General features: G+C 44.3%; 4 protein-coding genes across 6 annotated transcripts; 3 read left to right on the forward strand and 1 right to left on the reverse strand.

Moving 5' to 3' along the window:
- Nucleotides 1-46,683: 46,683 nt before the first annotated feature.
- H2AZ1 (H2A.Z variant histone 1) lies at nt 46,684-49,014 on the forward strand. The gene is made up of 5 exons (XM_082482374.1): nt 46,684-46,847; nt 47,290-47,367; nt 47,758-47,871; nt 48,334-48,463; nt 48,622-49,014. Exons 1-5 carry the CDS (start codon nt 46,845-46,847, stop codon nt 48,681-48,683), a joined length of 387 nt encoding a protein of 128 aa, XP_082338500.1. The 5' UTR covers nt 46,684-46,844; the 3' UTR covers nt 48,684-49,014.
- Nucleotides 49,015-50,420: 1,406 nt separating this feature from the next.
- DNAJB14 (DnaJ heat shock protein family (Hsp40) member B14) lies at nt 50,421-79,782 on the forward strand. Its single transcript, XM_082482297.1, has 8 exons — nt 50,421-50,787; nt 56,804-56,978; nt 67,443-67,588; nt 70,652-70,837; nt 71,247-71,341; nt 72,024-72,133; nt 73,260-73,432; nt 76,202-79,782. Exons 1-8 carry the CDS (start codon nt 50,655-50,657, stop codon nt 76,324-76,326), a joined length of 1,143 nt encoding a protein of 380 aa, XP_082338423.1. The 5' UTR covers nt 50,421-50,654; the 3' UTR covers nt 76,327-79,782.
- A 1,235-nt stretch (nt 79,783-81,017) lies between these two features.
- Nucleotides 81,018-85,548, forward strand: LAMTOR3 (late endosomal/lysosomal adaptor, MAPK and MTOR activator 3). Of its 2 annotated transcripts, none has more exons than XM_082482096.1 (7): nt 81,018-81,102; nt 81,276-81,314; nt 81,522-81,556; nt 82,083-82,141; nt 83,021-83,175; nt 84,234-84,297; nt 84,697-85,548. In XM_082482096.1, exons 2-7 carry the CDS (start codon nt 81,306-81,308, stop codon nt 84,768-84,770), a joined length of 396 nt encoding a protein of 131 aa, XP_082338222.1. In that variant the 5' UTR covers nt 81,018-81,102; nt 81,276-81,305; the 3' UTR covers nt 84,771-85,548. The 2 variants fall into 2 exon arrangements, with proteins under 2 accessions (XP_082338222.1, XP_082338223.1); XM_082482097.1 differs by having other exon boundaries at nt 83,042-83,175.
- Nucleotides 85,549-85,687: 139 nt separating this feature from the next.
- On the reverse strand, nt 85,688-109,642 carry DAPP1 (dual adaptor of phosphotyrosine and 3-phosphoinositides 1). Of its 2 annotated transcripts, XM_082482095.1 has the most exons (9): nt 109,511-109,642; nt 100,158-100,280; nt 96,736-96,869; nt 93,117-93,247; nt 90,921-90,968; nt 90,618-90,680; nt 88,984-89,069; nt 88,605-88,692; nt 85,688-88,145 (listed from the first exon to the last, which is right to left on the reverse strand). In XM_082482095.1, exons 1-9 carry the CDS (start codon nt 109,570-109,572, stop codon nt 88,095-88,097), a joined length of 786 nt encoding a protein of 261 aa, XP_082338221.1. In that variant the 5' UTR covers nt 109,573-109,642; the 3' UTR covers nt 85,688-88,094. The 2 variants fall into 2 exon arrangements, with proteins under 2 accessions (XP_082338221.1, XP_082338220.1); XM_082482094.1 differs by having other exon boundaries at nt 85,688-88,692.
- Between the last annotated feature and the right edge of the window lie 32,880 nt (nt 109,643-142,522).

The following is a 142,522-nucleotide window of genomic DNA, read 5'->3' on the forward strand; positions in this document are numbered from 1 at the left end:
GAATAAAGCACATACTTCTCACTGGCTCGGGACAGGGAGGGCATTTGCAGCATCTCTGGGATGTCCTCGGTTGTCAGCAGCCCTCTGCCGACCCCAGGATCTGGCTTTTTCTCCCGTGCCCAGCAGTGGCAACCCTGCTGTTTGCAGCCTGCCCTTCAATTTTTGGGTGAGGGAGCAGCGCAGCGCGCTGGCTATTGACTTGCTGTTGGATTTCTTTGGCATCAGACCGCTCCCCGGGGCTCTCCCGCCAGAGCATCCTCCTGGCCCCACTGCTGCGCTCCGGCACACCGGGGACACTTCCAGCACACTGTGCCCTACAGGCAAAGCGCTCTCCTCAGGACGTTTTAAGTTTACACCTCAGGACTTCTCTGTCACCATTAATTATGGCTCCTCAATTTCTTCAAATTAGGACTCTATATCTAATAAAATAAATGAGTTTAAAGATTAGTCTATTGATTCCCAGTTGAGGCAGCTTTTCAGCTTATGGCTGAGGGCAATCTATAAAACAGAGGCTTTAATTAACCCTGGTGAATGCAGCTGATGTGAAATGCCAATACATCAAAATATTCAGCACAGACAGCTGAAGGATCTTCTCAGCTCCCTCTTTTCCACCCTGAATGCTACCCTGGGTGAAGAGCCATGGCAGAGGCACTTCTCCACCGGGCTGCGCCAGGGCCAGGGCCAGAAATCTCTCTGCTATTACCAGGACCTTCATTGCTGGAAGTGCCAGCTATGCCTGTTGACGTGCCTGTCTGTTTGCCTTCATCTTGAGGGTTGGACTAGATGACCTTTAAAGGTTCTTTCCAACCCAAACCATTCTGTGATTCTATCATCTGATCTGCCCATGGCTTTGCAGGCAGCCAGGAAAAAGACCCACAAGCAGCCTGCTGGCGGTCTGCAAGGGACACCAAGAAGGTCCTGCTGGGGCGTGGGGACCCTGCACTGTGGTGGGGAGCTCCAGGGCTGTTCTTCAGGCAGCTACAGGTAACCCTTTATCTTGTGGCTGTCACGTTGTGGCTGCCATGTTGTGCTGTACCTGTTCCCTGGAAAGATCTCTTGTAAGCATCTCCAGGTGCTGCACAGAATTTCATCTGTTATTTGAGGTTAAAGCTACTGCTGTGCCTCAGCAGGGCAGCCCCGGCACGGGCTCTGATGCGCTTCAGGACACTCACAGGTGGCAAAATTAATTTATTTCATCAACAGCACGTGAACCAGCCTTTTCATCCACCTCTTTTGGTCCCCATGGGCAAACCTTCCAGAGGCGAAAAAAAAGACGCACTTTCTGCCCACCTTGTGCAAGTGCGGGGGGGCCGTGTCACACCCGTCCCACTCCCTCGTTTTCTGCCTCTACCCCACCACTGCCGTTGTTCCCTGTGCTGCGGGACAGCCTGCAAATGGCCTTTTCCTTCAAACCCGCCCTCGGGATTTGAACCTGCAGCATCTTTTGGGGAAGTGAAATGAGCAGCACTCAGGACCTCTGGCTGGTCAAGGGCTTTTCGCAAACCTGCCTGTGGGAAACCGTGCCTCGTTGCCTCGTGTGGTGGGGTTTCTGCAGCAGAGACACCACTTTCGGGGCCGCATCATATCATTCAAGGGAACAGCACTAAACAGTGCAACTATGGAAACCCCCACAAAAAATCCCACTAAATAAAACTGGGAGGGAAGACAGGGCTGTGAGGGCAGGGAGCATTTTGCTGGTTTTCATCTCTGCTTTCCACGTTGCGTTATTTTTTTCCAGATGTGGTGCTTTCTGATAGAAAAGCAACTGTGTTATTGTGGTCTTTATTATTATTAACAACTTTCAGCTTTCTTATTACATCAGTAGGACACTTCAGCGGTCAGGGTTGCTGTTCTTCTAATGAACGTGGCTCATTTGTCTCCTTCCCTCCCTCCCTACTCTGCTTTTTGTCTGCCTGCTCTTTGGGTAGTAATTTGATGTGTTGAGCTCTCACCACCTCCGCTGCCCCCGGGGCTGAATTTCTGACGATGCTAAACAATTAAAATGCAATGCAATTACAGGCAGTACAGAACAGCAGAGAATAAGCCGGCAAAAATTCAGCAGTGCAGAACACTGCAGAGACTGTGTGGCTGTCAGTCTCTGACTCCAGGAGATAATTTGGTTTTTCTAAGAAGCAATAATTGAGCCTTTCTCATGCGCCGTGGTTATGAACTAGTCAAAAGCCTGTTTGCTGTGCACCCAGGAGCACCAGATGGATTGGATAGTCCCCGCAGCTCTTTGGGGGCTGCCAGCTTTACACTTCAAGCCTTTCCTAGCTCCTGTACTTGCAAGTTATTCTTTTGACAGCTTTTATGCATACGAGCGCCTTGTCTGAATTTAGCTGGCAAAGTGAGGGAGGAAGGGTGAGGAAGAGCATGCCAAACGAAACTCATGTAGCTGGGGGGAGTCCAGAGCCAGAGCTGGACTCTGCTGCTCGTATCCACCCCAAGAAAAACACAGGGAAGAGACAAAACCGCCTCCGACCTTCAGCCCTCAGATGACGGTAGGTGCTGTTTGCTGCAGGTGAGGACGCAGCCGCAGGTGCCCCACGCCAGCCAGTTTGATCACACTCAGGTACTTTCAATCCTATTTTCACAAACCCCGTGCGTACCTTTCCACAGAAGACTTAGTACGAGGGAACTCAGCAAAGAGCTGCCACTATCAAAAAAGTAATTGGAAGGAGCCTTTGCACCTGGGGTTTAATGGCTTACCTCAGTGAAGCCCACACCTGATGCAGAGGGCAGAGAGGAGGTGATTACAGGCACCTGCAGCTGCTCGGCACGGAGAGCACGGGGTGTCAGGGCTGCTTGGACCTGCAGGTCCAAAGGGGAGAGACAGGAAACCCTACGTGCTCCCCCCTGCTTAACCAGAGCCCCTGCTCACAGCAGGGGGGCAAAGAGGTGGGATTGGGAGGGAAAGCATCTCCCGGGTACAAACCCCGCAAGGCTTCCCAGGGCAGCTCCTCTGCCCCAGACTTGCTTCCCACGCCCTTCCCAGGTCCCCCCCTCGCATCCCAAAAAATCTGTGGTCATTCATTGCAGACGTGGACAGTAATGAGTTAATCCTATTGCACTACAGTGATTTAAACTCTGCTCAATGCCTGAACGAGAGGCCTGGCCTGGACCTCCAGGAGATGGAGATAAACTGGAACCTGGATGTGACCCAGGCCACGCTTTTGTGATGATTAGGCCAGGTGCTTCACAAGCCATGGCAAGTTTTCATGCTCTTGTGCCATACTGTGCTTGGCCAAGGGGCTAGGAGAGACCCTGGAGCCCTCATCCCACAGGGCAGCTGGCCCTGAGGCACATATGTCCCCCATCACCCTGATCAATTCCTTCAGGGAAATTGGGCCAGTGCACCACCCTCTCTCCCAGGTAGGTTCCTTATTGCTGGGGCTGCTTTGCACCCTCCTCCATGGCAATAAGTGCTGCTGTTTGCAAAGGATGGAGATTTTGAGGGGTCTTCTGTCCCCCCAAAACCTGGATGCACTCGGACCCCCCGCAGTTGCCCAGGTTTGGCTGCTAGCTTAGAAGCAGGACAGCTGAGCTATGGCAGGATGGGTTTGCTGAGGGTCTGCAAAGTATGTGAGTATATCTTGGTCCCTGGTGTGTGGCAGTGGCATGTCTCACTGAGTAACTATGGCAGGTGAGGGGAAAAATTGTTATTATCCCATACCTGTGTTTCTTCTCTTTTCGAGAGCTGCTTCTTTTGGCTGCTCCCTCAGGTGATCTGCTTTTGCCCTCTCCCAAAAACTCCTGGCATTACAAGGGGGAAGGTACCAGGTACCTGTGTCTCTCTGGGCTGTGCCCACTGCCCTTGCACAGCCATGAAAGCATCTGCGTGCCGAGAAGAGCTATTTGTGACGGGCACCACCTGGCCCTCTCCACACAGCCACCGTTGCGACAGTTAAAAGCTCCATTTTAAACTCAACGTTAAGGTTTGGAGCCTGACTCTCTGGTTGGTGTGCCCAGCCTTGAAACCTGTCGAAGATGCAATCTGGAATAATGCCTGACCCCTTCAAATGGTTTCTCAAAGCTCATTGCTGGTTTTTAAATGTCTTTTAAAAAGCATTTTAGCAGTTCTTTACAACTTTGCCGGCCTGAAGCAGTAGCACGTGCAGGAGCACGACACGGTGGAGGTGATGGATTTCTCTTCCCTGGGTGGAGCTACGTGGAAGGAGCAGCAGAAGCGGGAGCCGGGCAGGTGGGGAGGGGTTCACTCTGCTGCTTCAAGCAGTGTCTTGGGAGCAAAGGTATGGGGTGGCTTTTGATGAACTAATAGTGGAAATGTGCTGTCTCTGTGGTCTGGGCTTTCAAAGTTTCAAAGAAACAATTTTCATGTGCCTACAGATCACTGACAGCATGAGCTGTCTGGGGACTGTCCCTTGGTGGGGTGGGCACCATACACTGTTCAGAGGATGCAGGAACTTGCACTGAAGCCATTCCCATGCCATTTGTAGGCTGGAAGACACAGCCTGGCCTTTCTCCGGGTGGCTTTGCTCACCACTGGCCATCTGGATGCAGCAGGACTGGGTCAGGTATAGTGACGCTTTGTCCACGCGCTCAGTTTTCCATCCCCACATAGGTCACAAATTAAACCCAAATTATAAGGAGGAGAAATCAGACAGCGAAAAAGTCAGTGGGGTTGCTGCATCCTTGGGCAAGCGGGTGTGTATTTACATACCCGTGCATCCTCCAATAGAATAAAATTAAAGCACACGGCCCTATATAATTTTTTGAAATACATCAGGTGATCTGGTAGTGTCGCAGCCCTCTCTGAGGGACAGAAGGGCAGATACCATTGCAAGGACAGTGTTGTGATTTGGGAAGGAGAGAGAAGGATCTTTGTTTTCTTGCACTTGCAAATAACTTGTCCGAAAAACTGCAGCTTTCAGAGGCTTGCTGTGGATTGCAGAACGAAGGTGACTTTTGGATCCAGAAATACTTGATTAAAAATATTCCAGACCCTTTCCCCCCGCCTCCCCCCCATTAAATGAGGACACCTAACCAGCTGGTTTACTGTGCCAGTTTTAGGAACACGATCATTAGGATTCAACTGCAATGCAAAGGCAACGCGCTAACTTTAGCTGAGCCTCAGTCATTAGGCACATATGTTTTTCATTTTCCATAACTGGGTCTGACATATAGAATTAGTTATTTTGCCCATGTGTGTTGGAAGCAGCAGGAATTAGTGTAGAGTATAAACAGCATATCTGACGGAGCAAAATACGGAAAAGTTAATGGACATAATTTTTGGAGCGAGCATTCCAGGTAGTTAAGGTGGCGTTCAGGGAAGAAGAAACCTGAACTATTATGGATAAAATAATTTCTAGGCTTTCAGAGATCCTTTTCAAATGGAGCACATTAATACTTAGAGTCTGTGTTTTCTAACTGAAAATGAGTAACATTATCACCAAGTTACTGAGAGGAAAAAATGAGAGCAAAAGCGCATCATGCTGACAAAGCCTAGCTTGATCTGCGGTGGGGACGGGGACAGCAGCACATCATGGCTCACGTAGGCCCTGCTCCTGCTTTGCTCTGCAGGTTTAATGCCCAGGAAAACACATTTAAGGCCTAAAGTCCTGCAAATTAAACAGAAATCAAGGTGTATTGGGTCTGCATGGCAAGGTTTTGGTAGTGGGGGAGCTACAGGGGTGGCTTCTGTGAGAAGCTGCTAGAAGCTTCCCCCATGTCTGATAGAGCCAATGCTGGCAGGCTCCAAGATGGACCCACCACTGGCCAAGGCTGAGCCCATCGGTGATGGTGGTAGCGCCTCTGGGATCACATATTTAAGAAAGGGGAAAAAAAAACACCTGGGCAAATGCAGCCAAAGAGAGGAGTGAGAATATGTGAGAAAAACAACTCTGCAGACACCAAAGTCAGTGAAGAAGGAGGGGGAGGAGGTGGTCCAGGTGCTGCAGCAAAGATTCTCCTGCAGCCTGTGGTGAAGACCATGGTGAGGCAGGCTGTCCCTCTGCAGCCCATGGAGGTCCACGGTGGAGCAGATATCCACCTGCAGCCCATGGAGGACCCCGCTCTGGAGCAGGTGGATGTGCCTGAAGGAGGCTGTGACCCTGTGGGAAGCCCACGCTGTAGCAGGCTCCTGGCAGGACCTGTGGACCCATGGAGAGAGAAGGCCATGCTGGAGTAGGTTTGCTGGCAGGACCTGTGACCCCGTGGGGGACCCACACTGGAGCAGTCTGTTCCTGAAAGACTGCACCTGGTGAAAGGGGGGGACCCATGCTGGAGCAATTTGTGAAGAACTGCAGCCCATGGGAAGGACTCACGCTGGAGAATTTTGTGGAGGACTGTCTCCTGTGGGAGGGACGCCATGCTGGAGCAGGGAAGAGTGTGAGGAGTCCTCCCCCTGAGGAGGAAGGAGCAGCAGAGACAACGTGCGATGAACTGACCACAACCCCCATTCCCCATCTCCCTGTGCGGCTCAGGGGCAGGAGGTAGAGACATGGGGAGTGAAGAAGCAAAGCCACCAAAGACTGGGATATATTCCTGTTGTTTATTGCAAACTATTGTCCTTTAATGTTGAGCCACATCAGACAAACTAGGATGGGCAGTGACGGTCTGGGTTAAATGGATACTGTGCCTACCTACCCCTTTCTGCCTCCTTTTCTCCTCAAAAGGAAGTTATCTTACCACCATCTCAGTCCTGCAACGTTAGCAGTTCCTCTGCCCAGCCTCCGAACAACACCGCACGGGATTTGGGTTCAGCAACCTCTACTTTTATATGAGCAAGTCACAAAACCAGCCACCCTCTGTCTTCCAGCAGATGGCGGGGAGGGAAGACCCAACACTGAACTGGTTTTACCGTGGACCAAACTGGCTGCCAGCAATGCTTCCCGCAGCGTGCTGGTGGCAAGGCGCCAGTCCCAGGGATGGTGGCAAGGCACAAGCCCCAGTAGTGGCCCTGACAACAGAGCAGCAGGGGAGCTCAGATCATGGGGAAACCGGAGGCGGCGTAGCTTTGTGCTGTGGAAAACCAACATGAACGTCTCTTGCAGAGGGAGCAGTGCACCAAAGCAGCCCAGTGTCCTGGACGTATCCGCACCCAGGCAGGGAGGGCCGGGCTCACGTGGGACCCCAGTGGTACATTAGGAAGCAAAAGCTGGCTTGGCAAGCCGATGCCTTTTAATAATGCATTTTAATACCTGGCTGGAAAGGTAATGTTCCTTGTAAGAACATCACCTCTGGTTATGTTGGGGCTTCTTTTCTGTGCCCTGCTCCCCAGGCAGATTTCTAGACACTCAACAAGCCAACAATTTCTTGCCTTTGTTTCACCGCACTGCAGGGGACAACAGCTGGCGCTCCGACTTCAACTGGCATTGCCTCCTGCTACCCGCTGTACAGCCTCACCGAAATGCCTTCAAGGCACAGATGGAGGCTGAACTGCTTCAACAATCTCATATCCTTCCTGTTTTATTACTTTGTGAGATCTTAAAAAAAAAAAAAGAAGAATCATCTTTGCCTTTCAGTACACGCAGCCCATGCTGCCAGGTGGTATTTCATCTTTGCAGGCAGAGACCACCAGGAGGTTGACAGCCATCACTGTATCAATACGCTGTTGGGTTGTGTGGGGCCATAAAAATAGTGCTGCTGGTTTTGGCCGTAGGAGGCAGGTGTTGCAGCAGGTGGATTCGGGTTTTCCCAGCCCGTGAGCTGCTCCAGCAGGGCAGTAGAAAAGACTCCACCATATGAATCTCTCTCATCGTGAGAAACATCAGCCAGGAGTTTCATCGGCCTTTGCAAAAGCAGCGAAGCAGCACAACCCTCCCTGGTTTGCCACCCCGACACCGGTGTGACACTGGGGTGCAAAGAGCAAGCGTGGCTTCCAACAGGCAGCACAAAGCGGTGAGGACCAGCGAGCAGCCCAGCCCGGGGAGGTGATTCTGCAGGATGGAGACTTTGCCTTTTCAGGTCATTTATTCAGCAGATGTGGTGGAGGGGAGGGAGCACTTTGAATTTGCTTTGAGTTAGTTCTGGATATGAACGCGACGGCGAAAAGACTCGATGGTGTCTCAGTTTTTCTGGAGGGATTTGATGTCTTGACGTGGGAAAAGGGAAACAGCCCGAAGCGTTAATGAAGTTCAGCCCTGGGGCAGAAATGGAGGGAGCAGACACATGATTATAAGAGCTGAGCTCCCTTAACTGAGAATTGCAACCAGGCATGCTGAGCATTTTTGTACGCAAAGAAACCATTTCAGTTCCCTGACAGCCATTTATAAACCTACTGCCATGCAGATAATCTTCCCAAAGACAACTGGGCTTAACTAAAATGTTCCATCCATCCATTTTACCATAGTTACTTCATAACACAAATGCGAAACGAGCTAGGTAACAGCTATTTGTATTCACAATAACATGCCAACCTAAACAATAACGCTTTCAGCTTTTGCTCTCCTTCCCTGAGGCAGTTTGGTGTCTTGTTTCCACCCCGCTCCTTGTTGGTGGAGTTTTGGGGTTGTTTTTACCTTGTGTCATTTCCCCTGGGAGATGCTCTGAGGAGTAGCTCTCAACCTGCATTTCACACCACAGCTGTTTCATGGGTATGATTTGATTTTATTTTGTTGCTGGAGTGTTTGCTGGGCTCTTGCTTGAACAGGAAAATTTGGGGGGGGCTATCTTCTCAAAACAGGTTGGTTATCGAGAAGGTAGTATTTGCAATTTATTTTTTTTTTCCCCAGCTGCATTGCTTGCTCGGGCAACTGGTGTGAACAGTTTCTCACTCTCCTGGAGAGTGTGTAGGTACTGCCAGAGCGGCAATGTACAGGGGCTACCACCCCAGCTTGTCCTGCAGCTGGGCCAAGAGGCACAGAAACCTGTCGGTGCTTTTGGGAGCATCGTGGTGGGGCCGCAGCAGGAGTTTTCTGGGTAAAACATCTCTGAAGAGGCAGCAGCTTCCTCCCCACTCCGGGACACGTGGGCTGCCGGGAGGTGATGGGCATCATTGGGGTAGGATTGGGGACCTGTCCCCCCTTGGCTGCCAGCCCCCCTCGTCCAGGTGACTTCTGTTCATATCACCTTTACATTTGGCTTATGGGGTTTGGCAAAGGCCCGTTTGCATGGAGCAGGTGTAAAACAAGCAAACAAAATCAAAGCAGCTGTTTGGATTGAACTTCCATGAGATTTCTTGGAAGAAGTAAATGTATAACTTACCAAACATACAAACTATGAAATCCATAAACTCCAATAGAGGACTAAATTATTCCAATCCTAAAAATGCTTATTAAAAAGTTGCTTTACTGAAGAAAGCAGTGTTTTTTGTATAGGACAACTTGCAGCAAACTTCCATCTTTTAATCCAAATAGACCAGAAATGTCAGGGTAATGATGCAACCGTCTTTCATATTTGTTTCTCCCCATGCAGAGAGAAATTTGGCATTCTGATTACAAATGCCCTTTAGGTTAACCCTGCACTGCATCCAGCGGCGGTGGGCAGGTAACAGCACTTGAAGTCCGTGCCAGTTTATTTTTCCCTGAGAACAGACAAGTTTCCATCCCCCAAAACTGAAAACCCCACTGACAAAATAGAAGAACTTTTCAAGGAGAAATACAAGATGTGGAGCCCCTGTTCAGGGCTCCCACGCGGGGAAGGATATTTCTTCAGCGACAGCCCCTGAGCTGCGAAGCGCCGTGGCCAGCTGGCAGATGGAGATGTTCGCAAGCAGCGGAACCAGAGCTTGGGAAATGTGTAGGTCTCGCCTGGTCCTGCAGGCAATTAGAAAAGACCTCTGCTTTCATCACGATGCGTTCTTCCAAAAATATGGATGCATAGATGCCGTCAGCACTTGCTGGCAAAGTGCTGTGTACCTGCCTGTGACTGACAGGGATGCTTGCTGCCAGCTCACGTCAGGTCCCTGGGTCCAGAAGCTGCTGTTGGCTCCTCGTTCACTCTGGAGACAGTTTGCTTTTTCAGTGGGGAAGGTAGATGGTGATGAAGACGATGGTGGTGGTAATGATCGTGGTGATGGTGCACTCCCCAAGGGTTTGCTTAAGGTCTTCACACCGCTAATTAAAGTTTCCTCTGTTCTGCAGCCTAAATGTTGAACACGGCGGTTTATACCGCTGTATTCTTGTGATTGCCCTCAAGCTCACAGGCATTTTAGAAGGGGAAGAGCTTCACGGGAGCTGGGAGTGCTGGGCTCCAGGTAAGGATTTGGCTTGCGGCTTTTAGCGGGAGTGTGCTATCCGGGGCGAGGGAGGAGGGAGCACTGAGGGAAAGGAGGGGTAGCTTTTAGCAAGTCGGGCATTTCAAGGCGATGAGGCTTGATCTTCCTCATCACTGCTAGACAATCACAGCAGGGGACTGGGAGACATTTATTGTAAGGCTCAACACTTTTTAATTAAAGCTGCATTGAAAAATATTCATCACTCCATGGTGGGAGGGAGAGAAATCTCCTGTACCTTCTCTGCACATCTCAGCAAAGCTGAAAAGGCCACATATCTGTTTTATCTCCTCCCATGTGGGCTGGCTTTGAAGCAAGGTGGTGGCACTGCCTCTGAAACACACACACCCCGACCCCCTTGCCATTTCAGGAAGGAAGAAGTTTGCATCTATTAACTTCCAAAACTTAATTAAAGCCAACAGCTTAAACCAAGCCCCAGTTGATCTGGCTTGGTATATTAATCAACTGGAGCTACAGCATTGCGATTTTCACACGACGACTAAGGTTCAGCAGCATTTTTTGGAAGGAGAGAACACCTCAGAAAGTGAGAAACCCATGGTTCACTAACCAGGTGTTGTCACCTCTGTACTCTCCCAAATCAGGGATACCCAGGGGATCAGAGCAAGTGTCATAAAGTAATTTAAGCAGGGTGAATTTAACATAGGATCTTGTATACCAAAGTAGCATGCTGCAGGGCTGATGACAAGAAACTCTACAATGACATGAGAAAAGCCACTTGCCACCCATGCTGCCTCTCTCTCTTTGACTTACTGTCTTTAGGAACCAAAATGATTTCAAGCTGTGTGCAGGCAAACAATCTGACTCCACGAGGTGGCAGAGGTCCAGCAACTAGCCCAGTCCTTCAGCCCCATGACACTGGCTGTGGTTGTCCACAGGGAGCCCAGCCACGGGTAAGTTGGGTTCACTACCAGGGAGCCCCAAGCGAAAGAGGGCTGCACAGCCCTCACTGCTGCCAAGGACGGGCAGTAGGTTTTCGATGGGAGGGAGCGCAGCACCCAGCTCCCCTCATGGCTTGGGACGGGGAGCATCCTCAACGCAACCCTGTAGACCAGTCCCTCTAAACCCGCAAAAGGGATTCAGGGAGACAGGCAAGGATTGCCAAAAGAAGCCCCCAAAAGATGATGTTATTGACTAATAATACTTCGTACTAGTCTCACTGAGGATTGCATTTCACTTCATGCATCAAAATGTGCTTTTGCTTGACTATAGCAGTGGTTATGACTCCAAAATATGTTTCCCAAAACCTTCACAGGGAAGTGCTGGTAGATAGTCTGTTGGAGAAATACATATAAAGACTTCAAAGTAAGTAAAAACATTTTCTTTAACCCCCCTGATGGTAGGGAATAGTGGGTGGTTTGTTCTGCGGGACAAACATGTCTCTGATTTCTTCTCTCCATTTTTTCTGATTCTCCAGGGGGGTTTGAAATTCTTGTGCAGAGTCTACATGTGCTTGAAAACTGAGCAAGATTTGTAGCTTGCACCAAATCTGAGACAACATCTATGAGTGTAGTTGCAGGGAAATGTGTGTTTAAGGCTCTTCAGGCGGAAAGCAAAAGGGTATTATTTTTCTGTATACCCTACGTTGCTTTTTCATATTCAAGGCCTAACATTTGGAAAACTCATCTTCCTAAATTGCTTTCTGTGAAGGCAGGTATCATATAGTGTTTTATACAGCGTTGGGCAAAAATTATCTTTAAGGACTGGGTCACTATGGCAACCATTTCTTATCTCAGAATCAAAAAGCGGTTATGATTGTAATTAAAAAATATATGCTTTCTACCAAGAATTATTCTGAATTATAATAATTCATTTTCTGTCGCTTACTGAAGTTATTTTTATTGCCCCCAAAGGCATCAGCATTTGTTATAATTCAGCAATGCAACAACACTTCATAGAGAGACTATAAACTGCTTTGGATGTACTGTCAGAAATTGTGGTTGATGACTTCAACTTAAATACTTCAACAGACTCCAGTGAAACACCAGGAATGCTTTTTGTTGTTACAGAAGGAATAAGATAAATGAGACCTCCTGAAAGCTCACGTTTCATTGCAACTCGTGATGCCCGGTGTTGCGCAGAGAGGGGTCCAGGTTTGCCACTGTAAACAGGTGGGTTGGCCACAAATTCAGGTTTTCCTTCAGCTTAAGAAGAAAAGTTTGTTTCAAACAAAAAAAAAAAAAAAGAGAGAGAGAGAAAACCTCTTAGCTTTTCTTCCTTGGGCACTTGTGCCCATCACTTCTGTTCCCAGGACCAAGGTCACTCATGGAAACCTTGGCAGACCACTAGGACATGATGGATGTTGGCAGGTAAATCAGCATGGCTGACTTTAAAAATTATACCATCAGTAAGAGGAGCATAATGCTTCAACTGGCCCCAATCAAGTTGGTGGCAATGCCGGTTTCCAATTCAAGGGGAGCAAACCAAGGTGAGCTGCTCCAGCTGGCTCTGATGGGAATTGCCCACAGGTGGCTGCAGGGAGGAGAGAAGACCCCCACTGCTAATATGAACCATTTCCAAGGGGATAACAGCAGGGTGGCTTCATCTCCTTCTTGGTCTGGGTCTGTGCCAGGCCAGGAGACTCTTAGTGGGATTTTTGGCACTTGCCCCTGGTATTTCATTTTTTTTTTTTGGGGGGGTGGGGGGTGGGGAGTGCAGCCTATTCATTCTTCAGCTTACACATTATGGAGCAAATATCTACCTATGTTTTATGTAAATAGTAATAGAATTATTTGCCTAAATGTTTTTTTTTTTCCCCTCTTTCCAAGAGGGAAGCAGAAAAAATATTTATTTTCCTAAAAGCCTGTAGCTTTCAAATTTATTTCTTTTTTGGCCCATTTTGCTGTAATACAGTCATGAATCCCTGCAGACTCCTGAGCGTTTTCTCCTGGAAGTGAATTTACTGCTCGGTGGCCGCAGTTATTCCAGCAGGACACCACGGAAGGCCTTTTTGGTGCCTAAAATGAGGAGTTTGCTCTTCCTGGCCTGGGGGAGCAGACTCCTGTGCTCCAGATGAGCAGTAATCAGTCAGGTTAATGAGCCACGGACTAATAATTTTTATTCTTTCGGAGCTATACCAGCCAACCATCCGCCCAAATGGCTCTCAGTGAAGGAGGAGTTGTAATTCATTAAGCCAGCTTTTGGGAAAGGGCTGTGTCAAAACCCTGGTCTGCAGTCACCCAGAAGAGTCCAAAGATGCCCGTGGACCCTGAGCACTGTACCCAGGCTGGTGGCAGCACTGCCCGCAGAGGCACAGCCCCTGACTGTGTTTCAGGGCTGTCAAGAGGATGCTCTCAGCAGCTGAGGACCGCACGCCTGGCTACAGCCTTCCCTTCACACAGGCTAGCGCCATGGGCTTTCCAGTGAACTTCTGCCACCTAGAGAAGGTAAATACTTAATAATGGCTATAGTAAAGTCGAGTGGTGAATGACTTCATCAAGCCTGGAGTAATAATTAGTTTAATCAGCTGAAGCATAGCTCACTAAAGTGCACCTCAGAGGTGAGTTAGCTTCAGCGTGCTGTGCTGGGGGTGAGGGAGGATGCTGGTGGTGGATGCTCTGTGGAGCCATGCTGTAGGTGCAGAAGCACCCAGTGCTGAGGGGGCAGCCTCAGAGGGATGCCTTCAGGGGAGAAGTGTCAGAGGGATGGCCTCAGGGCAGGTTTCCTGACCCTGCAGCTTGCTCCAGCACAGCTCCGGAATGGGACTAAGTGCAAGGCAGCTCCTGAAGCAGGGGAACTAAACCCTCTGGCCTTGAGGCATGCCTGCAACTTCGCACTGGGCATCCATCCCTCAGCTCCACTGAGCAGCAGTGGCAGTAATTCAGCCTTTCCCCTGCAGGCTTTTCCCAGAGCCTCCCTGGTGGTTTCTCTGTTCTTCTTTGGCAGCTCAAGCTAATGGTTCAGTCCCCAAAACTCAGGCTAGTAGCTGCTTTCTTTTCTGTCCTCAGTTTTTGAAGTATCTGGCAATTCCCCCTTTTTTTGAGCTGCTGGGAAGGAGTCACAGCTGAGCTGCGGTTCAAGCTACAGGAAAATGTCCTAATCCCCCATGAGCGCAAGTGGGTTTTGCACTCCTGATGGTTTTAATCCTGAGTAGTGTCTTCAAATGTGGTATCACTTTCAGAGGTTGGATGTCCCACACTGCCATGTGTTGTTAGCCTCCTGTGCCACCCTCATCTTTCTAGTTTCACGATGGCAGTTGCTTGCTGGCATAGCCATACCCTTAGATACAAGAAATGAACTTGTCTGTGTTGACACTAAAGACTACATTTTTGGTTTTCAGCGTAGGGTGTCTGTAGTGTGAAATCCTCCTTACCACCAAGGATGTGCATCATAGTGCCAGCCAGCAGTGACCACAAATCCTCCCTTAACGAGCTGCTCTGTGAACAGTGGAGTTGAGATGTGCTGCAATGAGCAGGACAAAGTGGTGCCTTAGAGCCACAGCCTCGAAACGGAGGAAAGGATGCCAAAGCTCTTTACCCTGCCCAGGTATTTGGAACTGACTTCCTCCTCCCTGCTCTCCCAGCAGTGCTCGGGGCCAGAAATGCAGGAGTCCATCAGAGGGGATTTGAGGGGGAAGAGGACTGCTTTGTAGCACTGTGGCTTTGGTGGTCCTCACACTGAGCTCTGAGGAGCTCTTGGCAGTGATAGTTACTCAAGATTGCAGAGGCTATGGCAATCAGAGCAATTCTAAGCTTGGAGGAGCCTACTTCAGTTAGCATGCCCAGTACTGGAGATCAGAAAACAGCATGACGCACCCTCACATTGTGAAGGGAGAAACAAATCATGCCATTTGAGCTGGCTACTGAGATGAGGCAGCCCTTCATCCATTTCCTCAGCCCGAATTCATTTCCTCATCCTCTGGATAGAGTAGGATGTGATGCTCCTTGCCTATGGGGTATCAGAACGAGGGAAACAAAAGGGATTTGCTCACAAGACAGAAAGAGCACATTGCCAAGGTAGGACCAACCTGTTGTCTCTCTAACAGCAAACAAAACACCAAGCAGAGAAAAACCCTTCTGGAGTTCCAACATCCACAGTGCCCATCCTCTAGCCATTGCTTTGAAGCAGAGTTAAAGTTTTTAAAGAGCTTCCCTGTACAGGAGCACCTACCCTGCAACCTGCTGGGGGAGCAGCTCAAGGAGCCGGGCCTTCACGCTGCCTTTGCTTCTTGAACCAACATCCTGCTGTGGCGTGACTTTTTGGAGGCTTCCTCTAGACATGCCAGCAGGCTGGTTAATGGGGTCAGGGGAGAGGAAAACTGGGTCGAAAGAGGTGACCAGGAGATCCAAGTAATGAAGTGCAACGTCTGCAAGGTCCTTGCCTCCTAGCAGAGGTCCTTCAACCAGACGTACTTGTGGGTGAGACAGAAGGTGTGGATGTGTCAGTTGCTGATGCCTTTGACAGATATTGCATGAGAACAGATTACTTGTACTGAAAGGTGAGCACCTGAACGATCAGGACAACCATTTACAATTCCCTGGGCAATATTAGTTTCACACCCCTGTAAAGCCACCCCATGAACCAAATGAGACAGGGATCCCGGGAGGGGAAAAAAAAGTCTTGGGTACTGCACGCGCTGGAGGGGGCTGCACTGTGCTGCAGCACCAGCTGTGGTGCTATGTCCTCCCTTGCAGCTCCAACGCAGACAGTATTATTCCTGTGCATGAACAAAAAAAATATCCCAGCAGCTTTTCAGAAAGAAAAGAAAATTTATCAAATTGCAAGTTCCTTCACCTGGGCTTCCCAAGGTGAATTTGGATCCAGACGCCTCTGGGATGCGCTCAAGCTTTCCAAGCGCACAGCCCTGCAGGCAGGCACAGGGCCAGCAGGCCTCATCACAGGTGCCCATCTCCCTTTACCCATTATCTACAAGATCCTCAAGGCGGAGGTGGCAGAGATGAGGGGACCCTCACGCAGAGCAGGGACAGCCTGGTTGCACCTCTCTGCTGCTCCTGCCGTTTGAGCTGCCGTGCCAGTCTGTGGGACCCCGGGTTGGTGGGCCCCATTTTTTTCTTATTTTTTCCTCCCTCCTCCTCCTCTTCCAGAAGATCATGGATGTGAAAGATGGTTTTCTGGAGCTCGGTCCAACGTGCACGAAAAATAACAACTGCGTTGCCGATGGCAAGGGTTTTCTGTGCTGCAGCCTCATGGCTCGCTGGGACACCGGGAAGGCTGCTGCAGTAAGTGAATTGGACACCTGTGATAGCAGCTACTGCGCTCCTCCATCCTACAGGTAGGGGTAATTCTTTAAACATTTCAAGTGCAAACCAGGCCCTCGTTATCTAGGCTTGCAAATGGGACAAGGATGAAAAGAAACTCCTCAAAAACTAATTTTGAGGAAGACAGAGGAGTGTAAGAAGAGATTTGTATGCACTGCTTGACACCCTGACTTGTCAGGGGGAGAGAAAGGGGGATGAGTGGGAAAGAGGCATCCGTGCCATGGGGGAGCATTCCCCATGAAGCCAGCAAGGCAACCTCTCTGTCCCCCCGACACCGGGTTGCCTCCCTGCGTTTCCGCCGAGCTTTGGGCAGCAGCAGTCACTGAAGGCTCTTCTCTTTCGATAACCCATAAATACTGCTCCGAGAGGTATTTCAGTGCCATCATACTCTTGCATTCCCAAAGCGGGTCTTAGCCCCACCCGTGGGTCAGGAACCTAATACGAGACAACAGAAAGCTTGACATAACTTCAGAGGGTTTTAGGTACTGTATAAATAACGTGGCTTCAACGGGATATGTGTGTGCAAGAAAACCACAGTGTGCTCTTCTCTTCCCCTTCCTCTTCATCACTTCTTTAGACTTCTTTAGTCTTAAAGAAACTTTTCCCTTGATATCTACTGTAGGTTAAACATTTCCTTACCTGTGTATGTCCAAAAACCAACCAAACAAAAAAACCCAAACCCAAAGCAGGGCTGAGCCATGGCTGCACCCCTGCTCATGCTTCCCCAGGTGGAGAGGCAGGAGCACAAAGTAGAGGGCTGGCTTTCGGCAGGGAGGGATGCCAAAGTTTACAAGAGACTTCTGCAACGCCAAAACGTTGCATGGCAAAACCCATTGAGGTTGCATACGGCTGCGACTTATCAGCAGGGGCTGGTGGGTTTGGGGTTGGCAGCAGCGGCAGCAGCAGGCGGGATGTGTTTTGGTACCCTTTTCTCTTCCTGCGCCCAAAGCCCGTTTGCAGTTTCAGCAGTTCCTGTACAGCTTCACAGCCACAGCCCGGATCTCTGCTGCCAGAAAGCCTGGGCTGTGGGCATTAATGTGCTTGTGACTCGCTCATCCTTTTACAAAGGAAGAATTTGCACCAGAGATGCTGGACAGGTCACTGGTGGCCTCACCACATTTCTTTAGCTGATAAAATTCTCTTGTCTGGGAAAGCCGGTACTCTGCGACCCTGTAATTTCAATTACTCGTTCAGGGTGGGTTTTTTAGGGAGCAGTCACAAGCCCGGGCCTCTTGCAGCACCTTTTATGCAAAGCTAGATAGTCAAAAGACTTCCCACTTTGCAGATATGCTGTTGCATTTAGTGATGGGGAGCATCGTTGTAGTCACCTTAGTGACGTTTCTGCTGAGGCTTAGAAAATTTGCAGTCTCCTGCTGTCTTCCCCTCTGCCCAAATCTGCTTCCTGCTGCTCTCACCAACACAAGTGCCCTCTCTCTTTTTGCTGAACAAATGCAACGGCAAAGGGAAGCGAAACTCCTCAGGAGTGTGTTTTCCTGCACCAAGAGGAAAAAAACTGGATGCGTTTTGCCATGAGGCTGCAAGTGGTGGTCAAAGCAAACTGGAAAATCGGGTGCATCTCCCACCACAAGGGCCGAGGCACTGGTAGCTGCTGTTCAGCCCACCCCGCCTCCCCGGGGCAGGGAGGGGAGGCACGGGGATGCAGGGGGCATACACAGCTGGGAATTAGGAAATATAATAATAGTTCCTGTAATATGATATGGGAAGCGTATCTCTTTCATGGATGGTGCTGCCACCACGGCTGCACACTCGGCTTCTGTTACGTTGAAAATTGCCCCTTTTCTTATCCAGGATGCCGGTGGATGCGTCGGTGATCTCTGATGTTTATACATCTGTGCTGGTTTTAAGATGTTTAAAGCTCACCAGGGCTACATTATTTCATCTGGTTGAATGAGGGCAGCTCCCAAAGTCCCAGACCTTGCCGGAGCGAGTCACTGCTCAGACCTGCTGCTTGCAAGGTTTGACCTCCTTTAGCATTAGCATCCAGGGTGGAAGAGGAGGGGGCGGTTTGCCATGGCTGTTTTGACTCAGCAAGTAAGATTGAGAAAGCTTTGAGAGGGGTTTCCAGCAGGCGTTACGCCAAAAGGCTGAGGTGGACAGATTTAGCTCCGCTCATCTGCTGCAGTGTGCTCCTGCTATTTGGGCAGGTGACCTGAGTGGTAGAGCTGGGACGGTGAGGCATGGAGAAGAGAGAGGTACAAAATTTCCACACTTAGGAGCCAAGTTGAACACGGAAGAAATATCTGACAAGAAATTTTGCACAATCTGAGCTACCCATTTATAAGGTAGCGATGGGCTGGTATTGCTGGGTAGCTGAGTACTTGCCAACTTCCAGGCAAGATGTTTCTATAAGTGAATATGAGGATAGCAAAGGCAGGCGCTATCGTTATATATGGGCAAGAAACCCGGCGATCTGCGGGATCTTTGTACTCATGTCTGCACGACAACTTGTCACCGCTCCAGCAAAGTTTGCATGGAAAACATCACAGCGGCTTCATATTTACGTAACCAACAGGAGTCTGCTCTTTGGTTTGAATTTTATTAGCTACTAAATGGAACTTACGGAGCGCTGGACTGCATGCCTGGCAGGTTGTGAACATGGATTTTGTTCACAAAACTTGCTCCCCTTGTACAACGAGGTGTAAAGGCAGTCAGGAAAGGACCAGCTGGACTGGATCTGCCGGTGCTGGAGATGCTGTGCCGGTCCTCAGTGGCCATGGAGCCTGTCCTCCACCCCTCTGCACTTTCCCTAAGCTGAGTACCCATCCTTTGGGTGGTGGGAATACATTTTAGTCGGCTTTTTCTAAATGCTGGAGCATCCGCAAAAGGCTTTTCATTCTCCAGTTCTTTAGCCATTATAGATATAAAAAAAAATAAATCCTAAATCACATCTTACAAATGGCTTCAGGAAACTACTTACTGGTCTGGTTCCCACCTCGTGTAAGAAGGCAAATGTGTGCACTTGGCTTTTTCCCCCTGCTTCTGAAAAAGTGAGTTATATTACAGTTGTTACTGCTATTTTGTCAGCAAGCATTGGGCAAACAGCCTGGGAACTGCTGAATGTGCCAGAGACCCAAAGCCCCAGCTCAGTTGTTCATCCCACTTTATAAAATAATTTAACATAAAATAATTTAAGCGTCATCTTAAGTGCCTTGCTGAATTGGGAATTTGGGGTAAAACCTGCTGGATTCAGTTCCATCTTAAGCAGATATTTATTAGAGGTTGGGCAAAGCCACTGACGATTTCATAAAAATTTCAAGTATTTCATAAAAATCCTGTTGGTGATAACTTGGACACCAGCGTGCAGGCATTTTGGGAAACAAGTAAGGATCAACCAACATTGTGATGGATGAGTCATACAGGAGAGGGGAAAAATTGGCTGATTTTGCTGTTTTTAAGGCAGTTGGCCATGCCGATGCAAGCAGCAAATGGAGGAGAGCCAGGCAAGAGCCAGTCATGGCAGAGACGGCCGGCTATTCATTTTGGAGGAAAATTGGCAGTAAAGGGGATCTGGTCAGTGTTAAGCTCCGGCAGCGTTTATTCTAATTTTGTTGAGCTGACTCCTTAATTAAAAGGTCACTTTACCGGGAGTAGGAGAACTATTGGCTGTGCAGTAGCGAAAGGTGGAGGCTGCCATCCCAATTCACCTGTTTTTTTCTGAATGCTGAGAAAACATTTTTCACCTCTGAAAGGCTCTTCTCCCAACATCTAGCTATTCTTCCCTGGGTGGCCACGGCAGGAAGAGTGTGAGGGGGGTCCCCCTCTTCCCGCTGTGGCCACCCGCTGCCGTACCCCAGCCACGGAGGATAATTTTGCCTTTAGTTTTCAAACAGCACCCAGGCATTTGTCTTTTCCTGAGGGACAGCTTAATTTCTTTCCTGAGCTTATTTTGGGCTATAATGTGGCTCTATTTCAATGCCTTTTTTTAACCCCATGTTGAAGGCAAGGCAAGCATAGTAAAGATGTGGAAAAAGAGCTACAGTTTACTTTTTTCCTTGCTGAAGGTCTTGTTTCCTTCTCCCCATGCTGGGGGTTCCTCTGAGTTCCTCTGAGCCCAGCAGCACCTACATCTCGCAGTGCTCTTCCAAAAGGATTCAACCTCAGACATACGAAAAATACGGTTGTTCATATCTTTGCACGGCTAAGATGCAACGCTGGGTCTCCATAACTTAAAAGCAAGGTTTTGGAAAGTCATCTCTGTGGTTGGCAGTGAAAATATGACTGACAGGGCAGGACTGGGATTGCCTTAATGGATGGGGCTACCAGGGAAAATGGTCAACTGGAAAACCTTGAAGCCGACCTTCTCAATGGCATACAGCATACTCATAATTGCCAGTGGCAGTGGAGAGGGCAGGGATGGTTTCCCGCACAGTTTGGATTTTACAAGTCCCTGGTGCTTGGTTTCCATCAGCTCATGCGGGGCAGTGATGGGAACTGAAGGTTTCTCATGCAAGTCACTCCTCAGCGGTGAAAAGCACTTGCATCCAGGTGAAACTGCAAGCAATAGGTGTGCACATCTGCCTGCATGCATGTGACACGCTGTGAACTCAGCAGTTTGCCCCATCGACGTAGCTGATGTGATCATTGATATGAGTAACCAATGCCTCTCACTGACGTCTGAATGACGGACAGCAATTTTGGGGAAGGAAAACCAGATTTGCAAGAATGTCTGTGGCAGATCCAGACGGTGCCGGATCTGGGAGGGTACCTGCGAGGATGGTGGGCCAGCAGCGACGTGTGAGTACACAGGCAGCACTCAGAGCTATTCTGGATCTCACGTTTGTCTTAAAATAAATTAAATATCTCTTCATCGTGACTGGCACACAGCCAAGGACGGCTCAGCTGCAATGTTCCCTGGGATGAGCTGTGTGCCTTGTACGTGGCTTGTTTTGTTGAACAAACCCTAGTCAGGGACAGAAAAATTGCTGAAGCCTGGAAGAACTGGACCTGTTATTTCTAAGGCCCCTGAGCTAAAGCAGCATCTGCCCTTGGCAGAGTTATCCAGGCTCAGCAGAGGAGACTAATTTCTTTAAAATGGGATCTCCTCAGCCCTAGGCTCCATGTTGCCACATCACTCTTGGCCAAAACACCTGATGTGTTACATGGCAGATACTGCATCCAGAAAGATGAATAAAGTACCGTCTCTTCATTTGCTATTGACCCCTGTGCAGCTGGCTCAGTTTTTTGGTGAGTTTGGAGGGACTTCTGTCCAGCCAGTGCCTGTGGCCAATCTGCAAGGGGACGACTGGCTTCAAGCACCCCAAATGCCATCGGGACCTTCCCTGCAAGCCGCCTTCTCGCTGTTTAAGACTAGCGCCGCCAGCCCCTCACCCCATACATGGCCCTGTCTGGCTTAATGGGATTATAACACTATCCCCTGAGGATGGACTTCTATTTTGTCTTGTGGGCTTATAAAGTGCTGTGGACTCTGGTCTCGAGCTGTTGGGGCTACTCAATGCAAATAAAAGTTCCTTGCAGTGAGGGAGCCCTGTGCTGCCAGTGGGGAAAGCCTTTCTCCCCTGGGCCAGTGGCAGCACCGCGGCTTTAGCATGCCATGTCTTGTGCTGCTTTTAGGCGGCGCAGTCAGTAATGGCTGCCGTAGCGACGTTGTGTCAGAGGATGACTTTATTGAGATGCTTAATCCTCAGCAGGTGCCACGTAATATGACACGCGGCTATGTCTTGGAGGTAATAACACCGCACTGATGTTTTACTGTGCTGTTAACCCTCAGCGCGATGAAGTATTACAAATATCATTTATCTTCTGCTCCGTTACTGATAACGCGCTCTCTTGCTTGGAGCTGTCTTGCCAAAGCAATGATTGATAGGATGCAGGAAGCAGCTCGCTTCTCATGGCCGTCATGTATTATATCACTCTTATTTTCCACACTCATGGTTCTGCCTCTGTTCTAGCTCTGTGGGGTCTTGCACCATAAAATGGAGGCTCCAGACGCAGGACGCAGCATGGCCTTGCTTTACGGTCATGCCTTGCTGCTGCACAGATCTTGTAGCATCTCTTATTTTCATAGATGCTCCTGCCTCTCTTCTTTGTTAGGCTTGAGACAGAAAAATTATAAGAAGGATCATGGCTTTCTGTAAGGATTTACATTTATATTCCATGAAATACTGACATAGTTCCCCAAAAAGCAGGCCAGAAACACATTTGGATCAATCTATGTGATATTTCCCGTGTTGCAGGTCACCCCTTAATACAGTGCATGTTGCATCTCCTTGGTTCTCCCCTGGCCAGTGAAATCGATGGTGCTTTGACTACACGTCAGTGTAGACCAGGACCAGGATCACATGGATTTGAGTAATGACTTGTATGTGCATGGAATATTTTCCTGATTAGGGTTTTGGATAATTGGGGAAATTTTCACAGGAATTAGAAGCCACTGCAGGGACGTGACCCTGTTTTACATAGTAAGTTCTGATTGACTGAAGTATGGAAAATTAACACTGATGAAAACGGCCAAAAATGTAGGGTACTGCCTTTATATTGATTGTGTCATTACAACACTCAGAGCTTTGTAGCTTATAAATCTAGAGATTGTCTTACAGAAAAGCTCAATGGCATGTCACTCTTGGCAAGTCACCGACGTGGCTGCAACCTGTCCCCTTCCTCAGCATCTGATTTTTGACTTGCTCCCACATCTAATGGCTTTGCTTGGGTCCCGCCTTTGTGGCCTGCCAAAGTTTTCCCTTGGGTTTTTGTGATTGAATCACCCCCAGCTCATCCGCAAAGATGGCACTGTTCATCACCACTTTTCTTCTAAGCTGTGGCTATCCCTAAGTTCTCCCAGATGTGGCTGTTCATCTTCCCGGGCACATGCCCAAAGTGAGCCCCAGAAGTCTCCCGGAGAGGGTCTGGACGCGGGCCTTCCTGAAAGAAACAGGGATTTCCTAAAAACCTCCTGAAAAAACCCTCTTCGGAAATTTTTCCTGTGCTGCAGCCTGTTTATTCCCAAGGCCTCCCTTTATTCGCCCCTCTCCCAGCCCTGGCCAGAGGACATGTGCCGGGGCCGCTCGGCAGAGCAGACAGGGGTGAAGCTGCAAAGCTGCTGCCTTCACCCTCTCCTGGAAAGGAAGGAGTAGGTTACAGCTGATTAGTATTAGTGACCTGTTGCAGGTAGGTGTTTTCCAGCCGGTTTGTGCGGCATGCGGCAGGTTTCTGACCAACCCCCCTGCCTAATCATGAGCAAACTGGAAAACAGATGGCAATTATCCGCAGCGCTAAGGGAGGCTTGGGTGGGAAGGCACCGTGCCTTTCCTTCCCGATGCCTCAAGCATGGAAAAAAAAGTAGTGAATCCTTGTTCACTGGGGAGAGGCAAAGCCCACAGCTAGCGAGGGCACCCCGATCCCCGGCTTATGGCTGAGGGAAGCAGCTGCTCAGAAATGGGTTTGGAAAGGTGGTTACAGGTTCAAAACTTCAAGCTTGATGACTTCATATTTTCAACTTTTCCATAAGTCCCAGTTAAGATATGTAGCACTGGAAGATGCTTATTCTGCCTGCGTTTAAGCCGTTTCCCAAGCAGGTTTTGGCTTTGAATGCTCAGGAGTATGTATTGACATACCCGATACTGATAAAGTTCCCAGAGTCCAGGAATCACAGATGCTTTACTGCCTTTGGGAATAGCCCAAGGATAATTGCATTAGGCGCTAATATCCATCATTTATTTTACTGCCAGGTGACAAATTCCGTCCCCCGGGTGGGGATCCACATCTTTCTTCTGGCGAGGCAGAACTGCAGCCCAATTCAATATAAAGACAGTTTGGCTCTCGGAGCCGGCTGGCTTTGTGCTGCCCATGCGGCTGTACAGGAAGGCATCGACCATCCCAAGGAATATCTGGTAACCTGCTGTTACCGGGGGGCAGAAGAAAACTTCCCTCAGAGACACCTTGATACCATCAAGGAAAATGACACCACCTAAAAATATTTAGATTGTATTTTAGGATGGACATCTCCATGCAGCCTAGTTTTTGCGTCGCACTGGTTTTCTTCCCTGTACATCCAGGGCAGGGCACAGGGCCAGGCAGACCTTGGTGTCTCCCTGTAAGGCTGGGCTTGCGTGGCGGAGATGTGATGCTAACACCGTGCTGCTGGCCCTCATAAGCTGCCGTGTCCCCGGCACCACTCAGCCTTGTGCCGAGGGGTGGTTCCCAGGGAGGCAGTGAGGGCTGATACCCACCTTTAATTAATATCACCCCATCCAGCCTTCAGGTAACCTTCAGTAGTTTCAGGGCTTTTTCACTCTCACTGTTAAAAAATGGGTTTGCGAACGGAAAGGAGGTGTTGCTAAGCCCTTTTCCAGCAGTATCCACTGCGTGGCAGAGACGGTGTTTGCGAAAGGTCCTAAATCCTGCTGGGAGCAGCTGCCAGAACGTGCCCCATGCAGAACACTGACCAAGCAGAAATGCAATGCTGATCTGGCATCTGTCTTGCATTACGAATTCTTAATGCACCAAAGACACAATATTACAATATTTCCCCCTTTTTAATCTATGATGGGAAGCGATGCAGGTTATCATATGTGATAATGTCCGAGAGCTGAATTATAGAGCTGTCAGCTGTGGGACACTGAGATGACAACCTTTTAACATGCTGTCAGGCTCTTGTTAGATGCTTGTATCAAAACGCTCATTTTAGCCTCAGGAAGACAAATCCACCGTGTCTTCACTTTCTGGGGAGTTCTTTAATTTAAAGTACTGTTGTTTAGTAGAGGGATACATAACAAAATGGCTTTCTTGAAGTTATCTGCGCTGTAGGTAAGATCTCCTCGCCTTCCAGTGGCCGGAGTCCCACCAGCACCATACACAGGGGCTTTAAGCAGGGTTCCCAAGACACAGAGGCCTTTTACAGGACCTGTGCCCTCCACAAAATGCTGATCTTGGGGGATGAGATGCTCTGCAATTTCCCAGCACTTGTGTGAGACCTGCTTGGGCCTGCATCTCCTTCCTCTCAGCCAAAGCCCACCACCTCCCACCCCCTGCCCCCTCCGGCACCGAACAGCCTGAGGCAGAGGTCAGATCTTCTGGGGCTGGGCAATGTTGTGGCCTAGCATGCTTGCTAATTACTCACTGGAGTGATAAGGAAAGAGAGGGCACCTTCCCCAGTACCACTAGTGCTGAGCTGGGCTGGGAAGAGCCTCACTAGCCCTTCATCCAGACACGGAGACCAACACTTGGCCTCTCCTTGTGCCCACCGCTCCTTCATGTGGCCATGACTCAGAGGTCGAGCCCTGCTCCCATCATGGTGCTGGTGAAGGACCCGCAGCATTTTGTGGGGCAGGAGAGCATGATGGAGGGGAGGGACTGAGCGTTCCATGCACTTAAGACATCTGGTGTATGTGACAAGTGCAAACGAGCCTCCTAACCTCTCCGCCGGCTCCTTGCCGGTCGGAGGAGGTTTGGCACAGGGCAGCAGTGCCGCAGCAGAGCTTCCCCCGTGCCTGCCCACAGCCACTGAGTCTCCATTACAGGAACACTGAATTCCCTCTGCAAACGAAAGATAATGTCTCCTGAGGAAAACGAATTAAAAGGGGAGGGGGATGGGGGTGAAGCAGCAAAACAAAAAGAACCCTTCGCACTGACATAGCACTTGCAATTAGGAAGAAAACAGGGCAGAAAGCTCTGAAGCTTGACTTTGGTCAGGAAGAAAAGGGCCTCCCCGAGAGCCCTGGGTTTCTGTAGGCGCAGCGCAGCGGCTGCTGTCTTCGCTTTACGTCAGAGCATTAATGCTGTTGTTTCGCCCCTGGTATCAACAGAGCTGGCCTGTTAGGTGGGTGGAGTATTGGGATTTATATTGTAGAGAAATTCAGGAAGGCTTCAGTCTTCCCCCCCCCCCCCCCCCCCCCCAAAGCTTTTGAAAGTCCACTGGGGACCCCTAATGTTCAGCTGCTGCTGAAGCATGCACTTCAAAGCCCGAGCTGCACAGCTTCTTCAGCCATCTGTGGGTTTGACCGTTCCGATGGGCTTTTATTATGGGCAGCAACGCTCCCTTCCCCCTGCCAGAAGACATCTTTCTGGCAAGCCCTGAGAGCTCCTCAAAACTTTTGGTAAAACTGCATTTCTACGGTCAGAAAACATGCCAGCCGCATCAAAGAGGGACGCCCCCGGAGATGCTTTGGGAGGCAGAAACCTTCGTGCCACCTGCGTAGTGTGTAGGATCCCTTCCTGCCCTGAGCCGTGGTAGCAGATGTGTCTAACACGTCCAACAGAAAAGTATGCAGAAGAAAAGTGGTTAGAAGTCATGGTCGTTGTAAAAGGCATCGGGAGGAATAACCCTGTGGGGATTTTTAAGGATGTTGGTGACAGATTGCCAGGCATTCAGCCCTCATTAACTCCCACTGCCTAGTTCCTATTCCCACACACTTCCCCGTGGCTGTCTTGCTTCTTCCCCCCTAAAAAATCTCCACTGCCCACCTTCTAAAGCCCACACCCAGCTGGGCAGCCTCCATGACCAAAACCTACAGTTCCCTTGTTGCCCTCAGCCAGGGCAGACGGGAATTGCTGCTTTCATGGGGTTTTGCCCCATTTTCCCGGTGCCTCTGCTGGCAGGGCTGAGCAGGACACACAAATACCTCTGCCTCAGCCTGGTCTAGTGGGCTTTTAGCCCAAATGCCTGGGGTCAGCTTTCCTCCCTCTTATCACAGAAATGTGTCATCTTTCCCAGACCAGCATTATTATAATTATAATTTCTCCCCCACAGCCAAAGGCAACAGCATGGCCGGTTACTGGGTGCAGGCGGCAACACCAAACCCACCCAAAATTTTGGGCAGAAAAATGTTAGAAATGCAGTTGGAGTAAGTCGCCCTCCTCCCTTTCACACGTCCATCCTGGAACCCAAGTAAATCAGAAAAATCCGTGCTTTCTAAGTGGCTTCTAACATAATGAAAGTCAATTAGAGTGATGAAAACGGAGCTGATAACTGCAGGTTTTCATCACTGACTCCGTGCTAAATGTCTGTTCTGTGTGGTTTGCAAGGAAGTAAGGGTGCATGGAGAGGAAAGGATGGGGTTTTTTAAAGCAGTTAAATTGCCTCTAATTAGCAACACAACTGTAGTCAAAACATAATGTGAGGATAATAAATTGATATTTGCATAATGGAAATGCTACCAAAATGTACTTCAAATAAGCTGAATTAGATTATAATTAGAGCTGTGTTTTGGGAAAGAAAATCCTCCTAATTGCCTGCATAGAGGCAGTGCCAAGGAGGAGAGGGCTGGCAGCTGCTGAGGAGGTCCAGCCGGCACCGTGTGGGACAAGTGCCCTGCGACTGGGGGACATCCCCTGTGGGGGGGACAGGGTGCCCGCACCCACCAGGAGTCGGCGCAGCCCCGGCAAGGCAGGTCCTTGGAAAAAAAGGGAAGAAAGTAGGAGGAATGCGAACGTGTGCACCCTCGGCCATCAGCTGCAAAACCGTGTTTCGTGGCATTGGACCGAAAGAAAATCCAGGGAGAAATTGCAAGGACAGCAATTAGGGTGGGAGACAATCATGTCTCAGAGGAGATGGTGTGAGGGTGAAAATGCAAGCGCTAACTCTGCAAATTGCATGAAACCGGTGAACATCTCTTGGTGAAGTCTCAGCACCACATTGAGTTGCAGTAGCCTCCTGCTGCTGCTGTTTGATAACTGGCTTTATTAAATCAACAGTTTGGATTTTTTTCTATTGACTTGCATGCAAGATTGCTCGTGATTTATTGTCCAGCTCTTACTACTCCTTATTAAAAAAAACATTGTAGGACAAGTCCCTGACCCCTTGTATGAGACTGCTTGTACCAGTAAGGAAACTACAGCTGAAATAAAGGAAAAACGTCATATTCCTGAACAGATTTTTTAAGAAAGCGAACAAAAGAACCAGCAAATGGGTAACGTCCTGATATTACACCTTGCCACTGAAGTGAAGGCAGCATGAACCTTGAGGCTGACTTGTCGCTCGGTAGCTGCGGAGTCTCATGGTCGGTGTTAATGCCCATTTTGGTGCTGGGCAAGGACATGGTTCAGGTGGGGAAATTGATCAGCACACAAAAATCTGCTCGCTCACTTTGACTGGGGGACAGAAAAAGGTGGTTTCTTAAGTCCTGTGAAATGCAATGGCCCTACCCACTGGGCCCTCAGCGTATTTGCTATTCAAATACCCAGGTTAGTACACCTGGTGCTCACCAAGGTAGTGCCATACCCAAACCTGGGCAGCTAACAGCTTCATCCCAGACCCAGTGGCAATAGGAAAGGGGTATGAATTCAGCCATCACCGGTTGGCATACAGCAGGGCACAGCTCACCCCAACCATGCTTGAACACCCCTCTGACATTAGCTGCCGTGGTTAGGGAGGATGGAGAAAACAAGGCAGATGACTTTTGAGGGTAGAGGAAAGGCAGCAGACACCACGGGTCCAGGTTTCAGTGGGGCTTCTGACACAACTCCTCACACCATTCATCTGGTGCGTGTTGTTTTGTGGGGACAAATACAAGGTTTTCCTGCTCACAGACACAAAAAGGAGGGCACCACAGGCCTGAAAACGGTGCCTGGTGCACTTAACTGGTGCTTCTCTCCATATATGAGACATATAGCATAGGTCTAATTTCCAAGTCAGGAGCTCAGGTGTGTTCACTGCACGAGGAAACAAAGCAGGTATGAGACATGATGCAGCGCTAGCCTCATGCCAAGGGAAATATTTCCCTGCCTTCAAAGGGTCATGGTTCAGGGCCTCAGTCCGCAGCTGCTGCAGAGGCCATGGAAATGAGCTCCTTTTTGAGTTGGCAAACACTGTCTTGCTTTTCTGCTTGAGGGAGAGGGAAGAGAAAAACTCGCCTGGTGCTCTGCTCTGCTCTGCTCTGCTCTGCTGCGGGTTTTTTGGTACCAGATTTAATAAAGGGATGCGTGGGAGGGAGCACAGAAGGGAAAGAAAAAGGAGAAAAGCCGACGGAGGGCAACAGGCGGCGGCACTGCAAACAGAGACCAGTGTTGGTCTGCAGTGGGTGCTGCCTGCGACGAGCTGGGGGAGGCAGAAGTTTGGCCAGGCCCCAGGTCTCCTCCGGTCTGTCCTCTCCTCTTGGGAGCGAGACGCAGAGCTGGCCCCAAGGAGCCCAGCCTGGAGACAGCCAGGCGGAGCAGAGGCAAAGCCTGGCCATCCCTCACTTAACGTGTGGCCACTGGCCCCCGCCAGGTTGGGTGCCGACATGTTGTGTCTGCGGGGTGCCCCCCCAGGTGTTGCCAGCATCGCCCTAGAAAAGATGCTGAGGCTCACACCCAAGAGGGGATGGGGAAACCAAAGCCTGAGCAAAATCCTTCACACCTTTGCCTACAAGTCACAGCACAAAAGTAATTCTCGGAAACCAAAGCCCGGCCTCTGCCACAGGCTTGCTGTCCCATTTACTCCCTCGGTGGCAGCCCCCCGGTCTCCAGCGTGGCCTCAGGTACCCAGGGGGAGCTCAAGACCTCATGTCATGCAACAAGTGAGCTGGATAATCACAGTCGGAAAAGAGGAAAGATTGCACACCAACAAAGGCAGCCCTGGGAAACAATTTTATTGCCAGCCAAACGCTGTGGATCTTTGTTTAGTGAGTGCACTTCCCATGAAATGCAATTGCTCCCACTGTGGTTGTAAACCAAGACCTCCCTGAAAATGAAGGCAGTTTCCATTAAATTGAATTATTTTTCCCCGAAACTGGCATGGCAATGGTAACATTGATAAGGAACAATAGCTATTAAGTGAGGACATTATTTATATTTCCTATTAAATCACTGTCATTTCTATTACTAATGACATCATGCATACATGTCATGCTGATTTACAGTGATAAAGCCTCAGTCATTATCATTTATTGCAATGCATAAGCAGAGCATGAAATACACGCAGCACAAATGCACAAGCAACGCCACATCAAGCCTAGATCAGTCTTTGGATCTAACTTTGTATTAGCAGATCAGTTGGTGCAACACTAGTGGTGCTTTTTCAATAATGTTCATATGCCCATCATCAGCGTAACCCTGAAGGCTATTTGTCTCCTCCACCCCACCTTTCCAGTGCTTTTCAGAAGTGGTGAGCCAGGAAGCAAAAGGAGAAGGAGCAGCAACACATCACTGCCATAGATCGGACTGTGGAGATCCAGTGCAAAGCAAATGTAATGTCCAATGAATGATATATATGCCTGAAGACTCGACACTCAGCAAGGAGAAAGAGGGGCTTGCTAAGTGCATAAGAAGACAAGGTTGGATGAGCATCAGTGTTGCCCAGTCATTCAGGGAAGGTTTCTGCTCTTGAGGATGTTTTCCAAAAGTTGCTGAGCTTCTCGGAGCCCGTGGGCTGCTGCCACACTGAGGAGTTTCTCCATTTCCCTGAAGGACATGAAACCTTCGTTAAGAAAATCTAGGAGGAGGTTTGATTCATGCCTAGCTAAATTTTATCTACCTTGGCTTTTATAAAAGGACCACAGCTACTGGATCTGAAAACGTCTGTAAAGTTAACTCTGCTGTTCAGAAAATGATTTGATTTTCTTTTTGCTTTTCCCTGTGGTCTGAGCATGTATGTTTTTGGTTTGATGATTTTCTCATCTTAGTTGAATTGAAGTAGAGATGGATTTGGAGCTCTTGAAATACACACTCCTTTTACCATGCATTATGTGAGTCTGCCTGATCACATGACGTGCAGCAGAGATTGAAACAAAATGCGCTAGCTTCAACTCACAGGGTTTGCCCAAACATTGCTTTTTTAGTTTCAGTTAGCTTAATATGGCTCTCTTGAACCTCAATTTTATTTTTCAGACTTGGAGTAAATGTAAAAAACTTAAAACAAAACAACACAAAGAAAAAAATTACTGGGTTTCACCGTGGTCAGAACTCATCGGTTGTTTAACTTCTCTTAGCCCCAGGACGAGTCACCACAGTGAATGTACAAAGCACAAAGCAAGTTTTTTTTGGCTGTGGGCCTTGCTGGGAATGCTGGTGTGCAGTGTGTGCTGACACACCAGGGAGAGAAACATGTCCTGGACGGTTTCAACCCAATCTCCAGGCAGTCAACAGGAGACTTCTCATTGACCTCGCAGGACAGGAAGAAGAGCAAAAAGGGGGCTCCCTCAAAAAGACAGACAGGTCTTTGTAGCAGAAAATTCACGTGGCGCTTCAGTAGTTCTTTCTATGCTAGTATGGGTCTTGTCCCTTGCATCAACTGGGAAATCACCAATGTAAATACATATCTAATCATACCACAGGCATTTTAGGTACTGCTTCACCTAATTTTTAAAATCTCATTGGGCTAACTGGGTTTTTCAGTTTTCTTGCTGCAGGTAGGGCTGCATTACTGACAATGGAAGAAGAGAGTATTCAAAATGCTGGGGTAGCTTCATGCATGGAATATCTACAGCACTGGGTTCCCTTGCTCCCCAGGAGGAGCTGGGAATGGAGCTGTAACGGAAAGGAAGAGGAATCACTCAGGTTACCCTTCTTCAAGTGCCACAGTCATGTTTCTGAGTGCCCCCACAGCCAGGTTGAAGGAGGAGCGGGGATGGCCCTGCCCCGCAGCCTGCCTGCAGGGGGAAGAGAGAAGCAGAGGAAGTGGTTAGAGAAAGTACAGTAGAATAAAACCTGAGTTTGAATGTTTTAAAGCAAGATAAGAGCAAAGAAGGAAAAAGGTATGTATAAATCAGTGTCCTGAAATGTGACGCCTTTAAAATTTTCCTGATTTGGGAAATGTCCTTATTCAGAAAGGCACCGAGGATTCAGCATTTCTCTAAGTATGGATGTCCTTAAAGAAGCCTTCTTGGTTCACAACCCCTGCTGTCACAGGCACAGCTATTTCAGCCCTAAAAATCCTTCAGCTTGATACTGTTCACGCCTTGAGCAGGTACAGAGGAAGCATCCAACGTGCCCCGCCTCTCCCCTCACTTTTTGGGTAGCACAGTAACTTTCCCCGTCCCTCATGCCTTCTGTTCCTTAGCAGGAGCAGGAGGGGTTTGGGGGATGCAACCCAGGCTCCCACCGCAGGTGTAACCACTGCAGGTACTGCAGCAAATGCGCACGCCGGGCACGTCTGCCTCACTTACGTGGCAGAAACCTCTTGGGGCCATGTGCCAAGAGCAGGAAATTAATACATGGCCGTAACTTGATTTTCCGCTGCCTCAGCAGCTCCTGGCTCTCTCCCGTCCTGTGCCTGTGCATTTTTCCCACTGCCCACCTGCAGCTCGAACCTCCCCAGAAGGCTGTACAGCAGCACCAGCATCCCTCTGCAGTCTTGCTGTCGAGATACTTACTTGCCTCCCACTGATTTAAAATATAGCAATAGCAAGTGGGGAAAACAGCGAAGCATCTGACCCACAGCGAGAAGATGGGAGCTGCTGGTCTCCCTGCTGCCTCCCTGTGCACCTCCCTCCTGCCAGTGCAGGACAGCTCAGTACAGCTCTCCCCCAAAAGCACTGACAGCTCTTTTTCCTCCCCTCATGCCACGGTAGCTTTTCCCCAGGAGAGAGTGATTTCCATGGCAGGAGTAGAGGGGGTTTTTGCACCTCACCTGAACCAGTGCATGGCCATGTCCTCATTTTTTTCCACTCCAGCTCCTGGGTGCGAGACAAGGTAGCAAAGTCATAGTTAGGATAAAAAATACAGTGTCCAAAATCCAGCACTGTGGTGGTGTACCACACAGCGAAGAGCCACGTTTGTGATTCTGGCTCATACCCGTACATACTCTGGCAGCAAGTTATCTACGGCTTGGAGGAATGTTACCTTGCAAATACCTCTGTCCCACGATGTGCTGGGCATTGGGGTACCCCAGGTGAGCGTACATGTGAGCCACGTGGAAATGGAAGTCCTCATAACACAGCAGGATGTAGAGCAGGAGGAGGGCAGCAGTGATTACAGCTGCCAACTATAAAAGAGAGGAGCAGTCATGAGGCAAGGAGAAAAAGAAGCCGAGAACCAGCTACAGCAAATATTTCATCTGAGCTCTGAAGCCTCCCAAAGCTATTCCCCACAGAGGAAGGAGAGGAAAGGCTCACACAACCACAGAAAATCAAAGTCGCCTTTGATAGAGAGCTGGTTCCAGCACCCACTGAAGCAGGCAGAAAAGGCACCACCGACTTCAGCAAGCAGCAGATCAGCTCCTGAGTTAATAACCCCTTTAAGCTCTGCTACAGCAAAGGAAACTACAATCATTTCATTTTCTAGTGGTTCTCCTGAAGAAAAGAAAAAAAGAAAATCATAAGGTGGCATCAAGCTTTTACGAGCAATTCATCAAAGGAGGCTTGCCAGGCTCATTCCCTGGACACCCAGGTCCTCGGCCCACCGCTGCCCACCGCCAGCCACAGCATCACTGTACGGAGGTGAACGCTCCCTTTGTGAACATCCCCGGTTCACAAACCCTTTCATCCTGTGTTACAGTGAGGACACGTCGCCAACGTCCACACCTGACAGGAGAATAACCTTGGGTCTGAAATTCTTCTTGCATCCAAGGTATAAATCAGCGAAAAGCCCGAGGTAGTGCACCAGCAGGGAAAAAAAGATGAGAGACCAGAATTGGGCTGTTTGCTTTTTGATGCCAAATTGGATTCTCTGTGTTCGGTGAGCTAACTGTTAGCTTCCAGTGAGAGGAGCTGGCAACTTGAGCAACCACATCGTGGTGGGGTCAGAGATCCCTGGCTGGGGGAAGAAGACCAGGGTTAGGAAAAAGCTGTAGAAGCCTCACGTGGAGCCTCCTGCCCAAGCAATTTACTCGGAGCCCTTTGCCTCCCCACAGGGTAAAGCAGCGCATCTTGCCAATGGCACCAGTGCTGAAGAAAGTAAAACCCTTCCCTGCTACACGAGGAGACAGAGGGCAGGTACAATCCCAGGTGGAAGACATGGGTCCTTGAAAACAACACCAGAGGCAAATGCTGACTAGGTTTCTCAGTACAACCCTGTGCTGAGAGAAAGCACTCCAACGGGGCACGATCTAGAGGAGACCACTAATACCTCATCCTTCAGCTCTGCAGCTTTGGTGCAAGCAATTTGGACTCTTGGGTCTGATGTTGATGGGGACGTGCCAAAGCACCTGCAGGCGCCCTGCATGCCGCTGTCCCTCTCTTGCGGACGCAGGAGCAGAGCAGATATGAGCGGCCCCATTTCAATGGCCAAGTCAGAAACAAGTCCTGAGACCTGTCTGTGTGACCATGGCTGTCGCAGAACAAACACACTTTTTCATCTGGACATAACTTATTGCTACAGGTACTTGTGAATAGTGGCTACAGCTTGTACGTGGGTTTGTCACCATGCCATGCCCAGAATGAGCCAAGGGGACAAGAAGCAGCTGGAAAGGATGACAAGACGCAAGACCTTTAACAGCTGGATACTTCTCTGGCCACTATGGATGGTTTGATGCAACTGATACAGACGGGTGCAAAAACCAACTCCCCCTCTTTTTTTTTTTTTTTTTTACGGGGAGAGATATACACAGACCATTGCAAAGCAAACAGTGCATTTAAGTCCTGATCTGCTTCTTGGCTGCCTGGAGATCTCGAGGGCAGAAATGGTGTGGGTCTGGCATTTCCTTGCTCTTTTGTCAGGGCTCCCGCACTCCCACACACCCCTATCAGCTGTAGCAACCGCTGGAGACAGTAAGTTGCCAAGAGCTTGTTATCTCCTAATTGGGACCCAGGTCCTGGTTCAGGCCCATCTCTAATTGGGATTAGTGAATGCTGAGGATTAAATGAGCCTAGTTAGCTAATTAAGCTAAGCAGATAAAATAGATAAGAAATAATGACATGCAAATGCCCCAGCATTTGCTTTTCTGTCTGATGAGCTTAGAGAGGTAGGAAATTTTGCTGTTCTTTTTGCAACCCCTCTGTTCAGCCTGTGCCATGCTGTTGCTCAGACAGGGATGATTCCCAGATGTTTTGACAAAAGCAGCTCTCCTGTAACTCAGCGGAGACCTGTGGGGCCTGAAAGCACTAATGGGCATATGTAAGTCAATGACAAGTCCAAGAGGAAATGCAAGTCATTGATTTGGTTATTGCTGAATGCTTTTGTTCTTATTTATGGGGAGGAAATTATACTCCTGAAAAAAAAAATTATGATGGCTAGAAATATGGTAAGAAGTGCTTCTTGCTGGAGACACAGCTGATGTTAAGGGTCCGGCTCAGGCAAAGCTGAATGCAGATCTCTGCTGAAAGGAAGGGCAGTGTTTCTGAAGAGCAAAGGCTGCTGAGTAAGAGGATGGTTTCACACAGTGACCATGAGCTGCCTAACACTGTCACTATGCTATTTTGTCACTGTTGTAGTGGCTGGGGCTGGAACACATCAGGAAATGTTTCAAGTGGTTGCAGGAGATAGGGTGCACAATGCTGCAAGAGGCAGCAGGGGTGCTTTTATGGGTACAGATTTGGGGGCTGCAAGATGCTCCCAGCTGTGGTACCTCCTTTATGCTCCACATAAGGCTGCCTGAAGTCTCAGGAAGGGAGTGGGAAATGTGGTCTTCGGAATGAGCTATTTCTATTGCAGGTCTGGTACATCCCAGAATGACAGGATGGTAGGGGCTGGAAGGGACCTTTGGAGATTATCTAGTTCAAACCCTCTGCCAAAGCAGGTTTACCTAGAGCACATTGGATAGGAATGCATCCAGGTGCGTTTTGAATATCTCTAGAGAAGGAGGCTCCACAACCTCTATGGGCAGCCTGTTCCAATGCTCTGCCACCCTCAAAGTAAAGTTTTTCCTCATGTTGAGATGGAATTTCCTGCGTTCTAGTTTGTGCCCATTGCCCCCTGTCCTGTTGCTGGGCACCACTGTAAAGAGTCTGGCCCCATCCTCTTGCCCCTGCCCTTTAGGTATTTATAAGCATTGATGAGATCCCCCTCTCAGTCTTCTCCAGGCTGAACAGACCCAGGTCTCTCAGCCTCTCCTCATAAGAGAGGTGCTCCCTTGATTGTCTTCGTAGCCCTCCACTGGACACTCTCCAGTAGTTCCTTGTCTTGCTTGAACTGGGAAGCCCAGAGCACTACACATAACAGCAAACAAACGACTATTACTAAATGAAAGGGGAAAGGATGTGGTAGGAAAGTTGCTGCAGGTCACAGGGGAAACCTCTAAAGCCAGGCTGCAACCATGCACCACTGTAGTACATCATGGCCTGAATGGCAAGTGAGACATTTCACAGGCAGTTCCTTTAGAAATGGCCCACTGAGCATCCCTGATATCATTTAACCCCAGCCGGCAACTTGGATCAGGCAGCCGCTTGGTCATTCCCCTGCTCCCCCCAGAAGCGCAGGGAGAAAAGGAGGGCGAAAAAAAAAACCTCATGAGCTGAGATAAAGACAGTTTAATAGAACATCAAGGGAAGAAGAAAATAATAATAATAATGGTAAAAGAATATACAAAATAAAGTGATACAACACAATTCGCCCTCACCACCCGATGATCGGTTGCTCAGCCTGTCCTGAGCAGTGACTGCAGATCCCTGTCCCCTGGTCAACCCCCATTTATATACTGAGCATGATGTCTATGGTATGGAATATTCCTTTGGCCAGCTTGTCCTGTTTATGCTCCTTCTCACCTTCTATGAGAAGCTGTAAAAGTCCTTGACTAATGTACACATCACTTAGCAACAACTAAAACCAATATACGCTATCAAATTATTCTCATGCTAAATCCAACGCACAGCAGCTACTAGAAAAAAAATTAACTATATCCCAGTTGAAACCAGCACAATCCCTAATCTGATTTCTGGGGTTTGTGTTGTTTTTTTCTTTTTATTATTTTCTTTTTCTAAGCTTTCTTAACAGGCAAGGAAGACCGAGACCTACGCACCGCAAAAGGTAGGTGCTCAAAGTGCTGGAGTGCACTGATCCCGGCTTTGGAAGATGGCACCACAAACAGCCCTCACTTGGCTGCCCACCAGCATCTGAACAGGTACCTAAAAGCACACAGCTATTCCCACAGCAAGCAGACACTTTAGCACACGTTTTCATCACTAGTTAGCAAAAATATTCTTTTGCCCTCTGCTGTGGCTACATCTGTGTTCAGGTAAATGTGCTGTTTTAAATGTCTCCAAAACCAAGAGAGAGAGGAAACGTAATGATGTTTCTCAAGAAGCAGCTGCTGACAGAGGAGGGAGACCCTGAAGTGAGATGTTCCTGCAGAAGGGATGGAGGAGGGAGGCACAAGTCCCCTGGGTTTCCTCCAGGCTGGTTGTCTGCAGTGCCTCACCCTCACCACCAGCACCAAGGACTGAATGTGCAGTGTACCAGTGGTCCCAGAAACTGAGAGCTCTTGGGAGAGCCCAGCCGGGCAACATGCATTAGTCTGCCTCGAACGCAGGAACGTGGGAAGCTTGTTGCATTGCCCTGTGCAGGGGTGAGAAGTGGACCACTGGCCTTAAACCACTTCATAGTCTTGGGGGGAGCTCTCAGTTGTTCATCCCACCTTTTTGTTCTGTGGTGACTCATTCAGAAACTACTTTGCATGTTTCAGACCCTGCATCGTTGAGGCTGCTCTAAAGCAAGAGGAAGCCCAGTGGTATCGATAGAGCTACACCAGCAAACTGGGCAGTGAGGCAGCTAAACCAGACTCTGTACGCATATTTAAGCAACCCGGTTCCTACGGCAGCTTTGGCAACTCACCTGCACCGTCACTCATGTGTCAAAGCCAGGTGATCAGGATCAAGAAGGTGATCAAGAGGAATGCCTAAAAATCCCACCCGTAATGACTGCGCTGGAAGATGCCGCGTTACTGTGCACTAGCAAAAGTTTCTGCTCCCCAAACTCTGCATTGCAACAACTATTGGAGAGTCCTGCGTTGTGTTCCCCATGCCGGTGAGTAGAAAGCCCCAGAGATTCTACAGAGGCTTCGGTGACATTGCGATCGGGTCTGGGCGAGGCCATGGTGCTGAGAAAGCATTGCAAGGCTGACATTTGAGAGGCTGTTGTGCTCAAGCAGCTCCCTGTGGCTTCGACCCACCCTGGCACCAGTGGCTTTCAGGGGCTGGCATCGCTTTCTGGCCAGCTGTGGGGTCCACAGAACCATACAACAACCCTGTTCCAGCGCTCCCACCCCAAGCCCATCCCCACACTTACCTCCCACCTGCTCCATGCCAAGCCAGGGAGGTGAGGGTTCCCACCCCCTGGAGAAAGATTTGCCCGGCAGATATCAGCACTGCCCCTTCCTTCCCGTCGCTGCCGCGCTGCAGGCTTCAGGTCCCCCATCTCTCCGTCCCGCGGGAGGTCTGAGCGCCTCATTTTAACCCAGTCTGCTCTCCATCTCGCCAGGCACAGTTGCCACCCTGCCATAAGTCTTCCCCATCACCGTCCCTTAGTTTTGCTCCTGATTTATGGTAACAATAGCCCAGCTGCTTCACTAAGATAAGAGGGATGGATACGTATCCCCTTCACAGAGTCATAGAAAAAGAAGAGATGGTCCTTCCAAAAACCTTTCAAACCATTGATGTTTAACTCTGTGCCGAATATTTCTCTTCCTTCAGACTGCTCCCAGGTGTTGCAAGCCCCCACCAGTAAATTGTTTTATTTGACAAACTTGATGAAGTTTTTTCTTTCTGTTTTCACATGAGAAGGAAAGTGCTTCACAAGCACTGATAATGCTACCCACTGCTGCAAATGCTCGGTATCTTGTTATTTCAATTGCATGGCCTCCACAGGCACATGGGGTTTGATGTGTTGGATTTTAGACCAATGCAAGAATGTGCAAGCCCAGCCCCAGGTGAGAAAATTAGAAAAGGAGCATATAATGGTTTACCCCCAGCTGGCAACTAGGACTACGCTACCGCTTGCTCGCTTCTCACCCTTCCCTGCCCAGAAGGGTAGAGAGAAGAGGGAGAAAAGGAGGGTAAAGGGGAAAAAAAACCCACAAAAATCGCAGGCTGGATAAAGACAGTTTAATAGAATAAAAATGGGAAAGGAAAATAACAATAGTAATAATAATGGTAAAAGATTACACAAAATAAAGTGATACAACACAAGTCGCTCTCACCACCCAACATAGGTTGTCCAACCCATCCCAAGCAGTGACCGTGGATCCCTGCCCCCTGGTCAACCCCCATTTATATACTGAGCATGACATCTACACATGAAATATCCCGTTGGCCAGCTTGTTCTGTCTGTGGTCCCTCTCAGCTTCTATGGGAAGCTGAAAAACGTCCATGACTAGTATAAACATCACCTAGCAATAACTAATACAATATGCATTATTGGCATTCCTTTCATACCAAATCTGAAACACAGCAGCCACTAGAAAGAAAATTAGCTCTATCCTGGATGAAACCAGGACAGTATAATGATGTATAATCAGGATATTATCAGAACGTACAAAACCCCCACAAAGTTCAACAGGATGGGATTTTTTTTAAGCTAGAAAAGAGCTTACTTCTTACAGGCATTAATTTTATAGCTGTATAATTATGTCTGTTCATCTGCAGTAACTTCACCTACAGACTTTCAGACACTAAATTCCATTTTGCCTTCACATCTAAGAAAACACCTCTTTTTAACACAAGATCCCTAATGCATGTTACCTTTATTGCTCTCAAGTCCTAGCAGAGGATCTTAACCAGGTGGCCATCAGATAAGGTCTATCTTGTGCAAAGTGCTGACCTTGCCTGGTTGCTTGACAGCAAAAAATAAAGTTTTTCTTTCCAATTTTATAGCAAGATAAGTGCAGTGCTTTGGTTTCAAAGGCAATCCCACCCCCAAAGAACAAGGATACCTCTTTGACAGTGATGACTCAGCCTAAAAAACTTACTGAGAAGGAAACCCTTCATACTTTTGTATTTTATTTCTTATGTTATGCTGCCACCATTGGGCCAATTTCATTTGCTCAGTCACATGGTTGAAGAGATCCATCTTTATGCCCCTGGCCAAAGTGTGAACTATGTTCACAGTATATCAAATTTAATTGGACATTAATAGTCATACTGCAGGATCAATTGCTTCCAAGTGCAAACCTCTACATTAAGGAAACTAAAATAACTCAGAAATTTCTAAAACAAGTCCAAAGCAGAAGGACCTTCACTGCAGCAAAGAAAAAGGAAGAGATGAAAGAAGGTGAGGAGTCTAATACCTTCTTATCCTTCTTTTTTTTTTTTTTTTAGTTACAATTACTAGCATTTAAAGGAAAAAAAAAAAAAAAAAAAACTACCTCTCAGGCAGTCATTCTTATTGGGAATGAGCCACCCTTTAGTTGCAATCCCAAATTTTGGCAGAAGCGAGCTCCTGAGGTAGTCTTACTGTTGTTTGTAAAGGCATATTGGTAATAGTTATATTCATACTGACACCTTGCCTAGCTCAGTGAAATCGGTACTTTTCTCAGTATAAAACAGACCCTGGGGCTTGACATTCTTTGTTGCAGATGACTAAAAATGAGAGCATGGTATTATTAATTATGCATTATTCAGTGAGGACTATGCCATCTGTGTTACAAGCCAGGTGCAGTACAGGGTCTCATTCCAGTTGTGAGCCTGAGTTACTTCTCTACAAAAATCAACTTACACCACGAGGAAGAAGTGAACCAGGTTGTCAATCTAGAAACAAATGACGGCTGTTGTAGCTGCCTCCTACCAACAAATAAGAATTGGATCCTTTCCATCTGCAACAACTTTGGCAAGGAAAGGGCAAGACCCCCAATGAATTTTCTCTCTGCTCTTCCAAGGGGCAGATGGCATTTCTACTCTCCCTTTTGTTTTTCAACAGAACAAGTTGTAAAGAACCATTCCCAGCTCCTGCAAAGGAGCATTTTGATTGAAAACCTGGAACCAGCCACGTTCAGGAAAACACAATTTTCTTCCTGTTTCTTTTTCTCATAAAGGATTTCTTTAATCACACAGTTTCTCTTTCCCTCCTTGCTGCATTGGTGTGGTCAGGGAGAGAAGTGCTCAGATACTCTGCTTCAATTGAAAGGCGGATGTCAAGAGCTGGAAGAAGAATGAACGGCTGCGAGAGTAAAGAGGTAATAGGACACAGTCTCTGTTTGGGAGAGCTGGTGACTAGACTCAAGTCCCACAGAGAAAAGAAAGGATTTTCTTTTCTTTTCAAAGGATTGCACTGAAAGCCAGATGTGAAACGCTGCATTCATCCTTTCTTGTTTGGTTTTTAATGTTTGCTACTCTTTGCTCCAAATTAACTTAAATTTAGTAAGCAGACTAATTGAAAAAACACACAAAAGAATTATATATTGTTGAAAGAATGAACCAAGATAAGACATGCTCATAGCACACTGCCAGTTCAAACCAAACACCCTGACTTTACCACCTCAGACGCAGACTGTTTACAATCTATGCTTAGTCTAGGAGTGATGGTGGATTAAACAACAAGGAGCGATTAGCCCAAAAAGGATTTTCCAGCTTGCTTTCTTAGGAAAAGAAATTGGTATAACCAGATTGCTACAATTGGTACAAGCCTATTTAATTACAGTGTCCTATGGGCATAGGTATCACAGGGCAAATTAGATCCACCCTGAGAGTTCCCCAACTTGAACACAATTGGAATACGTATTTGCATATGCCTTTATAGCACAACACAAAATATCACATAAATATTACTTCAATTACTATACTAAATGGAGCTGAAATATAGGTAATGGGGAGGACAGAGGCACACAGCAACAACAAGAGGGCAGGGGAGGATAAGTTTCTGCATAAGACGATGGGAAGGATAAGGGTAAGGACTTCTGGGTAGCACCATCTCTGACAGACTCTCATTTCATTTTGCCTAACTAGCTCTAGCTTCCTTTCACAGCTGGCTAAACAAGAACAAGATAAAAATCTATTCAGACTAGTCACTATGACACTATTAATAGCTGATACAAGAACGTACAATGAACACCAGTGTAGATATAAGGGAAGTTCAAGTCTCTCTGAAATCAGTATGCAAGTGCTATCTGCAGATCTATTACGGATACATGTGAAGCTGCTTCCAGATACCAGATTAATAAACTTATCTGTTAAACCGTACAGTTGCATCCATTCATCACAACAGTGCAACTGGAGAGGATGTGATTTTCCTGAACGCAAATACAGCAGCAGAGAGATCCAACTGAGCAGAACCCTGTTATTTGATAGAGGTCCTGCAAAAGGGCAGCAGGGAAGCCATCTGCAAGGAGGAAGGATCCCAGGGGCAAATACAAGCCATACTGTAATTGATCTCACCACAAAAATAGAGCCCAAATGAATGTAAGTGGTGGTTACAAACTTAAAAAAAAAAAAAAAAAAAACAGCAAACTAAATTACTCACCTAAGGGGGAGTTCAGTCAAAGTTAAGCACACTAAAACCTATGACTAAAAACTGTATACTAAAAGCTAAGCCGTCTCTGCTTTGCTGTCACCTAAAAAATGAATTCCTCAAATGCCTTCTCCTGAGTGGCTTTGAAGTTCCCCAGATATTCAAATTTGTATCCTGGGAATACCATGGCAGGGCTGAGCACCTAGGCACGTATTTCCCACATAAACCCATTCACGATCCAGAAACTGCAAAGTTCCCTGAGGGATGTGATACAAAGAGCTTTCTGGGAGCGCTTTGTCCATTAGTCTACTAACGAAGATTATCTCCACCACTTCTGCAGGAACTAAAACCCTGCAAGAAATGAATTCAAGAGAGAGTCAAAATAAAACCATGTTCATAGCCTAGTGGTTAGCGAGGGGTGAGAAGTCGTCCTTGCTTTACAGAATGTGTCCATAATTTGGAGGCAAATGAAAATGAGTGTTAGTCTCCAAGAAAATCATATTAAGTAGTAGACAGAGTAGAAAGGAAAGAGCACTACACCCCAATTCTCCTAAGATGGGTTGAAAAATGCGCTCTGAGAACATAGCAGAAGTACCACCGGCAAAGCCGTTTGGCTTCATGTGGTAGGTGTGAAGCACCTGCAGTCCAGGACACCATATCAGCAGCCTGTCTGTTGGATTGCATGCAACATACTACAATGAAAGGAGGTCAGTTGCAGAATACCTAAAGCAGACAATAGTTGAGTACAAATACAACATCTTGTAATGAGAAGCATCTGAAAAACACAATAAAGAAATGGCACAAGGTCTGGGTAAATGATGCAAAGCCCTTCACTGCTGTGGCCTTCAGAGGTAATAAAAAGATATCCCAGCACACCTCACCACTGAGACCTCAGGGCATGGGTACCATTACACAAGCCCAAATATCAGCAATTCCTTTTCTAGACCTGCATGATTATTGTTAACTGGATCAATAAAAGCCAATTAGTCTGCTCTGCCCCCCTTGAAGCATATATCCCTTCTCCCCCATGAAGTGGTTACATTACAAAAACTGGATAAGACACCTGGGGGGTAGGCTTGGGGTACTGGTTTCATTAGGAAGATGGAGGCGCTAAGTGCTCCCTTTGTGTATGTGGGATTGAGGTTGAGTTATTTGTGCTCACAGCTGTGTCTGCGGTTGCTGGTTGTTCCTGGTGTACCTAAGTTAGTTTTAGTTTCTCTCTTTAAATATTAGGGAGGGGAAAGTTCAGGTTGTGCTTGTTAGAGAGGCTTGTTAGCTAGCGTAGGGTGAGGCTCATTCCATGTACTCTACCTGACATGTCCCTAACCTGATCTGTTTGGTAAATATACATCCTCGGGTTATCTTAACCTTCGGCATTAGGCTGCCTTGCCTGCGTCATCCCAGCTGTAAGGAGTGCTGAGCAGCTGAAAGTGTGCAGCCAAAGCGAGCTGTTGGGGAAGCTCACGTGGGAAGCAGGGAACGTCTGTGGCAGGGATTATCTCCATCTGGTAGGAGGCCTTTTTTTTCTGCTTCCTAGCACTTCTGTGGACAAAAAAACAGGGAGAAAAATCAATTTTTCTCCTCCTACATCTTGATTGCTGCTCCCAGAGGGTCTTACGGCCTGCAAGTTGGCTTCTTTTCGCTGTAAGGATAAGGGCAAATGGATCCTTGCTGTAGGAACTTTGGGCAGAAATAAATTTTAAAATAGCATGTTGAACGAAATCTTAACTTCTGCAGTCTTCTGTAAAATCTTTAGGTTTGCTTTTAAACTTAAAAAAACAAAACAAAACAAAAACATACCCCAAACCCTCTTATCTTCTGGCTAGCTGAAGGAGAGCATAAACAACTAATGCTTCAAATAGACAGAGGCACCAGACAGTTACATAAAAACAAACCGCCAGATTCCTGCACGTAGGAGTGTCTGCTCTCAATTCAGTCCTGCCTCTCTGCGCCTGTGCCTGGAAGTAGGTCTCCCTACCCTGAAGCAGGAGCAGCTGGCACAAAATGCTCGAAATGAAACTTGGGTGTTGAAGGCTTTGAGGATGTGGCCTTGGGCTCAAGCAAAGGGTCCTTTGTAGTCAGGGAACCAAGTATTTGGGGTCAGCCGTAGGAGCAGGAGAGCTACAAAGTTTTAAATCATTACTGTTTCAGTGAACAGCTGGAAAGACCTTGAAGTGGACCTCTAGGGATCAGCACGTACCCTCTTATCTTACAGTTCCCAGTATTTTGCTTGTTGTAGATCTGAAGAAAGTGGAAAAGTTATGGCGAGGAGAGTATTCTCACAACAACTTTATGCTCTCGGCTCTATCTCCCATTAATCATCTATCTGTGAGAGTACTCATCATGCACGGGACCCTTCGATATCAAGGTAGAGGAAATACATACATTAATACCTACTAGAGCAGTGGTTTTGTGATTAGATTGGTAAAGCACAAGACAGATCAAGTTAGTCTTCCCTCTAAAGAGCTATTCAGCCATTGAAGGGCCAGGGTTTTTCCCTGAGCTCTTTGCATACTCCCAGATGAATGGGGTATCTCCCAGATAACAAAGATTTATAGTGTTCTGGAAGAGCACAATTAATTGTTACTTTTTTGGAGTTGAAGGAAGTGGATGAACTGCAAACAGCCTCAGCTGAGCTCTGAGGTTAAACGGCTAGGCTGCTTTTTTCTGAAGTAGAAATAAGGATGCTGTACTGAGAATGGCACCTGAAAAAAAGGGGGAAAAAAATGGGGCCAGGGCTTCGTTTCAGGGAAATACAGGCAGAGATTTGAAGTTCCCAAGCCGAGAACATTTTCCCTTCGTTAGTTAAATGTTACACTTAGAACCAAATTCACGAGGAACAGTTTTTAACCATAGTTCGTGAAATATCCAGTGAGACAAATGGGTCTGAGGCAGGGTTGCCCTCGGTAATCACGCGCCTCTTGTGTAAGATGGGACTAAAAAATAAAGACTGGTGCAGGCGTGTGAGATGTTGGCCATGCCGGCGCTTCCCCGCCCCCAGCATCACGAAGAGCAGACGCGACTTCATCCTCATTCGAACGGCGCTGGGTGGCCTCTTGTCTTCGCTAACGCAGTGTAAGATCTCCTCATCCCAAGCCCGGGACGTAATCTCCTTCAGGCAGCTTCTGAGGTGCTTTGTATGCCAAGTCAATTAACTTTATTGGGGAAGGCTTCAACCGGCAGCGCAGCGGATCGAAACCAACTCGAGTAGAAGGCGAGGCAGAGCCAGGTTCAGACAGGAATGGGACCTGGCAATAAATAACCCCTAATAAATAGGCTGGGGCACTCGGTGACTTCAGGCAACCACCCCTTCGGGCCTCTCCCCCTCCAGAGGCCCGGGGATGGGGGGGGGCAGGCCGCCGGACCCGGCCCTCACCCCTCGGCTGAGGGGAAGCGGGTGGGGCCCGGGCGGCTGTGGGTGATGGAGGGCCGCCCGCTGCCTGAGGCAACGACCGAGCAGCTGTTTTCGCTCCCAGCACGCTCCAGGTACGCTTGCTTATATTTTATTTTATTTTATTTTATTCAGACTTTAGCTCTCAGAGGGCGCGACCCCCTATGGAGGACCCGTGAAGCGACTGCCCCGGCCGTCAGCAACCGGCACGCGCGAAAGCCCGCCCTGATGGCGGGCGATGCGCTCCTCGGCCGGAGGCGCCGGGACGTGGGGGAACTGCGCCTCCCTCCCCCTGAAACAACGGCGGAGGACGGAAGGGAGCCTGGGGGGGGGAAGGGCGGGCTGGGCAGCAAGTCTGGTTGGCCGGCGCCGCTGGGTCGGGCCGCGGCCACCGCAGGCGGAGCAGCTCCGCATGGGGGGGTGCCGCCGCCGCCGCCGCCGCCGCCGCCGCCGCCGCCGCCCGGGACTCAGCCCCCCACCCCCGCCGCTCTCTTGGGCGCCACACTGCCCCCCCTACACCGGCACCCGGCGCCTGTCCCTTTAAATAGGGGCGGGGCCTTTCCCGCACTCCGCATCGAGAGGCCGGCACCGCCCCGCCCCGCCATTGGTTGTCACTGGGGGAGAGCGGCCCGCCCCCGCCCGCAGCCATTGGCTAGGGGCGAGGCTGGGGTTCCCGGATGCAGGCACGCTCGGCGGTTATAAAGCGCCGGGGGAAGGCGGGAGCGGACGCAGTTTGAATCGCGGCGGGTCGAGACCGGTCGGTGTTGTTGCCCGGGCTCCGTGCTTGTGGGACGCTCTCTTCCTCTGCCTGGGCCTGCGCGGCGCTGCGGTCTGGTTCGCCATGGTGAGGAGCCGCGGGCAGCGGCGCTGCTGCTGCCGCCGGGGAGAGTGGGAGGGATCGAGGTGATGCGGCCGTTGGGGTGAGGGGAGAACGCGCGCGGGGGAGGGGAGTGCGGACAACGCGCGCCGATGGGTGCGTTACCTGCCGGTAGGCGGGGGAGAAGGGGGGGGGCGGTGGGGGGGTGTCGCACGCGCACTAGTGCCGCCGGGGAGAGGGAGTGGCGGCCGCGCATGCGCGCGGGGAGCGGCCTATGCCGCTAGGTGTAGCGGGCAGCGCGCAGGCGCCTGGGCGTCGCGTGTGCCGGGGGGGGTGAGGACACGGGCGGGGGAGGAGGGGAGCGCATGCGCGGTGGTGCGCTGCCGCCGGCGGCCCTCGGCGGTGCGCCCCCTCTGAGGAGAGGGAGGCTGGCGGGCGTAGTGCGCGTTCTGACACACCTCTCTGCTAGGCTGGTGGTAAAGCTGGGAAGGACTCTGGGAAGACCAAGACCAAAGCAGTGTCCCGTTCTCAGCGGGCTGGATTGCAGGTGAGCAGGGACAGGGGTGTGAATTGGCTTTCCATCTCTTGGTTGGCTGTACCTTGTGAAATCTGCACAGTTTGCTGTCTGTTGTCTAGAATGGTGTAAGGATCTGTGGGATCCTGGAGTGTGTTAATGTCTGGCTTGACTATTTTTAGACTTTTTGCATATCTGTGCAGGAGGGAAGAGAATTCCCTTGTGGCTGTTGCTGCTGCTTGTGGTTAGAATTGTGAACTTGGCATACAGTGGCCTTAGCTGGATTCTTAAGTATTGAAATTAGTCTTATACCAGTTTTACGTCTGCCACTGGGATTCTGTTGCCCAGCATGTGGCTTAGAGTAGTAGCTTTCTTCTTCTGTCTCTGTCATCACAGCCTATTCATACTTCTCTTATTTTCCAGTTCCCTGTTGGCCGCATCCACAGGCACCTGAAGTCTAGGACTACCAGCCATGGACGTGTAGGAGCCACAGCTGCTGTGTATAGCGCTGCAATCCTGGAGTACTTGACAGCTGAGGTAAAGGTCCTGCAAGGGGTGCAAGCAAGTTAGCCAACTCTGAAATGGCACAATGACCAGAGCCCACTGTATTTTGCCAATTTGGACCGAGATGTGAATTCTTCACTTGCTTTGAGTCAGTTTCAAGCGCGTGCATCATCAGGAGACCATGAAATATGCATGGGACCTTCTGCTCTGCATTTTGTGCCGATCAAATAGCTGTGACTTACAGGACAGTTGGAAGTGTGAAGTATTTTATAAAATGTGCTGTTACAGCATGTCATATCTGCTGTAAAACACTTATTCTCTTCTTGGGGAAAACTAAATGTGGAGCTCCAAAGGAGGAACCCTTTCAGAAGAGGCATTGTTTGCTGTCTTGGTGTCACTAATAGTGTATCTGGTGTAAAGAATAAAATAGCTAAGGCCATGCAATTGGTCTTGCTTGACTTGTGTAACTCAGTTTAAAAATTATCTTGTCCTCAGGTTCTTGAATTGGCAGGAAATGCATCCAAAGACTTGAAGGTGAAGCGTATCACTCCCCGTCACTTGCAGCTTGCAATTAGAGGAGATGAAGAATTGGACTCTCTCATTAAGGCAACAATTGCTGGTGGTGGTATGTAAATTGCTTGCTAACTGTGGTGCTGTGAGTTGGGTGGCAAGAACTCTATAACAGACCAGAGGTTGCTTAATGCTGTCATTTTATTTGAAGTGTGAAGTTCAGGAAAACTGTTGAAGAGAAATAACATGGTCTTAATTGTTGTTCTTTCTTAGGTGTAATACCGCATATCCACAAGTCTCTCATTGGAAAGAAAGGACAACAGAAAACTGTCTAAAGGATACCGGGATTCCTTGTTATCTCAGGACTCAAGTACTTAATTGTCCAGTGTTGGTGATTCCAGTGGACTGTATCTGTGAAACACGATTTTGCCTTTTTGTAACTTTGAGAAGCTAAAGCTCCCTTGAGCTTTCTAACAAACCAAATTTCTGCATTGAAGTCTTAACCGTATTTAAGTGTTACCATGGCTTCAAAGAAGCTATTGTATTTGTAGTGGGTTTTGATTGAGCTGACTGTTTTTAGATTGGTTTAAGTAAAGGAAATGTTTGGGTTTGTACAGACTTTTCATCCACTAGAGTGGAACTATTCAATAAATGTTATATGAAGACTGATTGTCTCTTGTCCACTAACTGAAAAATACTTGGTTTCGACTACACAGCTCTCCCAAGAGTTGTTCCCAGAACTCTGACAATCCTGCTGCCAGCTGTGCTTGGGCTGTCTAGGAAAAATGGTCCTATAGTACTGTTTGGTAAATACCATTGAGTGAAATGGTACATGGGTCCTATCCTGTGAAGTTATGTTCTTGCTGAGTGAGCCAGCTGTGCAGTATGCCAGGTGCCTTTACCAGGGCATATGTGAGGCTGGTGCTATTTAAGGCCAGTTCTACTTGAGGTCAGCCTTCATAGAGGGAAGGGATCTGTTGTGGAGGAGGAAGAAGGTCAACTGAATGGATGTTGAAAATCCACAGCTTCAACTGGTTTTCTGTGTGGCAGGGCCTGACCCCTCTCACTGTTTCTTCTAAAAGGCCATGGAGGGACATCTATGGAGGCAGGGGCTGTACTGCAGCAGCTTTGAGGAGGAGGTAGCAGTCAAATAACACTGTTTCACGGTGGGCTTTACCTCTGCAGGTGGCAGTGGTCTGACTGAGGAAGCACTTGGTGATGGGGGTGGGGAGCAACCTCCATGGAGTTTAAGGATGGACTGTTGAAGTTACAGTTTTACCTTCTGCCAAACAGTAGCAGCAGATTGCCAGGGGTCCTGGTCACATTTCCTTTACCCTTGCTTCTCTAGCTCTGCAGGTTCACTCCTTACAGCCAAGGGCTGCCCGTTGCTGGGCAAAGGGATCCCTCTGCCTTTAGATAAAGCAGAGGAGGGTCTCCACACCAGGTCCCTTGGCTGGGGCAGCGAGCACCAGGCCTTCCAGAGCTGCTTCCCCCAGCAGTGAAATACTTCAAATAAAGATGCTTCTGCATTGCACAGGCCTGCCTGTTTCCATAACCTCTTTCAGGTAACAGTCTCTGCTGCAGCACTGTAGCTGGAAGGTGTTGACCCAGATTATAAATGTTGGTCAGACCTCCATTAACTGCACTCCTCCTGCAGTGCTGTGCTGGAGCAGCACCCGAGTGCTCGGCGGGATGAAACTGATGTCGCAAATTATAGCGAGTAGTTACAAGGCGCTAACAAGCACCTCAAAGCACAGTTAACGCACCGTAGACGACAACGCGCGGGGCTCCTCTCTCTCCTGTGCCGGTTCCGGCAAGGCCGGGCTGGGCCGGCGCGACACCCCTCGGGCCGCATTGCAGTGCCAACGCACAGCCGCCCGCCCGGTACTTCTCCGTGGCGGCCGGCTCCCTCGGGCCGCTGCCAGGCGGCGGGTGAGCGGCGGCGCTCCCGGCCCGGAGGAGCGTGACGCTGGGCTGCGGTACGGCCCTTGCCGGGGCGGCTACTGGAGCCCCAGGGCGGGCGGGGCGCCCCGGGCCCGGGCGGCGGCGCATGCGCGGCGGCGCCCCGGAAGCAGGCGGCGGGCCGGGCTGGCTGCCGGGCCGAGCGCCGCGCTGGGGCTGCGGGTACCGCCGGCGCGGAACGGAACGGCGCGGCGGGATGAGCCTTGCGGAGTGAGGGAAGCCCCCGCCCGCCCTCCTGCCCGCTCCGCTCCTCTCTCTGCCCTTCTGCCCCGCCCGGCTCCGCTCTGGCTTCAGGCCCCTTCTCTCTGCGCTGCGGCGGGCGGAGGCGGCGGAAGGAGAAGCCCATGGAGGGGAACCGGGACGAGGCCGAGAAGTGCATCGGGATCGCGCGGGAGGCGCTGGAGGCCGGCAACCGCGACCGCGCCCTCCGCTTCCTCGGCAAGGCCCAGAAGCTCTACCCGACTGAGACGGCCCGAGGTGAAGCCCGGCCCCCCCCTCCCTTCCTGCCGCGGCCGCCCTTCCTCCCCTCTCCCGCTCCGCCGGGACGAGGGGGGCCTGCGGGCATGGCGGGGGGAGGGGGGGATCTCCTCACCCCGTGGCGGCCGTTAGCCCGCGCGGCGGGACCCCGCAGGCTGAGGCGAGGCGGGGGGGGGGGGACACCCAGCGCGGCCCCTACACCATCCCGAGCTGCGGTGCCCGGCGGTGTGCGAGGCTCGGCTGGGGGAAAAAAAAAAAAAAAAGGCCGGAGTGATGGTGGAAGCGCCCAGGAGGAGCGCTTGGGGCAGGTGGATTTCCACCGCCGGTGCGCGCCTCTGGCGTGGGGCGGTGGGGAGCAGGGGGGAGGGTTACCTCTCTCCTCCCCAAAGGGGTTTGCTCTGGGCCAGCCCTGCTCCTCGCCCGCATTTCCCCACCTCCCTTTAGCCGTCGGTATGTAAGCGTAGCCGCTCAGACCCGATTAACAGCAGGACACCGCAGGCCCCAGGCCGAATCAGGCTGGGTTGGCTGCTCTTCTGTCATAGGGAATGAGTCCTCGCTCACAGCTTGCGGTAAGAGCAGCTGTTCCAGGCTGGGCAGTGTCCTCGTCCTCCAGCTTCCTTGTGGTTTGGAGTTTCTCTGTTTCCTCTCCCTTTTGGTTGTACAGTCGCTATGTAGGAATTACAGGCGGGTTTTAACTTTCCTGGAGACAATGTCGGGATATGTGGCTACCCTTACCGCTTAATTGGCTCTTCAGACAATTCTGTGCTAAAACTTGAAAAATAATTAGCATCTTTCTAGCAAGCAGTAATAATAAGGTTTCAGTGTTTGCAGAGCTGTTACCTGTTTTGGGGACTTTCTGTCACACAGTGTCAGAAGTTGGCTCGAAGTACCTTTGAACGCATCAGTGACTTGTTGCGTTCCTCTGGTTCTCGCTTACGTTGTCTATGCCATGGAAGAAATAGGAGACATTTCAGTGCTCTGTACTGGCTGAAAGGCCTCAGCATTTACCATTTTTGGAACATGACTTTGGGGCGAAATCCTGACTGGAAGTGTTCTGTGCTGTATTTTATACTGTAGTGAAGCTTTTAGTCAGGAGAGCAGATTCAGTGAATGTTTTCTGTCCTGCTTTGTCTCATGAATACTTTTAATATGGAATCAAGAAGCAAAGGTCTCATCAGTGCTATTCTCTTTTTATAGTATATAGGGGTTTGGGGTGTGTGGGTTTTTCTTTTTCCTACAAGACAGGATGGATGTTGCTCGTAAATCACCTGGAAGAAGGTAACCATTGCTTTGGGTCAAGGATGTAGCACTGTTTATATTCTTGCTTTATTAGCTACTTCTCTGAAAAAAAAAAAAAAAAAAAAAAAAACAAGCAGAAGTTTGACATATTCACCTAAATTTCTGTGGCTTAAGAAGGTGACGTGTGAAAACACTTTCAGCTTTTTGGAAGCTGTGTTGGTCAATGGGCAGGAAGTCTGAGGGTTTCAATTCAGCTTCTTCCTCCAAAAAGAGTGAATACCTTTCTCTGCTTCACGTAGCTTATTACCGTCTTATACGTCCAAGATAAGAGTTACAGTAGCTCTCAGAAAAAAAAAGTATTCTCCATCTGATTTGTTTTGGATATTTGGGGTTTTCTCTTTTAAGTAGGACTGTTACTACATAGCCACCATTTGTAAAGTACTCAGTGCAAGAAATAGATGGCTAATTAGGCTATTGTCTGTAGGACACTTACTTTATTCACTGTGGAAATTAGCAAAGTATGTCATAAATGAGGTACAGATCTGGTGAAAAGAAGATGGTCTTGTGTTTATGGTAGCACACTGTAATCTGGGGAATTGTGTACTGAAGCTAAATGCTTCACAGCGTTTCTCTGTGATGTTAAATAAGTCACTTCACTCAGTTTCCATTAGTGATGGCTAATTGTGCTTCATTTTTCAGGTATTCAGCTTGAAACAAGGGCCTGATTTGTGGAACTGGTGGGCAGTTAAAGCTCTGTCTGAAGCTAATGAGAATTGCAGATGTCCTAATACCACTGAAAAAAATCAGGCCCTAGGCCTGATTTGATCTAGGTACTTAGAAATTAGGGGACTCTGTAAACTTTTAATGTTTCTGTGCTTCAGTTTTCTAGCTGTGGAGATTGGTGATTATTTTCAACTCATCCCATTTCCTCCCAAAACAACACACAACTCATTGGTTTTATTTTTTTTTTTTTTTAAGTTTGTGGCACTTAAATAGCCCTGTTAAAAGTGCAGTAAGCTGCAAGGACACAGAATGTCCTCTTTTCAGAACTGGAAGGTGTGCAATAAATTAGACCTGGAATTTTACACTGACAAAGAACAAGCGAAATTAATGCTTCGTTATCTCATTGTCATCTTTTAGATACATTAAACCAGGGGTCCACTTGGAAAAAGAAAACCCAGTAATTCATCAGATAATTAAAAATGTGTCATAGCACGTACCCAATAAAAGGAAACAACAGTTAAGGTTTTGTGAGCTTTCTTAGTTCTAACACCAATTCTTATTTTATAGTCATAATGTGTTGGATTTATATGGTGATAGGACAACATGGTGCAGCCCCAGATGTCACTGTGCTCACTTATTTTCTCTTCAGGGTATGTATTAGAAGGTAGTTCGTACCAACTTGTCACTGAAGTCACAGATACTTCATGGGTTTTATCTTTAGTATCATTTTGGGAACAATTGCCCACCATTTCACAAATGATGTTCCATCAGTGATAAAAGCAATGAGAAGGGTAGTGCTGAATCTTTTGCTGATGGGAGCTTCCTCCTCCTGATATTATAGCCGATTGGAAAAGGACAGGGAGCAGGTTTTAACTGTTGTCTCTAAAACAATGCTATGTGTGGCTTGGTTTTGGTGACACTTGCATTTGAAGTGCATTCAGCGCTAGTTCAGTCATCAGTGAAGTTCAGTTTTGCTAAACAAAGCTTCTGCTTGAAATACGCTGACTGCAGCAGTGCTATTTTAAGGCTTTACTGGTGTGAAATGTAAGGGCAGTGCTTATTTAATGATACTTAGCTGATGACTTCATAGTAGCAGTGTTCGTGTTGACGTCACTCTTTGCTATAAAATTGTTTTACAATTCAGCTGTTCAAAATATTGTTTGATTATGAGTTTTGCTAATGATTCATCTTGCAACTGAATGGAAACTAATTGCTTGTATGGAAAGGATTTGTAAGAGTGGATTTAAAGATAACAAAGGACAAGATCTCCTTTTCAAATTTAGGTGCCATTCTTTTTGGAGTTGAAGGCAGAAAATGATGTTAAGGACAGCTTTGTTTCCTAGTGCTTCTTATGAATTTCTTGCACTATTTCTGATGCTGCCTGTAAAAACAAACTTTTCAGGTATATGTGAGCTTAGTTTTTTAGGGTGTTGCCTTAGCATGAATTCTGAATTCAGCAGTTCTTCCATTAGTGGAAGTGGGGGTCATGTTCAATGCATAATGGAATCAAATGCAGTGCAAGGATCTTTCTCTTCTGTGTGCTGTTACCTGCTGCTGAACTTCAGACACATTTGGAGATAAGATTTGTTGTCTTACCTGCTAACAAATGAAGTCTTTGGTTCTTTGTATGTTCTATTTTAAAATACTTAGATGCACAATGATAGTTTTCTTTAGTACGCTGTTAGTACTGTGTTCTAACAGCTGGTTTTACCACCATGGAAGAGTTAAAATTGTTTCTGAATATCTGAACTGTATCTTTTATTTGAAGGAAACAATGGCCCAGACCCTTTGCACGGTTTTCTTTTTCAATGTAGAACAAAAGCATGTTTGTATATGCTGTGTCCTGTTATCTTAAGAAGTTAAGTTATGGATTTTAATTTTTTTTTTTTTTTGGGAGTATCCTGCACTGTTGTCTCAGCAGTGCAGCTCCATTATGGGGATGGGAGGTCTGAGAAATTGATTAGGAAGTATTAATGTTGAAAGTATAGTGCAGCCAAACCAATTCGTGAAGAGACCTACCAGCTAAGCTTGCTGTGAAAGAAACGCTGGGCATTAAAAATGCAAACTGTTGTCTACACCTCTGTTTCTACTGTGTTTCTACTACTGAATTTGCCCAAGCGTTAGCGCAGGGACGGGGGAATTTCTAGAGCAGTACCAATATAAAGGCAGGATTTGTAAAACTGTTGCGTAAGCATTATTTCTAGAGGGTAAAGTCAGGATCACATGTTCAATGGGATCCTATATACCACCATTAAATATCTGGTAACATCAAAGAACAGAAAAAGAATATTTATTTTTTTCCCCTGTTATCACTTGTCTGGACATTTGGACTGAAAATGCTTCATTCTGAGGGCACTGTCTGTTTAAATCTCTGTTCTTGATTAGTTCTTATCCTGCAGGCACAATCACCTTGCTGGAGTTATTACTTCATTTACCTCAGAACTTTAATTCTGTTAATGGATGATACTAGAATAAACAGTTGCAAATATTTGGATATGTGCTTCAGCTATAATCCATAATGCAACTATAACTCTTCTATTTTCAATAACTTGATTTCATTGGTCATGAAAACATCCCCTCAATGTACAACTCAACATGTAAATGTTAGCCTTTTCTTTATTTCTGCAGTAAAAAGCCTGATCTGATCAATTGAGGAATCTTGCTGAGGCAGGCACAAGCACAGGACCGGCACTGGAGTCAGCTGACTTTATTGTCAGGCCGAGTGTAGCTACTCATCTGCGGTACTTCAGACTGCCTTGGCCAGTAGGCAATAAGTGAATTAATAAGTAAAAGCAAATACTGGAGAGTTTTAAGAAGCATATCTTAGGGAAGTGGTTCTTCTCCTTTTAAACAAAGCTCTGCTTTCTTTTCTTTCCTGTGCTTCTCTGAGATACAAGCTATGGATGTGTAGGATCCCAGTTTTCTGCTGCTCTAAAAGAGACCATGCTAGTCAGAGGAGAAATGTTTTTATTAGATTTAGGAGAAAATCCTTCAGGCTTCTTCTCACTAGCTTCTAGAAGAAAATGTGTTGGTTTTTTTTAACAGTAAAGCTATAATATGTTTTCACAGTGAGTGGAACATTTTTATTTGGGATTTTTTGTTAAGGAATTTTTTTATGCAGATAGTAACTCTGAGTTGTTTATGAAAGAAGTTTGGCCTATATAGTTTGCCATCTTGCTCTGAAGGGATCTCTTTTCAGGGAAGACAGACTATTTAATAATATTTGATCCACATTATGCTTCATGCGCAGTCCCTGAAGTTAGAACGGTACTGTTTCTGATTTATTGGTAAGACAGATACCCCCAAAATGCAGGCTTATATCCAGAAAGAAAAAGAAAACTTAGCGTCTGATGATTTACTAGAACTGCTAAATTTGAGATCTTTTGGAACATGGAAGGAAAGACGATTTCAAGATCTAGCAAAAGCATGCTGGTTTTCAAGATGCTGCTTTTCAAGATCCAGGTCTCAAGAGTTGGGTGTAGTTGGCTGGTCCTGACTTATCTGTGGCATTTAACAGTAGTTTGAATTTCAGCTGGTATTGCCTGAAGGAGGTATAGAGCATCAGTTTGTGGCCACTAATGTCTCGGGCTGCAAATAGCTATGTACTGTAGCAACTGAAATGTGCTGGACATGGGCTCGGTCTCTGTGTGGAATAATTTGCAGGTTCTTCAGAGTGTTAGGTTAGTTCCTCTTTTCCACTTACAGTTGTTTATTCAGGTATTCTGATGCTTTCACCCCAAAGAATGGGTTCAGTGCCTGTAAAAACCATCTAGAAATGAAAGACCTGGACAAATTCTCTCCAGTATTAAATTACCTTGGCAGGGGTGGAGGGGCGTCCAGCCACTAATTTTGAAACGCTTTTCCATAGTTTTGCCATGAGAAGGAGTTGCAAGACTGGCGTCAGAAACGTTTGTGGTACAAAGTGATGATCAATAAGGAAGGAGTATGTAGCAGCTAGTCTTTCACAATGTGGCGCTCCCATTTAAGATACTTGAGAGCCCCGACTTAATTGCTAATGCCTATAATGATACTATGATATACTGTTGTTTTATAGTTTTGTTGGAAGCTATTATGAAGAATGGAAGTACTGCTGGGGGAGGCGCTTACTGCCGAAAACCAGCCAGTAGCAATGATCAAAGTAAGCCCAATAGCACGAAGGAGAGCAATGCATCTGCTGCAGGTGAAAGTGGAAAAGGCTACACCAAAGACCAAATGGAAGGAGTATTCAGGTATGGCCTTGCTTAAATACATCATTGCTTTTCAGTCTGTGTGTTATGTACTTATGCTTTCAGCTCTAGCATCTAAAGAAGCAACAGAAAATTCAAGGTTAGCTGGGAGGGGTTACTTGTACTGAACTGTGACTAAAAGGAAGAGGAGAGTTTTGTAGTGTTTAAACACAGTGTGAGATGCTGTCACTTTCTGCAAGAAAGGCGATGTTCATCTTTATATAAAGTAACCTTGATGGTTTAAAAGAAAATACTCAAAGCAGTTATTAAGTGGATCTCCTCTTAAATAGAAGTGATGAAAATTCTATAGTACAACTTGCAGAACAGTGTTTCTATTCATAAATATTTTTACACTCATGATATCTAAGTTTATGTTACATGCTTGCTCCTCCTAAAGTTTATTTTCAAGCTAATCTTGCTGTAGGCTGGTAGACCAGTGTTAAAACTATTTTGTCCTCGAAATACAGGTATCTGAGAAGCACTGAAGCACATAGTCTAAGTCACATTATAAATTGTCTGGATTTCGTGCAGCATGATAGTATTAAGATGGGGTGACATCAGGAAAGGAGGATGTGCGAAAAGAAACAAAGATCAATAAAAATGTCCTTTTGAGGCGAGTGACTCAAGCCATGTTATCATTACACACTTCTTGGCTGTAGGAGTGAGAAAAATATTGTTAAATATGTGCCTTGATTTCTGCTGAAGAAACATGGATACAGCCACTCGAAAATTGCACACCTCAAAACCCACCTGTATTTTCAGATAAGCCCAGCCCAAATATTTTCAAGGGAGCTCAAAGAAGGGAAATCAAGAGGTACCTATCTCATAGTTTGTGTAGATTGGATGAACTGTTGTGCAAAACAGAAATTTGTGCGTGAATTTTTTTTTGTGTGAAATGTATGTTGCTCTTGATACTATCTTGGGATATTTTCCTGAAGTTCAATAATCTGTTCAGCTGTGTTAACAGTGAGGAAAAAGCAGCTTTTCTTTGTTGATACATCAGCTCTGCATTCAGGCAGGTAAACAACAGCATCTCTGGCATGGTATCCTTTTGGTGTTGCTATTTAGTAGAGCTTTTAATTTACTGTCATCTCTGCTTAATTAAATGTTATTGCCCTTCACAATACATCTAAAGTAAAACCTGAATAAGCATGTACATTTTTGACCACCTTGTAATATTAGGTGTTAAAATGAATGCAAAATGTGCGTGTGTGTACACGCGTGTGAGACAAAATATTCAGAAAGAAGCCCTCTGTAAAATGAGACTTAGATCAAATTAAGACAGGTAACACATTCTCAGAAAGTTGCAACAAGGAAGGCTGTATTACTGCCAATATTCACTCACCCGTGACATCCCATTCTGAGCTGCAGTCTGCTTTGACATCAGGCTCCCCGCAAGTTCTTTTTTCGCTTGCTTGTTTTACCAGAAAGTAAGACTGCCTACTTTTTCTTGAGTAAAATGATGTTGTAGTGCCAACTTTTCTTCGTGGTATGCTTTCATGGTATTGGGTATTTCTTCCTTACAGGGATTTACTAGATACCAAATAAAATTAATCCAGTTTGTTGAGATTGGAACTGGAATTAGGGGTATTCACATTGTTAAAATAGGTACTAAGAAGCAATGTTGCATTAAGATTATTCTCAATCTGCTTTGTGACTTATAAAATTTAGGTTTTTTAAAAGTACCCAGATTTTTGCAAATAAACAATTCTAATTGCTTGCAGAACAACCCATGTTTGATTGTATTTTACATACCACTTAGAAAATCAGCTGTTAAAACAATATCTTGACCTTAGCTTGGGTGACGCTACCATCCTTTAGTATAGCAGTTTATAAACCTTTAGAGAGAGGCTGACTTGGTTTAGATGTGCGGTAATCAACAGAGCAAGTCCTCAGTTCTTGTTGGAAGTTTTGAAAAGTTTGTCATGTTGTCAGTTAGTGACATCAACACACCACTTAGAAAATTTGTGGTTAAGAATTAAAAAACACGTGTGCCTTGCCAAGGAGAACAGGATTAAATACAAACAGTGGCCTAAAACTTAATGGAAAAATATGACACATTCAGTGATGATGGCTGAGTGAAAGCTCATGTTTAAACCACAGTGAGAATGAGCTCTCTAGTTGGAAACATGACAGGCTGCATATGTTATTGCTTCAGTCAGGCCCCAGACTTTTCCAATTAAATGAAACGTGCCCCTCAGGGGAGAGTATTCTTCAGAGAGTTAAGCTTGTCACCACCATGTGCTTCTGCCATACTGCAGTGGAATGGTTTTTGGACCTTTGAGTTGGTTAAAGAAATGCTGCGTGAAAAGAGGTGGTTTTAAATAGTGTTTCATGCCTGATTTTTAATTCTTTTTCCTATAAGGAAAGAAATCTCTAGATAGCAAGGTAGCAAAATCTTCAATTTTTAATAAATTCTGAGTCTTACCATGAATATGACTCTGTCAAACTCTATTTTTTGTATGCTTATGATTTGAAAGGTGGTCATTATCCTTGGTATTCTTCCCCCTATTTTTTTTTTTGTTCTGTATTAGTAATTGAATATAGACTGAGAGAAAGCATTCCTGATTTAACTACACATACCATTTCCAACCCTTTTTTGTAAGCTCTAGAGAGAAGTCAGACAGGGGGACTAACTCTGAGCTCTGACTTGCGTAACTGATTAGTGTTCCTGAAGTTGTCCAGCTATCTTGAATTTGCTTGTTACGATAGATTTAAGAAGCGTGGTGAAGACACACTTGGAGCAGTATAACTAATTTAAATGCATTAATGTTTATCAGGTTTACTTTAGTAATGTGGGCCAGTATGAGTACAAACAAGCACCTCTGTGCCGTTTTTATTTTTTCCACATACACAGGGGACACTGATCACTAGCAAGCTACCGTAACACTCGTGTAGAGCACTACAAGAGCTTGCAAACAAGTTGCTCAACAGGGAGAAGCATAAGATGCAATATCTTTCCACTGATTGCATAAGTGCTGGGTGATGCTCTGTTCTTTGTGGGAACGACGCTTGCTGTTTCAGTGTGACAGTTTGAAGCTTGAGATATCCAAAAGCACTTTGTTACTTTCAAATTGAAATGCTTTGAAAATACCATCTGTAGTACATGCTTCTTTTTCTTAATGATGCATATCTTGTCACTGAGGGCTGGATCAAATTGCCTTAACACTTTAGGTGACCTGCATATCAGAGGTATTGACAGGAGACTAGCAGAAATATGTAGGGACACACAGTAGACTTATGTCTTTTTAGAGCAAGTGCCCTAGAAGTCTCTAGGCAATTGAAAGCTGTCTGAGCAATGTCAACTTAAGATAAGTGCATGAGAATCATGGGCTGGATAAAAAAGGGAGAATTTGCTTTTGGATTCTGTGGTCTTTGCTTTAAAGCAATTCGCTGTTTCATGTAGGTTATGGGCATTTTTTTTTTCTCAGATAAAGAAATGAAACATTTGTGCAAGAAAGAAAATTTAAACTTTTTTTTCTTCTAGTTCACCTAAAACAACTGAAGAAGAAGTGCTGATCAGGATTACAGTTATCAGAGTTCTTAATTACTTTCAAACAAATTCTGTTCATCATAACTGCATACTCATACTAAGTGTGCAGACCCTTTGGAAAGGTTTAGTGGACTAGCATGAAATTTAAAAAAAAAAAAGAAGTATCATTTGCCTGCCATGTATTAATTTTTCCCATTTCTTTTTATGCTGTGAAGTGTGTATTATCTGTTGTCTACTACATGATTTAAACAAAAAGTTTCAGAGGCGTAGATAGGTCATACATTTTATATAGACTCCCTTTAAATGATCTTAAAATTCATATATTGCCTGATGTCTCTCTTTTTAGTAAATAAGCCATAGCATATATTCCATATTACCTTTTTCACATCTGAAAGATAACTGTCATGATTAGTAGTATGCTAAAGTTGGATTTCTGCTTCATGAAAACTGTGGTGGAATACTGCTTTTCCTGCCCTGCAAGTGCCTATCCCTCAGAAGAGAGCACAAGAATGAAATTTTGCATTTTGATTTTTGAGCTAGAACCAAAACAAACCAATAGCGGCATAAGTTCTGTAGAAACCTTGCAAGGCAGGATTAAATGTCATCCAGTAGTGGTCGAGAATAATCAGCAACTTGATTTGAATTCACGGACTAAACCAAAAATTTGCCTCTACACATTTCATACATCAAAGCAGAAGGAATGCAAGTTGAGTGACTGACTTTTTCCAGGCCTTCTGCTGATACTTCTGCTATTTCAGCAAAAAGAGATATAAGTTACTTTTTTAACATAGGGTCATGAAGATAATTAACTAAAATTGGAATAATAAGAACAATCAACATGTGCTAAAATGGAAAAAAAAAAAGCAAGCAATCAGGGCATGCCTTTAATTAGGCTGCTAGAACTACTGTGAATTGTTGAAATATCCAATTGAATGGTTGAGAAAGTCAAGGTGGAAATCACAGTCATAGAGCCTGTCATGGAAAAGTGGCACATAAGATATGGTGGACTGTGTCAGAAGGTTCCTGCCTTTAATCTACGCTTTTTATAGCTAGAATAAAAGACTAAACAAATCCTGGAGAAAAGTACACTGCTGCAAACACAGCCTTGTATATTTCATGTAATACACACGGCAGAAACAAACTGACCAACCAGGTACATCATACTAATGTGTTGTTGAATCTGTCAGTAAAAAAGAGATCTGAAACTTTTGGTGCATTGATTTCAGAAACTAGGGGTATGCTGATACCAGCTTGAGTTCCTCATCAACACTGTGACTTTCTCTTCCCAGTCTGGAGCACTTTTTGCAGACAACACTTGTGTCATCCAAACTGTGACTGGCACATTCTCAATTCAGCTGCAAGATGCCATTTGCATCAGGCCCTCTGGCATCACTGGAAACCTGACCCATGTGGAAATTGATCTGCATATTACTGTGGTTTTCTGCTCGACTCTGGGATCAGAAGTCAGTGTAGCTTCCTCTTGCTCCATTCTTTGTTGCTAACATTCACATTGCTGCTCACTGTGCTGCTTGGTTCAGATTACCATTGGGAGCAATAATTGTGGCTCCCATTGCAAGCTTTTGGAGATTACGGTCAAAGTATTTGTCTTTTGGGCCATCCCTGTGCACGTAGACAGAGGCTTTGGAATGCCCTTAGAAATACCTAGTCATGCTCAAAACTTCATGATTATGGGTCACTGCAAGTATTTGATAACAGAAATGCAAGCATCTCTGATAGGTTTTGTTAACTTGATAAAAGCTGTTGATGCTGACCTAATCTGAATTGTAGATTTGAAAAGTGAAACAAGAAGCACAGCAGCAGGATCACATCATTTTGTAGTCACAGGAGAACCAGAGGTGGTAGCCCCACAATTTCTGCAAGTGAGAGCAGACATTTCAGGACCTGAAGGGCTTCCTCTGCCTTCAGCCATCAGAGCATGGAGAGGAGCCCAGCATCAGGCAGAATTGGCTGTTGTTACAGCTTGAAGCTGGCTGACCCGTTCTACTGCAGGTGGCTTGTCAGCTGCAAGCTGCAATAGTGGAGCTTTGCAAGTTATGACGAGATACCTCTGTCAACAGATTGTGGATGAATGTAGGGCATCACTTGCCCTCATGCTGTTTGAGAAGTCTATTCTCTAAAAGTCAGATATTATTTCAGGAACGTCCAGAAATGTGCCCTCCTAAAACAGCCAGCAAATCTGTTAACCAGAAGGACAGTGCCAAGGTGCTGGCAGAGGATTAACAATTCAGCAAGGACAGAAATTAACTAAACAACAGAAATAATTTGATAGTAATTCAGATGCAGAAGTGATCCAACCAGGAATGAAAAACACAAGAAAAGCCATTCACAAAAAACAACCCCCTGAACAAATTAGCAGTGAAAGCACCAAACTTCAAATATGCCAGAAATAAACAACAAAAAAAACCCAATTCAGTACAAAAGGGGCAGTCCATAAGCAAGTGATATGTAAATTGCAAATTTAAAAAGAAACATCTGTGTGGAGCTTACATATGCAAGAAAATTAGCACTAGGCAGTACAGTGCCTTAAGTGCAGCAAAACCAACCAAACAACAATTTGAAATGCAGCTTTCAGAAAGTTAAGTTGTTCATGCTGAGAGTGCTGCAGGACAGGGGTTTCAGATCATAGAATCATAGAATGGTTTAGGTTGGAAAGGACCTTGAAGATCGAGTTCCAACCCCCCCGCTATAGGCAGGGACACCTCCCACTAGACCAGGTTGCCCAAGGCCTCATCCAGCCTGGCCTTGAACACCTCCAGAGATGGGGCCTCAATAGCCTCTCTGGGCAACCTGTTCCAGTGCCTTACCACCTTCAAAGTGAAAAACTTCTTCCTAATATTTCATCTGAACCTGCCCTCTTCCAGTTTAAAGCCATTCCCCCTCATCCTATCGCTACATGCCCTAGTAAAAAGTAAAAAAAGTGAAAAGATGCGGGTAAAAGCCGTGAGTAAGATCAGTAATCAGTCTTTTCTGAAACCTCCACTGGTTTTACTCTTATTTTTTCCCAGCCTATGCTGGTTGACGTTGCATGGCCTGCACTAGGAGATAAATGGGAAGGGGATGATTCCTTCCGTCCATCTGCCCTCCTGTGACAAATCTCCATGGGATGGTTCAACGCACCAGTCAAAGGATTCTGGCAGAGTGAGGTTTGTCAGACATCAATCTATTAGAGACAAAGGGTGAGGAATATGACCAATAAAGGCCTGCTGCTTCTGAGGGACAAGGATCAGGTTGGCCATGGCTTCCAATAGCTCCCAGCAGCTGGAGAGAAATTCCTCATCAGGACATTGGTAGTTTGGAGAAAGATGACTTAAGTCTTAGGGAATCTCTGTGCAAAGCCCATGATCCCATCTCTTTAAGGTGGAGGAGGGATGTGGTGTGTGCTCCAACAGTGTCTGAGATGCCTGGTGACTGTACAGCACATGTGTACCTGAGGATCTGGTGGGTTGCCCTGGTGATCCCTTGCAGTTTGTCCTGCTGTAAACTGATTTACCAGGTTGAGTTTGTGATGCGTTAAAGTTTTGCCTCTCAGGAGTGCACCACAAACTGATAATTTTGTTTAATTGGAAAGCACCTTCTAATCATCTTTGCTCGTCCCATCATCCCCAGTACAAAGCTGCTGCAGTACAAGTTTTTGTGCAGAACTTACATGGACTTTGCTGAGGCAGGAAAAACTGAGCTGTTACCCTCTAACGATTGCCCTGAATTGTGCTCAGTAAGGGACCTCCTGGCAGAAGTCACTAATTTTCTCCCTGTAGGAAACTGCATTAACTAGATGCTAGCAACTCACAGTCCAGATGCTTTTTGCCTTGAAGTGGCAAAGCAATTGTATAAAACTATTGTCTCATGGCAGGATGTAGCAAGGGCTTCATAGCACAAGGTCATTGCTGAGAGTTCCATGCTTAGGTATGGTTCTTGGTCCCTGTCCATTTGTACAGGCACTTCATGTATTTTAGCTTTAAAGCTTGATCTGCCTAATCCAAAGTCCTGCTAAACTCTGCAAATTCACCATATGTATATGCGTATTCCACATGATTCACCATGAAGTCACATGCAGCAGTGCTCCTCAGGATGCCCAGCACAGAACTTGCTGCTTATGTTTGCTGCTGAGCTTTGTAGGAGCCAGCACTGACTTGGTTGAGATCTGAAGGTGACAGTGGGCTAAACAGTGAACAGGGGTTATATATCTCAGCATTAATCCTGTGCAGTAGAAAGGAGGGCAATGTAAATGATCTGGAGGATCGGTTACAGGTCTGTTGCAGGCAGTGTTGCTGTGAGCGTGCCCATCCTGGCATGAACGTGCAAGGGAGAATAAAAGTCAGGGGTGGATGTCACAAATTCACAAAGGCTTCTTTCTTTGAGACTGAAATATTAAATCGTAGCTTCGTACAAAATCAGGAATGTTGGAGTAGAGGTGCTTGTGCATTTGTAGAATTTTTTGTTTAACAAAGCAATCACTAGCAAAGACTTGCTAAGTAGAAATGTGTTATACATTGCCCGAACGCTTGCTTCTTGATAAATAACAATAGCTCACTTGTGGACCACGTTCAGGATAGCTCTTGCATGGAGGGTGATTACATCCATCCCTTTGGAGGGCAAATCCCCTATGACCCATAAACCACGACAGCAGGTTTCTCCCTGCACTTTCTCATCAGGAAGCAGCTCTGGTTTGATGCACTGGCTCTAAGCAGGTCGTAGTGTCGGAAGCTGGTGGGTCATGTGCTGACCTGAATGTCTTCTGATTGATACCTACCATTCCTGCTTTTCTGACAAAGGTTTTCCACTGGGGGACTTTCACTGGTTGTGAATAGGAAAAAGCTCTGCGGTGAGGTTTTTGAGGGTTAGAAAAACAGGTTGGCATTTCTTGGGTTCTTGGTCCTTTTTTATTTTTTTTTTTTTCATTTTTCTCTTCTCTGCATTCTAGAATTGTCAAATAAATGCATATCTGGTCTGCAAAGAAGTAAATCTTCATGTTTTGGGTTTTTTTAATGTTTGTTACTTCCATGAGAAATGACCATATACTACTGGGGGACAAAGTTGTTGAGGATGCACGGTGCTTAGAAACACTTGAACAAACGTTTAACACTGTAGTTTTAATGCTAATACAACAACAACTTTGCTAAACGTTGATGACTCACTACCTAATTTTATATTAACCAAAGTTCTGAAGAGTCTGGTCCACAAACAGATAATTCAGATACTGAATTATTGAAGAGAAGAACTTAGACTGGATGCTGAGATAGCCATTTCTTGAAATAAAAGCTTAATTTGATACTGTTACACTTTTAAACAAAGCTGTCTGTTCTTGATACAGTTCATAAGTAATCCAGGTCCTGAGGCTAAGGATGAAGGGATCTGTACACTAACAAAATTTTTTCTTCTTGTACGAATTAACAAATAAAAGTTTCCAGTATTCAGAGTATAATTTAAAGTATTTTCTTTCTATTCCTTCTTGATGATGGATTCACTGTGTTCATTTTAGTCAGCTTTATCAGCTTCCTAACTGGAGGTTATTAAGTGTTACTTCAATATAATGAGCTATATTTATTTCACGGGATGTTCATGTTGGCAGCTGCCTGCATACATTCAATTCAGCGCTCTTGTGAGCATTACACTGAGACCTCCATAAAAGCTCGTGTTATTTGAACGCAGGAAAAGGGATCCCTCAAATGAAATTTGATTTGGTCAATTTCTAAACTATGAAGGACCACACACGAGGATGTGGTTGTAATTCTGATGCTAGCATTTCTTTAATTACAGGGTACCCTTTTTGCTTTCATGAAAAATGCCAAAGGCTTGCTTACCCCCTTTTTACACTTGGCTGCCCTGTGTATAGTCTTTGTAACACTAAACCCATATTTATGTAGAGATCTGTGCATTTGAGAGAATGTGGACACAGTTACAGCCACGTGAAGAGACTCACACAAAGCTTTTAAAATATTTATGGATGTGATTTCTATTTCTTGCTCAGACCAGCCCTTTTTTTTTTTTGGTACAAGCCAAATGTCAGTGTGCCTCATTTCCGCAATGCGACTTTGTGATTCGGCCTTATTTTTCTAAGTTTCTGAATTCATACCCAAGTAACTTGGTTTGATTTTAAGGTGTATTTATTCCTTTGGTCAGTTCTTACTGCCCCCATAAAACTAATGTTCTCTCTCTCCCCCGTAACTGCTCTTTCTCTCTTCTGAATATTGTAAAGCATACCAAATCATTACATCATTTCCAGATTTTGCTTTTCCTGCCTGGGTGAGACCGCCTACAGGAAGAATATTTCCGAGTTTTCAGAGTTTTAAAAAATGCTACATTGAACATATGAGATGAGCTGAATCTGTAATAGCTGGAGCTGTTATTGTTTCTTTGAATTTATATAAACACTTACAGAAAGTTTGTTAAGATCGAGGTGCATTCCTAGCAGCAAAGGTATTCTCACGTGCCTTATTTTCCTGAAAAATGAATGCTTGAATGGTGTTATGACTTGACTTTTGTTTGGAGAAAAGGAGGTATTGCTTGTTTTGTTTTATATCACACGTACCAAAGCGCATTTGCTGTTGACAGTCAAAACAGGCCTTCCTACCGGCTAGCTCTGCAAAGTAAATTTGGAATCTTCATTTTATGCATTATTAACGGCAATATTCATATAATTGGGGATGAGGAAATGCTACAGTAATTGCAAACTGAAACCTTTTCTTACAACTGTAGTAGTTCTACAGTAGAAGTAGTAAAATAAATATATATAGTAAGTAATTTTGAGTATGATAGTTTATTGTGCTCAGTAGTGAGTTTATTATAAAAAAATGGCATTCTTTGTTTCTGGAGTGAAATTTTTTTTATATATTATATTGAAAGCGAGACATGTAATGTATCAGTACAATATATTACCTCATTTGCAACTGTGTTCTAACACACTACCTTTACATCTCTTTGTTTACAACATTTTACCTCATTTTCTTTTGCAGTATAAAGAAATGTAAAAATTATTATGAAGTCCTTGGGGTGTCAAAGGATGCAGGTGAAGAAGACCTAAAGAAGGCTTATAGAAAACTTGCTTTGAAATTCCACCCAGACAAAAACCATGCACCAGGAGCAACAGAGGCTTTTAAAAGTAAAATACTATTTTTACTTAAAATTTCCTTTATGATTAAACTTTGTCAGTTTAAAAGAAATTCATCTGCATTGGTCTCTTGTATTTTTACAAAATTGTCAATGTGGTGTTTCGTAGCTAATATTAAACTGACATTTTTATCCAAGAAAATAGTTCACCTTTATTATCTTAACATATACCTAAAAGTATAGATAAATAATGTAGACTTCTGTAGTAGGGTTTGGTTTCAGAGGATTTACTGTAATTTTCAGGTTCAGGAAGCAAATTCTTGATCTGTGAAACCAAATTGCATTTTTTTAGTGTTTTTTGACTTAATGTAGTCAATTGAATCTTACTATCTTGAATCTTTGCTTCACTTGAGCTTAACAAAACTGAAGTAATGCTTGATAGTAAAATTCAGTTTTCACATGCCAGGCTTAGTTACCTTTTCATTAGAATTCCTTGTATGTGTGTAGTTTTACTACTTTTTCCACACAAAACCTCTGGGATTCCAACCTGGCCTTATTAATAGTTGCCTTTGACCGTTTCTTAGGTAAAATTTACAATCTGACTTGACCTGACCTAAGGCTGCCAAGCTTAGCCCTGCACAAGGAAAATTGTTGAGGAAAAGCTTTTTAAAGAAAACTACACCTTCATCTCAGACACAGATGAAGAAAAGTGTGAATGTGTAAGAAATTATCATACATAAGTAAACAATACACTTGTGGTACATCCTTCTTATTTTTTTCCTGCATGAGGTTTACATGCAGACATTTGAAAAAGTCAATCTGATAAAACACTTAAATTGGGGGAGGGGAAAAAAAGAAAAAAAAAGTCCCGAGCAAGACTTCTGATACAGACTTTAAAGGATAAGTATAATACTCTATTAACAATTCCAGATGAAAAGTAGATAGAATATAGCAGGAAAGTTGATTGCTAATGATTATTTTAATACAGCTATGTGATGGCTTTATCTAAAAAATATATTCTTCTTAGAAAATTGTCTCCAGCCCTATAAATAAAAGAATTCTTCCTTCTTAATAGCATTTTAAATAATCTTTAAAATGTAAGAAATCAGTTTCTTATCATTTTATTTTTTATTTAGCTTTAGCACTTTGTACAAGTTTGATGTCTTCAGCTTAATTTCTCTTTCTGGTTCTTAACGGGATGAGTAAATGAACAGAAAATTTTGTAGGGGAGTCTTGTTGACTAAAAATTATTTCATGAAATCTAGCCTTTTTCTTGCATCAAAATTATTGTAATCTTATTGTATGGCTGAGTAAATTTATGATTTCATTTGCCTTTAAAGGTGTCTGATGAGTTTAACATCTAGCTGAGAAAAGGAGTTTCATAATAATAGCTATTATTTCATACTAGTGCTTTATTTTAAGCAAAGGTCATATTAGAAAACAGAATTGAGTTTGATGTTAGGCAAGGCACTTACTTATATCTTGAACTACCTAGTACTACTGTTCTGTTATATTAAGCAGTCTCCCTGAGGTTATATTTTAGGTTAAAAACTTTGTGCAAATATAACCACTTTTAATCTCATGGAATCTCTTTTACCAACTTCATCAAAAATCTTTCTTTTGAAACTTTTGAGTAGTTTTTTCATTCTTTTATGTCCTTTATTTAAAGAAAGCTATTTTTGAATCAAATCTGTTATGAATTAGCACCAAATAATCAAAACCAAATAACAAATAGTAAAAAAAGATTGCTGACCATACCGTGACAGTATGGTCTCTTCACTTTATGTCAGTCACCTGATTTATGTCTCCCTAAATTCTTAATTATTGGGAAAATCTAAATTTTTACAACCAGTTTTGTCCTTGTGCTGAGTAGCAGAGGAACCTTGTAGTAATATTTGGCGTCAGTAGTGTATATCACGCTCTCAGTGCAAATTACCAGGCTTTATTTCTTTGGGTTCTCTCTTCCACTGAAAGGAATTGCTAATAATTATTTCTAAGGGCATCTTAAAAGGCCTATAGCTAAGACTTATTAACTTTTTTTTAGATTGGATAATGTTGAAAGCATTAATTATGCCAAGCCATCATCTTATTTGCCTGTGTTGAGGTTGAGTGTTGCACCTTTCACGAATTTTTGATGACTGATGGCTTTTCGACACTGAAAAATGTAATTCCTGTGCCTTGTGTTGGTTGGCTGCAAAAGAAGCCTGGTTTTGGAGAGCCCAGGGGAAGAGTGGGAAAGGAAAGCAGAAAGGGTTTAATGAAGATATGACTTGAGTGAAGATTGTTGATCGAGTGCCAACAGAAATTTTCCTTCAATCCGCAGGAGCTGTATGTCTGTGCAGAGCAGCTTGGGTAAAGTAAAGCTTGTAAAGTCAGCAGAGCTTGTGGTCTTTTCACAGTAACTCCGTTTTTCCCCTTCTATTGCCAAAATTGATGTTGTTCATTTGTGATAACGTAGTGTGAACAGGGACAAGCATCCAGGTCAGACACTCCAAACATTGAGCTCATATTGACAACCTTGGGAACACATGTGTTCCTGTTGTGCAGTCATGTTGCACTCTTCATGTTACGTCATGCAAAACTTTGTGTTATTAATGTAATCCATAATATATCTTAAGAAGCCTATAAAAAAATACATTCACACTCTTGTAGTCAATAAAGTTGATGCATTTGAAGAAGTCACCACTTACTAAATGAAACCGAAGAAAACCTGAGTCTATGATGGTTTTGAGTTAGGCTGCTAGAGCAAACTGAACTTTGCAATTACCCCACTTCAAAGCTTTCATTGTAATGCTTGATGCTTTTTTTGTAATCACAGTGAGAGAGAACATTTCCACAGGTGTAGGTGTTCCCCTACAAAAGGGATCAAAGCTCTCCTGCCTTCTGCCTAGTTCAACACGATAAAAGGCCTTTGAATAGCGTTGGTGGGAAACTTTGTGGAAGCTATGCTAAGAAAAGTAGAGATGTTTCTGGACATTGTTGTACTATAGTTGATTTGTAACATACAGTAAAGGGCATAATTTGCTGCCTATTCTTGACTTTGAAATTGCAATTTTCATGCTGGAATAGCTCTTATCTTTCATTTATGGGAGTTGTCTTTTATTCCTTGCTTCAGAAATTGGAAATGCGTATGCTGTGCTGAGTAATCCAGAAAAACGAAAGCAGTATGACCTTACAGGCAGTGAAGAGCAAACATGCAATCACCCTAGCAACGGTAGATTCAACTTCCATAGAGGTTGTGAGGCAGATATTACTCCAGAGGATCTATTCAACATGTTTTTTGGAGGGGCCTTTCCAACAGGTATTTGTATATATCAGTATACTCATCGGGATACAGTGGTACTGCCCAGAGTGGCATTAGAGTTTGTGACATTATAAAACAGTAAAATTACTCCAATCTGCCTCAGACCCCAACTCTTTAATCTGCATCACAGTTTATTTTTCCCCGAAGTGTTGCAAAATCCCAGAAATGTGAGTTCAGTTTTTGGGGTTACTATGGTGATTCTGCAGTACATGAAATAACAAATCAGTTGTCTTAGAGCTTAAAATATTTATTTTAAACAACTTCGAAATTGTAAGATATCTTAAAGTTGAGTTACGTGTCATTGTGCAGTGATGTTAAATGCCTTATGTTGTTGCTTCTGTATTGACCTCTAAATAGTTTTGTTGGGTTTTTTAACATTATTTAAATGTGGATATTTCTTTCTTAGGTAGTGTACATTCTTTTTCTAATGGTCGTGCTGGCTACAGTCATCCTAATCAGCACCGTCAGAGTGGACATGAGAGGGAGGAAGAGAGGGGTGATGTATGTTTAAGCACTATTGACTTTAAACTGCGGATTGTGAAATTTGCTGGTAGTTGCTTTCAGTGATGTGGCTGTACAGGAGCTCTGTCCTGTAGAGGAGGATTTATACTTGCCAGTTACATAATTTAAAACTTTGGCAGGTGGTAGTCATACTGATTGGTAAACAGGCATGCAAATTTGAGAAGATAATAGCCTGGTTTTGTAAATCTGTTGTTCTATGTCACTATCTTACTAGGGACTGATAGTATTAGCCTAAATATGCCACTAATTCTGGTCACTAAACCTTGTCTGCATTTAAAAATTCATTTGGGCTGAGGTAAGAATTGTACTTAAAGCTCAATATTCATATACGTGAATTATATACAGTCCTGTATAATTACATATCACTGTATAGATGAGACCAAATCATGGCGTACAATGCAAATGAATCCAGCTATTCATTTGCTAATTGCTTGTGGCTACATGCTAACCCGTGAACAGTGCAGCTTGAGCACTCTATAAATATTGTGAATGCAATGGAAAGTTAAGATAACACCACAGTGTTTGCAGGTTTGTAGTTACAGTTTTCCTAGCAGCTTTTGAGGCTTAAAGCAGAAAGTCATGCTTAGCACTACATCTTGTCAAATTTACCTGTTTACTTGATGCAGTTTTATGAAATAGCTGTATCTGGTTTGTTCCTTAGGGAGGTTTCTCTATGTTCATTCAGCTGATGCCTATTATTGTGTTGATCCTCGTCTCCTTGTTGAGCCAGTTGATGGTGTCTAACCCTCCTTATGCCTTATACCCAAGATCGTAAGTAATATTTGATTCGATTAGATTAAAACAGAGGGGAGGATGTTGTAATCACCCTCTCCCGCTTAGAAGCATTTTAGAGAGCCTTCCATTAGTTGGCCCTTGATTTCCAACAGTGAGGAAAGGGGGGGAAAGTATAGACGAAGCAGAACAAAACTTGAAAGTTAGGTACTGAGAACATGTTGTGAGAAGTTAGTAGAGAACAGAGGTCAGCGATACCTGGGATTTAGGAGGCCGCCTAATACAAGGCAGTGGGTCTGTGCAACATAGCGTATTGCAAGGGATTTTGCATCTCCAGCATTATTAATCAAATCCTGAAACCTTCTAAGGCTCATCATTCTTTTAGGGGTCATCAGTGCTTGTAGCAAGTGAAGTTCTTGAAAGCAACTTTGTCATCCTTATTTAAGATTTGAACTAGGTGAGGGCCAGGGAAATTGTCTATTCTTTTCTTCATTCTAGGTGATGGTAAAATAGTTTATATTTTTTTTCTCGCAAAGAATTCTACTAGTGAAACTTACCTTGTTTGTACAGTAGGATACATAAACCTTTTTTACTTGAGAGAAATAAATAACTTCAATCAAGCATGCAACTAGCTAGTAGTTCTTTATTTCCAGAGTGTGATGTTTTTCCCTTCTGCAACTCAGCTGTTGTGATGCTTAGAAACACTTCTCTGCCAAAACGTTTGCGCACAATCTTTGATTTTTAATCCACAGAATGCCAGCAGGAAAACGGATTTGTCAGGGCTGGCAGAAAACACTTTAGAATGGAGATGCCTGTACTGGGTTGCTGCAGAATAGTGACCTGTTTTTCTTTCTGTTGAGTTTGAATGTAATTTTCTATTAACAAAGTGTATATTTGACTAAAGAGATGTGAAACAAGTGTCTTTTTAAAGGGGTTGGTTGTTTTTTTTTTTTTTCAAGATCAAGGGTTTAAGCATGAGAAGTTTAATGTTCAGGTAAAAGTAGTAATTTTATTCTCTGGTAGATTATACAGCCATTCATTTCATTACTTGTCTTGAAAGGGCAAATTCAGTGATGTGCTGTTCTTCTGTAATAGCAATATTTTTTAAAAGTGTATTTCAAATCAGTATCTAGTCTCTCTCTCCCCCCTCGCTCCTTTTTTGCAGAAGTACAGGGCAGACCATAAAAATGGAGACAGAAAACTTGCGTGTTGTTTATTATGTCAACAAGGACTTTAGAAATGAATACAAAGGAGTGTCATTACAGAAAGTGGAAAAGAGTGTGGAAGAGGATTATGTGTCCAACATTCGTAATAACTGTTGGAAGGAGAGGCAACAAAGTAAGTTTGGTAATATGCCTAATTTCATGAAAGCATGCATTACTATAAAAAAAAGATGGGCTCAGGCAAGAATCAAGGGCTTGTGCTATTAAAATACCTGAATGCGAAAGCAAGTGTGAGGTTCCCTATTGTTTCTCACTTCTAAAAGTGTCCCCAGTGTCACTTAATTTCTGTGTTTTACTCAGTGACCTAACAACCACCTGCAAATCATCAGCAATTTTAACCTGCTACTCTATTATCTGTGACCATTTCTCATAAGATTAAGGACTACAGTGAATTGATAATGAGAAAGAGATCGCTCTAAGTTAAGGACAAAAGCTAGGAATTCTAATCTCTTCCACGTTATTTTATCATGGGAATATCTCATTTCCCTAGGTGCTTGTATTTAAATAAATAAATGAAACAAAAGCTTACAGAGGTGCTTCCGGAAAAGGAAAATATAATCTGCCTTGGACCACAGTACAGACAAACACTGCTTTTCCAGGCGACCAAGGACACACAGGATGTCCTGTAAAACATCACAAGCTGTAAATCGGTCCTTATTCTTTTGCCAGTGATGAATAATTTTTCTCCCTGGACTTGGTACTGTGGCTATATCAGACCTTAAAAACAGGGGGTTTTTCTTAGTTTGCCGTCTATTTTTCCAATCTAATTTGGTATTATACAAGGAGCTATTTTCTTGCAGGAGCCTAGAATTCAGTGTTAAAGCATAAGACTACTGAATAGCATCGGCCATCTCCAAATCACCAGCAAATTTAGCTTGTTATTCTATTATCTGTGACCATTTCATGACCCCTTCACGCTCTGTGAGAACAGAGCTGCTAAAATGACAGCAGTGTTGAAACCACATGTTTTCAACTTTTCGGCTGGTAAACTTCAGTAATATCTTCCTGGATAAATAATCTGTTCAGGAACTGTCAGTAAACTAACCAGAAGCAAACAGAATGCTCTTCCCTGAGCAAAATTGTGTATTCCTGCACAGCTTTACTCTCTGCAATCCAGTGATGCCAAGCCTTTCAGCTGAGATAGTCCCTTAGCTTCTCTCAGTTGTAAAAGACCGCCCGGCATCACAGCTAGTCAAATGCCTGAACAGGACTGCACGTGTTCATTACAGTTGGCCTGTACATATACAAACACAAACCATGTTGCCTATGCATAGCAGGCCCAACGCTTCCTGGAGGCTTTATGCTCCTTACTCATGATTACACATTGCTTATGCACAAGTAAATATCTACGATTTTACAAATTGCCCACAGGAAATAACCACAGGCAAAAATCTCTGCTGATGCGTCACAGTATGCAAGAGGAACACCAGTGCTTTGGGGGAAAACTTTCAGATTGTTGCCCAGAGTACTAGATTTGATCAGAATAATTTTTCCCAGAAAGCATCAGAGAATTTTTGGGTATAATTCATAAGCAAATATAAAAAAACTCTTGTATTTTTCCAGCTAGGTTGTCCTTTGATCATCTTGAAATGTTTGAATATGTTTGCTCTTCATGAAATGAGTACCTAATTTTTCATCTGCAAGTGGTTGCTAGATGAATGATTGGTAATCCTATAATAAAATAGTTTACAAAAATGATCGTGGTTGTTAACAAAAAATTAAAGACAAGATATAATCCAGCACAATAAAAAGAGGACATATTATTTGTATATTTTTTTTCAGTGGAGTGTAGATCTGGAAGGATAGTTTGTATTGACCTCATCATTACACTTAGTTTTACTGGCATGTTATATTTGTGTCTCCTGTAATATATTTACTGTCTAAATATCTTTGAAAAGGTTTAGTTGATATGCAATTTCCACCTGTGGAGGGAAAAAGGAGAAAGAATACCTTTCCCATTTTTCAGCATTTATTCTTGACACGCTTACTTTTTTAAGCATGAACAGAGACCTGGACAATGCAAAGAGGCCCATGATTCCATATATACATATTTACTGAGGAAAATGTGATGACTAGAGAAACATCTGACCGTAGTATAAAGAAGAGAAATAACCTGAAGGTGGTATTTGCTATTTGCAATTTATCAGGTTGTGAAAACTACCCAAATTGATTTTGAGAAAGCAGCCCCTAATAGATTTTCTCTATTTATAGAAACAGCTGATTTTGTGGGTTTACAGATTTAAAATGCCTGTTGTGTGTTGGATCTCCTTGACAGTTAAAATCTTTCCAGTGTTGATTGACATTTAAGAATGCCTCGCTAATGCATTTTGAGTTGAAGGGCTGAAAAAGATTTTACAGAATTAAAATGCTCAGTAATGTCAAGCGATTGAACATCAGTATAATTCAGAGAGCTCTTTTATTAATACCTCTGAACACTGGCAGTCTGAGGCAGCATCAGCTGAAGTAATGGGCTTAACATTCAGAATTGATTTTTGGGCACAGATAAGATGCTAGACCTGTCAATAATATGCAAGATCACTGAGTGTGGCCTATATTTGTATTGTTTAATGAGGTCTGACAGAAGTAGTAGCGGGGGGGTTGTGTGTTTCTTCTTTAATCAGGAACTGCTATATGAAATATGAGGGTGTTGGAAGGCTGTTATCACTTTCGCTGCTGCAAAAAATGAAATGCTTGTGAAGATCCAGCAAAGGGAAGCTGTAGCAGTGGTGTTTAGCTGGTGTCTGTGGGTAGTTAGAATAGACAGAAGGAAAAAAGGGCAAGGATTAAACCTGAGGTGTTTTGGACAACTCTGAGAAGGAATGTATCATGTGCAAAGTATTCAGTTTTTAACATGAAAAATATTTTCTCTTTTTTTTCGTTAAAGAAACAGACTTACTTTATGCAGCAAAAGTATATCGAGATGACCGTCTCCGAAAGAAAGCAGACTCCATGCCCATGGACAACTGCAAAGAACTAGAACGGCTGACCAGCCTCTATCGAGGAGGATGAACTACAATTATACATGTACATCTTTACGTATGCCGTTATCTCTCTTGTAAATTAAGAAGAGATTTAGTTTCACCATGAATGCTGGAAGAGAGGGGTGGATGTAAAACTCTACTGTGTAGCTGTTTCCAGAAACCTTATGCTGAAATATCATTTAATGGCTTCTTTACCTACTGTGAAATATAGGTAACTTTAATTGTCTAGACTTTACTTCAAAGCTTCTGTGAATTCTTTCAGCAGAGAGAATAGCTCAGAAAGGATGCTATACTTGTAGAGACTTAGTCATAGTGGTTCTCCTCTAACATATTTGCCATGTAAATATCTGTGGAAAGAACACTTTGTGTATATACGAGTTAAATGACTTTCTATTTAAAATCTCAGAAATTTAGTTCCATACAACATTTTGTCTCACTGATGGAATAAATAGTATGATTACATCACTCCTATTCAGATGTCAAGTGTGTGGAGTTGAAACAAGAATTTTTAATATTTTATCTCTATGTAAAATCTTCTAGGTTTACCAGCTTAGAGGAACTTGGTATTTTTAAATATAATGGCATATATTCCTAAATATCTGTTGGGCTATATTGATCTGGTGTAGAGTAGCAGTTAGCTGTTGTAGTTTTTTAGCGTTTCTAAGCAATGCTGAGAAAACTAAGAACTACACTAATCTCTTTTCAAAGTAAATATTTGCAAATGCTGTACAGACCATTATAAGCATTGCTTTTAGTACTTGCAACAGTTTACAGCAGCTCTACCATTTGGTATTCCAGTAGTAGTAAGTCCATACGTATGGTTAACATGCATCCATAGCTTCCTTAATTTTCACTGGAAAGGTAGAGGAAAACATGCAATAGTAAAATTTTAAAGCTCAAAAGAAAAAAAAAAAAGCAACCTCATTTTTTTTCCTGGGAGGCTTCCATTTTCTTACTATTTTTTTATTTCAGGCTAGGTCCCAACACTGATTCCTCAATGGGCACCACAAGTGGAACAGGGAAATATTGCTAAGGACAAGCTATGTGCCTTTCAACACTTTTGCCAACTATTTAAATGCTTTGCTAGTTTGCAGTGTGCTCCTGTGGTCAGAGCCATATCACTTGTCCCGGGGCAGAAGAGGTAGGGTGTGCATTTCTCTGGACCAGAACGTTGCTGGACTGACTTCCTAGAAATGAGCAAACGTACCATTCAGCTCCTACGTACAAGATTGTGTAACTCAGTGGCCTGTACGTGGAAACTATATGTAGCTACACCTGCTGATGCAAAGAGGTGTTTCGAAGCAGCTAAGTACAATGTACTTGAAGTTTATTGAAAGTGGGTTGAAAATGTTTTTAGGTTCAGTAGCTGATGTTTTTACATTTTAACAGTGCTATGCAGCAGAATGTTTCTTGTATTTGAAAATGCCAGGGCAGTAATTTTTGTTTGAGAAAGCTGCTATCTTTGAACAATGCGATCAGTTTATGTGGAGCCAAATTCTCCTCCTAAATTAAAAGTTTAAATACTTGACTGACTTCATTGGAATTCCTTCTGCTCTGGAGCAGGATTTGAGTTTGGAAATACGCTAAATGCTATTGCTCTAAGTGACCCAGAAATCATTTTGCTTATATACCTTTTCTAAACAGACCTACTGGAAATGTCCTTTATTGAATTGGTGTAACATGAGAGAGAGTAGCTGTAGGCTGTTAACTGAGCAGCTAAACCAGCATTCAAGGTGGACATCAAAGCCTGAGGCACAAAGCAGAACTAAAAGTTGCTGACACTAAAAAAAAACAAGAGTTGCTGTACTGGATGTCCTTATAAAGATTACAGGAAAAGTGTGCAGAACTAATGGAAAGGCACCCAAATGCTTGAAGTTTGCAATAGAAATTTATGGAGAAAACGTGATTCCACGGATTTTGTAACTGTCCAGAATGTATTGTAATTATACTAATGAAAACAAACTATCAAAGTACTTATTGGTACTCCTGTGTCTTCTTAATAGAAGAAATTTGTTCCAAAGGCTTTTACAAGTACTCAGGCCTTCCCATTGACAAATGAGTCTGAGCTTGCAGGTGATCTTTTATTTAAGAGGAAAAAGGATGTATAATGGATTTGTCAAATATCAGAACAGTGAAGTCAGAGTGAAGAGATGGCCTTATCAAAGCTGCTTATAATAATCAGGTGGGTTATGTTTGCCCTGCAGTTAATTCTGCTGCAGCTGAGAAGCAGGTAAATGGGTGAATGTTGAGCTGTTTTGGGTTGGTTAGATTGCTGTCAGTGCCTCAGCAAACTGGAATAATGCAGTGGCTCTGTCTTATGGCAATGCAGACGTCCCAGCAGTTTAAAAGTGAGACCTAAGGCTGCTACGTTTCATTGGATTATCTTTTGCAATTGCCATTGTCGAAGGAGGAAACAAATAATATGTTTATATTGGTGGAAGAATGCTACTTAGCATTTAACAGATTAAATAGTTGCACACTTTGAAATACTCAGTAGCGTGCAGAAGGATGCTGCTATTTCCTGTAGCATAAAGATTAACCTGCTGTAAATACGGCCTGCAAACATTGTTTTAATATTCCAAGTGGGTGTTTCTCTGCTCGTGGTTGTTACTTTCTTCTCAAGTCTAAAGGTTTTTTCTTCAGAAATGACATTCCTTCAACAAAACCAGGGAAGATAATTTGCTGGAAAGTTCAGAATGAATGTTCTTAGGAGCAAGGTGCTAATTGAAGAGGGTGGAGTACTTGAATCTTTTCAGATGACTTTTCTTCAGGAGGTGAAATTCTCGTTAAAATAAGATATGGGAAAGAACAGGGAAAAACAAAACTGGTTTTGAACAGCCTGACTAAAAATCCTTCAACTTTCCTAGCTACCTAGAATTAACTCCTTACTCTTTTTATTTAATTCTAGATTAAATACAGGTCATAACTGAAGATAGCACAAGCCTGGGTCCTTGATTTTTCCTTTAGAAAAGCAAGCAGGAAAGTCCTGCAAAAAGTGAAAAGTCTTGGCATGGCACTTTGACACATCATAATGGAAAAGGGAGATGATTTGCATCTGCTGAAATACAGCATCAGTATGTGTTCTATTTATGGAGCATCCTGAGTGACAAGTGAGTTCAGTGTTCACATCTGATGAACATTTCCCTACAAGTTCTCTAATTGTTTAGGTAAAACAAGATTAAAGTTGAGTTCTTTACTTTTTTTAAACAGTCTTGATTTTTTTCACAAGGTTCCAAGAAAAGGTAGAACATTATAGTCACTAAAATGTAACAGATGCATTTAAATAGGCAGCAGAGACAACTTTAAATTATATACATTTTTTATGTAATTTTGTAATGAGTGCCGTAAAAGGATTAAAATGAGAGGGCAAGAATATGTTTTTTAAGCTGGTTTGTTCCATAAATTTAATTCAACCCTTAAACAGTTGTTATTCCTTCTTCTTGTAAATCTGTCAAAGAGCGCAGAATGAAAATGTAATAGTAAAAGCAAACATTGTTGGTTTTTTTTTTTTTTAAAAGTGTTAATATGCAAATTTCTGGAGCTATAACTTTAAAAAGTACAAGCTTCCCAGTTGTCTAAATCTGGTTGACGGATTGCAGTCAGTTTTACCAGAGAAAGCTTTGGTCATAAGGACTCATGGCGACTGGCGGTCAGAAGCCCCAGTGCTGTATCCCCCATCCCCTAACGATTCACTGCAGCCATGCAGGCATTGCCGGTCTCTGGGTGCTGCTTTCTGGGTTGGGCCTGGAAGAAAAGGTACCATGTAACAAATGTGAAATTTTATGCCGTATTTGGCATATCATCAAGATACTTTTGGGAGCAAACAGTACAAATGTCATGAATATAGGGGAAAAAAAAGCACCGTTAAGAGGAAAGGCTGAGACCTGGGTCTGTTTAGCCTGCAGAAGAGAAGACTGAGGGGGGATCTCATCAATGCTTATAAATACCTAAAGGGCGGGTGGCAAGAGGATGGGGCCAGACTCTTTTCAGTGGTGCCCAGCAACAGGACAGGGGGCAACGGGCACAAACTGGAACACAAGAAACTGCATCTCAACATGAAGAAAAACTTTACTTTGAGGGTAGCAGAGCACTGGAACAGGCTGCCCAGAGAGGTGGTGGAGTCTCCCACTCCAGAGACATTCAAAACCCGCCTGGACGCCGTCCTGTGCCACCTGCTGTAGGTGACCCTGCTCTGGCGGGGGGGGCTGGAGTAGGTGATCTCCAGAGGTCCCTTCCAACCCTGACCAGTCTGTGACTCTGATTAGAAACCCTCCAGGATAACTGTGAGACTTCTCACTCTGGCAGGAACTAGCTCCGAGTGTCAGGTTTCTCCGGATTTTGAGAGATTAATCTTTAAAACACAACGTTTAGTGACGGATGTTACCCTTCAGGCGGGACAGACTTTTCCCCCTCAATACCGCTTTGCTCCGCGTACAGAGCGGCTGACGCTGGAACTGGAGACAAAACTCCCACCCTCCCGGTTTAACCCCCCCCCCCCATCCTCCCCGGGTGGGAGAGAATCCGAAGGGTAAACGCGAGGAAAAACTCGCAGGTTGACATAAAGACGGTTTAATACGTAAAGCAAAAAAAAAAAAAAAGGGGGGGGGGGCAAAACTAGGGCCTCCCCAGTCCCCCCGCCTCACGTCGCCGGGGCGACCGGGGAGAGAGAGGAAACAGCAGCACTAACCCGGTGTCGACGGGGAAGTGTTTCCGGGTGCGGGAAAGGCGGAGCGCTGTCATATGATCGAGGCTTAAAGGGGAAGCGGAGCCGCGGGGGTGGACGCTGAGGGAAACGGCAGCGCAGGTAGGGCGGGGCGGGCAGGGCGGCACTTCCCCCCCCCCCAAGTGCGATGGTGGTCGTGGCCCTTCCCAGGGCGGATAGGGGCAGCCTATACTATGGTGGTGGGGCCGGGGAGGGAGGAGACGAACAGGCCTCAGGCCGCGCTGTGGGTGACCAGGCGCCCTCTTGTCTCGCAGGCCCGCGGAGGCGGCAGCAGGTCCCCAGCCATGGCCGACGTAAGTTGGGCCGCGGTTGGGGCGCGGGCGGCTGAGAGGAGGGCTGGGGAGGTTGGGGGGGGGGGGTGTCGAGTGCGCCGGGGCCTGGTGGTAAGGGAAGGGAAGGGAAGGGAAGGAAGAGCCGCCCCGGAGCGGCATGTGGGGGAGCGGGGCGCCCCCCTCGGTGCTTGTGGAGATAAGTAACGTGTCCGCCGTCTCTGCCCCCAGGACCTGAAGAGGTTTCTGTACAAGAAGCTGCCGAGGTAACTGGCGTGGCGGGCCCGGCGGTGAGGGCCATTACCTGAAACCCGACCGACTGGGGCGGGGGAGGGACACGCACACACACACTTCCTGGTGACTCGGTCGCATAATCCTTCGCAATTCCCTTTTCGGTAGTTGCCGGTTGCCAGCATCGATAAACGGCTCCAGTGTGAGGCCGGGTGTGGGTGCGGTGGAAGCGGCACTCGTGAAGGGAGGGCAGCGTACAGAGGGTCCCGCTCGACTGACAAAACCGGATCAGTAGTGTCAGTCAGTCCTCTTTCTGAAGCTAAAAGTTCCCTGCAGTTTTCAGTAGTCTTATATTGTATTTCTCTTTTTATTGTCCCGAGAGACCGCCTGTACTAAGCAGAACGAGTCCCTTTCAGTGAGATAGTAAATTAGTGAAGGCATCCATTTTTTTTCCCTATTTTGCCCTTCCATGCACATTTGTTTAGGAAAAAAGATACTTGCTACTAACTACTTTGTTTTTTAAATGGTGTCTCTTCTTAATTTTTTTTTTTTTTTTGGCAGCGTTGAAGGTCTTCATGCTATTGTAGTGTCAGATAGAGATGGCGTGCCTGTTATCAAAGGTAACTTCAGCTTCTTGCTGTGCCCGGCAACCGAAATCCTGATTGAACAGCAGGGGGTGGAAAAGGACAGCAGAATCTTCTCTGGTCATGCCCAGTACCTGACTATCCAAAATTGAAGAATGAAACTAGACTTTTATTTCAAGTTCAGTAGTTGATTATGTACCTCTTTAAATTTATCCTTTTGTTTATGTCCTCAATAATTGTAGGCCACAGAAAGTTTCCTCAGTGAAAAGGGTTGGAGTGCTGTAAGGCCCTTGTATCTTCAAGTGACTCGCAAGCTGTTTGATGCAAAGTACAAGAGAGAGCTTATCAGTATTTTGTTGACTTGGCTGGTTTGTGCTCCAAAGCAATTGCATCTAATTTTTACACACATTACCTAATTTAGTTTGCTTTTTGGTACTGTGTTTTTTATCATATCTCTGCAGTCCTTGTTTAAGATGTTTTTATGTTGTAAGTACACTAGTTTAAGAATACAAAGATTTAATTACTGCAGATTTTTTTTTTTTTTAATGTCCCAAAGTATTTAAACACTTAGCAGAATGTGCGCATCTTCCCCTGTTTTCATTCAAGTGACTGTGTGCCAGTAATCAATTCAAAGGCTGGAATCGCTGCAAACAGCAAGGGACGCAGAACAAAATGACATCAGCACAGGCTGTGTATCGTAAAGGAAGAGGCTGTTTTCTAGGTGTGCTAGGGGGGATGCTGGTGTAATGAGCAGTGATCACGTACAGAATATTAAATGATGTACTGCTCATCCTGTACTCATTGCGGAAGCATGTAAGATGTGCTACAGGTTCCCCAATGGCAGATCTGCTGTTGGCACAGCAACAAGCTGGATGAGGACTTGTGATGCAGTCAGAGGTACCATGTAAAGATAAGGATTTTCTTGTTTTGTTTCAGTTGCCAATGATAACGCTCCAGAACATGCACTGCGACCTGGCTTTCTCTCCACCTTTGCCCTTGCCACAGATCAGGGCAGTAAACTAGGACTTTCTAAAAACAAAAGTATCATCTGCTATTACAATACGTACCAGGTGAGTAACCTTGGTGTGGTTTGTTCTCAGTGACCTGAGCTGTTGCTACGTTACACTGAACAAGGGAGAGAGGGTGGTTTAAACTTTGCTAGATTCCCACTTGGCTGCTATTGAAGTATTTGTGGTTTTTTTCTCTCACTGCTTAAATGGCTAAGCTAAACTTTCACACTATTTGTTAAGTTTCTCAAAACTGAAATTTACTGGTTGAAAATGGTCATGTTTTCTGAACAAGTAGTAATTGGGAATTTGAAGCCGGTGCTGCTCTTGTGGCCTTCAGAATCTGTTATGAAGGGTTTATGTTCTCTTTTACAAACAATATTTGTTTACAATCAGTGACACCTAAAGTTAAATAAGCACATGCAGCCTACTTCATAGCTAATCTTGCTGCCAGTATGACTTTGAGGTAAGAAAGCTTTGAAATACGGCTCACATTCTTTACAAACCAATTATTTGTGTCCTGAAATCCATCATCTACTACATTTCTGCTCCTTCTCAAGTTCTAGTGCCTTGAGAGCTTTTTATTATGACTGCAGTAAACTGGCCAGCTGTTAAGCCTACAGTATCTAGCTTTGTTTGGAAGATAAATGGGTGAATGAGTGAGTTTATACGTGTTGAGTATCTTGCTTTGATTCTCTTGATGCTCTGAGCTTATTGTTGTGCTCAAGGTTCCAGTTGCTATTAATGGAAGAAGAGATACTGCTGTATGTGGAATAGTATTATAAAGCAATAAACCTGCCTGCCCTCTTGTTACCTGTGGAAAGCATGGTCTCCATTTGCAGCTGAGTTAGATTTCTGGTGGATAACACTGCAGAACAAAGGAGGGAGGGAAACACCAGGCTTTCCACATGCAGCTCCCAGTACTGTGGTGTAAGTTCTGTTGGTGTTTTTAACTGTGAATCTTATGGTATAGATTTGCTGAAAAGTCAGCTCTGTGGCTCTTGTTCCTGCTTGTCCTTTAAACTGAGGAGGCCGCTTGTTTCGGAAAGAATTTATGCGGCAGAGCTCTGACATCCAACATATGTTAGCTTCTGGCTGAAGGCTGTTCTTTTTCCTTGCAGGTGGTGCAGTTCAATCGCTTACCTTTGGTAGTAAGTTTCATTGCTAGCAGCAATGCCAACACCGGTATGTCTTCACATGTATTTTAAATATTGCAGTATTTTAAGGCCCAAGTGTTTAAATAATTGAAAATTACCTAAATTTACTTCAAGGTATATAAACTTTTCTCCTGCTGTGAATTTTGTCAGCATATTGTGAAGGGGAGAAGGGAAAGGCATGTGTAAAAAATTTTCAAGTTTTAGGTGATTTGCACGTGACTGTGCCCCCATTGGTGCTGGGGGCTGTCGGCACCCTCCCTCGGGGTGCTGCCTGCTATTCCTGTGGAGAGCGAGCAGCTAAAGGGAAATGCTTCGTGTTTTAGAAAACACTACCTGTGACTTGGGAGGGGAGGGAGCTGCGGGGTTTGGAGAGAGGCTTCTCAGTTACATCGTTTGATGGGATGTTCTTTCTCTTCTCTCTTTCCAGGGCTGATTGTAAGTTTAGAGAAGGAGCTCACGCCCCTCTTTGAAGAACTGAGGCAGGTTGTTGAAGTTTCTTAACCTGGTGGTATAGCCGGAGTGCAGCATCCCTCTGCAGCCCAGTGGACAGAAAGATTCAATAATCCTCAGTCAAATAACACGTCTCTGAAGAAATACCACAGCTCCTCAGTATACTAAGAGTAAATTGTACATAGTACTGAATCTGAAATGATCTACTAGTGTGTTGTAGGTGGATGTTACTTTAGGCCATGCTTCTTGTATCGTGCAGTACTGGAGAGACCACCAAAATAGCTCCCATGGAGTTTAGCTCAGCCGGCTGAGCCCGATCAGCATCATGCTGTTGGCTTAGATGAGCAACCCACAGATCTCTTGCTGTACAGGGAACCGGGCACATGGTGGGGTGTATCCTCAGGCCAGCTACCACGACATATTGGAAAGCAGATTGGGTGTATGGCGTTATCAAAGATGTGGTTGAGTGTTGTGAAAGCAAGTTTACTAGCAGTGACGTGTCGGTACAATCAATAAATATCCTGGCTTTCTTATGTGGGTGATACTTTGGCAAGGTAATGCTACTAATTTGGATGCAAGCTGCATCCTGCTTCCACTAAGAAGAAAGCTATTTCTATGAAAGCTGTTGCTTTAGGTGTTTTTCCTGAGGCTCAGATAAAAGCGCCCAAACAGGGTCTCACTTCTTGGGTTTTGTGTGTAATACAGTTGTGAAGATCTCGTGTCTCATGGTCTTTGCGTGGGTTCATCACCGGTGACACTCTCAGCTCATTTACCCTTAGGTTTTCCTAAGTAAATAAATATAAATAAAATACAGTATTTTTAAATGAGAGATTGATCCACTCTTCTGTTGCCCCATAATACTCTACAGCACATCAGCTTTTCTGTGGAGAGAACAGGTCTCTAAATTGCATGTAAATGCAATTTATCCAGGAGTTTACAGGCTGACAGCTAACTGGGATGTTTCTCGATTGGGTGATGCAGATACTGAGTCCTGTGCCAATGCAGAGGTTAGTGCCGACTGGCTTCCTGTCGCTGGGGATTGATCCCGTGCTCTGTGCCCCCCACCCCTTTCCCTCCCATGTTTCCCCTGTGATGACTCCAGCGTAGACTTCCAGCGCTAAAACCGAGCACCGCTGGGCTAAGGACAAGCTCTTGGCAGGTCTCTGCCTCAGGCTGGGAAAGGGGCCACTGCTGCCCCCTTGCTTATACCTCGCCCACCTTCAGCATCAGGCAGGGCAGGGGAAATAAGGGCTGGGAATTCTTGGTTCAAAAGCTCTTGCAGAGATTTAAAGTTGTCAGTCAACGCTTTTCCATTTAAACTGAGCTCCCGGCTTCAGCTTTCTGTTGCTGCTCATTGTGGAAGCAGCTGCAACCTGAGCCCTGAGGTGTCTCCCTGTGTATTTCCAACAAATGTTTGTGTTCCACTAAGGGCTGTCTGCTGCCATTAGCTCCTGCTCAGCTCGCCTGCCTGTGACTGCTTCCCAGGCCAGCCAGGTGCCCTTTCTTTTACTGGCTTCAGTTCATGGTGCCGTGTGCTGAACTCGCTTCTAATATTTTGTAACACACCCTGTTCATGTGAAAAAGGGAAGGCTGCTTTTTGTGGTTATGCTTCAAACTTCATCTCCAAGCTGTTTTCAGAGAACAGTGATGCTGTTGGTGAGTATTGGCTCTCTCTTCCCCGAACGCTTGCCTCCGTCTCACACAGGTTCATAAAAGCTTCTTAACTAAATGGGAAGCGCCAGTTAAACCACTTCTTTAAGGGAAAAAGGAAGGCAAAGCTTTAGTACAGTACAGGAATAGAGACCTTCAGTAGTTTTATAATGACATTTTATTCAGAAAAGAGTCTGTATAAAAATATTTACAAATATTTTCAATTTCTAAAAGTTGAAATAAAATGCTATTCCTATGTCCAAATCTAGACTTTCTTTCTTCTTCTGGTATGTTTTTTCCCTCCTCTTCTTCTTGCAGTAAAGACACCTATTGAACACTGAGCTGCTGTGTGAGCAATACCAAGCCCTGTGCCACAGCACTTGCACAGCGGGAGAGGTTTGTGTACGGTTTCAGCAGAAACATGACTGTTATGCAGAGAGATGGGGACCCACCCCTCTTTCCCCACCCCTCCAGGAGGAGCAGGATTGCGCAGGAGCTCTGGCAGCTGGGTCTGCCGTGAGATCAGGCCAAGCTGGGCTTGGGACCCACCAGTGTGTCAAACTTTGCTTCCAAAATGTAACGTCTGTTTTGACTACAGCACCAAAGCACTGGGCTTCTGTTTCTCAATTCTGTAGCGAGCTGCAATGCTGTTACCTCCGTATGAGTCTTCCAAAATACAGATGGAAATTTACATCAGGTTATGTAGAAGATGTGTTCTTCTAAACTTGTATTTTTAGTGTACGTGGTGCTGATCTTGTTTAGTATAAAGCAAGCAGTGCTTAATTCTAGAACATAGTTCCGGACAAAACTTCATTTTGAGTACTCTGCATGAGGAAAAAGTACAAAATCCAGCCCATCTTCAAGGGGGACTGTAAGGGGCCCAACTCATAATGCTAACAACAATGCTGCTGGCTGCCACAGGCAAAGGCTTCTGCAGAGTCCTGTCACCCATCCTCAGGGCCCCGTGGCAGCTCTGTCACATGTGTGCTGGGCACCAGCTGCCCGTTTCTCATAATCCTAGCCTGTAAACAAGCCTGCTCTCGTGATGCTGCTCACCATTACCTATATATGCCATGTGAAACAATGGTTCACTTGTAGCCATCACTGCAGTATAAATCTAAACCATACAAAACTGTATTTTACCAGAATTAAGTATTACTCATCCATCACCTTGAAAAGGGCCTTCAAATATTCTCTGGATTATAATACAGATACTATTTACAAAAATGTAATTACCTCTGTCATTTTTCTTTTGGTTTAGAACCTAAACATGTAATACAAAATTCTTGATGTTTCCAAAAAGGACTGGCTTTAAATAATAGGCTCAAGGTTACAGAATATGCTGCTAACGGTTAGTTGTGATGGAGCTTACAATAAATTATGAAGAGTGGTCTGAATAACCGCAAAAGTTTTAAACAGTCACTACTTCTGTGATTATTAACAGGTGTTTGAACTAAACGTGCACTACAGATATACACCGTGCATATCAAACCAATGCTCTGATTTTGTAACTGTCTCCACACGTGACTCAACAGCACAAGAGCAGTCAGTTGTACCGGTCCTGTGTGCGCAGGGCCGGATGCGAGCATTTGCGCATGGGTACACACCCGCATACACGCCCGCTGTGAGTAATGGAGACTTGTGAAACTGTCCTCTTGTAAGCGATGCCTTCCCCTTGGCAAAGCCGCAATCTCTGCCAACAGAGCAGAAGCATTGGAGGTGCAGCTAGGAACTGAGGGTGGAGTTACGCTGCTCCAGTTGCTTCCGTATTTGTGACTGGAACAGAAAGAAAATCCATTGCTGTTTGTCCGTGTGCATGTGGATGCGGTTGAGTACAATCAACCCAAATACTGATATTTTTAAGGAAGTAACATTTTCAAGCCTTTACATTGCCTTCTCATTGCTTCCTTCATGACCTGGTACATGTGGTCTGTGCTGGCGCTCCATAGCATTTACCTTCTACACCATGGCATCCTTAAAGATGGAAGTAATTTATTCTTCATAATGAGTATGTGTGTTAAAAGGGCACCCCAAAAATGCTAAAGCAGGTCTGCAGGCAGCCACATTATGCAAAAACTACATATTCCAGTCCAGTTGGCCTGGAAGCTAGAACAAGTACTCCTTTCTTGCAGACACTGAGAACTGTAGCACTTGGGTGCTACAAAACTGGAAGGGTTTATGATGGCAGCACCAAGGGCACTGCTGCCTGCCATGTAACACCGCACACCAACTTACCAGTTTCCATCGCAATATTTTAATCCACTCGTCAGCTTCTATTCCAGTTTTCGCGCACAGGTAGTATGTCCTTAGTGGGAACACTAAACTGTAAGTAAACAATTAAAACTCTCTCTTAAATTGCTAGAACAACTGGTAGTTCTTCCTAAAACTGAACCCACTGAACACTCTTCCTCCTTGCCAAGAAAAAAACCCTTTTGCCAGCAGTAATTTGGCAAAACATTGCAGGACTGACAGAGGGTGGCTGACAGAAATGGACTTGTGAGTTAGAGGAAGATCAGGGCTGCAACTGGCAAGGGAGCTTTCAGCAAAACCCAGTGGTTACTTTTCAAACTTCCCTGGCTTATTTGGGCCTTCCCAGCAAGGTGGAGAAACTTACCAGAAACAATTGACTCTTTCCTGGGAATAGTCAAATTGCACAGCTGAGCATTCAGTTAAGTCAAGTGCCCGAATTGGTTCTGTGGCCTTGAAAATAAAATGGTTTTAAAATAGGAACATATGAAAACAGAAGATAAGGTTAGCTCTGTTCATCTGCAATGCATCTAGACCTTTACAGGCGCAGGAGGTTCTTCCAGGCCGAGGTACAATAGCTGTAACACCATAAACTCAAACTAGCAAACGTAGTATCAGTGCTCACGTGAGATGAATTGAGCTAAATATAAAACACCAGGAGAGCCAGTTCAGATCTAGACAAACAACAGAGGAGACATCTACTGCAGGAAAGCTTGAGCTAGATGCAGACTGCTGAGGGTTTGGTTGATGCATTATAATGTAACTGACACAGCAGCAAATCCAGTATAATTTCCAGCTAAGGTTTACAGAGATAAGGGGATGGTTATAGGTCTTATTAGGCCTAACCAGCTGTTGGAGATTTAATTAACTCCTAAGAGCTTTAAAAGGATGAAGCTGGGTAGGGAGAAATACAGAAGCAGAGTTGAAGTAGTGTTTGCTGCAGGGGTGATGAAGCTTACTGTGTGAGCAGTGTGTGTATAGCTAACTCTCCTGGGATGGGCCGAGGAGTGCTGAGGTGCAGGCATGTGGAATGCCTGTGTGTGACTACAGCATCGCTCCCTTAAGAGTTTTGTTCTCCCTAAAATGTGAGACACCAGAGCTGCTACCCAGGTGGGGGGGCCACACTCCTGACAAAGACACCTTCTCACCTGGTAAGTCACAAATGCTGCTCAAATGTTTGGAGTGCTGCCCTTTGACATGTTACCCTGGAAACTTAATTCAAGTTGGCTTGAACTGAAATGAAAACTGATGGAAGGCCTTGCAAATACATAACTGTTTACAAAATGGTAACGTTTGGTATGAGAGGGCACTTGCGTGTGCTGTTCTGTTAAAACCTGTTGGATACTTGAAACAGGGCTTGGCAGAGGTGCAGTGGTAAACAGTTTGGCTGTGTTTATGAAGGAACCTGAACTGGAGGTATTGCAAAGGATGGAGAAACTCTAGAGGTACTTCTTATTTTTACTCAGTTTAAGATAGAAATGGAACACCAACTGTAAGGACAAACTGTTTTTCCCAGATGCAGCAGGTTAATTGATGGCAGAGTGCTAGGAAGGAAGACATTTTTAAATCAATGGTTTTCTACGTATACTGTGTGACCACTTGAAATAAAAGAACGAAAGCAAGGCATGCAAAATATACTACTAGTATTTGCAGAAATATTTTAATAGCACCACTGTCTGTTATGTTGTGTGTCAAAGCTACCAATAAAAGCTGTGTTGTGCTGGTAGCTTAAAATCAAAAAAATACCCAGTAAACAACAACTCCGTCTAGTAGGTAAGACTGACAGAGCACAGTAAATGTTTTTTAGCTGTAAAACTTTAACTTCTTCCTGTTGAAGTCATCAGCAAAACTCTGACTCTATTTGAAAGGTCTGACCTCTGTAACAGTATGGGAAGCTTTAGCCTGGGAAGCTGTGACAGAGATGCGAGAAGCCAGAGAGATGAGGAGGCTGCAGCTGCCTCTGTAGAGGTTTAAAGAGTAGAACTGGTGTTTGCTACTTACTGTCTGGTCTTTGAAATACTTAAGTTCATTCCTATGCAGTGTAAACCACCTTGTCTTCCAGTTCTGAAAGATCAAGAACGGATGGTAACTGTCTTGTGAGAATTTAGTGTAATGCTTCTTTGGAAAGAAAAACCTTTAAAAGCTGTTGACTTGCTCTGTTTTACAGTTGTGCTTTGTTGTTGCTCAAAACGCAAATTGTTCCTCTCTGTGAGGGAATGCAGGTGGAGCTCTTTCAGCTCCGCATTGTCTCTAGTTTCTGTGGGTGACTGCAGAGTGGAAGCAAGGAGTAAGAGTTTTCCTTACCTTGACTATTTTGCCTTGTTTTATCAAATATCCTTCTTTTGTACCAAGCTGTGAAGTAACAAGGAAAGGGATCGGGGTTAGTGACTCTAGAAGTTCTGCTTCTATTTCCCACATCTTTGCCTACACCTATAAGATGAAAGAGCAGCCTGTTTTGGGGGAAACTTCCCATGGCCACACACCTTCTCCTCACCCCTGAGCTCCCCTCACACAGCTGGATCCACCACTAGGGTAAACATGGACCTGTGCCAGTGCTGAAGGCAGTCTCTTAGACCGTGCCTCCCTCAGCAAGCTTCTGGCCGGCATCTTCTCAACCAAACACAGCAAAATACCTGCAGTTACAGTTTATTTAGTAAAGTTACTTGGTTGTCTCAGTGCATGTTGTAAACAGAAGCGCCTGGGGTTTACCCGACAGTGAAATTACCCACAGAAATCGCTCCTGAAATGCAAGGGTGCAAGGGGACTGCTGTTTTACTTAGGCGTGCTCTTCTCTCAAACAGCCATATGTTCAAGAGGAATAACCTGTTGCATTCAATGTGCTTACTGAGAAATTGTTTGTTGAACTGTTTCTCTGTCACCATGAGTGACACCGGGACCTTATGATTTCTCAATATACTCACTGAAACTTTTTGGTAGAGCTCTAACCGTGAGACTACTGAACTCTGAAAACCAAATTATTGCCAAGTTAATTACTACTTGCTTTGGCAAAAATACTGCCTTTTTATTGGTTGTATGTTGAAGCCAAGTTCCTTTGGAGGTTAAAGTGGAACTCGGCCATGAAGGGGTGGTTGTGAGAGACATCAGAAGTAGTTCTTTCATCAACTTCATTAACCCATATTAATGTAACTCTTCATGTTTTTCTACAAAAAATATAGTATGTCATTAAAAACTTTCCTCTCTGTTCTGAGCAATGCTGTTCTAGACAAACCACCTGTCTTGCTTAGATATGAGTTACTGCGGTTTTAATGTCTCTAATTACTCTCTGAGTGAGTCACAGATGTCACAGCAGGTGGTCCAAATTGATATGAAGATGTTCTCTTGTTTCTCGCACTAATAAGGTGGAGCTTTTAACATGACACAACTTCTTACTGTGCTCAAAACTACTAGGGCTGAAAGGGTGGAGGCTCTTCTGTCATATTGTTCTGTTTTGGGTTTAAGACTGTGTCAGAACACAGCAAGCTGTCTTCCTGCCTTAAGACAAGGGGATTCTAAACTAAAAAAATCCAAGTGTGGAAATGCCAGAAAACCCTTTTGAGTAATGTGCCTATCAGGATACAGATATTATTAACTTGGTTGTACCATGCTTTGGTTTGGGGTTTCCTTTTCCAAATGTATCCCTGCCGGTCCTGTACATAGAATCATAGAATTGTCTAGGTCGGAAGAGACCCTTGGGATCATCAAGTCCAACCATCTACCCTACTCTTTGAATACTTTTTTTCTTTAAAGGTCACTTTTTAACTGACCTAGAAAGTCAGAGATGTTCTTTCCCTCCTCCCAGTTAGGAAGGAGGCTGTACACTGCTAACTGGGCAAAATAATTCTAACAAAGATAATTGCAAAAATAAGTTTGTCAGCCAGGACTACTGTTTCCTGTCATCTAATCCTCGTAATCATGAAGTGAGACAAATGTGGTAAATCCTGTAGCTTTTACTGTTTTACTATTTAGTGTATTCCTCCCCTCACCTGAGGGGGGGGGGGGGGGGGGGAGAGACTTCCCACTGGCTGTAAAGGATGTTTGGCAAAACAAGGGCTTACTGTGCAACCTGACATAGGTATTGTTGCGTATGGCCTAATGAGTGTTGTCAGAAAGATGTGAGAAGTGTTGTGTGTGTTTCCTGTGGTGTGTTTGGGTTTTTTTGATAATCTTACTGCTAAGATGTCACTCTAAAAGGAAGATAACAGGAGAATGAAAACCTTTTATATATTCTTTCTTTGGATGGTCAGGCTTACCCAGGTTAGCTGCAGACAATGTTTTCCCTGTGAGGGCATTGAAGGTCTCAGTGACCACAATTACGAAACGCTTTATTTGTCATGGGACTACCTAGCAAGTCTGTGTTTGTTTTGTCTTGCTCAGCAAAGACTTCCTGCATTTACGAACCCATAGAGCGATGAATTACTGGTGTTATTCCATAGTTCAATCCAACAGTCATACTAAAACTTGAATCGGGAGAAGCACCCCTTGCACCATAACGTAACTTACTGAGGGAGCATTTGGGACAAGATCACTTTCTGTCCTTCCCGTCTGCATTGCTGTGTGAACTCGGACAGACTCATAAATGGAAGGTTCTTCCACTTCCCGTGGGTAGGGATGCTTCAATACAATTAATGTTCCTGGAGGGAAAAAGAGCAGGAGTAGGTCATCTGGAAAGACAGTTTTAGAAAATAATTGGCAGTAGCTGCCTGTTTTTAGAATTATTAACTTCATCTTTTATACCCCTTTAATTTTAGGAAAAGGTAATAACTTCCCCAAGATCTCTGTGACACTCCCTGTAAGGGGTTCCCCTTGGAAGGGGGAAGGACTCTGGCCACATCCACGTCAGAAAACAATCAGATGCCATAAATGTCTCTCCCATACTGATAAAACTAGACAAATATTTCTAACATGCATCATCTGAATAGTTTACACTTTGTGAAGGGTATTTTCTACAAAAATCCACCCATGCAAACTACAGAGGGGCACTTGCTCTTGGATTTGTTTGCCCAGTCTCACTTCCTTGGCTCTGTTGTGTTGCTCGGAGTCCTCAATGCCTTGGGCACTTGGATCTTGCCTAATTCCACTCCCTCATCCCTGTACAGTGGGAGTCAATTTATTCTTACATCTCTGAAACAAGAGTGAAAACCCTCTTCACTTCTTCTAAGCAATAGGCAATTAAACCCCTTCTGCAGTGCATGTTAAGTGGCAAAAAAACAAGACAGCAACAAAACAGGACCATCAGACAACCCTCAAAGGCAGGTGTTTCCTATCCTGCTTGAATCTGCTTTCCTGTCAGGGAGCAACTAGGTAATATAGAATAAATTGAAACAGATTTCATAGCTACTGAATGCTTACAGCTGAAATGCTGACCTACATCTGATTGAGGCTTGCCTTGTGACTTTCTACCATGCAGGGGCATCTTTTTGACTGCATTCATGAAGGTGTGACTACAGAAACTATCACACCTGTTTATATGCAACTGTGAAAATTGTAAATATATATAGTGCCTTTTTAAAACCTTTAAACTTGCTAGTGCTTGCAGGGAAGCCCTTGACACATTAAATTCCCTTCCTGTGCAGGAGGCTGCTGGGTGGGTAGGCAGGATGCTATACTAGATATGAGACCGTAACAGTCATCCTGGTTTTGCCAACAACCCACTGCTTGCTGTGTAAATCACTTCATCTGTCAGAGCTTCAGACACAGTCTTCCCAACAGTATGCCCACATTACCATTGCCTTCAACTGTTTTGCCATAGTCCTTTCCAGTTAGTAACATTTTGATTATAGCCTTTCTTTGCTTTCCAAAAAAGGTCATGTTTATTGCATGTTCTCTCCAGAAAGCTGCATTCTTGATAGTGAATCTATTACATTGTTCGCAATAGTGAAGAATCCCCTTAAATATAGAAATATGATACTATATTGCTTTAACATTGTTGCTGAAGAGATTCAGCTTGCCTGTTCAATAAACCATCTCCCAGAACACAGTAGCCCAAATTTCCTTCTAATTATCTGTAGTTCAGAAGGAAGAAGTGTAGGTGTTACACTGCAGAAAAATAGATGTGAGTCCATGTAGCAATTTGGAGTGGCAAAGCTGTAGGAAGACATGGTTCGTTGGGCCTGAAGCACAAACCTGCAGCTGTCCCAGTATGAAAGAACCACTGTGTTCCGTAGACCAGTTTGCAGGGGTGCAGTCCTGTGTGTTCAAGTACTGATCAAAGAGTCTGGTGTGCCTCTTCAGACATAAAACTAGCTCCAGTGAGACAAAATTTACATGGAAAATAGTGGAAACCATTACATATTCTGCCTCATGGGTCTCTGTCTTATAAAATCTTATCCGTAAGCAAGGAGAAGATGAAAAAAGCTATCATGCTGTCTTGCTCTCTCCTTCCTGATCTTAGAGTGTTTCTATAGAAAATTGTTTAGAAGTATAACAAGGAATAAGAAAAACTGGTCCAACTACTTTCTACTAATGCCTGAGCCAAAGGTCACATGCCGCTTTTCCCTGAAAGGAAGTGCAGCCTAAGAAATCGGACTCTGTTGCTGGCCCTTCTGCCAACCTGCTGTGCAACCCTGTGTTGCACTGGTCATTCTGCTATGCTGACACTTGGCTTAGAGTGGGCTCTGATGAGCCTCTACCCCCTTTTTTGGTATAAATCGGTTGCCACTCAGGAGACCTTTGACACCTGTATCTGAAGGAACAGTGCCTTAGTGCTAACTGTCTCTTCCACTCTACTGATATCCATGGTGAAGTAAGGTGGAAGGTTTCTTGATGTGGTGTTCAAATGGCTTTTCTTATTCTGTAGCACATCCAACTTAAGGAGGTTTCACAGAGCCAGCAGAATCTGATTAGGGAGCTTTAAGGCGACAAGTGAGCCCATCATTCAGCAGTGTTTATCCTATCTGCAGAGATCATATCACACCAATGCCTTGATTACCAATATCTGTAACGCATGCAGTGAAGGAATGGGGAAATACAAGTTTTATGTCAACTGAAATCTCTACAGCATTAGGCCTGTGGGTGCATGTCTGATTTCACAGGAAAAATAGCTTACTGGCACAAAAGATACATGTGGAACTCTGTGTTCAAAACACTCTTTAAAGCAACTTAAAAAGACTAATGCTTTGAAAGATACAAGTGCCATACTGAGTGTACATTGCCTTTTTCTAGGGAAAAAAAATTGCAAAGCAACCCTTGAATGTAATGCCTGTGTTACAAGAGCACTGGTGTGTAGTTAGTGTGTGACATATTGCTGTTATTGCATATGCCAACTATTATTTAACTGGTTATTTGCATATATAATTAGTACTACTCTGTTATTTGCATACATTTTCTATACAGGATGCTGAATTTTCTGGCACTAACCTGTACTGACACATCTTCAACTCTTACATTTGAAGCTAAACGTAAAACTGTCATTATCATGATAATATGTATCTGTTTCTCCAGGGATTCTGGTCTGGTGGTGTTCAGCTCTCTTGTAGGAATCAAGTTCAATCTTTTGACTCTTAATTTGGGTAGCATGCTGCTAGAGAAGCCTCTACTTTTGCTCATTCTTTTTGTTAAAAACAAGACAAATTAATGTGATGGCAGATGGCATCAGCAGGCTGATCCACTGTAGAAGGAAAGGGGGAGGTAATACAGGACACACTCCCTACAGAAAAGAGGAACACGTCACTGTAGACTTCTTCCTTGGATGAAGAATAGTAAAGCTAAACAACTTCAACTCCTTTTTCCATTTGTTCTTATTGAGGGGTTTCAACTTCATAGATGAATATGTATTTCCTCACTAAATACTCCGCTTTGGTTTTGCCCTTTTTGAGAAGGTTCTGATCCTCCTAGTACATGCACATTTTGAAATGCTTTTTTTTTATCTGAGAAACCAAAAGGAGTTCATGGCCCAGGTTAGCAAAAACCCAGTAAGCTTACATGTAGTTTGTCTTCAGAGTACTTGTGAGAGTTTCTGAAGAGGAACATCTTGGATAGTTGAGGTTAATACAAATGTGAATTTCTGAAGAGGAACACTTCAGCAGTAGATCCACCTGATAATGCAGTGGAAGCTCCTTTTACTCAATCTGTGTGAAGCAGGACTACAAACATGTTCATACAAACATATGGGTCTTCTTACCTGTTTCACTTCCAATTAAAGGCTGATTTGCAAAATGCATGACTAATTCCTTCAAGTTAGAAAATTCATTAAATCCAAATTTGAATGAAGTTCCTGTATGTTCAACGTGGAAGTGTTTCACAGAATCTTTTCCTCTAAAATAAAAAAGGAAAACTTATCAAGGCATAAATGCTAAAGGCATTTGGCATGTACAACCCCTAAATAGCAGCTTCCACTACAGGAAATCTGGCCCAGATCACAGGCTGACAATCACTGTCCTAGCAGTAATACTACTGCCATTACTGTCTCTCACTAATATTCAACACATCTGAGACTCTGATTTATTAAGAAAAATTTAATTGCTGCTTTACAGATAGGAGATGATGAAAGTGTAGAAAGGCCATGTAAGTTAATTTAACTCTTGCAACAATCAATAAAAAGACTCACAAACAAGGTTTCCAGCCTTCTCTCTCAGTAGGATGATATCCCTTCACTTACTGGGCTTTAATCTTGACAGTGTACCTATATTACTTGGTATACGTCTTGCTTCTCGGGTAACATTCCAATCTCATTGGAAATACCTTCTGTTTCTCTTTCAATAATAGGCTGGCTCCTTTTTGCACCCAAACAGGGATTTAATAACCTAACTTTAGATACCTAAGGCTTTAGAAATTGTCTGCTTTGTCTCTGTACTCAGATGAATGGTTCCTCTATGGTGAACAATGTCAAACATGAACCAGGGTCCTTTGTCTGTTGGGGAAGTACCGGCATTTGTTTATGAAAGCTGATGGTATTTAGAGAAGTGTGTAAGACCTTATTTCCTGGATGGGCAATTATTCTGACTTCAGAAGACAGTGAAGCACTTATTGCAAGTATCTCTCCTGTGAAAAAGCTACTTCTGTTAATGTTACTAGCATCCAAAATAGTCCAGAGAAAACTTTATCTCAGGAAAAATGTATGTGGCAAATACACTATAAATCTCTTTCTTCACCATATTTTCAGTATATTTTCCATTGTTTATTGCAGCTTCCCTGGGAAATTATAATTTCAACAGGAATTCAAACAAATATTTATCTTTGAACAGTACTGGTGATATTGTAGAACTTGCTTCTATTCACCTCCCGCATGTTTTGCACTACAGTCAGCTGAGACACAATGTGTGCAAGCCAAGTGCAGATGCCATACAACAGCAAACAGCTGCTGTGACTGCTGCAATGACAGAGCTTTCATCTTTTTGCGTAATTTCACAAGAAATACAATGTTGCAATGAGAGCAACGTCTACTCTATTTCCTAGTTTCTTTTTAAGTTGGCTAATTTACCTGGGGGAAGGGATTTCAGGCAATACAGAGCTCCCTTCTTACAACTGTCAATAAAAACCTCAAGGGATATCTAAGCATTGTTTCATTTTAAAACAAACTAGAATAATGACTGAAGTGCCTTGTGAGGCAGAGGCAGAAAGTAAAAGCTACAGAATAGGAGAGAAAGAAAATGACAGCTAAAATTGCTAGTTATCCTTTCTACAAAAAATGTATCAGAACAAAATAGAACTACTTATTCTAAAATTAAGTTTTAATATTAGTCAAAAAATGGAAAGGAAAACTTAAACAACAGAAAATTATTAAAACATTTTAAAATCAGTATTTCAAAGGAGTTGTACCACCAAAAAACTAATGTAACAGAATAAAAGACCAAACTTCAGGCTGGGATACTCAGTTCATATTGTAATGCAGTAAGTAACTTCTTCCTACACGGAGGGCTGAATGAGAGATTAGAATTGGCCTAAAGTAGACTTTTCTAGGTCTTCTAAGGTTAGCATTTGTTAAAGCAGCAAATTTATTTTCATTAACTAACAATTAAACTAACACTTTAGCTTTTGTTTCCTATTAACAGAACAACTATTTAAATTTTACTCTATTGCAGTAAGTTGTTTCCTGAGAGCCTTTTAAAACTAGCTTCAAGATATATATTTTTAAAAAAATTGTCTGCAGTAGATTACCTCAAATAATATTTAGTTACATTTTGAAGTTGAAAAATATTAACCAGCAAGACAAGGATTCATTTAGAATGACTTTTTTAAGGAAAGCTATTACTTAAATACTAATATTCTTTTTCCCCAAGATGTGTACTCAATTCAGTCATCGCCACTCTGAATACTTATTTTGTAATATCACCTTCCAATCTGTTGGGCACCACCCCAAGTTCCTTATACAAATGGCTGTCTGTAGTGGTAGTAATTTCAGCAGTGTACATATAGGCACACTTGCTCCTGGGTCTTCTGTCAGGGGGGAGCAAAGCAATTCATGTTTGCCTTTTAAACCTGTGAGGAACAGGGTATGTGCAAATTGCACTTTTCTCAGTTTCCAAGTGACTACACTTCCAAATTATAACAGCTCCTGGTACTAAATACATAGAAAGTCACAATTTCAAGGGCATATGCTGTGTTCCTATCTATTAGGGTTGTGAATAACTAGCATCATTATACTGACCAAAGTGACTTAAGCTTAAAAAATTACCATGATTCAGCCGAGCTGTGGTCACTAATTGTTCAGAGGCTCAGTTTGAGGCAGGAATGAGCTTGAATGCACTAGCTTAAAATTTCACTGTAGAGGCTTAATATATCATACAGCTGCCAAAGGCTAATAACATATTTAGGGTTGGTTACTTCCACTCAGCTGACATGTGGGGACTACCTCATGTGTGTAATGCATATGTCTCTGGTGTCGCCTCTCTAAAACATTGTGGCTTCTCTCCTTGGGAGATTCTTTAAATGTGATTCAGTAGTGAGTGAAGTACCCAGGCTGGGCTACCTGTGCTCTGTATGAGCTGTGTCCTGAACTGATGTAAATTGCTGTGATTGACTTCAAGGGCCTGACATCTGTCACTTGTGAAATACTGTTCAAATCAGTCATGCATTACTGGCTAACACTGAGTCTTAGCCCAGAATGGAGGAGTGAAACCATACAGTCAAATACCAGATCGTCCCTCAGAGATGATGGTTCCTATTAATTGATCCAGAAACTGGTGAAGGTAGTGCCTATCAACTGGTGTATTTACTACTATCCTCATCATAAAATTCTTCTACTCCCATCAGCTGTTTCTTAAAGTCTTGTAACTGCCATACAGAATTTTATCATGCAGACTGGAAATCTACAGCCAATCCATGGAATGACGTTTTTTGCCAATAAGATTAATTCATAGTTTGGAAAAATGAGAGCAATTTTCAAATCCAATTGAATTTTTTTCTTCTAAAAAGAAGTCATTCAGCAGGATTACACCTGGATTAATACCAATATATTAGGAATATATATTAAAATGGTTCAAGCCCAAGGAAAAAATCTGCAGGTTATCTCAATGCATGAGAAATGCAACCAAAGATGGGGTAAGCAAAAATTGTAAAACTGCTAGCTGTGCCTCACTAGATAAATTCACTGTCATACTCTACCTTACAGAAAGTGAGTACAGATCTTCCCTTTCATTACTCTTCCTCAAGAGATAGCTTCCATCCTGCCCGTTGGAAAGCAGCAGCGCTTCTGCTGCATGTCGGGTAAGATTATTATGGTACCACCTGGGAAGACACAAGGGATTAAAGTGTCATTTGCTCAGCCCTTCTGCTTCTGCTGTATTATGGAGCCGAGTTACAGAAAGAGGAAGGACTGCAACTAACTGCTACAGTTCTGAGTTTTTCTCACAGGCACACACAGGTTACACAGAACTCTGCCCCTTTAGCAGCCTCATTTCAATGCACTCAGAATTTTTTTTTTTTGTTGTTAACTACAAAGTTGTGTACAAACAGCTGAGAGTTTGCTAAATCTGGAAAAAAAAACAAACAAAAAAAAAAAACCAACCTGCAAATTCTACTTGCATGAGCAACAAATTACCCAGGTCTATGCTGATAAGGCAAAAGCAATTTTGGGGGGGTATGTAGGATCCTTTGTCTATTTTCAGAATTTGTACTTCCTGACATATCTACATGCTTTGGTACACTTCCTCTTTTGGGGCAAACAGGCAACACTTAAAACTCCTCCCAAACTCTGTTTTTCCCACAACTTAGTTCATCTGCACTGCTAAGATCTGCAATTAAACACATTTGCCTAAGCTTTAAACTTTCATTTGAAGAACAACCCTTTTGGAAGAAGGAACAGAAGAAAGGACCAAAATTAACTGACAGAATTTGAAGTTAAAATTTAGGAAATCTTGCCGTTGTTGCTGCTTGGCCATACGTGGTCAGAGTAATGCAGGATAAAATCTAAATGCCTGCTTCATTTAACTTCAGTTAAAAATAACTTCCTTTTTTTATATGAAAAAATTCACTATGAATCCACAGAAAAAATCCTGCAAAGAAGATAAATGAAGCTGTAAACTGTATTTCATTCCGTCCAGAATGATTCACAATAGAAAAGGGTCTCATTAGAAATGATCCTGAGACTGAACACAAAGAGCCGTGGCTATAAAACACTGAAGTGCCAACCCTGTAACAGATGCCATGTGCAGATATTAAAGATAATTATACACACAGACCAGAACCTCTGGGGCAGAAAGAGGCAGGGATACTGTACCCAGGACATAACTCTGCAGGGAGCAAGCTTCTTGCCTTGTCTGTGTGTGGAACAGTGTTGAGTCTCCTTCCCCTTCCTTTAAACTGTGTGTGCCTGTAGTATTGGGGTCAAAGTCTATTGCTGCTTCAGCCAGAGAAATACAGTTTGACTGAAAGCAGAAGTGTGATCACAGCACTTTCCGGCATTTGTATCATGGCAGTCTTCAAACTGAAACGAGGTGTAATTGTATCCTCTTTCTCCTTATCTGTTCATTGCAAGTTGCCACTTGGCATCTCACACAAAGTTTTAACTCTGAATTTAGACGGCTGCTTACTTGAAAGGCCAGCTGGCTGACAAATTGCTTTATAAGAGACTCCAGGCTATTAACCCTGTGGAAGACTAGATCCACGTGAAACTTAATACAGGCAGGGTATTGCTGCTTTGGCTCTAGAACGTGCTCTGTGCACCATCTACACAGTAGAATAAAATAATGAATATTTAAAGATCAAAGTGTCATCCTCTGAAACACCTGTTATCCATAATCCTTTTAGGATTAACTGCCCAAGTAACAGTCAAAGGTCATATCTGCCCTTATGCGATGAGGATCGTATCAGCATGCATGTTTGGCTGGACCTACAGCTGAGAAGACAACATTGCATTTTGCGTGGAATTTCATAATACTGTTTTTCCTCACTTCTTTGCAAAAGAATCATACATTGAGAAAATCTGTAAGTGGTCATTTTCATAAAGCAGGCATATTCAGTTTGTGGTTGCCCATAAGTGCGCTGCTATCTTATTTACAAAAAGCCTTTTACTAAGATTTTAAAATAGAAGCCACAAGCTTAAAAAATGTGTTTAAATCTATTCTCTCTTTACACATAAGGCCTGTGACTAATGGAATTTTACCAATATGCAAAAAATACCAAAACCCACCCCAATCAAAAACCAACAACAAAACCCCAACCACTTAATTGGGAAAATAAGGTTGTTTTATAGTGCAGTTTTAAATCTTTGCTGACAAGGTTGCAGCACTCTTCTTGCCTAAATATGCTGTCTCAGACAAAAATCCCTCAAATGCTACCGTGTTCCTCTTGCTCAGCTTCAAAAATAAAAGTGGATGTAAGACAATAACACAGATCTTAGTACCGAAGTGACTGTTTTATACATTGCTTTTTTTTTTTCCTCCTCCTGACTGTCACAGATGTTTCAATCAGTAACAACGGTTAGGTTACCTGGATATTCCACTGGGAAAATGGTCACGCAAAATTTATTCCAATTGCATGAACACAGATAAAACTAAAAAATGCTATGGAAAATTTAGCATTTGCACACAGACCACCAGGAAGGTAAATAAAAACACACCTGTGCAAATAGTGTGCTCTCCCAGTCAAGCCTCATTGATGACACAAATACAAGTAAACTGGACTAAAAAGAAACCCAAACAGCCCTGTGGTTAGACACCAATGGAGACACTTCAGTTGAATTTAAGTATTTGTCAGAGGTGGAATCCTTCTATTTATCTTGCTTAGAAAAATAACTTTTAGGCAGTTCTTTGAAATTTGCAGGTAAATCAAGGTGGGAGACAGTTCATTCAGCAAGAGACTAAAGGACAGTCACCTTGAGCTTAAGTTTTGGTTGTCTTCTGAGTGATACCTGGGGGACAAAATTGTTGACAGAAAATACCCTCTTGCCTCCTTAAAACAAGAAATTAATGAAACCAAAAGACTTTCCAAATACCCATCTCTTTGAAGCCCCTAGTGAATCCTTTGAAGAGCTGAATTGTCATCTTAACTCTTTCATTTTGAACCATGATGCATATCTTGCATATTGGGCTGTTTCTGCAGGTCCTTCCAAAAGCCATCTTTATTTGACCCAACTTACAGAGTCTTGTATTTACTACAAAAGAATCCAGAAATATGCCCTGTACTTAGACACTTGTCAGACTGATAATCACCAGTAGTGTAAAAATTGCCTGCAACTGATTCAAATTTATCTGATGAAATACAAGAAGAAAGATAGAAGAAAGTCCTTCCCCTGCTTCAGAGCCAATTCTGCTGGGTGCTGTTGGCCTTGCATGCATTCCTGTCTCAAATGCATACATACTTCTGGGAGGCTTTTCTTTTCTAATTATTTCATTTCTCCTATAAAAAATCCTGCATGCTCCCCTTTTTTGGGTTCCTTACCACCAGTTTGACTAGTGATCTCAGTTTCAGAGTTTATAATTGCTGTCGTTTATCCATTCTTGTTACTTTACCTTTTTCCTAAATATCATTAAATCTCTTCATCGCAGACATGTAAGCATGTTTGTGTTGTCACTGCATGTTGTTGAAGGACCACGCTATTCTTTCTGCTCTTTGGAGTGGAAGAGTCTGCTGGGCCCATGAAAGCAAGTCTTAAGATGCACACGCAGCCCTAGTGAGATTAACTTTGTTTCTCTTTGGAAAATTAAGCATTTTCAGAAATCAGCCTACTCTTTAGATCAGATTGCATTGGTGACAGCATAGGAAGGGCTTTACTGGCATTGCTGTTAAGAGAAGGAGGAGAAAGAAATGAGAGACACAGCGTGCGCCAGAGAACCAAAACTCATCAGAGCACACAGCCTTGCCCTAAGGATCTGCCCACCCAGTCACTAGTGGGGTTCCCCTGTGAGGTAAGCTGGTGGACTGCCACAGTACAAGCCATGTCTACACTGGCCAGCTGTACCACTATGCTAATCATCACAACTCTGGAATAGCACACACTCGTGTAAAAATCTCTCTTCTTTCATTAAGATCTCTGTGTCATTAATGCAGTGACTAGAGCTCCCTACACAGTGGTGATGATCGGTATGTTACAGTAATGTTTGGGGAGGGAAACTCCCTCTTCAGGTAAGAACACCATCCTCAAAACGTTAATTTGTTCTTTTCTTTAACAACCCAAGATGTTTCAAAGAAAAATGTTAATGAAACTTCATTTCTATGTCCCCTGCAGATGAGACAGCCCTTAGGTAATGACATCTGTAATTTCTAATAATGCTGTTGACAAAGAAACCACGCGGATATTTTGCAAAATGTTTCTGCCTATGTAAACAGGGGCTGGTGAATAAACCTGTAGCTGGCATCAGGTGGATTAACTTTTTAACAATACCGGAACACACACTCATCCATGGTTAACCCAAGGATGAATGTTTAGTGAATTAGATAATTCTCTTTTCAGCCATTTTTATGTGCAAACTGCATAACACCCAGTAGACACACTCACTTTTCTTCCTTGTAAAAATGAAAGATAGCTAGTGGCAGAGGACAGCACAGCTAGTTCTGACTGGCATTTGCTTTTAGTGTATGGAGTGATAACTCTGTGGTACACCCAGCTGTCAGATAAATGTAGTAGGCAGAGGTCAGGCTTATTTTTTGTGTCCCTACCAAATTATGTTCTCAGATAGAGTTAGGAACTGTGTGTGTGTTTGGCTTGCTTTTGTAAAGAGTCAGGCAATTCAAAGTTCCTGCTTCTCAGCATTCAGCTGGGTGATCTTCCTGCTCCCTTCCCAGAAGCTCCCTCCCCTACCACAGAAGCTGCAATACTGCTTGTGCTCCTCGGTGGGTGACCATCCCTGTGGAAAGCACCTCAGCTGCCTGAGCTGCAGGAGCCCAGCAGAAACGCAGCAAATCTAATTCATCTCCCTTCCATCTCTGAAAGGGGACAGAGATCCGCATTAGGGAGAGATGGTCCAGATGTGCTCTCAGCAGGACTTCAATATTATTCAGAGCAGTTATTTACCCTGAGGGTTTGTTGGTTGGTTTGGGTTTTTTTTTAGTGGTGGTAGATGTTGGCAGGTTTCGCACCTTTTTTCATATTAAAAAAATATCTTCTACCACAATCACTTGAGTTTTCTTACACTTTGAAACTATATGCCAGCCTCAAAGATGTATTCCCTTAGTTCAAAGGACTAGTACACTGTACTGATGGAGTGAGAGGGAAAGCACTCACTTATCTCTTTTGGCTGGGCGCAATGCTCTTCACGTGCCTGTACTCCAAAAATGACTCCACAAAATAGCCTCACTAGTTCTCTGTATTTTGGATTTCAGATCAGATCTGTCAAGGTTTGTTTGTTTGTTTGGGTTTTTATTTTATGTTAACTTTTTTCCTAATATCAAACCCTGAAAGCATTACCTGTCATCTCAAAGTTGCAAAGGGCTCTCTGTACCTCACATCAGTAAAACTGAAGTTTTGGTAATGTTTTTAATAGCACATGAGTTGACAGAGCTCTAGAGAACCTACAGAAGGGTGAGAATGCTAAGATAGAAGTTATAGTGGCATACAACCAAAATTGCTATTTATTAGACATCTTTTCAATCTGTCACACTGAAAAACTTAGTCACACACCTATGTAAAGTACTTTGCTGGAATACAAGGGTGCCATTTCATAGGAAAAATAATTTAAAAATAGAAACATGTGGAAGTAACATCAGTATATCCAGCCTTAAAGTTCATGTCTTCTAACTGTAGGCTTTCACTAGTTCAGCTTCTGCTTTTCACTTCCATTTTCTCAGCCCCTTCTCTCAACTGCCTTTGTTCTGATTTTCACCCATTTCTTTTGCCCACTTTCTAGCTGTTGTCATCTTGCCCTTGTTTACATTAGAAATATGGATGAAGGAAAAAATTCTTATGACCATTCGCCGTGTCCCAGTCATATGAGTTCCTCAATTCCCCAATTTTATCATCATCTGATCTAGGCCTGTGGTATAATTTCTCTTCTTTTTTCTAAAACTAAGTGTGAAGTGTATCATTTAGTCTTACCAAATACCATCTGCCATGGTATCGTCAAACCTGGAGCTGCAGGAACATAAAAGCTACACTGCAAGGGATGATAAAGAAGGCTTAGACTGCAAAAGGAAAAAGGTTATAAAAACTTGTTTCCTCTTGCCCCATTCCTTTCACTTCCAAAAAGCAAACAGCGTCGCGAAAGCTATGCTATGTTGGGACAGAAGCTGTGTTACCAGACCAGCCTGTAAGTACTTGAATGATGAGAGACTCCACATTCTCATCTCTTGCGCAAATAAACTGAACTGCAACGTGGAATTCCCCAAGCTCACATTATACGTGATCAGCTACAGGAGTTTCACACTGCAGTCCGCAGGCTGTCCTTTTAGCAGTAACAGTAATAAATGTGATTGGAAAAAGGGTTGGCTCCAGAAGTAGCTAGAGACCTTCAAAGAAGAATCACAATGTCAATTTCATTTTCCTTTAAGCCAAGATGCTTATGTCTCTTTTGACAAACTTCAGTGCTCCCTTTTAAATATTGTGATAGATTTAGGGAAGGAGTTAATGAATGAGGTAACACATTTTTAACAACACGTTCTGATTTTGATCTACCTTTTCATTAGGCTTTAGTTCCACCTATGAATGCATTGACAATGAATCTGACAGTAATCTGAATTTTCACTTTGAACTCTTGATTGTTTGATCCCCCAGACTCTCCAAATAAATATAAGCCACTTCAAAGTGAATGAAATAGTTAAAAAAAGGCCAAACCCATCACTCTTGCTTTCTTTTGTTGTGATGTAAAAGGTCAGAAAGTTCATCTTTACAAATGCTGAGGCTCTGGAGAAAAACAATCCAATCTGATAAACAGCTGTAGATATGTCTACATCTCTCAGTGACTGTGATTGTCCCAGATGATAACTGGCATTCTTAAATCTTATTTCTTGATCTTTTTTTTTTTGGTGACAGATGGGATACCTCTAGAGCTGGGGTAAAATAAAGGTGGGGTTTGTGTATAGGGCATTATTTTTTTTTCTCTTCTCCCTCCCTCCTGCCTTGCTCTCATCAGCTCTGATACTCTCAGTGTAATTACAGCATTAATCTAGTACATCCCAGGAAATACCACATCCTTCAAACCCAGCAGAGAGTTAGACAGGTTTTATGCTGTACACCCATCTACATTTCTGTCAACTTTCCATTTTGATGACTAGTTGATCTGGTAAACTACGAGAATATCCTGGTACCCAATCTCCTTTCTCTTAAAAGTAAAGAAAAAGTGCTTTCCATTTCACACTTCTTCAAAGCTTTAATGTCTTTGATTTTTGCATAGTAAAGCGGAAGCTCTAAAATAACCTGCTTCAAATTCCCCCCCAAAGATATATGAATGTCAAAGCTGCTCCTCATTTGAATGACCCTCGTCTCTGTTGGTCTTTAGTGCTTCCTCACCAGAATTGGGTCTCAGTTGTGTCACATATTATGTCAGGTGTAATGAGAACTCAGCAGTGTGATAGCACCAGGGACTAAGTTTAGGGGTTTGGTGGCCAAGAACTTAATGTGATGGTCTGGAGAGTGACAAACCTACTTTTCACAGCTGAAAAAGTATTTACATTGAGACCTTTCAGACTATGCTACCAGAATGTTTGGTGTGTGAGGACTGTTTTTCCTCTTCAGAAAAAAAGCATAAAAAAATGGCTTTAGTACTAGATGAAAAAAGGGGCTTTGTTAAATGATCTGAAGGGAATCTTTGCTTGGCATTGCTTGTTCACCTTTAGTGCATTTAACTGAACATACTGCCCTGAAGGAGATGCTTTAGTATTCTGTGGTAGGGTGAAAAGTTTAGGTTTTTCATTGAAGTGGAAATAAAATAGAGAAGCTACAGCTTTAAAAATGCTTATTTGTAGCCTTCTCATTTCTACTCTTTCATTCTCACTGGTACCACATCAGGTACCACATCAAGATGCAGTCCTACATCATCTATGCGGACTAACTCCTTGCCAACCAGCAAGGCTGTTTATAAGCACAGGTTACTGGCATAAACCAACTCAGCCCATATAGTCTAAATGAATAAAAGTCTGGCAATTGCGAATCATGCTTCCCACAGCAGCTGCAATTCTTCCCCCCCCCCCCCCCCCCCCCTTGCCGGAAGATACCTTTTTAAGATGAGCATAATCTTACAGATGTAAAGGAAAAGTATATAATGGCCACTCTGGGTACCATTGCAAAATGACTTGACTTGACTTCACTTCATATTTGTTAGATGCTTCAGTAACAGGCACATAATTAACAGGTTCTTCTAGATATTGGAAAGTATCAGCAGTGTGGCGATACTAATTCCAAGTATCTTCGTTACAGTCCGATTTCTTTACTAAGTTAATTAATCACAAAAAAAACCCAACATGATTTGGTCCTTATCCATAAGTACCAAGGAAGCGAAAAAAACCTTTACTTTTTTCATCTGTTCTTTTTGAATGCAGAAGCGACATCAGAACTTTTTTGCTTTTTCAGTCTCTTCGATGGCCTTTCTTCTGCCTTGTCTCCCCTTTGCTTTGCTGCCACTCATCCCTCCCGCCCTGGCCTGCCAACGCCCACCCGTGCTGCTCCTCCAGACTGCATTTCTCCTCACCCACAGCAATGCTGCCTGTGAAAAAGTCGCCCAAGCCTTCTTCCCATCAAAAGCCAAACTAGCTGGCAGACAGAACAGGCAACTCACATCAGACAGGGAGCCAGCTCTGTTGCAGCCTTTGGCCTCCCTTTTCGCCCTTCGGGTCTTGCTTTTGAGTGAGGGTTGGCACATCCTCGTAAAGGGCTGTGAACCGTCCACTGCTCTCACTCCCAAAGCCTGAGGCACCCTGGGGGAGCTTGCTGCCTCCCAGGGCCCAGCAAGGAGCAGCCAGGATGGCAGCCCTCCGGGCCAGGGCCCAGGACAAGCCAGGAGATGGCCGAGGGGACAGCGCAGCTCTGCAGCTGGAGAGGACAGGCAGCTCTGAGGACAAGCTCTGGGTTCGGTGCTCCCTTGAGACACAGGTACAACCCGGGGTCTTCCTGATGGAGGCGGTTTCAACGTCGCAGAGCTTCTGCGAGTGAAGCTGTAGCCCCTTGCCTCTGACTGTCTGCTAAATTTGAAGCGCCTGCCCGCACTCTAGTTTTTCTGTTACTTATTCCTCCCGCTCACCTGCCACATGCCAGCATCCTCTGTACGCGGCAACCTGATGGCCTCTCAAACCCGCCACAGGGATGAAGCACTGAGCTTCTCCGAGGGGCTGCGCACCCTGCAGGGAGCCCTTCGACGGGCTCATGAAAACAAACCCCAGTTTATCTTATCCCTCACTACGTCACCGAATTCAGCGGCAAAAACCGGCAGCTCCCACCCTGTCACCTCCTGACCACTCGAGGGCCGCCATTTCGCCCGGGGACACCCCTCCCCCCCCACTCCCTGCACCCCTCAACCGCCCCCGGGGTTGGACGGGGACCGCCATTTCGCGCGGGGACACCCACTCCCCCCGCCCCGACCGCTGCTCACCCGAGCGCCTCCAGCTCCTCGTCCAGCGGCACGGTGGGACGCGGTTCCCGCCGCTGGGTCATCGTCCCGCCGCGGCTCTCCGCCTCCCGCCCCGCCGGGGGAAGACGGCTGCCAGCGGCCGTCTCCGCTGGCCGCTGAGGAACTGCGCGGACGGGGCGGTGGCGGCGGCGGGGCGGCACCTCCCCCGGGCCGGTGCCGTCCCGCCTCGCCGCCGCGGAGTGCCCCGTCGCGGGGAAGCCCGCCCCGGCCCCGAGGGTGAGGAAGCGAGACCCTTCCCCGAGGCTTTGCAGGGCTCCTCCGGCCCTGTCAGCGGGGCCTGGCCCCTCAGCAGGGGCGGCCGGAGTCCCCCCGGGCAGCCAGTGGTGCCCGTTGTGCACCACGTCCCTCCCATACTGGAAATATTTTATTCTCAGAATAATTGGTATTCCCAATTACTTTAACGTGTGCATCCGAGAAGTTCATATTTTGAAGTGTTTCATGCGCGGTCATTTCCCCCATGCAATGGCTGCCCCCTCACCGCTTCTGTGTCCGCCAAAGTACTCAGTGAGGAAATCGGTGGAGGTTTCTGAGCGTTACCCGGTGGGTGCCTGTCCCTCCAAATGCTTAAACCACCTGCATACTAAGAGGTTTTTTTTTGCATACCCCAGTACTTCACATGCAGTTGTTATTATAGGTCCAGAAAATTCTTTACCCAACTTCCTTGACAAAAAGGCAGGACTCCCATGTAAAAAGGAAACAAATGGCAGAACGCTACTTTCCAGTCACACGCACTGAAGTTTTCATCACGTATCCAGTACTGGAAATAAATTGTTTCCAGAAATGGTATTTAAAGAGGCCAGAACAGCGATTATTTCCTCATAAGCAATCATGCGAACAGCATGCTCAGCATGGAGCTACGAGTCGTTTGGCACAGGCTCATTAAGAGCCTGCTGCTCCTGATGGTCTTGGGGAATCAATTTTGGAAGAGCTTTTCTGGCCTCCCAAACGGGAAAAGCTTCACAGGGTTTCCATATGTCGGATCAGACTGTCTTGCTGTTTGAGCTTGTAATTGTGCTTTCCCTGGCTGCAAGGTGCTCTGCTCCTGTGCTTGATTGTTCATCTCTGTAGCCAAGCCAAACATTCAGATACAGATTTCATAAATAAGCTGTTTTTTTTTTTTCCTTATTCAGAAAAAATATTTGTTTTGGTTTGTTTTTTTGTTACAAAAAAAATAATTCTTTCTTTCTTTCTGAGTTTGTCCCTTCCTCTACTGCTTATTGAAAGCTTGTGGTCTGATACTGTCTTTGGCAACCTGATCCTGAAATCCACAACCTTTGTTTAAACGGGTGCTTTTGACACCTCCATGGTTTGCTTGTATTTGCTGAAATAGATTTATTTATTATTGTTCTCCTGTTCTGTAAGCTGCTTTGTTTGTTTTCAGTAGTGCTGAACCCAGGTTATCTTGTTCATCTGTGTTGTTGAAAGATGCAGAAAAGCAGTTATCAAAATCTCTGGATTACAGAGAAAAAGCAGAGAAATAAAAGTTAAGTAAATTCCAAACAACGAAGAGCTACAACTAAATTTTAGTGAATTCTAATTATGCCACAAATCGTCTTAGAAGTTCAGCATTGCAGGCTCAAAGGTGGTTTCCAGCCCTTCTGTATCACCAGTGTGTTGCGGTGAGAGAGGGTTCCCATCTGGGAGCAGATGCTTCCTCTTACTCTGCACCTGAGAGTGTAATGTTTCCTCTTTGTTTGCAGAAAAAAAAATAAAAGCAGAAATTGTACTCTCGTGCAGCACAGATCAACCTTCCATGTAATGAAATCCACTTGATTTTGGTTTTTTGACATATGTTAGCCACAGGATAGAAAGGCTACAAGTTGCTGGCTTGCATTTCCCAAACCCCAACATCAGTGTGAGGGGTTTGGTCCCTTTGCAAATGTGAGCTTCCCTGTCGCAGGACCTGGTTTCATGTCTGGTTTAAGCACTGTGCAGAGCAGACCTGTAGATAGCAGCAGTGCTCTAGTGCTTGCTGCTCAGCGTGGAGCACCACTGAGCACAAAGCACCCCTGAAACAAACAGCAGAATAAGGTCCCTTTTTGAAAATTGGTGGGTAGTTTGGTTTTCTTCTCATCTCCTCATATCTGTCAGTCATCATAAAGCAAAGTGTGATTGAATAAAAAAAAAAAAATCTTGAAGTCTTGCTTGAATAACTGCCCCACCTCATTAAAAAAAAAAAAAAAAAACCCTATTGTTTTAACTTCAGATCATGATTAAACAGAAGGTAAACTATGGCCAGCAAAATGGAAAGGGGAGGGCCAACAATGATAGATACATATGTAATTATCCCTTGTCTTCTGTGTCATACTAGGTTATTACAGAATGCCGTAATTACCAGCAGACTTTAAACTCCAATAAATGCCTTACATTGCAGCCACTAGGTCTCTCAGACTAGCAGGTGCTTTCTTTATAGGACAGTGCATTTGGAGATGATGTGCCTGTATCTGGGCAGAAACGATGGAATCGCTAGGTGAGCTTGTACCATGTGTGTCCTGCAAGCGGTCAGGTCCCAGGATCACCATAGTTCTTCCAGGTTTTCAAGTTTTTAAAGAGCAATTGCTTAAAACAATTTGAAATAGTTTTATTTTTTTTCAGATAGGTGTAATTTTGTACTTGGATTTCACGATATATTAATGTAACAAAGAGGAATTTGGATTAGATAGCCATGCAACTAATAAAGCTGGTAAAGAGAGATGATTGCTGCAAAAGTGTAATTAAGTAACTCCAGTTACTTGGCAGAATTTGGCAGGAAAGAATTGAAACTTTAATTTCTTTCCCTTTGCCATTTCACCTCACCTTCTAATCATCTGAATAGGTTATAGATAGCTATGAATCAACCTGAACAAACCCTAAAGGGAGTGGTTTCATCCAAATGAATGGATGAAACCATTCCATTCCCTGAGAGGAATGAAAATATTACAAAGCTGTTGATAACACTATTGGGATGAGCGCCAGGTCGGGATGGAGCTGTGGCTCATTGCAGGTTTGGAGCTGCAGGACAGGGTTTGTCACTGTGCTGAGCAGCAGCGGGTGCGAGGTGACTGCAGGCGCGCTGTGATGGAGAGCCTTTGGCAGCTCCTACAGCTTCACTCTGCAGAAAGCAGGAAAGATCAGTCTCCCCTAGAGCAAAGTGGTCACCTGCAGAGTGCAGGTTTCCTATACAACACAAAGCTGCCAATTAATTTATTCATTTTAAGGTAATTGCATCTGACAATTTTGCAGGGTCCGAGATATCTAATCCCTATTATGCTTAGATGTGATCCCAGGGGATACTGTGAAACCCACTAAAGCAACTACAGAAATCCTTCCACTGTGTTCATAGATGATATACACACTAATAGCATCTTCTGCAATTAATGTGATTCTTCCCTTCTGAATGTGTCACAGATTGCCTTGGAGTGTTTATTGAAAACAACTTTTTGGTTGGAAAACACTTGGCATACTGGATATCAGCATAGTGATAAGTTTTATTTCCAGATTTTGAGGTGCCTGAGGCATGTTTATTTGATGTGTTCCAAATTTCTGTGGTCAACACATTTTCAAAACATGCCAGCTAACCCTAGGTTGTCTGCAGTCTATTCAGACAGAAAACACAGAGCAGAGGTGAAAAAAGGGATGTGAAATTACCTGGGTTCTTAGGGAAAAGGGGCTTGAAGACAAGTTGAACAAAAGGAAGGGTGGTTCTGCCCCCATTTTCTTCTATAGTTCGGGCTGGGAAAAGCCTTTGTACCTGAAGATCGCTGTAGTTGTGTTGCTGTGAAGGCTTATGCAACAGCCATGTCCCCTCAAGTCTTTGTCAAGTTTCCTGCCAAGTAGGATGGGCACAGCCATGTCACGTGTGGATATCACAGAATCATAGAATGGTTTATGTTGGAAGGGACCTTAAAGATCATCTACTTACAACTCCCCTGCCATGGGCAGGGACACCTTCCACTAGACCAGGTTACTCAAATGATTAAGTATGGGATCCCAGAGGTATTTATTTGATAATTCAGCTTTTTAACTCTTCCCTTAGTAAAAAGACTTACATTCCCCATGATCTTACCGATGGGAGCAAATATAGTTAGCATTTCTAACCACGGAACACTTTTCTCCTTTTGCTTGTTCAGCTCTAGGAAATTCAGCTATCCCTTTAGGGGGTAAGCAAAGGAGTGTTTTTTCCTGATTTGTAAACTTGAACAGGGACATGGAAATCAGTACAGGAAGTTTCCCCTGACGCTTGTTAATTTTTTCTAGTCCTTGCTTGCTATGTACATAGCCAAGAGCTGGAGCATTTATATTTTGAGATGATAGTGGGAGATTAAATGCTTCTCATTAAAACAGCTGTGTTATTGCACGTGGTTTGGTTTTCACGGATTTAATGTGACACGAAGATTACGTGTTCCCAGTTCTACAAGGAAAACTTTCTAGGAACTTTCTCAATCCACTGTTTAACACACGTGTGTACTCTAAGCCTTCAATATGATTTTCAGATCTCCTCAGACAGCCAAAATCTCTTTAAAACTTCCCACCTTAGAGCAATGTCGTTCTCTCTAAATGCACGGTGTGTGTTGCCAATGCTTTTTCTGTCTGGCCAAACCCCAAGATAATATCAAGAAATAAACCCAAATATCTAGCAATTATCTTTAAATGAGAAAATGTGAGTTTCAGTGGCTGTTAGTGGCAGCATGCATGGGGACGTGGAGGAGAGCAGGTTTTGTTGCCAAAGGCCAGGGTGAGGGGTGTGGATGGAGCCAGGTAACTCTTCTTATGGGCCAGGTGGTGCCTTGAGCCAAGTGACCTGCTGGTGGTCAGGTGTCTGTCCAAGAGGCATCATGCCTGGCTGGCAAGTCTGTGCACTGTGACTACCCAGTAATTAAAGATGTAGAGAGGAGGAGGCTCTCTGGACTCCTTTGAATCTGGGTCTGTGCTGTAGCGATCTGGGGTGGGAAGTAACATCAGATTTGGAGACCTGAATGTCCTCACACCTGGAATCCCACCAGGGATTCCTGCTCTCCTGTTGCTTGCTTGTGAAGGCAACACATGGCTCTGTCCTGCAGCAGAGCCCAGGGTCCCAGCTCCATGTCTGTGACGAGTTATGGCTCCCATCTGACCACAGGCTCAGGTTCAGATCACACTTGGGATTACAGTACCTATCTGATGTGCTTAAACTAGGGACTGCTAGTGCATCCAGAGCAAAACTGAACACAGACGCCAGTCTCCAACAATATGTGACAGAACTGACGGAGATACAGCATATGCTTTTAGGCTTGTGTAAAAGTATCTTAAAATGCAGAATGAAACAGTTTAAACTAGAAAAGAGGTTAGGAAGAAAAGCTGAGAACAGTTTTACTTGCTGTTTTGTGAAACTCGGTTTCTTGTGTGATCTTATTACATCTCATTTACATAATTTTTTCTTGTCTTTCTTTTTTTTCCTTCTCACTTTGAAATTTGCCACTTTGGCTTTTTGGAGCTTCAAAGTCTAAGTTCAAATAACATAAAATGTATGCGTGCACTATCAAACTTGAGAGCCCTGTCACTTCATGCAACTGTTTATGGATACAGGGAAAAATTTCATAAGTAACACTGACAGCTGAGTAGAAAAGAGCTAGGAAGAAACATTATTTTACGCAAATAAACTTATGTTACGTCAGTGGCTCTGAAAACACTTGAATGTTGTATCATTTTGCATTTTATGGCACCATTGGTACATAAGCAGGATACTGAGAGTCTGGGTCAAAAAGGTGATGTCTATTACTTTCTGAGGACAATGATTGCAATTGTAGTTCCTTTTCTTTACTGGGGGAACGTGGGTTAATATACTGCTCACATCTGTGTAACAGAAACCCAGAAGGCATCTTGCTGGAATTATGGATGCCAGACATTTTCCAGAGCCTTGTCAAAAGCTCAGTTCATTGCCAGTTGCTAATTTAAAGCTACAAATGCTCTGTGGCGGGACAGTTTTTTCTAAAAAGGATAAGAACCTAACCTTAGAGAGGGCGCAGGTGCTTTATAATTAATATCTCATGGACCCTAATCGGTTTAATTGGCATTCAATGCACTGTGAATGCCCGGTATTGATGGCTTCTTCTCTTACCAGCACATGGCATGAATGACCATTTGCAAGCCAGCAGCCGTTTCATCTTTCATTCTGTGTTGAGGCATTTCAGCGACTCTAAAAACCAATACTTTGTCACATTAACACCCAAGACCAGCCACCTATCAGGGTCTGGGTTATAAATAGAGATCCTCTCCAGAAGCCTGGTCTTACCTGAGAAATCCATCGTCAAGTGCCACCAGGCGTGATCTTTGCATGCCCATTACTGGGCGGTTGCAGTGGATCTCTTCTGCAAAGAGGAGGGAGGAGAGGTTGCACATGTTACTGTGCACACTGCACTCTCCCGGCTCAAAGAGGTGAAAGCATGTGCTCTGTTGGTTTTGCTGAGTGGAAAGTCACACTTGGGTCATCTTTGGAGGAGCGTGTGAAAGGAGGGCGGGACAGGGGAGGCAGGCAACCATGCTATGTTCGACTCCAGAGCCTTCAAAATGTACTAGCCAGGTCTGCCAGGACCGTCACCTTTCTGCATTTAAATTGCAGATATTGCCCGGTTTTTTTTTGCAAGGCGACTGCATTCGGCCAAGTAGCACAGTAGGTGGTATCAAAAAATCCTGCATGACTGCGCCGCTTCCCCATAGCTATTTATTGTACCATGGACTACAACAGCTGCACTGGGCTTCCACGTGACATACATGTCTGGTCTGTGCCAACATATCAGTCAGCCCATCAAGTCCTCTTATTTATATTGCGACTTTCATAGCAGCGATTTCACTCCGCTTCACATGTTATAATTAGACCTTGAAAACCAGTTCAGATAAACATAACTCAAATGTTAAAAATCTCCAAACTGATTGACATAAACAAGTAAGGTAGCAAGGAGCTGTGGAGTTTGGTTTTGATATGTCCTTGTCGGCACGACTTTGGCATAGTGGTCCATCTCTGTTTTGAACGAAATACAGCTTTCATGTAGTGGTTTCACCTTGCAGCAAAAAAAATGTTTTCCCCTAGTATGACACTGAAGACAATTAGGTGTGCAAGAAAGGAGTATCGCGTGACATATTTGCAGAGTAGTGGTCGGCATCTTTGATTTCGTTACCTTACGGCAGAGCAGGGTTCACTCATGTTTATCTGTTGCAAAGATGGTATAGCTCAGATCTTGTCAACGCTGTGGATGTGCTCCAAGTATAGTCACTGATCTAATTTCATTGCACATAGGCAAAACTAATTAAAAGACAGTTGTATCCCATAATACAGATGACTGAAATATAAGCCGTAATTGAAGAAAGAGAATTTGCCTACAACCCGGGAATAGACCAGTGAGGATTTTTTCTGGTTGAAGCGAAAGAATTAAGGAAATTGAGATTTGAAACACAGAAATGATACTGTAAAGAAAATGGAGGAGAGACTCAGAAACTTGGGGGTTGTATTGTTATTATGGCCTTATTTGGTTTCAGGAAGTTAAGAATCTCCTCTTTGAACTCAGAAATTCAATTTGCACATGTATTCAGTCAATGAATTTGCTTTCTTTCCCAGTCCTGACAGACTCTAAGATATAATAACTTGAATCAGAATTTGAGGCCTCTTGTTGGCCACCTTTATTTCTTGGCTTTTCTCCACTTTTTACATTTAGTGCATGACATGGGTTGGAGGGGGAGTGGGTTATATGTGGGCTCCCAGGAAATCCAAAGTTTGAGAGAAGTAGTTCTTGAGGTGTTAGCTCTCAATATGATTATTTTTATGAACATTAAAATTTAATGAACTTCTTCCTTGCTTTGAAAGCATTTGACAGTCCAGGAGTCTGTTTGCCAGAGGTGGAATGAAAACAAAACCCCATGGTCTGTAATTTATTGAGAAGTGTAATTATACATAAAGGCAAAAAAAAAAAACCACTTACATCCAGGAAATTTTCGTTATTTAAACTACATTTATTGTCTACAATAACCTAGATCTTTGCAGCCTTAAAAACCCATAGATTGTCACTTCATCCAGTGCTGGCCAAAGTAAATATGCTATACCCACAGAAAGCATTTTACTAACCGGTGTAAAAAATGATATATTGCACACGTATAAGTTACTACAAAAAGCATAAGAGCTTCATATACTAAGCAGAAGACTTCCTTTCCATATTTCTGTAGGGACTATGGGATCCTGCCCATGGGAATCATCCTCACAGTCCTGAGAGCCAGATACAAGTCAAACTCTAATATAAGCAACAAACATAGACAGAAGCGAAAAGGCTTACTCCAGAGCTGCAGGGGCTTCTAGTGCTTTGCCACATAAATGGTGCTGGTTTATTTTATAGACGTGCCATCCGAAGATTTCACAAGGTGTACCAGTGTCAGATGGAGATCTGTGAGCTATTGTGCTTGTGGCGTGGTTCAAAACTGTGCACAAAATCACACCAAATATTGGAGGTACATAGAAGTCCGGATGAGCTGCATGGTTTGGTAAGGCCGCACAACCTGTACCACAGCTGGGAGCAGAACCCAAGTGCTTTTACAAGTGAATCCCTTTCTGAATCACTTAATGAAAGTTCACAAATCACTGGCTTCTGGGAAGGAAATGGTATGACATTGAAAAGTACTAATGAGATTGAAACTATTTTTAAATGGCTAAAATCAAGCTCAGTCTAGTAGCAGGCCTGAGGCTGAGAGAAATAAATTAAAGCTCTGTAAATGAAAAGTCCATTGAACAAAACCACTCTGAATAAAAAACCGCAGAAATTATGTAGAGATCTCAGAACAGAGCAAAATGTTTATCTGCTTCAGGTAGTGAGAGCTATTTTGATTTCTGTATTGGTTGCAAGTTATGTCAGTGTTTCTGCCAGTGTTTCTGTCAAAGCTGCAGGCAAAGAATTTATAGAAATCCAATCTGTAACAAAAACTATAGCTCCAAGAAGCTGGATAGCATTTAATCTGTGGAATATTTTGCAAGTGATAAAAATCCATTTTAATAACAGATGCATGTTCATAATCACATTTGTCAAAGGAGAGCTGCACATCCAGCATACCTTGGAGATGTCTCACCAGTGCACAAATAGGGATCACACTCAGCATCTCCAGAAAAAAAACTGTGGAGTCAGATGCGGGGGCGGAGGTGGGGGCAGTTTAGTTGATGCCAAGAAGGCAAATGTCACTTTGATTCTTTGTCTGCTATCATGGTTCCAAGAAATAGCCTAGGCAGCAGCAGCCCCTGTTAGCACTTTGAAAAACAAGCCTTTGCTTGTTTGGGATTCAAGGTGAAAAATGCTTTTGGGGGTTATAAACGATAGGTTCTTCTCACATTTTTGTGCTGCTTCACACTGTGCAGAGCAGGCTCAACTGGCTGCTCTGTGCTACCAGCACATAGTTAAGTGCAGAAAGCTTCCTTTAGGATCTAAAGTACAGGGAGTGTAAACTATCCTTCTTGAAAATTAAACAACCTGACACAGGAAAACACCTTATTTTTCTGTCCTGCTCTTAAATTCCATTTTTCTTTAATATTAGAAATGTACAGAAAATACATTGAATCAGAGCTGTCTCAGGGATGTCCAAACACAAACACATGTGCCGCTGGTGAGTAACAGCAGCAGGGGAGGGAAGAGGAAATCTTATCCAGGAGAAGCTGGTACATTCCTGTTACAGTGGGTACTGTCAGACCTATGCAGAGCAGATCCTTATCTACAGGAGTGTATACAAGGAAAACTGCAAGGAAAATAAAGGCTGCATCAGATATTTCATGATCAAAATCCATGGCTTCAGGAAGCCCTTCTATTGCCAGGCTGATAAATAGATTTTCCTTATTATAGTTTTTTTCCTTATGAAGAAGTGACATCCACAGCAAAGTTGCTGTGAAAATTGCCTTTGAAGCCTGATGCAAAAATGAGGAGAAGATGACTAGGACTGAGATATTTTGGAAAGATATTCTGTACTCGCAGAATAGTGTTGAGTATGCATGGTGATCAAAACAAAACAAAGCAAGCTGGTGCCGTGGCAGCCTACTCAGAGAAGTGGGCTAAGAAGGTATCAGTCAGAAAGCTCTTCCCAAGAACTCTCCCACTGTTTGTATTAGGAGAAGCAAGGGCCTCACATAAAGCTGGGCTTGATTTTGCTTACGTTGATGATCTCCTACTGAAGAGCTTGGAGTGCTAACTTAACAGGGAGAGGGTTCCTTAGCCCAGCTGTTAAGTGAATCAAGCCAGGAGGCACAGCTTGAAAAATGCTGTTCACAAGACGTGGTGTCCATATGCCCTTCTGAGTGACTGGCTGTGCAAAGAGATGAGTAGTATTATAGTGCTTTCCAGCAATACCCAAGTTGAACATTTCTTTTGTAAGAGCAGGAAGTCCTGAGGGAACTGGCGGATGAAGTTTCTAAGCTGCTTTCCATTATATTTGAGAAGTCTTGGCAGTCTGATGAAGTTCCCACTGACTGGAAAAGGGGAAGCATAACCTCCATTTTCAAAAAGTGAACAAAGGAAGACCTGAGGAACTACAGGCCAGTCAGTCTCACCTCTGTCCCCAGCAAGATCATGGAGCAGATCCTCCTGAAAACTCTGCTGAGGCGTGTGGAGAATGAGGACGTGATTGGTAACAGCCAGCATGGCTTCACCAAGGGCAAGTCATGCCTGACAAATTTGGTGGCCTTCTATGACAGGGTTACAGTGTTGGCGGATAAGGGAAGAGCAAATGACATCATCTACCTGGACTAGTGCAAAGCGTTTGACACTGTCTCACACGATATCCTGGTCCCTAAGTTGGAGAGACATGGATTTGATGGATGGACCACTCGGTGGATAAGGAACTGAGTGGATGATCACACTCAAAGAGTTGCGGTCAATAGCTTGATGTCCAAGTGGAAACCAGTGACAAGTGGCATTCCTCAGGGGTCGGTAGTGGGACCGGTGCTGTTCAACATCTTTGTCGGTGACACAGACAGTGGGATTGAGTGCAATCTCAGCAAGTTTGCCAACGACACCAAGCTGTGCAGCGCAGTCGACATGCTGGAGGGGAGGGATGCCATCCGGAAGGACCAGGACAGGGTGGAGAGGCGAGCCTGTGCGAACCTCATAAAGTTCAACAAGGCTAAGTGCAAGGTTCCGCACCTGGGTCGGGGCAATCTCAAGCACAAATTCAGGCTGGGAGGATCATGGATTGAGGACAGCCCTGAGGAGAAGGACTTGGAGGTCTTGGCTGATGAGAAACTCAACATCAGCTGGCAACGTGCAATTGCAGCCCAAAAGGCCAACTGTATCCTGGGCTGCATCAAAAGAAGTGTGGCCAGTGGGTCAAGGGAGGTGATTCTGCCCCTCTACTCTACTCTGGTGAGACCCCATCTAGAGTATTGCATCTAGCTTTGGAGTCCTCAGCACAAGAAGGACATGGACCTGTTGGAATGGATTCAGAGGAGGGCCACAAAGATGATCAGAGGGCTGGAGCACCTCTCCTATGGAGTCAGACTGAGAGTTGAGGTTCTTCAGCCTAGAGAAGGCTCCGGGGAGACCTTATAGTGGCCTTCCAGTGTCTGAAGGTGGCCTACAAGAAAGCTGGAGAGGGACTTTTTGCAGAGGCATGTAGTGAGAGGAGAAGACAAGGGGTAATGGCTTCAAACTGGAAGAGGGTAGATTTAGATTAGATATCAGGAAGAAATTTTTCGTTCTGAGGGTGATGAAGCACTGGAACAGGTTGCCAGGGAAGTTGTGGAGGCTGCATCCCTGGAGGTGTTTAAGGCCAGGTTGGATGGGGTTTTAAGCAGCCTGGTCTAGTGGGAGGTGTCCCTGCCCGTGGCAGGGGGGTTGGAACTAGATGGTCTTTAAGGTCCCTTCCAACCCAAACCATTCTATGATTCTATGAAATAGCCCAAGTTAGTCAAATGGTAACAATTCTGTAAACCATAGATAAGTTTTGCACTCCTTGATTTCCACGGCTGCAGGTGAAAAGGGACTCCCAAATCTGATCTCATGTTCCTAAATCCAATCTTACCCTCGAGTACTGTTCACGCTAGCCTTTCTGGCTATGCGAGGGGCTCTGAAGGCGTGACGAAAAGTAGTTGCAGAGTATTTAATCTGCATGCTGGGGTGCTGCTGCAAAGCCCAGCTCCTTGCAGAGTGGTGGAGTCAGAAGAGAAACTGTTCTTGTGGGAATTGTAGCAAGTAGGTAGGCTGCTGTGTCTGTCACATTTTTTCAGAAAAAAAAATACAATATCTTGAGTGGAAAAAATAGAACAAACTGTCCTTCCTTCTCTAGCAAGGAGGGGTACTTGAGCTTTGCTAGACCAGATGGGAGGAAGCTCCCCTAAGCCAGCTATGTGCTTGCAAAACCCTGTGGCAAATCCCGTTTCTATGAGGGATTCTTCCCTGCTTATATTTTATTTCAAGGGTTTCATTTGGGAATAGAGAACTGTAATTTTTTATGGAGAAGAAAGAAGTCAACATGCGAAACCCATATTTCAAGTGTTCACTGATTTCACTGCTGAAAGGCCCTATTCAGAGTCAGCTGAAAATACTCCCCTTTAATGTGTGTTGGGAAAAAAAATAAGCATATGACTGAGACATGCACATCCAGAAAAACAACCGTTTCCATTTCCCTCACATTTAAAGAGGAATATGTTTTGAGCTGCCATCTTAAAAGACCTGTGGCTGCATTTTTGGGTAAGAACATGAACCTCTCCTCTACTTCTGGCACAGCCACAGGCTTGCTGGGGCAAGGCAGTTTCCCTTTGCATGGATTTCCCCATCTTTAAGACAGGGATGACAAATCCAACTTCATCTGCTGAGTGCTGCAGGCTGGCAAGCATGAGCCAAATCATCACTTTAGAAGAAATAGTTATGTGTTTATTATACTTTATGCAATAACACAGAGCACAGTGGTCAGATACACAAATGAAGAACCTCGTGGGCACAAGCAAAGTGTGAGAAATAGGCTCTTAAGGGGCGGGGCGGGGGGGACAGGAAAATAATTTCTTTTAACCTTCCCGATCTCCACTCTGTGGCAACCCGCTGCTGAGGACAGCTGAAGGAGATGCACTGAATCAGCACGTCTCTCAGCTGCTTTGGCCACTTGCCCTCCTCGCCCACTCTTTGGGCTTCCCTGGCTATTGCTCGGTCTGTATTTATACCGCACTCCCCAGATACTGCAGTGGTCGCTGTGGTATAAATACTGCTAGACAGCTATATATCACTCCTGTCACTCAGAGGTCTGAATATGGAACAAATATGATTTAGCAATGGGTCTCTGTGGTGGAAGGGAGGATTTTGGGCTGCTTTCTGACACCATGACAACTTCTATCGCTCAGCCCTCATCTTGGGACTTCATACCTGCATATAGGTTGAGGGAAGTTGGGATAAACTTGGGGCAAACCTCTTTCATTAATGGCAGCGTGATTTTGAGCTGCGCCACAATAGACATGAACTGTAAGGCTTGTTGCTTCTATAGCATCTTTGCATTGCAGGAGAGCTCAGGGCTTCACAGGCCTGATAACATAGCTATTTAGGTTTTGGGGCCAAAAATGTCTCTCCTCCATGTGGTGCAGATTGTAGGCTTGAGGCAGTCCTGCTTCATCTGCCTCTGCTTCTGCAAGCGCGTGCCAAGGATTGGGCAGGGAAACCAGTTGCAGTCAGTCCCGAAGGGAGGTCATGGGCTGCTGGAGGGGTAGTGGTGGTGGTCATGGTCAGGGTGGGGGGTTTAAACAGGGGGTATCCTGCTTTTAGCCACATGGACACTAGTTTTCACACTTGGCAGGTTCAGGGTATGGAGAGGTTAGTAGCATAGGAAAGTATGAATGAGTAAGGTGCACAGTGCACTTGTGCTGAGCTTCTCATCTTATCTTGTTTCATTGTCCAGAAAAAAAAAAAATACAACAAACCAAACCCAGCATCTTTTTCCATTATGATACATGTGTGGAACTTGGAATAGCTTTTTTGAAATTCTCTGTCTACTTTAAGAGTCTCTACATAGGAAAACATGCGTAAAACTTAGAGTTAGAGAAGAAGAAATTATACAGGGTTCGGCTTTAAATCTCCGGGAGTGTCCCCAAGGGAGGAGAGTATGAAACACTGTGGTTTTATTTTGGAGAAAAGTTTCAACATCAGAGCTGTCAAACATGAGAATTCAGGAGGCTGATTCTTCTTTTATCAACTAGAAGTCTGATGCTCTCCCCTCCAACATCACTAGATTTTTTTGGTTGTTTCTATTAATTTAGTTGAGCTACTACACGGTGCAAGAAAGGAACAGTGGTTTTTTTATTAGCGAAGTTAATTATTTATTGAAAAAGCTAAAATTTCTTCTGGTCCTACAATTATGAAGCCAAATCCAAAATTTCAAGAGTAATTCATTTGTTTTTGCACTGTGATATCTGCACAGGCAAGTTGGAGAATGGTATTTTAATTTCTGCTCTCTGAGCTCCTTTTCAGGGGGAGGTTAATGAGAAGGGCAAATAGTGTATGCACAAATGAAGGCACTTACTACTTCATGAATAATCCTGACTATAATTTAAATATAGTTATACAGAATAAAATAAGTCTAAAGGGAGTAAACAGAGAGTAGAGGTAGCAGCGACAGTTTGTAATTTCTGTGGAGGGTATGAAAAAGTCCTGAAACTCTTCCAGGTGATACCTAAAGGATCATCTACTATGCGATTGCTCTGAACCCCTTCCCTTCCACTTGGGATAGCCTTGCAGCTGTCCAGATGAGCCATGAAGATGGCCTGTCACCTAAATTTAAAGACCAGATTTCAATTTCTACCACTGGGGTTAGCACATGATATCTGAAGTCAGAGGATTGGAAAAAGGGAATTGTCCTTCTAGGCAGAAATTTTTCTGGCAGCCACAGAATTGCCCAGTTTTTCTCATCACCTAGTCTGGATATTTTTGTTGGTTGTTTTTTGTTTGTTTGTTTGTTTGTTTTTAATGAGGGGAGAAACACAGGTGGGATTTCAGCTACTGGTTGTGTTCTTTGTGCTATTGTCATATTGCAGCATCCTTGCCTCATCCCAACATCTTGTGAGCACGAAGAGACCATAAAGGATACACACTGCAGACCAAACATAGATAACGTGGCTGATGCTGTTCTTAACTTGGTATCCAGGCCTCCGAGCTGCCTTCCTTGTGGGAGATGAGCAGAAAGAATGAGGGGGTTCAGAGAGTCACATCCATGTCTTAAGGATTAGCCAGGGACTTCTGGTTTGCCTTTTTAATGAAGGGTGAGCAACCCTGTTTGTGCGAGACTGCACCCCTACATTCTTCCTGAAGGCAGGATAAAGTGTACCTTTCAAGTCAAGGCACTGTAAGTCATTCATCGAAAACAGCACAAGCACCATCTTTGCCGAGGAGAGGGAAATGCATTACTCTCTTGCTCTTGCACATAAATTTTCTTGGAAGAAACTACCTGACAGGCGTTTCAAGAGGGTGTCCAGGAAAGAGCAGTGAGTGGGTGCCAGCACGGGATTCTCCACATTGCTTCCCGTTGGTCAGCAGGGCTTGCAGGAGCCTCTCTCTTTCCCTTGCTCCCTGGTAAAGGTTGCACGGGTTGGCATCTACAGAGAGTGCCCAGGAGTTTTTCCTCCCACAGCCCTGTGGAGTTGAGTTGGCTGAAGGGGTGCGTGTTTGGAGAGAAAGAGCAGGAGGAACTGGAACCAAAAAGACTTTTCAGCTCAGTCGCAGTTTTACAGTAGAATACATCTTTTTTGATTTTTAAAAAAGGTGGTAACATTTTTACCTCTTCTAGCTTCTAATTTTAGCTTTAAAAATCAATCTTTTCCCCTAGCTGAAACAAATGGAGACATTTTTTTCGCGTTGAAATATTTTCTTCCAGATGTCTTCCCGCTGGTTCTGTTGCTTGCCCTGCAGGCTCACGCTTCGTCAAGACCCTGCAAAAATCTGCAGCCTTGCTGGCTTGCAGGTGGTGCCACTACCTTAAAAAACAGCTGTGTTTTGAACTGTTAGCTGAGTCCAGGCCTTTTGAAACCAAGAGTAAGGTGTTCTCCTTGGCTTGTGTGGATACACAGCATAAAACAACAAAGCCAAAGCCTTTGAGCATTTCTGTGGCACTAAGAAAATAATAGTAGCGTGAAAGGAAGTGAAGGAAGCAAGGGCAAAAAATGCTTTTCCAAACACACTCCTTTTTCTTACTTTTTTAACTTCTTGACTAGCTCTTTCACTGTGTTTTAGATGCTTTTACCACTTCCACTTGAAGCAGTAGCGAAGGAGAAAAATTGTTACTGAAAGAAAAATGCAGGGAATGGCATGCTTTTTTTTTTTTAACTAAGTATCAGAAAAATATTTTGCTCCTCGTTACTCCAGAGTAGATAAAATATATCTAATTCTGAAACTGTTGCATAGAAAAATCGTGTGCGATTGATCTGTACTTTGAGATACCACCTGGGGAAAGCGCTTTTTGAGGTGAAGGGGGGAAATGATGCTCTGCAGATGTATTTCCCTAATGCCAGCACTGCAAAGATGGATGAGAGCAGCCCCACGTACTGAAGGAATGCACCAGCTCGGTCGGGGGGCTCAGATGCTGGAAGCAGCTAATGAGCTGGGGGGGCACCTGAAGGCAAGGGAAGGCTCAGATGTTTTCTTCCAGCATAGGACATGCACCATCAAACTTGCAAGCAAATAGGCAGGAGCCAGACAAGCTGGTGAAAGAGTAGTTACAGGATAGATGGGAACTACAAGTACTGAAGAAGGAATGATGGAAGAAAGGAAAAACCTGGAGTGGAGAGGTGAGAGGCAGATAGCAAAAAAAGAAAGCCCAGAGCCTCGTTGTAGTCCTAGCAAGTACTTTGTCCGGACTATATTTAAATAGCTTTCAGTATCTGTGGGTCATGGTATAAACAGCTGCTCCTTCTCGAGGCTAATGTCATTGAGGAGAAAAACAAAATGGGAATTTGTAAACACGTGTCAATCTGGGGGTTCTTAATGCAACCTATATGTTACGAATATCAGATGGATTTGCTTCTGGTTTTGAGTAGGGATTGGTATTACCACTTCCAGAATGGCGGGAGGAAATATATGTTTTCATTAGAATGAGAATAAAAATCTTAAGATTAATTAAAATTACATAGCTCTTTAATCTTACCACTAAGCATCTCTGGAACAGTATACAATTTACAGTAGAGAAACTAGGTCTCTACTTCAAATTCGTAGCTTACCAAATGATATTGTATAACAAAGAAGTCCCTGTGTGGGTGCGTACATGTACGCATATCCGAGAGGAGGAAAGCCACCAGTAGGCAGGGGCCATGGGAAGCTGTTTGAGGTAGCTACAGGTATACCAGCCTGCCTGCAAGGTGCTGTCTGGGTGCTGCCCAGGTAGTAAGCTGGTGGATATTTGGAACATGAGAATTTGCTATTTTTAGAGTTCATGTGTCCAAAATGGACTGTGCCTTGGAAAACACAGGGACTACACAAAGCTTTATTGCTTGCATGGTTGGGAAGCAGGACAGGAATAGCATTAGCTTAACACAATATGGAAATGGTGCCCATCGTTCTCCGTGTCACACTGCAGAAGGGCCAATCTGGGAGGAACGATCACTTTTAACAGACAGAAGCGACCCTATTGCTTTTCTCAATAGCCGAAGCGTGAATGGCTCATCTCTGTTGTTCTATGGGCCAGAGCGAAAGGGTGAAGGATTTCAGAAACATGAGGGGGCCAGAGATACCCAGTCTCTATCAGAAGTGTGGTCTGGAGGCCACCAACAGCTATGGTGTGGGGGAGGCAGAGAGTGAACACAAGAGGTGTACGATGGCAGGGAGCAAAGTAATCTGGTGAGACCCTGCTTGGTGCTCATTACCCCGAGCATCCACCCATGCTGGAGAATTTTGTCGCAAGTGGGTGTGACGATGAACAGCAGCACCTCAGCCGAGGTCCTTGCCCTGCAAGGAGAAAGTGAGGCTCGGCTTTTGGAGGAACTGGTTCTCTCTGCGAGTCATTTCAACCCAATAGCTGCCAGGTCTGTGTGTCCATCCTCCCAGATGCCACTGCCACTGAGCTCCCCGAGGATGGGGCTCGTGTGATATTTAGAGAACAGAGTATCGCCTTTCCTTGGACCTCAGTCTGGCGAGGCACAGGAGGTGATCTAGCAGAGGAATTTCAGCCTCCAAGGCCTGTCTGCCCTGTGGGGGTATTTCTGTTTGGATGAACTTGTGTACAGAAGGGTAGTATTAAATGTTGGCATAAAACTGTACATGTTAAAACGTCGTAGGAAAATTAAGGTCGGAAGGGGCCTCTGGAGATCGTCTAGTTCAACCTCCACCCATAAGGCTGTTGCCCACTGTCTGTGCAGCTATCAAGGGCTCTTGTATGAGTTTTTCAAAACAGTTTTTGTCAGTGCAGTAGTTGCATCATAATTGTTTTATTATGTAGCCATAAAAAGCAAGGATGATGATAAAAATTGGGAGGAACAAGAAGACAAAATGACACGAAGGCTCTTAACTCTTAATCCCCAGCAACATTTGAGTTAAACCAGAACTTTGAATCCCTAATGTTACCCACTGAGATGTGCAGGTTTGCATCTAATCTTTTGTTTAAGTATTCAAAATATGTTACGTATTCAAAATTAGTTATGTAGTAAGAAAGCGCACTGCCTTAATGAGTTCAATAGTGCTTGTTGACACTGGTTTTGTGGACCTTATTTTCCAAATAGTGAAGACGATGTGGAAAAATGCAATTTTTTTTTGTGAGAAATGTGAAAGTGTAATTGCAGAACTTTGCACTGTGAAAATTGTGATTATTTTTGGAAAGAACTGAGGGTCAAAGAGCCTTTTAAGACAGGAAATGTGAGACAACAGATAACCAGTACTGTCTATAGCATATGACACAAGGAGAACAAGAAAATATTATTAAGAAAGTCTTGCAGAAACTTCTTTCTTTCTTTCAAAATAACCCTTCTCTGTTTGTATACACGTATATTCACACATCCTTTTCTAAGACTCATTTGTGTGCTGTGTAGTACAAACTCTGTTGCTGATAGGAAATGTTTGGGTGGGGTTTTTTTGATTTGTACTCCATTGTGCATCATGAATCTTATTAATCTGACCGGGATGCCGACACCTGAAGGAGCACGTTGCCTTTGTGTGCAGAACAGCAGGGCTGTGTGGGATCCAGGGGTGAATAATGTCACACAGTTTAATGCAAACATTTGTGTGGTGAGGATCCAGAGGCTGGAGCTCAAGAGGGCTCAGCACGGTGTGGCACTGAAAGCAGAATGCAGAAAAAAAAGCCTCAGAAAAAATAACCTGAGCAACAACCAGATGCAACTCAGATGACCCCAGTGCAGACCTTTGTGCCCCTACAGTGGCTAATCCACTGCAGATGTTAATGAGAGCTGCCTGTTTGCCTGTTGCATGACTCCCCAGAACTGCCACAGCAGGATCAAGCATCCATCCACCTAAATCCCTAATATGGCCCCTGCATTACATGCTTTGATAGCCCTGAGGCCAGCACAACCATTTCCTTCCCTTCTGCACAGCACTATTCACCCAACAGGAGAAATGTTAAAAAAAAAAAAAAAAAAAAAAAAAAAAAGAAAGAATCACACTGTACCAGGGAGCACAAAATACTCTCTGGGGAGCAGAATGTGTGGGATAGAAATGTGCTGAGAAGGAGAGGGCTGCAGCCCCACTCCTCCATATTCTCTCTTCTCTGCCCAACACCTCTATCCCAGTGAGTATTTTGCTCCCTGAGAAAGCAGGTGGTTTGAGATGTAAATTAAAGTTTGGATACCTAATAGCACATCATAGCTCACACCGTAGCTCACCACGTGGCAAGGAAAAACGTAGCCTTGGATTTGGGTAGCTAGCCATTTAAAAAAGCACTGTAGTAAGCTCTGTGATGGTATCAGCAGGTAGCTCTGATTTATGTGTGACATAACAAGTTGTGGTTTCTTCCCGGAGAGATATCTGCATCTAAAAATAAACGTGGCACAGTTTGTGTTTTTGGCAAGGTGGCACAAATACTTTTCAAATTACTCTGTTCACTAGAAAACAATTGCGCTTCATCCTCTGACGAGCGCCGGCACCTGCTGCCTTCTGAAGTTTATTTGCAGCATGAATCATCAGCGGGGCCTTGAAGTGCCATCGGTCCATGTTAGGCTCTGGAGACCTGGAACGCACGAAGACCTGGCCTTTTATGGACTCCACCTGGAAGCCCATCTTCTGCTGTAGCATCTGAATCTTTGTTTTGTTCCTTGCCCGAGGTCCCTCCCACGGGAAGGGAATATAACCTGCCTATCCAAATGATGGAGTGCATGCTGCTGTGATTGTGGGTTCTGTTCACTCAAGGGCAGCGGGCACTTCATACAGCTTTACCCACCTCAGTGCCGAAGACCTAGCTTTCCAGCTTGTCACCTCGCTGTACAGACGCCAAGCACCAAGCAATCTTTGCCACCCTGTGGTCTGTAAAGGAAATGAATGAAACGTGATCACATCCATGATCTAAAAGAGCAGTGAAAGGATATTTCTGTACAATGACATATGCGTTTTCTCATCAAAAATGTGTCAAAAGCTGGACTGTCCTGTTACTTTCAGAGGACTTGGATGTGTTACATTATTCCCCAATATTATTATCCCCAGACATAATCTGGTCTTTAATTCTTTCTGCATGTATTTCACCATATTCAAAAGTTGTTTACAACATAGAGCTATAAGGATCATAAATGTCTCTGCCTCAGAGGTTCAGAAACTCAATACTTCTAAATGCTCTTGGATGTGAACAATGCTGTACAGTAGGCACAAAATGTTGTTTTAGTAGCATTTACTCAGCAAGGCTGGCCTGTTGAACAACGAAGGGCATGTTAAGAAATATATTAGTACTATGAGTTCCTTCAGAAAGGGAGTGGAAGGCAAGTCATGATGTTGCATGTTTTCCCAGGCTGTAGGGAGAAAAGCTGCATAAAGTCCACGTGTTTGTGTGTCTGTCTGTGGCTGTTTTCATTGGCAGCAAATTCGGGGTTTCCTATGAGTGAAGAGCACACGTGCAAGCGAGCAGGGTGTCAAGGTACTAAAGTTAACACCAGATAAGATAGCTCCGGAGTCAGAGGCAATATAGCCACCGCACCAAAGCACTGTGCTGGAGGTAACAGCCTTGGCTGAGATGCGTGTGGTTACAGTCTGATACGGTCCTTGCCTCTGGGGTTTGTGCTGCTGTACAGCAAGCTTGTGAGGTGCAGGTATCTGTATGAATAGGAGGGATCTCATCCTGCACTGCCTTGCACAGAGTGGGCATGTTCTGGGTGTCCTTGCGTACCTCTTGTTATGTACGCTGATCCCGTGTCCAAAGCCGGAGCCTCTCAAATAGCTCCCCAAGAGCTGTACATGCACCCTATACTCCTCTACAAGACAGCTGCAGCTCGTCTCTCTTCCCCTTTGCCACCTACAGCAGCGAGGCACGGCTGACAAGGGTTTAGCTCTCCTTAAAATTCCCAAATGTCTTCTGCCTTGAATGAACGTGACCCATCTAGACCTCGATTAGATGTCTACCGCCCCCAATCCTCTTGTGCACGGCATTTCAATGTGATTGACTTAAACCCTGAGGGCTTCAAACCTGCTCTTCCTGACATGGATTAGTGCTGCTAAAATATGGGCGCAACAGATGTCTCTTCTGTCCCACATGTGCCAATCTGCCCCTTAGGTGCCCCTACGTGCATCTCCCTTGTTGCCATTTAGAAAGGCACTCTGCAAAGTCCCTGCAGGCTCTGGCAGAGAACTGCTGGAGAACTGCTAAAACTCTGCAGTTAAGCATCGGCTCATTTAAAATGTGGTTACAGCTTGCAGTAGTGCAAGAACTTGCCTGTAAAAGGCGAACACCTAAGCTGAACATAAGCCGCAAGTTACAGCTGGGAGACAAGAAGGCGTTGGAGAAATCTGCAACAACCTGGATTTCTGTGGGAGTTCCCATGGCCTGTCAGACCAGTTTGAAAAAGTTCAAATAAAGCAAGTTGCCATCCTTACCCAGCAAAAGCAAAAGGAGCCTGGCTTTGCCTCATTGTAGGCAAAAGTAGCCAAGCTTTTGGGCAGAGGTCACTTCTAATCCCTCAGTGGGAAACAGTGCCTTCTGCCTTTTTGTACAGTATGGAAAGTTTTAAAGCAACCAAGCAAAATACCCTAATTTAGGACCAGCACAGCAGAAGGATAGCAACCAGTTGATGAAGGCTACTGAAGCCTCACTGGGACCTTCTAGCTAGAAGTGTTTCATCTGCCCTTCCTCTACGCCACTGCACAAGCAGACCACACGAAGGACCCAAGCACAGCCTGGCCACATTCATGTGAGAGAACAAGACCAGCCACTCTCACAGTCTTCATCGAGAGCCAGAACCAGGGGTAATTGTGCTAATTGCCCCACTGCCAGGGATGCACAGGCAACTTCCCTGCTCCTATGCCTGCTGGTGATCATAGTGGAACGGGTCCTGCTACTGTTTATAGAGGAAGATGGGATTTTCTGGATGAAATTCTTGATCATGGAAATGTGCAGGAAGCTTCAGAATCTGAGAATATTGTATGTTGCTTGAATACAACATACGCTATTGTGGTCTGCTGCTCAAACCAGCAGAAAAAAACTTATTTTCTTCAAGTAGTTTAAACAAAATTGTGTTTCTTTTTTCTTATAGGCTTAATTAAAAATTACAAAGGGAGGAACTGGGTGAGATAGATTAAAGCCAAATGTAAAATGAAATGTCCTCAGAGCCACCTGTTTGATGCCTACAGTCTAGCAGGACACATGCCAGGTTTACTCCGATCACTTCACTTTCTCTCCTTGCTGCCTCCATTTCAGCCCCTCAAAGCTTTTGCTGGAGCTCTTCTCTGAGGTTTGGACTCTGCTTTTACAGCACGTAGCCCAGCTGGGACCCTATCCTGAACGGAGCCTTTGGCAGGGACCACTGTATGGGCAAGGACAACTACAGCAGGGCACCTGTTCTGCTTAAAACAACTAAGATGCTTAATTCCAGAATTCTGCTAGCTTGCCAATTGCTCGTCTGATGTGCAGAGATACTACATGAGTTTGATGTGCTGCCATTCAGGTTAATAACCTGCAATAGGAGTGGACAAGAAGGAACAGAAAATCCTATGTGGTGTTTTGCAAAATGCCAAGTCTGCATTTTGGGCATCACAAAACTCAGAGCAATTTGGAGCCAGGATTTTAGACGGCTGCCTTTAGTTTGGCAGCAAAACTCTTCTCAAATTCCACTCTTGATCTGGGTCCTAGGAGATGTTTCAAATTAAATCTTGAAATTCTGAAATGGGGTGTCTTGTTGTAGGCTGCTCTCAAGTACAGGAGGTGAATTTTATCAGGATGCTGGTAAAGGTAGCTGCTTCTAGCTCAGGGATCTGTAAATGTCTGATGAAGGTCAGCATATTCTTCCTGATGGTTATCCATGCTGCTCATCGGATGTAATGAGAGATTAGCGAAGGCACAGGCTCTGTTCTGCTCCATGTGCTAAACTGTGAGCAGAGAAGGTATTGTACCAGATATTTCCTCCCATCTGACAGCTCTGAGAGCGTGCTCTCTGTGGAGAGCTCGCTTTCCATATGGAAAGGTCACATGAACTTCACACTTACTAGATTTTTATTAGCCAATTTTTGACATCCTTCCTGATGACTCTACCGCATGGCTAGCTTGAGCTCTTCATCCTTCATTAGCAGTGATAATGATGTTCATTTTCACTCTTTGCTCCCAGTTGCTATGAAAAATCCGTGACCCTGTAGATGCCCAATGACTGCTCAGCCTGCACTCCTTACGCTTTTGTGCCAACATGGTGCATATAAAGCACTCTGGAATAACTTACTGCTTAGACAGCTCACCCTGAAAATCAGGGAAGTGTCTTTAGCACCTGTAGGCACTAAACAGGACTGGGTAAAATAAACCAACTTCAAAGGTAAAAAAAAAATTATGCTTTTATGTTGACTTAGCTGAAACTTGTCTTGGGAGTATTTTGCAGTCAGACTCTCACCAAAATGTGCCTTATTTTGAAAGGAATACTTTGTACTTACTGTGCATTTTAGCAAAACCCCACAGCTGCATTGTAACTTTGCCACGACAGCGGTACAATTGGTGATGTGTTTTGATATGCGGGTTATTTTTCAGTGTCAGCTTTTATTAAAAATTACCTGTGATTTAATGGTAGAATTTGAGAGTGACCAATGGAGGCTCCAAACCAGTACATCCATCTACACTGTTTTTGAAGATCTGATGAATTTTGAATTTTAAATATTTGGGATTGGCAATCCAATTAACTTTTAATCTAGTGACAAGAATTTAATATGTACCTTGTCTGAAGTATTGCTGTGAATTATTGACAGCACCACAACTTTTGGCTTGCTTTTTCCACACTTCCATGTTTTAAATCGATATTGATCAAAGACAGAGGCAGCCCACAACAGTTGGACTATAACAGTAATTAGCCTTACGAACTGGTGGATCCTCTAGAAAATCTTACCAATCCAGGGCTTTTATTTTTGAGTTTCTGCATTATAGATTTTCCTAATGCTCCGACTTCTCTAATGGAAATTTTCGCAAGTAACATTTAAGTACATGGCTCTTCTGAAAACATCTGTTGATCTTTGTACAGTGCCTCTATAAATAGCCAGTGCAGCTATTGCATCCTTGTCTTAATGCTTATGTCAGCATTAATGTGACAAAAAAATAAAGTTTCTGTGGAAGATACCAGGTTCTTAAGGCAAAAAACATTCAGATGTCTTACTTCACCATCCAATCTTCTATTGAGACGTATTTTAACCCTGTCTAGCTGACAAGGGATGATGATGATTATTGCTATGGTACACTGCACTTAGAATTAGGCTGAGGAGAGCTGTTAAAATGCTGCTTGATCAATACAAATCCAGCCTTGTAAGTTGCCATGCTCTTTTGTTTAGAAACTTGAAATCCTCTTCTGCTTTTGGGAGGTCAGACAATGTCCAGCTGGGAGGAATTCTCCATCTCATTCCTGGTGAAAATGCTGGAGTAACACTGCAGGTTGTTCAGCAGGTGGAGTGAACCTTTGGCTCTGCCTTCATGCTTGTGTAAATCTGGAGATAGGCTGTAAAGTCACACAGGCCAGCTGCCCCTCTGGTCAAAATGGGAGAAGAGTCACCTTTGTACTGATGTCAGGGCCACCTGTTCAATGGGAAATGCCCGGACATAAGCCCAGGACCTGGTTTTATTTCTCTGGTTTTGCAAATAAAAAAAAAAAAAAACCAACAAACCAACCAACAGATGAAATTCTTGTTAAAAGGAAGTTGCCCCCTCTCTCTCTCTGTTTTAAAGAAAAAGTTATACTTTGGACTTTTGCATATGCAACCAATTGCATGTCATTTTAAAGGTTGTTAATTTTTATTAACAAGTCTGCTTTTTTGTTCTGCTTCTCTGACTACCCGTTATAGCCATAAAGTACTGACAACCACTTTGCACTGAGGAGGATCAGATAATCCGTATTCTGGTAGTTCAGCTGATCAGTCAGGAAATTATAGCCATATTCTCTCAGAGGTTATTGATATTCATATCCAGGGAAACACTCTGCACAGGAGCAACAGCAAGGTTACACAATTGCAGAAAACTTGGTAAACAATTATCAGGAATATTAATCGCTCTACTGACTTTTCTTATTGCTGATGGGGGGTGTTTCCCCTAAAACAAAGCCACGGTATTCAACTTAAGTCATATGCTGTATCAGCCTCTGATAAGCACAAAATAAACAGCTGTTTCTTGAATTTTCAGTGTTTTCCTTTTTGAGATGCTCTTTTAACATAAGTGCATTTTTAGTATGTTCTTACTAAGTATTTGTTCACTACTTCTAGTGCTTAAATTTATAAACATGATATCTGAAAAGAAAACCTGTGCAGAATGTAGCAGAGGACAGATGTGTCTTCATCTCTTGCAGCAGCGTACTGTGACATTATTGCATTTTCAGCTACCCAATCATTTCCTGAATAACAAAGCTTGGGAACCAAACTAATTTGTTAAAAAGGAAAACATAATGAAATTCCTCCACGCTCGTACCCAGAGACCTCTCTGTGAAAGCCCAGTGTGACTTATCTTCAGAGGGCATTAATGCATGTGGGGGTGAGAAAGCTTTTGTACGTGTATCTATGTCTTGTCTGTTTGGCTTTTGTGCCAACTTCAAAGCCATCTGCTCTGGGGTAGAAAAGCCTGCCTAACAGATGAAGGCAGCTGCCATGAAAGTTTTTGCATGCTGATCTTTCAGCTACTTCTCCCGTAACCTTGGATGACCATCTTTTCTAGGTAAAGAGAGAGAACACGAACCTCTGGGTTAGGATCTGATAAATCGTGCCTTTCCCCTAAACATACGTGATTAGTTATATCGCTTCTGGTAAGCTACGGACTAAATCACGTAACTTGAGAGCCTGGCCGCGTACATTAGAGATTGACATTGGTCTGCTCAGCTCAATCTATGGGCTATACTCTCTGTCACCGCACTGCTCTTCTCAGGTTGCCGTCGTATCCCCGTAACTGCTTTTTGCTGTATCTGATCGCTAAAAACAACTGTGCAGCCCAAACAGGATATGTGTTAACTAGGGCTTTATCGTCAAGTGGTGCTTGACTTTAGCTCAGATCACTTTAAGTGCCCACCCTCTTCAACATATTCACAGGAGGAGGTATGGAGGTTTCAGCTGAGAGCAGTGATTTTTTTCCTAAAAGGTCACCATGTGCTTCCTTTTATCAGCCAATGATAGAAAACCATTACTCTGTGTTCTCTGCTTGCTTTATATTCACTTCATATGACTTACTGCATGGAAAGTCAACTGGCTTGGGCTGCTGGTGTACCAGAATAAGACCTTTGTGGACTCATCTTTTTCCAGCACAGAGATGAACATGCACTGGTTGAACACATTTGAACCAGGGCTCTGGAGTTCATTCAAGCTAAATATATCATTGCGGTGCGGTTTGAGGTGTCAGGCACTAAGCATGTATATGACTACTTTTTTTCCATACAAACTGACTTGAACATTTTCATCAGGTTTGCCACCATTTACAAAACCAGATCAAAGCACAAACTGGGTTTCATTTGCTTTCCCTTTAACTACATAGGCTCAGCGAGACCACTGCTCCCAGTTCAGATGGAGCTACCCATCTGGCAGATCTTTTTATTGAAACCCAGCAGTAGGTTTCTAGTATATCACATACCTCTCTGAGTCCCTAAAAAAGACTCAGAGCAGCAGTCCCTCTGGAAACCCCGTTTGCTTTTCCTCGTAAATGGGAAGCAAGGCAGTTATGTTATGGCCAGACGGGGAAGTTTGTGCTACAAGTCTTTATGCACCTAATGACTTGACTGAAGTAAGAAGCTAATTATTGTAGGCTAATGACAGAGCACCTGGGACTTTTTAGGTGGGTTGAATTCCCCCTTTGCTGGCTTTACAAAGAGCCTGCACTGCTAGTCTGAGCAGCTCGACTGAGTTTCTGGCGTGAAGTCAGATGAATTGCAGATCAGAGAACCTCAACATTTGGCCAGAGAAGTGGAGTCTTCTCAGCCTTAAAAATTAGGCTGGGAGATTTCTAAGGCCATGCTACCTGTTTGTTTTCAATCAGGTGATTTTGGATTTAGGGGGTTGGAGAGGTTGTTGGTTTTATCTTTGTTTCCTGTTCTTTAAGGTTTGGGGAAGATTCTTACTCTAGAAGCATTTTCTCCCATCTGTGCCTAGTTCTGGTGGGGTCAGAAAATAGGAATGAAAATATGTAAAGTAATTGTAAAGGGATAAAACTCAGATAAAGTTTCACTTTTTTTTAGTCTTCTAAAACAGAGCAGCAGGTGAGAAACAGCTTTTGTGGGAAAAATCTAGGCTTTTTTTTTTTTTTCATGTCACAAATGCAAAAACAAACAAAACCTGACAAGGAGCATGCTTTTGGGTTTGGCCCTTGAGGGTGTTTGCTGTTGCAGAGGGGACTGTGATGTGCGATGAGATGAAAAAGCTCACACAAGGGTACCTAAAGGTGCGATATCCCAGTCCAAATTAACCTCTCTGCTTTTGCAGATGAATGAATGGCCGGTATCACAGCTAGCCAATTTAAAGCTAGCTCAAGTATCTCTGCACTACGTGCTACCCTGCAGCCACAAGCTAATATAGTTGTTACTCGTGTCACTGCGTAACAATCTTTTGTGTCATCTAGGCTTGCAATAATAGTATAGGAAAGAAAAGAATCACTAGAGTGTGGCCAAATAAATTTTCCGGCTGATTGCCGGATTGCTGATTGCAGTGGGTAGTGTTTAAATTTTCTGAAACAGAGAGGGTTTGGGGTTTGTTTTTTCAATCTTAATTCACAGGGAGGCTTGGAAACCATGAAAAGACAGGAGGGGGAAGTCTTTCCCTCTAATTTCTCTCAACCTAGAGACCTACCCGCAGCAGAAGATGATCCATGCCTAGTTGCGTGATTCCCTGTCCGTGGTGTGCCCCTGCGGGCAGAAGGGTAGGAAGCCACCTGGCAACTGCAGGAGCCTCTGTGCAGAAGAGGCTTGTTTGAAGGAAGAGTGTTGCCCCGTGGGCTCGGTTTGGCCCGGGAAGGGAAGGGAAGGGAAGGGAAGGGAAGGGAAGGGAAGGGAAGGGAAGGGAAGGGAAGGGAAGGGAAGGGAAGGGAAGGGAAGGGAAGGGAAGGGAAGGGAAGGGAAGGGAAACACCCTGCAGTGTCCAGCTGGGCTGTACGGGGAGTCCATTGCCCCAGCAGGTTTGCATGCCAGCCCTCTTCGCTGAGGAGTGACCTGCAAATGTGCTCCAGTCAGAAAGTGGACAAATACATCAACATTTTGGCAGAGTGGTCTCCATGGCAGCCGGTATTTGCCCCAAATTCACCCTGCCTCATTACCAGGATGAGCAATTTATTAATTGAGAACCTCCATGAAGGCAACGCTGGAGGACGAGGTTGGCATGTGCTGCAGAGGGGAGGATTCCCAGGAGGGTGTCGGGGGAGATGTGGTCAGTGTCTGCCTGGCCCGGGGATCTGAATCGCAGGGATTTCAGAGAGCTCATCGCTTCCCAGGAAGCGCTCAACACCTTGCAGGATCAGGCCTGGGTGCTCCATACAGAGAGCCCTACTAAACCCCAGTGCCTGGGTGCTGAAACACCACCTGCGTTTTCAAGATACTGCAGTAACGGGAAATAGTAGACTTAGCCAGAGAACCTTGGACTGCTGGAGAAAAGAGAATAGACAATTTTTATCATTAAAATAATCGTATTTTTCTTAAATCACTGTTGATTAAAGGAACTGTGGGAAATACGGAACTATATAAGCAAAAACCAATCATAGCTGTAGATAGATGTTGTATGTTTTACATAACTAATTGACAGTTGTTTTACGTTTTGAGGCCGAAGCTTGAAACTACAGTTTAATGAAAATTGCATTATGCTTCAGCATGACCAGAACCGCCCAGTTGATGAAAAACATGTCCACAAGCTTCTTACAGTCTCCTAGAGGCTGAATTAACTCATTGCACAAGGATTAGGACAAAGTAAAAAAAAAAAAAAAAAAAAAAAAAAAAACACAAAAAAAAAAAAACACAACAACCAGGCCAGGTGTTGACACTGCTTTTTGAAGAAACAGCATTAAGACAAGAGAGATTTTTACGCTGTAAATGAAAAAGGACTTTTGCTCTGGTTAGATACACAAGTGCCTATTCTTAGGGTGTACAATGAAGGTTGTGCAGGCTATGCTTGTATGCATCTCTGTTAAAAGCATACATTTGACTATAAACTCTTCTGGCCAGGTTGTCCTCCTGTGCTACAACAGAGAAATGCAGTTTCTCTAAGTTAAAACTGTGTTAAAGTTTGTGTAACAACTCTTACTCTTTCTGATTCTGAAGCTAGCTATTAAGAAGTGATGTTTCATGTATTATTTGCAAAGTATAGACATTGAAATCTGTATAACTTTCAATTATACATACTGCAGAAAAATATGTAAACGTTTGGAAGATAAGATTACAGAATAATGCCTCACTTACATAAATAACCTTTTCTTACCACAGTTGTTCAGCTGAACGTGGGGGGGTACTTACACAAGTAAGGATTTCTCATCTCAGTGAGATTTGGCAGGATCAAGGACAAAATTCAAAATAATAAAAAAAAAAAGTAGTCCAATTTAAATAAATCCCTTGCTCTAGTATTACTCAGCTTCAGCCAAGCTATCATTTTCCAGCCTCATAAAACTGTCATGTCATTAGCGTTTTGGGATGGTCTCCTTATAAACCTGACCTTTACAATGGATTTTACACCTGGGTTTAAAAATCTCATTCTTACTTTCCCCCACAGTTGCCTCATGTACTGACTAAAGGTTTGTGGGATGGGAGCTGGTTGGATTTATAACTCCTCATTATCTAGCCAGCTTCTCACCTGTAATTCTTTAATTTGTAAGCTAAGGGAGCTGGTGGGGAAACATATACAAAAGTATGTATGTGACCTTAATTCTGGGCAGGCAGATCGCATGCGGTTCATAATGGTGTTTATTGAGCTCCCCTATATATAGAAACTCCACCCCGAGAGAGACTTCACTCCGAGGGCTGCTTGATCCTCCTTTTCATCACCATGTGGTGGGAGGCACTTTAGCTGGCTTTTACTGTAAGCCCAGGAAGAAATACCCCCAAGAAGCTTGCTGCACGAACTTCAGCTCGGTGACCAAACATAGGCCCCGTGGCAGTGAGGTGTGCATAACGAACAGGGATCACTTTTCATGTGGCCCTCCGAACATTATTTATTGAACGCTGTGAGCAAATTAATCCCAATCCATCGCTGGCTGCTCTCCAAAGCGTGGCAATTTCATGTTACAGGCTCACGATACCAGATTCGCAATTTACTGCTTGGGCACACATTCGTCTGTAGGAGCTCTTCTATGTCAACAAATTGTTGCCAGAATTCAAAACCCCTCTGCGAAGCAGTTGATTGCATAAAGAGATTATATTATCCAATATAAAATCCAGCCCGGCTGTTTGTGTTTCTCATTCTAAAGCAAGTGAAAAACAGTGGTACCACTTTATGTTCTCATGTGATGGCCCCTGGCCAGTTGAAAATAGGTATTTTTTAAATTAGATTAAAATAATAAAATAGATTTCATAAAACCTATTAATAATAAACTAATAAACATTAATATAAATTATTAAATCATAATAATAAAATATATTTTAAAGTAGAATACAAAACATAATACAAATATAACAAAAATCAAATCCAGTTATATTTACGTTGCTTCAAGAGATCATTCTTTTTTTTCTAATGTCCAAACACCTTGAACTATGAAGAAGACAGGTTTTGAGGCCAAACCTTTCAGCTCAAGTCTACCTCTATAAATAATCAGTTTCATGTAGTTTTAGTGAATGGTCATAAATCAGCTCTCTTGTCCTCCCACCAGCTTGGCTGATAACACCTCAAGGAAAGGTCACGGTTTCGGGTTTTGTGGCAATCGTCTCCACAGTTCCAATAATCAGATACATCTGCAGCTCTCAGGTTACCTGATAATACTGTACAAAGAATACAGTCAGTGTGGAAAGTTCATTTCCAAAGGCATGTGGGCTTTTAGTGGACCAGCAACCTGGAAGAGGTGGTCCAGTGGAAAGGGATCTTAAGACACCTGGTGGGAGGAGCAGCAAAGTTGAGATCAGTTGGTGTAACTTCGGTTCCTGGAGAAATGCTGGTATAAACGTGCGATCTATAGGCACTTAAAAGATAGAAGATGAATAACAGCCAATGTAAGCTTGATAGGGTTTGTTCTTGATGAGTCCCTCTGACCTCCTTCTAAAATAGGGCAACGGGCTTTGCAGAGAGAGCAGAAATGGCATTTGGCTTTGGTATGGCATGATACTCTTCTTTTAGCCAGCTAGGGAAGCACTGTGCAGGTGAAATTACGAGGTGAGTAACGACTGCTTGGTGAGAAATGACTGCTCAAAGGTCAGTTACAAATACTGCATGGTTTGTATTAGTAGGGAACATACAGGGGTCCACATGGTTGTGTTTGTTCATAAGTAACTGGAGGATAAATGGAAAACATGCTCGCAGTAGGGCCTGAGCTGAAGGACCCGGCCACACCAACATGAAAACAGCAGATGTTACTCAGGGGTGTATAAGCAGGACGCAAAGTCATCCCTCCCCTCTTCTCACCAGGGGTGAGGCTCCGCCTTACATCTTGTGGCTGCTTCTTTGCACCGCACATACAGATTTGCTAAAGAAAGTCTGAAGATCAGCGATGGGAGATCTAGCAGGTATGTCCTGCGGGTGAAGGTTAAGTGAATTAGGGCTGTTACACCTAACGAAAAGATGGTGAGTGAGGGAAACACACTAGTCACCCTTAGATATGCAAAAACTTGCAGCATGGAGAGTGGGAGTCATCTCTTCTTCCACCTGTGGCAGAAATAATGGCTTTATAGCAAGGAGGACTCACATAAACCTGAGGACTGTTTTTCATGGATAATCAGGTACCGAGGAAGATGGGCTGGGGAAGCTGTGAAGTCTCTGCAAGCAGAAGTTTGTCAGGACAGGCTGGACAGGCACCTGTCAGGATGTTCATGAAGGCAATAAAGTGTTTATAAATAGTCTTTTTCAATATGTTCCTGCACATTGCATGTGCTATTGCTGTCTACGTGTAATAGCCACCAGAATATTCTCTTGTATCAATGACATTGCAGACACTGTTTAACCTGACATATGCAAAATTCAGCAAGTATTTAATTTACTTCGTCTGAGTAGCAGACTCCCCATATAAATACACGAACTCATATTTAGACTGTATTTGCAGCACGACTGAAAAGTACCAGAAAGAAATCTAAGCTCGTTCTGGGATTACGTTCCTGCCTGTTTGTTTTGGCATGAGATTTTGGGGTCTGGAAGAGAAGGATGGGTAGCGAGGGGGAGGATCTGTTTTAAAAATATATGCATCTTCTGCAGACCTTGTAAGGCATCCAGCGGGAGCTGCTTATAGCAGGGCCAGAGGGAGCCATGGGTTGGGTGTTTTTTTGTCATTTAACAAGCACTTCAGCCA

Source organism: Vanellus vanellus (assembly GCF_965231255.1).
Source record: "Vanellus vanellus genome assembly, chromosome: 4".
Lineage (NCBI taxonomy): Eukaryota > Metazoa > Chordata > Aves > Charadriiformes > Charadriidae > Vanellus > Vanellus vanellus.

Coding starts and splice junctions, on each gene's coding strand:
- H2AZ1 (XM_082482374.1), top strand. Junction 47,872..48,333: donor TGGAGTACTTGACAGCTGAG/GTAAAGGTCCTG, acceptor TCTTGTCCTCAG/GTTCTTGAATTGGCAGGAAA. Junction 48,464..48,621: donor GGCAACAATTGCTGGTGGTG/GTATGTAAATTG, acceptor GTTCTTTCTTAG/GTGTAATACCGCATATCCAC.
- DNAJB14 (XM_082482297.1), top strand. CDS start 50,655: ATGGAGGGGAACCGGGACGAGGCCGAGAAGTGCATCGGGATCGCGCGG. Junction 50,788..56,803: donor CCCGACTGAGACGGCCCGAG/GTGAAGCCCGGC, acceptor GTTGTTTTATAG/TTTTGTTGGAAGCTATTATG. Junction 73,433..76,201: donor TTGGAAGGAGAGGCAACAAA/GTAAGTTTGGTA, acceptor TTTTCGTTAAAG/AAACAGACTTACTTTATGCA.
- LAMTOR3 (XM_082482096.1), top strand. Junction 82,142..83,020: donor TGGCGTGCCTGTTATCAAAG/GTAACTTCAGCT, acceptor TGTAAAGATAAG/GATTTTCTTGTTTTGTTTCA. Junction 83,176..84,233: donor GCTATTACAATACGTACCAG/GTGAGTAACCTT, acceptor TTTTCCTTGCAG/GTGGTGCAGTTCAATCGCTT.
- DAPP1 (XM_082482094.1), bottom strand. CDS start 109,572: ATGACCCAGCGGCGGGAACCGCGTCCCACCGTGCCGCTGGACGAGGAG. Junction 93,248..96,735: donor TTTAATTGGAAGTGAAACAG/GTAAGAAGACCC, acceptor TTTTCCCTCCAG/GAACATTAATTGTATTGAAG. Junction 89,070..90,617: donor AGTATTTCAAAGACCAGACA/GTAAGTAGCAAA, acceptor TTTATTTTCAAG/GCCACAGAACCAATTCGGGC.